This window comes from Muntiacus reevesi, chromosome 7 (genome assembly GCF_963930625.1).
Source record: "Muntiacus reevesi chromosome 7, mMunRee1.1, whole genome shotgun sequence".
In the NCBI taxonomy this organism is placed as follows: domain Eukaryota; kingdom Metazoa; phylum Chordata; class Mammalia; order Artiodactyla; family Cervidae; genus Muntiacus; species Muntiacus reevesi.
In genome coordinates, this window is record NC_089255.1 from 66,983,944 (window position 1) to 67,128,122 (window position 144,179).

The 144,179-nt window shown below is 36.4% G+C and overlaps 2 protein-coding genes and 1 non-coding gene across 3 annotated transcripts; 1 reads left to right on the top strand and 2 right to left on the bottom strand.

Moving 5' to 3' along the window:
• Window positions 1–4,722: 4,722 nt before the first annotated feature.
• EXOC5 (exocyst complex component 5) lies at window positions 4,723–57,285 on the bottom strand. Its single transcript, XM_065941000.1, has 18 exons — window positions 57,049–57,285; window positions 41,250–41,344; window positions 40,473–40,620; window positions 39,129–39,323; window positions 34,669–34,733; window positions 32,432–32,460; window positions 31,274–31,383; window positions 30,495–30,539; window positions 30,250–30,390; window positions 29,161–29,243; window positions 27,987–28,196; window positions 26,549–26,696; window positions 16,774–16,882; window positions 11,911–12,031; window positions 9,937–10,023; window positions 8,025–8,133; window positions 7,612–7,827; window positions 4,723–7,017 (listed from the first exon to the last, which is right to left on the bottom strand). The coding sequence occupies exons 1-18, from the start codon at window positions 57,073–57,075 to the stop codon at window positions 6,829–6,831; spliced, it is 2,127 nt and encodes a 708-aa protein (XP_065797072.1). The 5' UTR covers window positions 57,076–57,285; the 3' UTR covers window positions 4,723–6,828.
• A 167-nt stretch (window positions 57,286–57,452) lies between these two features.
• On the top strand, window positions 57,453–82,802 carry AP5M1 (adaptor related protein complex 5 subunit mu 1). The gene is made up of 8 exons (XM_065941001.1): window positions 57,453–57,792; window positions 63,747–64,392; window positions 67,347–67,574; window positions 68,142–68,281; window positions 69,006–69,091; window positions 69,186–69,304; window positions 72,357–72,453; window positions 75,510–82,802. The coding sequence occupies exons 1-8, from the start codon at window positions 57,719–57,721 to the stop codon at window positions 75,590–75,592; spliced, it is 1,473 nt and encodes a 490-aa protein (XP_065797073.1). The 5' UTR covers window positions 57,453–57,718; the 3' UTR covers window positions 75,593–82,802.
• On the bottom strand, window positions 81,412–81,543 carry LOC136172771 (small nucleolar RNA SNORA72). The gene has a single exon (XR_010664110.1). It is a non-coding gene; the product is annotated as a small nucleolar RNA SNORA72 (small nucleolar RNA).
• Window positions 82,803–144,179: the final 61,377 nt, after the last annotated feature.

The following is a 144,179-nucleotide window of genomic DNA, read 5'->3' on the forward strand; positions in this document are numbered from 1 at the left end:
TGGAATCTGTTCACGAGGAAATAAATTCAAATTTAGGAACATTTTACATAACTGGCTTATAATCTACAAACGTGTCAACAGTAGCAAAAGTCAAGGAAAGACTAAGAAACCATTCCAGAGTAGAAGTAGAGACATTACGACCTAAAACACCACATGATTTTAAAGTGGATCCTTATAAATCATTATTGGGACAATCAGTGAAACTTGAAAGGGGTCTTAGGATTAGATGGGAGTAATATATCAATGTTAATTTCCTGATTTTGATAATTGTATTATGACTATATAGGAGAATTTCTTCTTGTAAATACAAAAGTATTACAGGGTAATGGGGTATCATGACAGCAACTTACTCTCAAAGTGGAAAAATTTTATTTGTACAGTATTTAAAACCTTTCTGTAAGTTAGAGATTGTTTCAAAATTTTTTCCTTAAAAACCAAAAAACTAATCAATAGATTCCTATTAAAGAGTTGATAAAGGAATTCTATGAGATATGTAACCCTAAAAAACAAATTTAATTATGATGAACTCTTCTGTCCGGCTCCTGGGTCCACTGTGAACATACATGCTCTTCAAAACTATTTTAGTTTTATGTCATTAATTCACTCAGATAATTCTTTTCGCATAGGATTTTCAGAATCTTGAAGACACACACATACTCACACCCTCTTCCTGTTAGGATAGTGACATGTTCATAGGTGCTGTAAGAGAAGCTATGTGGGTTCTATTTTTTAATGGAACAAAATGTTTGTATTACTAGAAAAATAACTCCTCCCCCTTGTGGCAAAAACTGAAAATACATTCTATTGAAGAATCCTAATATAGAGGCACTTAGTATTATTCCTTATAAAGTATTTTCATATATTTTTATGTGAATCCTCTAAATAGCACACAGCATTTGCAAACAATATACTTAAGAGGTAGTGTCACAGTTTTCTTTAGTTCAGCACTGTCCAGATTCTATGGACAATTACTCTATAGCAAAAAGCTGAAGGTGTGATAGATTGCCACACAAAATGCCCGCATTCAAAGAAACTAAATTTTTGTCCACAGGATAAAGGTTAAAATGACACATAGGTAAAAAGGGGTGGCCCCATTCCAAGACACCTGTCTATTTAAGATTACAGGGGAATCAAGAAAGCTTCCTACCTCTCAAAATTTAATCTAAAAAATCTGAAAGCCTACCGCTGAAGATTAATTCCTTGGGGTTGGTTCCATCTAATCTTCAGACTTAGTTTATTAACGTGAAGATACTCTGGGAAAAAGACATTTTCCTTCATTTAAGATTGCCAATGGTGAAAACAAAAGGAGGTAACTCATCTGAGCCATAAATGAAATTTAACTTATTTCAGATTCTTATCCCTACTCTTAATTATCTATATTTCTTCCTATTAAGTGACCAGTCACTGATAATTCTGTTTTATTGACCTTCCAGTAATTGTAAAGTAATTTAAGTGGTTTTTGAAAGCAAACTTAATTCCAGTTTCAGACTTTTAAATTAAAAGTGGCTCAGTTGGATACTGTCTCTTCAACACAGTAATATAAATATTAGTATCTTGGCTAAAATGAATTATTGACAATTTTAATACATGTTGCACAGTACATATTAATATAGAAAAATACATGTTATCAGCAGCATAATGTTGACCATGTTCTAATCCATTCCACCTGCTCAAATATTAGTGAAAATAATTATATATTTGTAATGCATCACTGCTGTCTAGCACAAATCTATGCCTTCTGAATAAATGACTTTCCTCTGAGCCTGTTTGCTGTTTGGAGTATGACTGTGATATATTCATATTTCAATTGGCTTTGTATGTACGGTGAGGCAAATGGCAACCTTCTAAACCACTTAGGAAATGAGCAAGTATGGTTAATTACTTGTCTCTCCCCCACAAAAGTGCTATTAATTACAAGAACTGAAATTTAGCATTACCTCCCAGGTAACAATGTTCAAGTATACAGAGAAAAAAGTGTTCATTGCTTAGTCGTGTCCGACTCTTTGAGACCCCATCGACTACAACCTGTCAGGGTCCTCTGTCCATGGGATTCTCTAGGCAAGAATACTGGAGTGGGTTACCATTTCCTTCTCCAGGGGATTTTCCCAAACCAGGGATCAAACCCAGATCTTCTACATTACAGGCAGTTTCTTCACTGTCTGAGCCACCAGGGTAAGTCCAAAAGTATACAGTGAAAGTGAAAGTTGCTCAGTCAAGTCCAACTCTTTGCAACACCACGGACTACACAGTCCATGGAATTCTCTAGGCCAGAACACTGGAGTGGGTAACCTTTCCCTTCTCCAGGGGATATTCCCAACCCAGGGATCGAACCCAGGTCTCCCGCATTGCAGGCAGATTCTTTACCAGATGAGCCACAAGGGAAGCCCCGAAAGTATACAGGGCCTCGTTTAAAAATGTCAGTCTTGTTAAGCCCAGGGTTATCAACCTAGCTGCTTCAAATCACCAATTAAAATTCTTATTTTCTAATGTGTCAGATTTCTCTTCCACATACACTTAAGGGTTGTTTATCCCCTTAAATTAGGAAAGAGAAAGACTGATCAGTAGTGAAAATAAAAGTTAAGAGTTAAGGCAATTTTAAAAAGATTAAATATGCAATATTTGATTGCATGAAAATGATGGCCTATTGCTAATACACTGAGTATAATTTTCTCTTATGTTTTCACTCCAGTATTAGCTATTTTAAAACTATCAATGCACTAAATGATCAACAGAACTGGCAAACTTATGACATTAAAATAGTTTGTTTCTGAAGGCAGAAATATTGATTTCTTCATATCTTTATAAAGGTGGAACTGCCATTCACTCCTATGTTACAAAATACAGCACAAAATATCTGAATCTTTTCTATTGCAAAACTTATAACTCAAGTAGCACTATGGTTACACAAAATAATACTAAAGAACTTTCTGAAAGATTTCTAGTAGGCACAAACTTAATATTCAATTAAATTGCATGACCACTTATAAAATTTTAAAACCAAATTTAAAAAGTATGACCACACACTGGACACATTAACAAAAAGTCTAACAGTAAATTAGTTATTAGCTCTGTATCTCAACTTCATAATCTAAACACTACACAATGAGAACCAAATATTGGATGAAAGGAAAGATTAAGCAAAACTACTAAGTCCATCAAACTAAAGGACCTATTTAATGTTACATAAGGATAAAAGTATATAAAACACAAAGAGAGAATGACTCGGGTTTCAATCTGAGTCTTTTACTTAGCTGCAGACCTTGAGCAGATCTACTTAAAACTTTTTGGGCAACGGGTATCTTCAAATGGAGATAACAGTACTCTGCTCTTAGGGCTGCTTTGAAACTAAATGAAATAACGTATACAAAGGGCTTAGCACAGTGCACAGGACTTAAGTCAATAAATGTAGCTATAATTATCTTTATTATGCATCAAAAATATTTAAAGGCTGTTTTTACTTTATGTAGAATTATTTAAGGTAACAATATGAACTGGTTCTTTTCCTCCAAAGTACACAATGTATTTCAGGACAGACTTTCTCAAGCAAAGAGAAGTACCAGAGAACTGAATACAGCTAAACTAACTGGATGAAGCACACAATGCTTTGTATGGCAAATTCTCCACTAGAAATTATGCTTCTAGAAAATATCTCACACTTCTGAATCCATGGGCAAACAAGGGTAATACACAGAATATCTCGGCATTAAAAAAAAAAAAAAAAAAAAAGCTAAACTCCAAAATGTGAGTTTTTGAAGTCACTAACAAATTACACACCCAGGGAACCTGACTCTCACATGCAGTTCAAGTATGCCTTAGGCAATATATAAACATGACCATCTTAACAGGTTTTCTGGCATTTCAGGAACAAAAATCTCTTTATCTAACTAGATGTAATAAATATTCATCATCATAGATGACCAAAAGGCATTTTTAAGGAAGCAGCAAATTCTCCACTTTGAATCTATCTACTAGGTGATAACTATTTTATGATGTGAAATATTTCAAATGAAAGAGAAAAGAGATAGTCTAAACTATACCATAAATTAACTTACTTAGAAGCTCTCTTTAAAACAAGAAAGGTACTAGGGATTTGCAACAATGGTGGTACTCAAAATGAGGCTACTAATAATTGTCTTAAAATAGTCAGATAGCCAACTGTCTAAGGATGCATCCAGCCATTATTCAATAATTCCTCATAAGAAGTATTCATCTACTTTGGTTAGCTGTCATTTTCAATATCACCTGCATCTGTACTTCACTTTCTGTATCATTTTATGAAAACATAATACACTCAAGCTTTTTCTTGAGTATTTCTGCATATTCTAAAAATGCAGTGTTTAAGAGCATATTTTTAACTTCAAAATATTATCTAAACATTGTATGTTAGCTCATGTGAAACTGGAAAAATTATGAAGATTCTCTTCATTCAAATGTTGGCTAAAGTTACAAAGCTCCATTATCACTACCTAAAATTTTACCATATGCATATGAAGACATTTTACTTATCTATCTCTTTTGAGTCATATACATTTTGGGCAAAATTTCATATTGTCCACTAATATGAAAACTACTTTAAAAATAAAATATAATGAATACAAAGAATGCACACTGTTTTATACAATAAATTTTTTTCTTATAGAAATTTTTTGTTCCTAATTTTGATTATATAGTCAAGTATTTTTCTGCTTAAAAAGGAAGTGAAAAGACATATGCCATGAGAAATAAGGAACATCTTAAAATTTTAATAAAAATAATTTATAAAATTCAGTATGATGTCTTCAAAATGTAAAAATGGAGTGAAATAAAAAAACAACTGCAGGGAATTTGTTTATTGAGCAATAATGTTAACACTTCTAAATTAAGAATTCACTTATGAGTTTTCTTTGTTAGTGTCCTGTCAATGGTCATAATGGAAAATATTGCACAGAACTCAAATACAAAAATAAAAATTAACAAAATAGCTAAGCAACAAATATATGCTTTACATTTTAAAAATTAATCCAAACAAAATAATTTGAAACACTTCTCTGATGTAGAAGTCTTATAATGTTCTCTCATGTTTTATTTGATATTTTTTCCCTTTTTTTTTAAAAACAAATTGACACTGTGTACAAAGAGTTCAAATGGCCAGTAAAACTACTGCTTTAAAATTGTTGGCTTTAAGTAATAGAGGTATAATTTGAATTCACATCAGAGCTTTCTAAAATGGCAATAGTACAAGCAAGCATATGACTTTCTCTAATATCCAAAACTTGTTCTGGCTTTCCTTTGGCTAAGGAATAGAAAACTAGACAGCCTTCCAAAGCTGCCACAATTTCCTAAAATGCTTTGATAAATGTTGGCATACTTTATTTCTCTTGCTTACCTTGATAACACTGGGCTAAACAGAAAATGAAGAAAATTCAGTTAAAAGTAACTTCAACAGTAGCTAGCTCACTCTGGACCTGGAAGTTTTGGTAAAGTTGAACATTCAGAAACATATTCTTAAATGTAGTTTTCCAAAATTAGGCCAAAAAGCCCACATTAGAGGAAAAAGAAAAGCCAAAAATGAGTTAAACATTGAAGTTTATCTGTTCCTGGAAGACTATGAACAATATAAGAGAAGCCGAACCACTACATACAGCTAAGAATGTATTCTTGCAGAGAAAATTTATAGCTAATAATTTTTTAAAATTTCCACTTGATAATTAAAATTTTATAAGTGATTTATTATGTCATCATATTAAGCCAATTCAATTAACTACACTCAGTAGGAATCACGTCAGAAATGCCTTGAAAAAGATAATGACACTATATATTTAAAAACTACTAGTCCTTACAAAGTTCATCTCTGGACTAGAATATAATGCTGACTATCAATTCCCAATTCCTCTTAAAATAGACTACCTGCATGTTTAGCCATTCCATCTTATTCCAGTTTAGCGTTAAGGATAAAAATCTTAAAAGATTGCATTGCTGCTAAACACTGGTAACAATTCTCGTATGCACCATTTAGACTATACCTCACTTTTTTACTTCCCTTATAATATTAAAATAACGAATAAATATGGTTCTTTAGTTAAGATCCTCTATTTTATCTTAAGTGAAATATAAAATAAGGTAGCTTTATTAATTTCTTGCTAGCATTGGCTTAAAATCTGTTTACCAAATAAGAAATTGTAAACTTTTTTTTCCTTTTACCCAGAAAGCAGATGTATTTTGATCCACTGCTAATACCTACATAAAATGTATTTCACTTTAGTTTTCTTTATAACATTTTTTTTGGAATAGTATTACTGCTGTACCTCAGGAAAAAATTCAATCAACCAACTACAGAAATTATGCCCAATTTTTAACCTTTGAAATAGGCAAAAAATTCTCCAGGAAAACTTAAAAATAATCTGATTAACAATTACCAGTGCTAAAAGGTCACTGAAAATTGATAAATAATAAATGAATCTTGCTGTATTTTACCCATCATTAGTGCAAAACAGGATGCTAAAATTTCCCAATGGACTATGTTAAAGAACATGAACTGGAATACTTATAACAATCTCATTTACCTTCTGACACCAACATTTTCCAGGATGAAAACAATGACATATAGCTTCACAGAGTTTGAAATTTATATAAGTTCAGAAATGGAATTAAAAGTCAACTTAAGGAAAAAAGCAAAATATTCTTAGTATTGTCCAAATTTCAAATAAATCCTCAAGGGTAAGTATGGCTGCTGTTTTTCCAAACAGTCATTTTTCAATAAAATGTTGGCTGTGTCATAAGAAACCTTCTGTGCTTTCTATCAACCAAGGCTTGCTGGAGTACAACACATTTCCCCTTGTAAATTCAACCTCAGCTAAAATGTCGAGCAAGGCGGGCAGATCTATAGTCAGCACGAAGTTGTACGAAGGAGTGAAGAATGTTCTTGTCCAGATTAGCAAGTTGTTCTCCTGAGCAGACTTGCTTTAAATTATCTGGGTTTACTACCAGAAGATTGCAAAGTGCATGCAGAGTATCAAAAAGCTGTAATACCAGAGGAATCTGAGTTGAGATAAGAGAAGGAAAAAAGTATTTTTAGTTTTATAATCAGTTTGTAAATTGTTCTCACTTATGTACTGTCAGGACTTAACTAGTGTTAAAGAGTTCAATGTTAGAATTTTTAAAAGCTACCAAAGTGTTAAAAACTAAAATCTTTTTGAAAAGATTCATATTGTGCCAATTTATTCAAACAGTAATAATAATTTATACTTTTGTGAAGTAGAACTAGTTATCAATAATTTACAGCTTTTTAAAATAACTTAAACATTGGATGGAAACTGATTTCAGAGAGATATACATGAAGAAAGAACATATTTTCTTGATATATGATATACAGCATTAGTTACGGGCATTAATAAGGTCATCTGGACTATGGAACTAAAATACAGCATTTTCTAAAAGTTCAAAGCAAAAATGTGTTAATACTGGAATTATGATAGGAATAACACTTTTTCATTTAGGAAATGTCAGATCTGTCTCATTACAATATCAACTAAAGTTATAAACTTTCCACTAATGATTATGTCAGTACACATTTTTATGATCTGACTTATGTTCTTGAACTTATTTACAAGTTTACTATTTGTGAATACATACCTTGAAGTCTTTGGCACACTTCCTATACTCAGCTACATCACAAATTGCTAACATGCCACCCATACAGCTATAAGAATATTGTTGAAGATGTTCATAAATAAGTCGATGAAAACGTACTCCAAGTTCCATCAAAACTGTATCCACATTCTTCCCATCCATGGAATTTTTAATCTTCTCCACTTGTTTTCTTACGTAAGCACAGACTTTAACACAGGCCTGTAAAATTTTTTCTACACTTATTACACAGTAATATGTATCAACTTAGCTAAGAAGAAAATACATATAATTTCTCACTAATCTCTAAGTATATAAAAAGAAAAAACTTGGAACATAATAAGATACATCAATGAAATGTTAATAAGAGTACGAATGAAGCAGATATTCTTACTAACATATTAAATCATTTTACTCACATTAGTATACTGGATCAAAACATTGTTTTCATCTTCTGGCTTAAAATCTGTTTTCTTTTGTTCTGCAGCCAAGATATGCTTCATTTGTCCAATCATACAATTCAACGTCCTAGAGAATTGAGAAAACCATGTATTTGATCCATTTAATTTACTTTATATTATTTATACTAAATTAAAGTTATTTAATTTCATGTCACCATAAGACTATTTTACTATCGGTATACTTCAGATTTTAAAATAAGTAAATTTTAGATCTTGATAGCAAAGAGATCTTAGCTTTACTAGCTTCCTGCTCAAAACACAGAGCAAAGATTCATTTGTCTATTACTTGATTTAAGGAAATCTTAAAGATCTTAGAAGACTGTCACTAATTCATTTCCTTCACCAAGTATATTTGGAGAATGCTTAGGAAGGGAGTAAGATAGAAGAACTTATAAGGAATAGCCAAAGTTTGGAAGAACAGGTAAAAAGAACCTGAATTTCATAGTCTAAGGATAAGCAGGAGGCTGAATAAGTGGTACTGAAGGCCCAGTTGAGAAATGAAGTATGAGTTTGTAATGGCATGAACAATGTCTGAGTTTTGTGACATTCTCCAACAGCAATGAGTCATCCAGTTATCAGAATAACAGAATCTGCATTAATCCAGAGTTTAGGATCTGTAAGATAGTTATGATCAAAGGAAATAAATTTTAGGCTAATTACGAGGGAGTAATTAAAGATATGGAACAAGCAATCTAAGCGTTAACAGTGAATAAAACAAAGATGGGAAAGGACAGATTGGTAAAAGGCAAAGATATTTAGAGCCAGAATTCCTATAAGTAACTTATATTCGTATATGTCTTCTTGAATGGAAGAGGAAGGAGAATTAAAGTAAAAATATGCCCAAACCTGGTACCATGGGCTTTAGAATTTTAGTTCCAGTTCTACCAGCATTAACTGTATGATCTCTAGAAAACTACTTCATTTCTTTAAGCTTTCACTTCCTCATCTGTAAAATGGAAATGGTATTTCTTACTTAAATGAAATTATACAGGTAAAGATCCTTGTACTGTGCCAGTGAAAGAAAGTGAAAGTGATAATCACCAGTCATGTCCAACTCTGCGAACCATGGACTGCAGCTCTCCAGGCTCCTCCGTCCATGGGATTTCTCAGGCAAGAATACTGGAGTGGTTTGCCATTTCCTTCTCCAGGGGATCTTCCTAACCCAGGGATCAAACCTGGGTTTCCTGCATTGCAGGTGAATGAAATTATACAGGTAAAGATCCTTGTATTGTGCCAAGCATACAGCAAACGCCTGATAAATGCTTGATAAATAAATGATTATCATCATCAACATATGCTCACTATCATCTCAAAAGACAGAATCCACCACTCCATATTATGAACAGGTAACTAGCTAAAACAAACATCAAAAAATTTTTCAAATGTAGTTTTCACTCACTTAATGAAAGTTACTTTTAGAAAATTGGTGTATTAATTTAACGCATTTCAGATATAAGCCTGAAATCTTCCAGGTTACATACCATTTTTAAGAAGTCCAGAGAGAGGAATAGGAAGAGGGAAAGGGAAGGGAGGAAGGCAGGGAGAGAGGGGAGAGAGAGGGAGGAGTGGGGACAGAGAGAGACAGAGTGTCTATAGGAGGCAGCATTTACCAAAAAAAAAAAGAAAGATTTTCAAACAGAATTGGTCTAAAGTTAATCTAAACCTGCAGACTTCCATAAATAATTAATCTGGAATCCAATAAAATAAATTATTAGGATGAAATAAATATGTAAAAATAAAATCGAACATTATAGCAGGATAGTGGAATTCAAATAGATTTTTTTCTTGTCTGAAAATAGTTTTCATGTTGTTATAATGGTGTTTTACAAATCAAAAAATGCAAGAGAAATAGTTAAAACTAAAAACTTGCCTATCAATGCCGGTATCCAATTTCATCTCCATCTGTTCAATTATTTCTTTTTTTTTCTGAAGGCATTCAGATAACTTAGGAGAAGAGCTATTGAATGTTTAAAGGGGGAATAAAAGTCATATTAGTAACCTTAGAATTCTAAAAGTTTTCATAATTCCTGCTTATTGTTACATACCTAGACACACATACACACACATACATTATTTTAATTTGCTTCCAAATCCCAGAAGCATTATAAACAGTAATTATTTAGTATTCACTACACTCAATTCATTACAACAGTCATGCTAGGACAAATTTATCAGTTAAAAGAGGAGGATTTAGATTTATTATTTTCATCTCTGAGGAGATATCCCTTTAGAATATAAACATGATTTTGGAATTATTTGGTTTCCTTTTTAATTAAATTTCTGGTGTAATAGTAAGAAAAATAACAGCATCTTGAAACTATAGTAAATTCTATTAATGAAAATTTGTAGACTAACACTCAATCCAGTTGTATTTAGCTTTCCTATATTAAAAAACAAAAACCAACAACTTGGTAGTCTTATTGCCTTCTGAATATTACCTAAATGTCAAATAACACCCAAAATACTAAAGAATATGCAACCTTAATAGTTATATGTGAATTCTTCACTATGTGGCATTCAGTTCAGGTCAGTCGCTCAGGCGTGTGCGACTCTGGCGCAGCACACTAGGTCTCCCTGTCCATCACCAACTCCTGGAGTTCACTCAAACTCATGCCCATCGAGTTTTTTTCATGGGGTTCTCAAGGCAAGAATACTGAAGTGGTTTGCCATTCCCTTCTCCAGTGGACCACATTCTGTCAGACCTCTCCACCATGATCCGACTGTCTTGGGAGGCCCCACACGGCATGGTTTAGTTAGAGCTTGTTAAAAAGTAAATTTCCTCTAAAAATGTGATTCAGAGATCACAAGTAATCTATATCTTTGAGGTCATTTCTAGACTAATAATTTCTTGGTATGTCAATGTTTTTAAAAAATGTCTAGAATTTTATCTTTTATATGAATTTTTTTCTTCTTTAATGATAGTACTACACATACAATTTTATAAAGCATGTTCACATATACACTACTTAATTCTCATAGGCTTCAAAAGTTCACATAAACTGACAGGAAGATATAAACCAAATCTTATTTAATATCTCATCAAAACTTGTCCTGCTGCTGCTGCTGCTGCTGCTGCTAAGTCACTTCAGCCATGTCCGACTCCGTGTGACCCCACAGACGGCAGCCCACCAGGCTCCCCTGTCCCTGGGATTCTCCAGGCAAGAACACTGGAGTGGGTTGCCATTTCCTTCTCCAATGTGTGAAAGTGAAAAGTGAAACTGAAGTTGCTCAGTCGTGTCCGACTCTTAGCGACCCCATGGACCGCAGCCTACCAGGCTCCTCCATCCATGGGATTTTTCCAGGTAAGAGTACTGGAGTGGGGTGCCATTGCCTTCTCCAAAAATTTGTCCTACTGATGGCATACAATTTTTACTGTACATCTTTTCATTATAACAAGTGGAAACAAGCTAGAAGTCACCTTTCATACAGATTTAGGATCATGACACAGTGTTTTCAAGTAAAACAAAATTAATACCACAGAAGGAAGAGAATACAGGAAGGCAAGGAAGAAGAGTTTATGTTACTTTTTAAAAATTTTTCTTTAAACGTCACATCTTTGAGATAGATATTATTATTTCAATACAAATTACCACACTACATTATTTGCAAATGGTAAATGTTAAATACTTGATGTCAAATTTCTGCTGTGAGACAGGAAGGGGAGGGAAGAAGCAGGTTACAAATGCTTACACACACCCTGAGAGCAACTAGGTGGCTTCTTATTTCACACCTTCCTGTCCTGTTTGATGTTTCAATGAACAGCTATTACTTTTAAAATTTAACATAAAGTAGAATATTATAATATTCTTTGAAATACCAATGAAAATCAGACAACTTGACTAACCTTATTAGTGGCATAAGGTGATCATTAAACTGCTTGTCAAAAAGATGAAAAATAGTATTGGCTTGGTGCACAACATCCAAAAAATAGAGATTTGCATTCTTAGAATCTGAAGAAGGAATTCCTAAAGTTGGAAGGCATGTATATGTTAGAATCATATTAAAGAAATTCATCTAAGCAACAGAAAAAAGAATGTGGTTTTATATATATATACATAACATGCATAAAACAAACTGCTGTTTCAATAAGTCAGTAATAATTTTTGTGGACAAAAAGTAAAATTAAGCTCGTTAATAACAAAGTTTTAATGCCAAAATTTTCACCATACACTCAAGTCTTCATTGTTTGCTGAGATAAATCAAAAACTAAACTTGTAAGCGAATCATCTTGAACTATACCTTCTCCTTCCCCACCCTCCTGTGCCTAAAGATTCACATGAACCATGAACACACTTCTATTAAAACCATTTTTCTTATAACCAGGGCTCAATAACTCTGATAATAGTTAAAATAACTTTCTTATTAGTTCAAATCTCCTTATTTTTTTATGCTATATCTTGTTGTCAGAGTAAGGTACTTAACATATTTCACTATGTTCTCTATCTACCATTTCCTAGAAAATATTCAAAGACTCCTCACTGTCAACAAAATAAATTCCTGATTTTCAGCATTGTATTCAAGCCACTTCACATTCTGACCACAAAACAGACAGCTGACCTCTTCAGATTTCAGTTTCCTCTTTTGCAAAAGAGGAATTCCATGATGCCTACTAACCACAGACATTTATGTTTCTAGCTCAAATTAAAAGGCATAAAGGGCCAGGAGAAATACTCAGAGAAAATGAGAAATTAAAAGTTTAATACCTAGAGTTCATTACAGAAGGATGATTTTTTCCCCCAGTTTTAAAACAAGGTGTTTTAATTTCCCACAAATGACAAAATCACCAACTGGCAAGAAAACTAAAGCCTCCAACACAAATTTACAAGAGAAAAAAGTAGTCAATACACCTGTATATATGAAATACTAATCACGGCTACTGATGAAAGACATGAAAGGCAATAGTTATGTATGTCTTTAAATTACTAAATTATTAAAGTTCTTAGAGAAAATTCAGTGAGTGTAGAAAAATGGGTATAAGCATACATGCCAGTAGCAGTATAGATTAGTGGGGGGAAAAATCCTTAGGAAAACAGTTTATATGCACAGAAATTTTAAAAATTTGCAGCACACTGATCCGGTAATTTTAGTTCCAGAATTTTATCCAGAGTAAATAATTCAGGAGGAGGAAAACACTTTGTAAGTTCTACAAAGTTCACTACAGCCGCATAGAAAATGTGTAGGAATAGAAGGCATATTCTCATCCTACCAGAAAATTTCCTAAGCCCTTCCAAATTATGAACACTGCTATTAAAATGAAGATGCTAGACTTCCATACTAAAGAACAAATCCTTACTACCATATGGAATCAAATTTGTTACTTTTTTATTATCTTCATATCTTTGAGGTAGATATTATCTCAATATAAATGACCAAATTAGGTTATTTGCAAATTGCTAATGTTAAATACTTGATGTCAAGTTTCTGCTAGAAGGGGAAGGGTAGGCAAGCAGGCTACAAATGTTTATGCACATGCTGAGAGCAACTAGGTTAAAATAATAATAATAAAAAAAGCAGAGGAGGGGGAGAATAAACCACAAGGTTATTGAATTATGGGTAATTTTGCTTCAACCTTAGAAACTTTAAAGAAAGATGCTATACACAAACATTTTTCAGCATGTGCTATGTGCTTTCTAATAGCTTCAGTTCAATTCAATTCAGTTGCCCAGTCAAGTCCAACTCTTTGTGACCCCATGGACTGCAGCACACCAGGATTCCCTGTCCATCACCAACTCCCGGAGCTTGCTCAAACTCATGTCCATCAAGTCAGTGTTGCCATCCAACCATCTCATTCTCTGTCATCCCCTTCTCCTCCTGGCTTCAATCTTTCCCACCATCAAGGACATTTTCAATGAGTCAGTTCTTTGCATCTTGTGGCCAAGTATTGGAGTTTCAGCTTCAACATCAGTCTCTCCAATGAATATTCAGAACTGATTTCCTTTAGGATTGACTGGTTGGATCTCCTTGCAGTACAAGGGACTCTCAAGAGTCTTCTCCAACACCACGGTTCAAAAGCATCAATTCTTCAGTGCTCAGCTTTCTTTATAGTCCAACTCACACTGATATATGACTACTGAAAAAACCATAGTTTTGACTAGATGGATCTTTGTCGGTAAAGCAATATCTCTGCTTTTTAGTATGATGTCTAGGTTGGTCATAGCTTTTCTTCCAAGGAACAAGTGTCCTTTAATTTCATGACTGCAGTCACCATCTGCAATGACTTTGGAGCCCAAGAAAATAAAGTCTGTCACTGTTTCCATTGTTTCCCCATGTATGTGCCATGAAGTGATGGGACCAGATGCCATGACCTTAGTTTTTTGAATGTTGAGTTTTAAGCCAGCTTTTTCACTTTCATCATGAGGCTCTTTAGTTTCTCTTCGTCTTCTGCCATAAGGATGGTGTCATTTGTATATCTGAGTTCATTGATATTTCTCTTTGCAATCCTGATTTCAGTTTCTGTTTCATCCAGCCCATCATTTCACATAATGTACTCTGTATTTAAGTTGAACCAGCAAGGTGATAATATACAGCCTTGACACACTCCTTTCCCAATTTTGAACCAGTCCATTGTTTCAAGTCCAGTTCTAACTGTTGCTTCTTGACCTGCATACAGATTCCTCAGGAGGCAGGTAAGGTGGTCTGGTGTTCTGATCTCTTTAAGAATTTTCCAGTTTGTTGTGATCCATACAGTCAAAGGCTTTAGTGTAGTCAATGAAGCAGATGTTTTTCTGGAATTCTCTTGCTTTTTCTATGATCCAACAGATGTTGGCAATTTGATCTCTGGTTCCTCTGCCTTTTCTAAATCCAGCTTGTACATATGGAAGTTCTCGGTTCACGTACTGTTAATGCCCTGCTTGGAGAATTTTGAGCATTACTTTGCTAGCCTGTGAGATGAGTGCAACTGTGTAGTAGTTTACATTCTTTGGCATTGCCTTTCTTTGGGACTGGGATGAAAATTGACCTTTTCCAGTCCTGTGGCCTGAATTTTCCAAATTTGCTGGCATATTGAGTACAGCACTTTAACATCATCATCTTTTAGGATCTGAGCTAGCTCAGCTGGAAATCCATCACCTCCACTAGCTTTCTAGGTGCTAGACGATAATGCAATTAAGACAAATAAGATTCCTATCTACATGAACTTATATGCTATTCTCTCTGCCTAAAATACTCTTTCTCCAAATATTCAATTTATTCCTTCACTTCATTCAGCTGATTCATGTCTCCTCAGAGAGGCCTTCTCTGACCATCCTTTCTAAAAAAGCCCTCTTCCCCCTGAATTCCCCATTCTACCTCCCATTACTATTCTCTATTTCTTACTCAATTTTATTTTTATTCACTGTACTTACTAGCCATTTGTCAATCTTTTCCATAAGAATGTAAGTTCATAAGAGCAAGCACTTAAGTATATGTTCAATAAGTGAGGCAAATACAAATGGATGAAAATTTTATTTTAACAAGTGCTATGAAAAAAGTCAATTCAATGATGAAATAATGAGTACGTAGGCTGGGAGAAGTGGGTCACTTTAGCTAGGTTCATCAGCAAAAGACTCTCTAAAAATGTGGCACCTTAGTGAAGATCAGAAGGCTGAAAAGCCAGACATGAGAAGAGCTGAAGAAAAAGAAATGGGGGTCAGGAGGCGGAGGACACCAAGTGCAAAGAACCTGAGTGAGGAAAAAGAATAAAGGCCAGAGTGGCTGGGGTAGTGAAGGGAAATGCAGATGAGATGAGGATGAATATAAAAGAGGAGGCCAGATCAAAACTATGCTTTTGTAAAGAGTTTGTTGCTGTTTTCCCCCTACGTGTAATAGAAAATCACTAAAAGGTCTTAAACAAAAAAAATTTAAGACTCTTAAATTTATAACATGACTGCTACATGGAGTCAGTTATTTGGAAAGGTAAGAACATACAGAGAGACCAGTTAGGAGCAGATGGAGATCATGATGTTTAAATCAGGTTGGCATCGATGGAGATGGAGAAAAGTAGGCGAATTTGAGTTATGTTTGACAATATATAGACAGGATTTGCTGACAGACTGGTTTTCAGACTTGATGAAAAGAAGAATTATGGCAACTCCTGGGTTTGGGGCTTGAGCAAATAGTAAAAAGCAATGCCTTTTAAAGACATGAGAAATAATGGGAAAGGAAGAAATGTAGATGGAAGATAAAGAGTTTCATTTTGGATAGATTAAATTTGAGATGCACACAGAACAGATGAGAGAAGTCAAGGAGGCAACTGAACTAATGGGACTAGAATTTAGGGAAAAGGTCATTATTATCTTATTAATATCAGTAAACCCAAAAGGCCAAAAACAAAAGAAAAAATATCATATGAATATATTCCTTTCCAGGCTTACTGATAAGACTTATTTTCCTTTCCAAACTTTACATTACTGAATTGTCTCAAGAAGAATTGCTGTCATTTCCATTTCTGCTCCCTTGGCATTTAATAACTTACAGCATTGTATTACACTCTGCCATACACTGCTGTGACTTATGTAGCTTATCCTGCCCTGCTCAATGTAAGCAACATGAGAACTGTGTCTTTGTATAGCTTTTAGCATCTGACAAATCCTTGCACTACAGGAAGTTCAAAAAGCATTTTTCTGCATTGAGTGAGGTGAATATATATAAAACAACAGTATGCATACAGTTTAACCAAACAGGGTCAAAAGAATTTAAGATGAAGTATAATACAAATAAATATACTTACCAGCAAGTCCTGTTTCCAAGGCATAATCAATATGTTCAATACATAAAAATTCCACAAGAATGGTAAAAATTCTAAAGGCATTCCTTGGTAAATCAGAAGGGTCAGAGAGCTTTAAAAAGAAAAACCAAATATATCACTCCTCAGGTTTACCTTTAAAAAAAGGCAACTTTTTTTTTTCTTTAAAGCAATCTACTTTGTATAAGACATAGTGTTCTGTTTACAAATGGTGACTTAAATCTCTTCCGCCCACCTAAAATGCATTTCTCATATACATATAGTTGCAGTGCTCCATATTTGTCTACAATTCTCCCAGCTGAAATAAGATTACTGTTTTCTGACCTGGATTGCAATCCATGTTAAACGTGACAGGAAAGAAAGAAAAGGAGAGAGAACCAATAGAAAATAAAATCTAAAGTACACATTAAAGCCAAGTATGTTTTAAAGAAATACACACAAACATAACATACACATAAGTACATATAATAAATGTACTCAACTGCCACGTAAAATGCCTTTCTTAATGTCATAGTAAAAGAAGTCTGAGAAGTCTCCTACTGAATAAAAGCTACTCTAGTAAAACTCAGAACCAGAAAGGATTCTTCATTTTATTGGAGGATGGGGACAGGGAAATCAATAACAGACACTATAAAACAGGTCAGGCTCAACCCCATCTTCATCACTCCCCATTGAGTGATCCCTTGAGATGTTATTTAACCCCACAAAAGCTCAATTTCTTCATCTGTAAGGTAGGAATAGTAGTAATGGTAGTAATGGTACTCATATCCTAGCGCTGAGATGAAAATACATGTAAGGTGTTTTTAGTTTAGCGTCTGGCACATAAGTTCACAATAAATGTTCATTTTGATGTTGATGTTGCTGCTGCTGATTAACTACTTAGTAAAAGCATCATTAGTAGTTATGCTGAGAAATAAATCCCTCTTAAAATGTTGGAAAATAACCTCTCAACTTCTTGTAACTGCTGCCTACATTATTAATCAATTGACCGTTGCCTATTTGTCATCTCTATTCATGCTCCCTCTGAGAGTAATGCTTGTTATCTGATATATACAGCTGGGTGTTAAAAAGTGCATAACCCACTTTAAATTCTCTAAATCGCTACTGCTTATAATCATTAGTTTGGTATTGCTGGATTCCCTTGCTGGTCTGAATACCACCCCAACCTTTCCCTTCTCTACCACAACTCTCACCTCCCTTCTTTGCTCAATGATGCTTTACAAATGCCATTAGCAAGCCATTTTTCACATTCCTCCTCTCTACATCCATATATTCATGTATAATTAAAAGAAGCAGCAGACTGAAAACTTTGTAAGGATATACAAGACAAAAATAACTGTCAATCAGTTGGACCTAAATGACATTCATAGAACATGCTATCCAACAACATTAAGATATACATTTTCTTTAAGTATTCATAAAATAGTTACCAAGATGGATCATATTCTGGGCTAAAAAACAAGTCTCAATAAATTTAAAATGGATTCACATCACACAAAATACATCCTCTAACCACAACAGAATCAAACTGAAATCATTAACAGAAAGATATATAAAAAATTCTCTAATATCTGGAAATGATATAACATACTTCTAAGCTACTCTTCGGCTAACAGAAATCAAAAGGGAAATTTAAAAGTATTTTGAACTGAATGAAAATAAAAACAAGAAATAAAAATTTGTTGTATGAAGCTAAAGCAGTATCTTAAAGAGAAAGTTATAAGATTAAATACTTATATCAGAAAATAAGAAGGGTCTCTAATCAATGATCTCAACTTCCACCTTAAAAGACTAGATAAAGAAGGTCAAATGAAGCCCAGGTAAGCAGAAGGAAAAAAAATAATAAAAGAGTGGACATCCATGAAATACAAAACAGGAAAATCAATGATACCGAAGCTGATTCTCCAGGGAAACCAATAAACTGATAAACCGATAAACCTGTATCACACACACGACACAAATCATCAAAAATAAATAGGTGACATCACTATAGATTCAACAGGTTTTAAAAAGATAAAGAGCTACTATATATGTAATAAATAAGAAAGTCATAGTGTAAAGTACAGCAAACTATATTCAATACCTTATAATGACCTATAATGAAAAAGAATACATATATTATATAAAATATTATATATATTATATACATAACTGGATCACTTTGCTATACAGCAGAAATTTTTGGTATAATGAAAAAGAATTTTGGTACAATGAAATTTTGGTATAACGAAAAAGGATTTTGGTATAATGAAATTTTGGTATAATGAAAAACTATATATTATATACATAACTGGATCACTTTGTTATAGACCAGAAATTTTTTTTTTATACACCAGAAATTAACACAAAACTTTAAACAATCTTTTTCAATTAAAATACACACACACAAATCAACTGACCATTAAAAAAAAGGATAAGGCAATAACATGAACAACTTAATCCCAATAAATTCAACAATCTATACGAAATATACAAATCTTAAAGGACACAAACTACGAAAGCTCACTTTAAAAGAAATAGGTAACTAAAACAGTTTCATATCTACTAAAGAAGTTGAATTTGTAGTTAAAAATACTCACAAATTAAAAAAAAAACTCACAAATTTTAAAACTACAGGCACAAAAGACTTCACTAAGTTCTTCCAAATATTTAAGGAAGATATAACACTAATTTTACACAAATTCTAGAAAATGAAAGAGGAAGGAATATTTTCCAACTCATTCTGAGGCTAACATTACCTTGATACCAAAGCTACAAAGACATGAGAAAAAAATATGTATAAATCAATATCCTTTGTGAACCAAAACACAAAACTTCTTAACAAAGTTTAGTAAACCTAATCCAACAATATATAAATAGGATAATACATGATGACCAAGGGGGGTCTACTAAAACAATGCAAGGTTAACATTTGGAAATCTATCAACGTAATTCACAACATTAACAGAATAACAACGAAAAAAAAGCATTTGACAAAGTCTAATATCCATCCTTATAAAAATACCCAGAAAATTATGAATAAAAGAATTACCTTAATCTCATAAAGAGCATCTATGAAAAACAAATGGGTCCTATCAAACAGGGTTTCTCTAGTGGCTAAGTGGTAAAGAATCTGACTGCAATGCAAAAGATGCAGGTTCCATCTCTGGTCAGGAAGACCCCCTGGAGTAGGAAATGGCAACCCACTCCAGTATTCTTGCCTGGAAAATTCCATGGACAGAGAAGCCTGGTAGGCTACAGTCCATGGCGCTGCAAAGAATCAGACACAACTAAGCACAGGCACACACACATACGTATATGAGTGTGTATGTGTATATGTATGTGTGTGTACCTAGAGGTTATCATACTAAGTGAAGTAAGTCAGACAAAGACAAATATCATACAATATATCTTATCTGTAGAATCTAAAAGAAAAAGAAGACACAAATGAACTTATTTTCAAAACAGAAAGAGACTCACAGACACAGAAAACAAACTTATGGTTACCAAAGGGAAAAAGGGGATGGGGGAGGGATAAACTATGAGGCTGGGATTAACATGTACACACAACTATGTATAAAACAGGCAACCAACAATGACCTGCTGTATAGCACAGGGAACTATACTCAATATTATGTAACAATCTATAAGGGAAAAAATATATATACACACATAAATATATGTGCAGCTGAACTGCTATGCTGTACACCTAAAACCGAGGCTTCTCTGGTGGCTCAGACAGTAAAGCCTACCTGCAATGCAGGGGACCTGGGTTCAATCCCTGGATTGGGAAGATACCCAAGAGAAGGGAATGGCTAGCCACTCCACTATTTGTGCCTGGATAATCCCATGGACAGAGAAGTCTGGTGGACAACAGTCCATGGGGTTACAAAGAGTCAGACGTGACAGAGCTACTAACACACACACACAGACACACACATTCTGGAACTTACATGATATTATAAATCAACTATATGTCAATAAATATTTTTAAAAAGGAAAAATCTACAGTTGGAATCATATTAATGATAAAAGACAACACTTTAAGAATAACGCAAGTTGCATGCTCTTGCCACTTATATTCAGCATTGTAGTAGAGGTTCTGACCAGTGCAACAAAGCAAGAAAACAAAATACTGAAAGGAATAAGTTAAAATTGACTTTATTGGCAGACAACATGATACTCTATACAGAAAATCCTATGGAATCTACAAGAAACATTATTAGAGTAAGTGAGTTAGGTCAGGTTGAAAGTATAAAATCCACATGTAAAAATCAACTGTATCTGAAAACTCAGTTTTGCTAAAATGTCACTTTCTCCACAAACAGAACTATAGATTCAAAGTAACTTCAGTCAAAATACCAAACTTCTTTCCCCCCAGAAACTGACAAATTGATCATGTGAATTATATGAAAACGCCTCCTATGGAAATGTTAGAGGATTTTCACTACCTGATTCAAAATTTATAGTTATAGTGATCAAAAAATATAGTATTAAATTCACAGAAGAAAACAGAGGCAGTATGCTCTTTGATATAAGTCTTAGCAATATTTTTCAGATCTGTCTCCTAAAGCAAGAGAAGAGAAACAAAAGCAAAAATAAAATGGCACACAATCAAACTTAAAAGTTTAGCATAGCAAACGAAGCCATCAGCAAAACAAAAAGGCACATACTGAATGGGAAAAGATATTTGCAAATGATATGCAAGGTAAGAGGTTATTAATATCCAGAAATATTAGAAAGTCATATAACTGAAGATTTTTTTTTTAAAGATGATTAAAACTTGGGCAGAGAACCTGAACAGACATTTTTCCAAAGGTGACAGATGGCCAACAGGCCGATGAAAAGATCCTCAACATCACTAATCATCAGAGAAACGCAAATCAAAACACACACCTCATACAGAATGGCTATCAAGTCTACAAACAACAAGTGTCGACAAGGATGTAGAGAAAAGGGAACCCTAGCAAAATGTTAGTAGGAATGTAAATTGATGCATCCACTATGAAAAACAGTATGGAGGTTCCTCAAACAACTGACAGTAGAATTATCATAAGACCCAACAATTCCACACCTGGGTACATAGCAAAAAAACAAAAACACTAATCCAAAAAGATACATTCATCCCAATGTTCACAGCAGCATTATTTACAATTGCCAAGATAGGGAAGCAACCTAAGTGCCATTAACAGATGAATGGATAAGAATATGTGGTGTATATATACTGAATGGAGTACTACTCAGCCATAAAAAATTGAAATTTTGCCATTTGCAGCAACATGGAAGGACCTGCACAGCATTATGCTAAATGAAATAAATCAGAGAAAAAGAAACAGTGTATGATATTACATATGTGGAACCTAAAAAATACAACAAACTAGTGAATATAACAAAAAAGCAGCAGACTCATAGATAAGAGAACAAACTAGTGGTTACCACTCTGGGGGGATATGTGGATATGGTGTAGGAGACACAAACTATTGTGCTGGCTCAAGGTATTGTACAATGTGGAGAATATAGCCAATATTTTGTAGTAATTGTAAATAGAGCGTAACCTTTCAAAATCATATTAAAATTTTAAAAGTTTTTTTTAAAAAGAAAGAAAACTTAAAGAAAACAAATACAATAAAAGAAAATATAAAAGAAAATCTTTGTGACCTTAGGTTAGGCAAGGATTCCTTATATATGATACCAAAAATACCTCCCATAACAGAAAAGTGTCAAAATTAATAACTTCTTTTCTTTGAAATACTGTTTAGGTATGAAAAAGACAAACCACAGACTGAAAAAAAAAATCTGCAGATTAGGTATCTGATAAATGAGTTTTTCCCTCATGGCTCAGATGGTAAAGCATCTGCCTGCAGTGCGGGAGACCTGGGTTCCACCCCTGGGTTGGGAAGATCCCCTGGAGAAGGAAATGGCCAACCACTTCAGTACTCTTGCCTGGAAAATTCCATGGATGGAAAAGCCTGGTAGACTACATAGTCCATGGGGTCACAAAGAGTCAGACACAACTGAGCGACTTCACTTTAAAAAAAAACTAGATATACAACTGTCAAGAAATAAGAACCCAATTTTTAAAAATGTTACTAAGGAGAAATGAAAGCATATGTCTGCATAAAGATATATACATGAATGTTCAAAGCAGCTTCATTTTTAACAGTCAAACACTGGAGCCAATCTAAACTGCCATCAATAGGTAAGTGGATAAGCAAAACCGTGAAGAATCTGCCTTTAATGCAGGAGACCACAGTTTAATCCCTGGGTCGGGAAGATCCCCAAGAGAAGAAAATGGCTACCCACTCCAGTATTCTTGCCTGGAGAATTCCATGGACAGAGAAGTCCATGGGTCACAAAAAGTCGGACATGACTGAGCAACTAACACTTTCACTTCTTTTCCATGCAATAAAATACTATTCAGCAATAAAAGAACATACTAATACACACAACATGAATTTCAAAACATTTATGCTGAGTTAAAGAATCCAGAAACACATGTATATACCATATTATAATCCCATTTATTAAAAATTCTAGAAAATTAATCAACTTCTTGAAAAATCCTATTTAGTTTTCAAGACTCAGTCCTGAGTCTTGACAACTTCTTTTTGACAGCTAATCTACAGTGAAGGAGGTCACGGTTGCCTGAGGACAGAAACAGAGGGAGAAGAAAAGAACTTTGCAGGTGATGATCTGTTCATTACTTCGATTGCACTATAGCTTCATAAATGTACACATAATTTACCGAAGATATCAAATTGTACAGTTCAAATACATGCAGTCTACTGAATGTCAATTATATCTCGAAATTACTAAGTTTTTTTAAAAAAGAAAAATACACCCAAACTTCTCATTATACTACCCTGTTTTATATCCTTTAATATTTCCATCAACATCTAACAACGTCAAGTCCAAATTTCTAAGTATGGTATACAAAGAGTTTTTGTCTATATTTTCAAATTTCTGTCTCATTACTCTCCCATATCCTTTTTCAGTTCAAGCATTTCATGCTGCATGACTGTTCTCTGTATATGTCTTTGTGCATGTAATATTCTCTTTTCCTGAAACCACCTGCCAGAATCATCTTCTTGAAGATACCCTATTTATCTTTCAAGACCAGACCTCAAATGTCCTCTCCTTTATGAAATCTTCCCTGAAAAATATTCATCCTCAATTCCTTAACCAGTCAGAACTGGCTGCTTCCTCTTTAGGTCTCAACAGTGTATATCTGTTGTGCTGTTCAGTCACCCAGTCCTGTTTGACTCTTTGCAACCCCATGGATTACAGCACGCCAGGCCTCCCTGTCCCTCACCATCTCCCCAAGTTTGCCCAAGTTCATGTCCTCACATCGGTGATGCCATCTAGCCATTTCATCTCTGATGCCCTCTTTTTCTTCTGCCCTCAATCTTTTCCAGTAACAGGGACTTTTCCAATGAGTCAGCTGTTCATATCAGATGATCAAAATACTGGAGCTTCAGCTTTAGCATCATTCCTTCCAACAAGTATTCAGGGTTGATTTCCCTTAAGATTGACTGGTTTGATCTCTTACTGTCCAAGATATTCTCAGGAGTCTTCTCCAGCACCAAAGTTCGAAGACATCAAATCTTGGTGCTCTGCCTTCCTTACAGTCCAGCTCTCCCAATGGTACATGACCACTGGAAAGACCATAGTCTTGACTATATGGACCTTTGTCAGCAGAGTATATACTGGCTGGGTCTGTCACAGCTTTCCTGCCAAGCAGCAATTGTCTTCTGATTTCATGGCTGCGGTCACCATCCACAGGGATTTCAGAGCCCAAGAAGAGGAGCTCTGCCACTGTATACACAGTGAATGTTACCTGCACTAATTCTTTATACATCTACCTCTTTTCTCACTATGCAAAAGTAATGGGTATGTTTTGTACTTAGAACCCTAATACCCAACATGGCAGGTGGTACAAAATAAACACAAAATAATGTTTGTTAAATCAGACTACAATGAATTAAACCGATTTTCAATTTTGTCATTATCCAGACAGAAGGTCATGATTTAGATCTAGTTACTGAGTGTGAGTCAAGGTCTTCCCAGGTGGTGTTAGTGGTAAAGAACTTTCCTGCCAATACCGGAGATACAAGAGACCTAGCTTCAATCCCTGGGTTGGGAAGATCCCCTGGAGAAGGGCATGGCAACCCACTCCAGTATTCTTGCCTAGAGAATCCCTTGGACAGAGGAGCCTGGCAGGCTGCACCCCACAGGGTTGCACAGAGTTGGACACAACTAAAGTGACTAAGCACACACTGTGACTCAAAACAAGGAATATGTTGACAGCTTCAGGTTTGATGATGTGACGGTGCAGAAACATTTTAACATATTTCCAGTATTCAGGAGAGTAGAGCTATTACTGTATCAAATATAGCCATTGCATACCCTGAGGTGTCATATCTTAACATTGTCCCAAATGTACTTCAGATTTTTCCTCTTCTGTGGTGGCAGGGGCAGTCCAACATTATAAAGTGCCTTAGGTATTCCTCCCAAGACAACCACTACTCAAACTGTTTATCACACCCATGTTGTATATGCTCCTGAACAAAATATTTTTACTTTTTAAAACTTTATATTGTGGTATAATGAATATATCTTTCCCCATCTTGCTCTTTCCACTAAACATTATATTTTTGAGATTTACTCATGCTGATACTTGTAACTCTAGTTTAGTCATTTAAATTGGTATATTAGCTTTCTAGTATATGAACACTGTCACTTTATCAATTCTTTCTACAGCACACTTAGTTGGCTTTTAATTTTTCACCATGACAAACAATGTAGCTTATGATGTTAGACATGTCCTGTGAACCTACAAATTCTCTAAGAAATTAACAAATTACTCTCCAACGTATACTGATTATTACTTCCATTGGCAATGTATAAGAACTTCTATTACTCCACATTCTTACCAACAGTATCAACAAAATTTTTGCCAACCTATCGAGAATTAGTATTTTCCCTGTCTTAAGTTTCAGTTCCCACCAGTGAGACTAAGTATCTTATTGATAACTCACATTTTCTGTATTTATGTATAGCCTTTGACTTGTTTTCTATTGATTTATATTTATATATACAGTCTATATTGATCCATCAATATAAATATAAAGACCACATACATCATACAAATAAAAAATTAAGACTACCTCAACTCTCAATTTCATACTTAAGAAATATGTAGCTCAGTTTCTTCCTCTGTAAAACAGAGATAACAACCTCACAGAAATGTTACAATGACTAAATGACTTAATGCATACCTAAAGTGCTTGGAGTAGTGCCTGGAACATAGTATGTGCTGTACAATTACTAACAAGTATTATTCGTTTTATAAATCTTCTGCTAGTAAAACTGTAAAGCCTTCTTTTCACACTCTGGCTTAATTGTTTACTTTGTTAAAGTGTGTTTGTTGAAGACATTCTAAATTTTTAATGGAGACAATTTTTCCTTTCCTTTGATCTGTTCTTAAAACATCCTTCTCTCCCTAATGTTAATGTATTTCTTTATGATCTGGTTCTAACCCTCACTTTCATATCTTGATTTAATATCTCACTGAAGAAAATTTGGTATGCTCGTTTAAAATCATATTAAAACATACTTCTAAACAATTTAAAAATAATTATGTTCCCTAAACAAAAATCCTATTTTTTTTATTATAATACACAGGTGTTCATAACCAGAGGGCAGAGCTATATCTTAGTATAAACAAGCAAAACTTAAAATACACAGCTATATATAAATTAAATAAATGTACAATTCTTACCCTATGACATCTTTCAAAGGCTTGTTTGGTTTCTTGCAAAAGATTAACGACCACTTCCTGGGACAGGAAAGTCTCTCCATGAGTATCGATACTTGGCCCCAGTGGTAAGTTGGTACGCTGTCTAATTCTCTCTTTCAGATCTTGAATACTAGTGCATAACAGAAACAAATGAAAAAAGAAGACTACTATACATAGATTTCAATTTCAAGTACTCTCAAACTTAGTATACATGAACTAATAAAAAGAAGAAAAATGGACCAGTAGCAGGAGACCTAAAACTTCTGATTTCAATTAGTAGTTCTGTCAAGTGAAGCAAGCATTAATCTCTATACAGAAGACTGTCATATGAAAAGTGAGGAGATCTGCAGTTATTATCTCTAAAGTCTCTCTTAGCTCTACAATTCTGACTCGATAGTTAGCTCTACAGTTCTGACTCAATAGCCAAAAACTCCTTGTTTGGTTTCCTTAGGAAGTAGGCTATTCGAAGTAGTTAATATTTCAGATAATTAAACGGCCCCGCTTAAAACAAACTTTAAAATTTTAAAGCTTTTTAAATATACTAACTACCTAAGCATATTGTACATTTCTTTATTACTATTAAACATAATTTAGCTTTTCTAAATGACTAAGGGTTATTAAGAACATTTATTATAATATAGAAGGCTAGATTACTTTTGTTCCTATTAATAGAATATATAGCTCCAGACTATGAACTTTCAAAAAAAATTCTTATGGCTGTTTTTTAGTTTTTTTCTTTTACTTGTTACTGCCTTTCAGATGTCACTTCTTATTCCTAATTATAATCTCTCCATGATAATTATTTAACATATAACAAGCTGGGAAATAAGAAGCTGATTTAGCTGAATGCATATTATATGAACCATCAACTCTGATGGTTCACAAAAGTCATTCTGATTCATCCTAGAATCAACTAAATTCCATACAGGTAAGATCTAGATTACTGAGCTGCCACCAATTTTTATAGCAAATCATTTTATTTTCTTCTAGGATATGAGTAAATTCAGGTTTTAATGTATTACTTAAACAAGTTCATGTCCAAGTCCTTTAAAAAGCTCAGGGTATCAATTTGCAGGGGTTTTTGTTCTTTTTAACCACACCTGCAACAGCAGCAATAAAATAATTTACTTCCTAATTAATAACCTGGAATAATTAACTCAGTCTGAAAAAAGGAAAGGAGGGAGGATGGGAGGAACTCTTTATGGTACTGGTATTATGTTTTACATTTTAATAATGTTATATTAGAATATTTCAACATGTGGCTCAAAAGACAGGATTTGATGAATGGTATAAAAAAACTTTTTTAAAAGAATTCTTCACAGAAAATTCTAATGACTATCAATATTTTACAAGTTGTCCAAATATAAAAAGGTTTTTAATATCTTTAGTTTTAACTGTAACATTTAACAAAAACACTTACCCTCCTGTGCCAATGGATCTCTTTTGATGGTTTTTTGAATCATAATAGCGCTGTAGGATCATAGCACTTCTGCTTTTCAAGTAGCTAGTCTCTATTTCAATGTAGCTCTCCAAATAGGAAATGAAAATGGACTTGATAAGCTTAGACAAGAAAGTCTGTTTATCAGTACCTAAGTTAAACTCCATCAACTTGCTGGAAAGATTTGTGGTTCTTTTCATGGAAAAGAGGGGAAAAAGATAAATGTATATTTTAGGTATAGTAATAATACTAAGAAATACATATTTTTACAATGTGACTTGAAAAACTTACATTAAACCACCATTTCTTAAACCCTGGGAAGTTACTCAGGATGCAGAGAGCAACTGTATAAGGTTATATAAATATTTTAAGTAGAAGGTATATTACAAATAATATCATGGTTTTGAAAACTGCCATAAACTCCTAAAGACAACTCAACAAGAGAAAACAAAGGCAACCAACCAGTCTAGAAATGGCAATGATGGCAGAATGGCTTCAAGTATGCCATTCATCACATGGTTCCTCTGCTCATTCTCTTCTCTAGACTTGCCTCTAATTCTCTGTTTCTCACTGCTGAAGACAGACTCACAACAGTGCTGCTGTTGAAAGACTTCCTGATTATAGTTACTTTTGAAAAACTTCTTCTCAAAATGACAATGAAGAAAAGCAACAGGATTGGAAAAAAACTCCACATAAAGCTTCTACAAAGTATAACACTGCCATTTACAAAAACACAAGACAAATTTTCACATCAGACTTAAGCTTGAAACTGTCATTTGTTAAGAATTTGTCACTCCTTTTCTCAACTTCTAAAGCTTTAACTGGAAATAAATGTAATTATTACTCGTTCTTATAAAAATTAAAGACTAATGAACTAGTTTACAAGTAAGATAAAAAACATAATTCTCAAGTCTTAGTTTAAACAAGGTTTTATACTTCATTAAAGTATATTAACATAAAGCATAATATCTAATAGTTAACATGCTAAGAAAGATACTCTTATACAACACTAGTCTATACAGCCAAGCAGTTAATGCTAAAAGCTATATTGCTATCTGACAAACTGTTATTTAAAAACACCTGAATACTTCCCAATTTTCTATCTGAAGGAAAGAAAATGTGAGATATTACTATTTTCTAATAATTAAAAATATACCTTGTGTATAAATCATAGAGACTTTTGAGATACTGCTCTGCATCAGACTTCCAACATTCTTGTAACTGGTCTTTCACAAAGCTCTAAAAAGAAAAGTCAACATTCTGTTAATTAAGTAAATATTATATTATATAGTCAATATTTTTTTCCTCTAGAATTACTCTACATTCTTGAACTGTTCTGACTTAAAATCCAGTGGAAAAGGCAATGCAGAAGAAATAGACCAATATAAAAAAAATTGAAAAATAGTTTTTTGGTTTACTGCTTCTCATATTTACTTGTACATTTATATCAGCGTTGGGATTAAGCATTAAGAATCTCAAATATCCTGTCTTTTGAAAAAAATCCCAAAAAACACTTGAAGCTATATCAATATGGTCAATTCTTTAAAGTAACATTTCCCAAACTGGAGTCTAAGTAACACTAGTGTCTTTTGAGACACTAAGAGACATTACTATAAAATTGGGAAAGGCAGTACATTACATTTCCACTTCTAGAGGATCACAATACATATTAGTACCTTTAAAGGATATTAAAAGTCGTGTTTTTAAAACAACATTTATTTAACACGGCTGAATCCACTGGTGAACAGTTTAGGAAATGTTGCCTTAAAGTGCAGAGCTATGGAAGTAAAGGCTGTAAACAAAACGTTCAGTTTATTCTTTTCATGTCAATGCAATATGATAAAAAATTCTACAGATCTTGTAGTTCTTGTTCACACTTACTTTACTAAGGTAAAATAAGGTAAGCAATGTCAATGCTAAGTATCATTCTTAGCATTTCAAAAATGCTATCAATTGGTCGAGGTGAGAGCCCAGTGAATATTAAATTGAGGCTAATCTATCAAACCTGTTACTACTACTACTGATAGACACGTAATTTCAAACACATGCTCTGATGACTGTGAGTGGCACCTTTTAATATTTTGTTTTAAAGCTTGACACTGTCACTCCTTTCCCCTATACTTAATAAGTGAATTCCTGTTCCTAAGAATACTACACAAATAAACTCAATTTTTAAAAACTTTTAAAACAGAGGGTAAAAAACACATATTGTCTTAAGAACTACTTAGTCACTGTTTAAAATTACCTGTAGTTTGATTTCAAATACATTTTGAATAAGTTTAGCCAGTACTGTTTCTGGATTGCTAAAGATATCTCCAACTTGTTTGTTCACCCGTTGACAGAGTATTGCTGCATCTTCAAATATATCGCTTCTCAAGTAAGCACCCTAAAGAGTAGAGGAATTTTATATAATGAATATATAATTTAAAATGCTTTTTAAAACACAAATTAGGATAAAATAAAATCAAATTAAGTGTACTGTTATGTTACCTCCTGGCACTGCTTTATATAAACATCAACACAATGAGAATAACCCTATGAAGAAGAGAGAAATACACATCACTGTTTTGGTTAAGTTATTAACAACAATAACAATGTCAATAAAAGAGGTATTATATATAATAAAGCTATCTCTATGCCTCAATAAATGGCCAGCAGTAACAGCTACTCTCTGGTTTCTGTATTCCAACGGACACTTAAGGGCAAGCCTTCTCGCTTTTGAATTATTTCATAAATGTTTAACTAAAAAAAACAATAAATAGAAGGGAGACAAAACAATTTTCTACATCAAATTATATAAAAATTCAGTGATAGTCTTATTATTAATAGTATTACTATTAATAATAAAAAGTATTAATAGTACTGAATATAAGATCCTTAAGACCTAGGATTTAATATCATTTCTGCAGAAACATAAAAAAATATATACATTCAAATTATTCCAAACAATGAAAATTAACACTGTGATACACTAAAACAGGACAAAATTACAGACTGTAATACACCCTGGTGGCTCAGTGGTAAAAATCTGCCTGCCAATGCAGGAGACACAGGTTCAGTCCCTGGGTGGGGAAGATCCTCCAGAGAAAGAACAGCAACCCACTCTAATATTCTTGGCCTGGGAAATTCCATGGACAGAGGAGCCTGGTGGGTTATAGTCCATGGGGTCACAAAGAATCACAACTTAGTGACAAAACAACAACATACAGAATTCACATCATCTCTACATTCTTTAAGACTAATCTGCACTTTAAATTTTTTCTATGTACCTTAAAATGAAGTAAAACAGCTGCTACTTCTCTCATTCTGGAGATTTCACCTCTTCTTTGAGCACCAGTAAACTCCTGAATCAACTGGCATTCTAAATCATGGTATTTACCTAAAAACAGAAAGTCATTCAGCTACAATGAGACAAAGTACACAGGTTATTTGTAAGTATGTGGTTTCTTTATAAATATAATGACTATGAATCTAGCTTTTTTTAAAAAAGAATTTGTAAAAACCATGAGATTACAGGTAGTGGAGCAAAACCCTATAATATACTAAGGTATATAAATCTATATTTTCAACACACACAAAAAATCTTCCCAACTGGCAAAACAGATCAGCTCTTATAGTCTGACTTCCATTTACAACTATGTAAAAAAACAGCTGGCTGGGAAAAACCTCCTGGATGTCATTTCTGAAAGCAAGAGACAGGAAGAGTAAAGAGACTTTAGAGAAAGAGTAAAGAGAAATATCAAACTCTTTACTAGAGTTCAAATGACTTTACCGTGAACAAAGGCAGATTCAAAACCAAATTACACCTTAAGACAACATACGGTATTTGATTCACTACATTCTTGGGGCTATTACGGTACACTTTAGGCAAAACAGGTGATTTTTGAACTTCAGTGAGTTCCTGAATAGTGACTTAGAGCCTACAAATATAGTGGCTATTTAAGAAATCTGAAATGATCTGCCTGAAATACAATCTAAAAAACAAGATTCAAGCTACCATGTAAGGAGTTAAATAGGTACTGAAATGGTCATATTAGCTTTTTTTTTTTTAAAAAAAAGACAGACTGGCATGTATGGATACAAAAACAATGTCTAAGATATGTTGTTAAAAACACAAGGTATCAAGCTTACACATTTGTGTAAGATGCCACCAATTTTAAAATACATGGGGACCACAGAAAAAAATTCTACATATTATATACATGATTTATGTTCTATGCTTATATCAAGATATCCATAGAATACTATGGAAGAATACACAAGAAACAGATAATATTTAATAGCTGTTTCAAGGAAGAGGAATCAAATTCACAGATGGGCTGGGAGGATGACATTGTTCCCACTCTCTTCTTTTATGATTTTCTTTCTTTTATAAAAGTAGTTTGCTCACTTATTCAAAACAGTTAAATAAATAGAACCCCACTTACTTGCAATTTTAGATTTAACTTCTGAAAATCTGAAAGATAAAAACCAATGATAAAGTTCATTATTTGTGACAAATATACCACAGTAATGTAAGATATTAATAAAAGGGAGAATGAGGATACATAGGAACTCTCCATACTAAATATCTTCATAAAGGAAGGGAGAGAGGGGAGGGAGAAAGGGAAGTGAGAGGGAGGGTGTGGCCGAGGATGGAGAGCAAAGACAAGGCCAGAGGGGAAAGAGTACTGACAGGAAGCATGCCATTTAACAAAACTGAAACTGGGCAATTCAGATGGAGTATCTACACTGAATAACCAACTCCCTTTTAAAGAGGGAGGAATTCTGAACAAGACATTAACTAACTGAGCCAGTCCCAACAACTGAGTTATTGTCCCTACTCATATTCATTGCTATTTTAAATTCACTTGATATTTGTCTCTTTTCCCTTCTGTTGGGATTTTTTCACATGAAGTTTCATTATTGTCACTTAAAAGAAAATAAACAATAAGTATATATAAATGAGCTATTTTAAACCTGGAAAAACAAAATAGAAGCCATAAAAAGGACCCCGCGTGTTAGGCGCCTAGCTGAATGCAAATTCAGAAATTAAAATACCAATTAAAATATACTAGAACTTTTCCAAATCATAAATATCAAAGGGGAATCACAACATGGAAAATTAACACTGAAAGATCTCACATAATTAGTTTAAAGTGATAGGTGAGGGGATGGCAAAAAAGATGCCAAAGATAGATAGAGAGGGTAATAATTCAAACAGCTATACAGAATTGATATGTGCTTCCCAGGTGGCTCAGTGGTAAACAATCTGCTTGTCAAGCAGGCAGATGTGGGTTTGAATGAACCCTGGGTTGGTAAAATCCCCTGGAGATGAAAATGGTAACTCGCTCCAGTATTTGTGCCTGGGAAATCCCATGGACAGAGGAGCCTGGCGGGCTATAGTCCTCGGGATCACAGAGAGTCAAACACGACTTAGCAACTGAGCACACAGACAACAAAACTGATATATCAAAGTCATGGTGGATCACAGAGTACAGAATACATGTTAGGCTATATTGATCTCTGTGAGAAAATTAAATTTGATTAGGATGTAAATTCAATTCTAAGGCTTAAAACAAAACTGTAAGAGAAGTATGTAACTGAGAAGTGGGAGAAGATGAGTATATGTCTGATGTTTGTATGGGTGGGAGAAAACTACCATGTACCCATTGTGAGCCGTACATTTTACCCATTTAAGTAAATGGTTTAACTCTGAAATAAAAGCTTTTTTGTGGGTGACATTAAAAATCATTGCTCATGTTGGACAAGCATGAGAGTATCAATAATAGCTAAATGATTATTACTGCTAACTCTTTATGATGACACAAAGTTCAAAGTAAAATAAAATATATTTACGGGTAGGGAATTCACTTTCACTCTATGTTTGGGACATAATGGGCAAACTTTAAGTATAGTAATACATTTACATTCTACCTGTACCCAAGGATCTTCAAGTACCACAAAAGGGATAAGATACATTATCCGTTTTAAGAGAAGATATGTTTTTCCAGATATTTAAATGGGAGAACCACTATTAATAAAATTTAATTAAAGAGTCTGACATTCCATGGACTAAAGGAAATCATAAAAGAATTTTCTTCTCACTGAAGCTTCTTTAAGGATGAGACTATTAATACCTGACTTAGCAACGGTCCTAAGGCCTGGCATATAAAACAGGACTTTGTAAGGTCCCTAGAAAGGAGACTTCAGATAGGTTAAATGGTCCAAAAGTCCAATAAATTGTATACAACAGTCTGTTTATCTGAACTTTTTAAAGGCAATTCCATAGCTTTTACCAGCTTTTCAGAGGTGTCCAAGACTCCCAAAAGCTTAAGGAGGAAAAAGCAACTCAAGAAACCATGTTTAATCTTTCTCTGCCCTTCTACACTGTTATCAAAGTCCAAAAAAAAAGAAAATTCAAAATGTCACTTGTCAATTTCAAAATTCTCCATCAACTTTTTTCCAAAAGAAAAAGGATTGAGATTATTTCAACATATATCATTAAATTTAGTTGCTAAGAGACCACATTTTTTCAAGCAACTATTGCATACTGTATCTTTTAAACACAGTCCTCAGTAAGTTCTTGTTGAATTAATGAGTAAAATAATACAGGTAAAAGTACAATTTTATTCCATACATTACACACCATATAGCCAAATTAACTCTTGAGAAATAAACTTGCCTATCAAAAGGTAACTCTTGGGCGATTAGGTGCAACTTCTGAATGATGTCTGCTGCCTCCTTTATCTATTAAAAAATAAAAGCAATAATTAAAAAAAAAAACTTTATATGTATCCAAAAATAACTTTGCATTTAAAAATAGCAATATTCTCCTATGTATGTCCACAGACCCTCACCCAAACAATTTTCTTTTAAGATACACAACAAAATCTTGTGAGCAACAGGAATACATCTGGGGTATAACCAATAATGAGTCATTGAAATATAAGCATTTGTCATTATGGTATTGAAATCTTGTGATTTTATAATTTTAAATTTTATAATTTTACAATCCCTTCCCAATCAAACCTGCAGTTCAAGTCTACTCTGGAAAAATTCAAATAACTGACTGCCAAAAGCGAGTTTAAGTATCTTCTGAGTTTACGGACAGACAAGATTTATGAAAATAATTTAGACCATACTGGTGCAAACACCCCACTTTAGGTGAACAAAATAACAAAATGCTTGTCATTTAATGAACATATCAAGTTTTAAAACGTGTTAACATGAAGTCTTCTGAATAGAATACGATACAAAGATGTTTGTACGTATTCAAGCTGTGTAACTAAAGGATTTAGACAAGGGGTCTAAAATTTTTTAAATGCAGAAATTTGTGCTTATTCATACTAATGTATAGAGAGTCATATATGCTAACTTCTGAAAACAAATTTCAAATAAGCATTGAGTTTAATTTTGGCACACCTTTAGTAACTGATTTTATCATTCACTTTCTTTAACACTAAGAAAAAAAAAAAAAACAAAACAGAGACTCCCACAAACGTTGACAGAAGAGCTGAGAATCTTCAAACAGACGTTTCTAAAATGAGTACTCATGTGAAGTCTGGCAAACAACAGTGGAAAACAAGAGCAGGGCCAAATGATACTGCTGATGCCAAACAAGAGTGAATATAGACAGCATTTCTGCTTCAGCTACTTATCTCCTAGTCAGCATGTCACTCCAGATGCTCACTCTAATTCTGCTGCACATGAGCACAGATTAACACTGCAAGATCACTTTTCAACATGCCATTTAGTGGTACTAGCAAGGTCCACCATTTTCTCCTCACCAATACTCCCTTCAGAAGGAACCTGCCAGGTACATGCTTTGTGTTTCCATTAGCAGTTTGTTCTTGTTAAAAGATGGAAGTCCCCATTATGCAGTGTTTGCAAACTTCACTTAATACAGGAAGAAGTACAGCAGAGTAAATAACATATGATTTTATGGAATTACCAAATTATTTTACAAAAACTATTTCACGCACAAGTAGTTCTTAAAGTCATCCGTCAGTTAAAATATACTCTAGGCACAGTTTTCAAAACCACAATTTAATAACCTGCATATATCTGCTACTGATGTCAGTGTGAGGTGAGAGACCACCCAATGCTAACATATTAAAGATAATTAGAGCCACCAGACATTATCTACATGGAGAACATTAAGTTGTGATTCTAAAAAGAAAAACAACTAACATACTTTGTAAAGATGGAGGTAAGAGGAAATACATACTATGGACATAAAATGTTTTCCCTCCCCCACCCCAGAGGAGAAAATTAGAAGATTATGAAAAGCAAAGATTAAAAAAAAAAAAAAAACAGCAAAAATGACTATGGAGCAGGAAGAAAAAGGACTAAGATGTGTTATTTTTTCCCATTCTAATTCCTCCCACAATCACACACCGACATGGGTGATTTTCCTTTTCTTTCCACTGGGAAGGTAGCTGGTACACAGTGCAGAAACTGAAACAGCCAGAAGTTTACCTAATAATTAGCAATCTAGTACCATATATGAGGCTCCTAAGTGTACTTAACTATGACAGTACCAGGCCAAAAATAATGACTCAACAGTAACCCAAAATCTATGGGAGATATGAGAGAAAAAGAAGACAACTATAAAAAGAGGACTAAAGTATAAGAAAAAAAGAAGATGAAAGAAAATGAGATATGGGAGAGAGTGAAGCAAAGGAAAGAAAATAAGAGGAATTAGCTTAAACATTGTTAAGTCTGTACTTATTCCTCAAAAATTAGACAGCTAGTGACCAAGTGAATGAGGTAGCAAGGATATGAAGATCTGTTCATCTTTCAATAAGAATCTTAAAAATTAAGAGACAATAGTAACACCATGAACTACACAATTACTTGAGGATAACTAAAATGTTTAAAGTGTAAAGATGATAATTTCATCATATAAAACATTATAAGCAATACAAATTGGGTTAAAATATGTGTGCAATCACTATCAACATCACTATTATATCAAGTTTTAGGGATCTACTTATTTGTAACCTAATATATATGCATAACAAGCCTGAACTTTTGATGTCTTTCTAGAATGCCACAATACTCATCATTGAATTCAGTTGAAAGTAAACTTCTTGAAAACCAGGGCCAATGTTATTTGATTTTGCATAGTTTTGGTGGCTTAGACAGTAAAGAATCTGCCTGCAATGCACAAGACCTGAGTTCGATCCCTGGGTGGGGAAGATCCCCTGGAGAAGGGAATGGCTGCCCAGTTCAGTATTCTTGCCGGGAAAATTTCATGGACAGAGGAGCCTGGTGGGCTACCGTGCATGGGATCACAAAGAGTCGGACATGACTGAGCAATTAACCCTTAGTATGATATGGAGAGTACTAAATACTCAGTGATGTTATTTAGAAATGAAAAAAATAAAAACAGATGGATGTGTGAGTGATTGAAACATTCTATACTTAACTACTTTCAACTTGTGCCCCACAAGATCTTCCACACAAAGAAACAATACTCTGCAATAAATAGTAAAATCATTCTTTTTCATTAAAAAAAATATATGTGGCACTAGTGGTAAATAATCTGCCTGCCCACGCAGGAAATGCAAGAGATGCAGATTTGATTCTTGGGGTGGGAAGATTCCCTGGAGAAGGAAAAGGCAACCCATTTCAGGATTCTTATCTGGGAAATCCCGTGGACAGAGAAGTCTGGTGAGCTACAGTCCACAGGATCGCAGAAGAGCAGGATTCAACTGAGCGCGCGCACGCGCGCGCACACACACACACACACACACACACACACACACACACGTGTAATCAGTCAATTTTAAAATATTTACTTTTCTCTAGATTCTAAATGGCTGCCTTGAGCTGCATGAAATAAACAGACCAACTCGCACTAGGTAAAATATCTGCATTTTGTTTATAACAAAGCATAAATATACTCTACAATCCAACAGGTATAATCCAAGGTAACCCAAGGTATAAGACTTGAATTACACACAATTTTATATATATATAAAACAATTTTTAAAATACATATTAAGTATCAATATATACTTTTATAATACATTAGAAATATGTATGTTTCATGTAGGAAACAAAACAAAAACATTCAAACAAAACAAAACTGCACCCTGAAAAAGAGTTTGGTGTTCAAGCCCTGTGTGTGTGTGAACTACATGAATGTATAAAAGTTAGATATTGCCAGTGTTTTACAAGTGTTTAGGTATGATTATGTTCTTGATGTTAATCTTATCAGCTCTACTTTACATTATAAATATAATTCCTGGAACTCATTATTTAAAATACTGTCTTTTCTATAGAGGAATTTTCTCTACACATAAGCATTTCTTTCAAAGATCTCTAAAAATTATAAACTCTATAAACCTACATATCTCCTACTCACAAAACAATGTGTTGCTTAATTCAAAGTGAATTCAATACAACTTAGCTTTTAACATTCCACTACCTGAGATGTCCCATGGAGTAAACCTGGAAAATATTCTGGAAGATTGTATTCAACATATTAATAGACAATGTTAATAGTATGTCCATATACTATCCATAAGAATGTCTATTTTTTCATGCACTTTTAAATTTTTTCCCCCTGAGGGGAAGAAAAGGAGCTGAATAACCTTCTCCCAAGATTGTAGTGTAACCAATACTATACAACCTTAGACAGGATTAAGTGATTAGTGCTATGAAAAAGATTAACATGAATAATTAATTCAGATTTTTCAATTCTTTTTGATCTGAACTATGCTTTCATTTTTATAAAAGAACTTTATTCAAGTAACAAAACTAGAAGCTCTGAATTCCTTGCACAGAAATATACTTCAGTTTGTAAATGATTTAGGGTCACACCACCCCTCACCCAGGGGAATATGACTATTAAATTGTTAATATTAAAAGTCAATTATGAAAAAAAAATACTTATTAACATAGTTAACTCAATATTTCTAAACCATACACATCTCATAAACAAAATGCCAGGCAATCCAACTAAAAATCTGAATATAAATTTTGTTGGCAAGCGTATTTTTCAGAATAAAGACTTTTAATAAGTCAACTACTCGGTGATTTGAAGTCTGACTCCGGAAAGCAGCAATTGTTGTTCATAATTAGAGCATTGTTAGTAATGTTATTATATGCTTTTATCCTTCTGACAGTGCTCACCTTTTCAGAATTTGTAAAAACATCAGATTTCAGTTCTCCATCTAGAAACTCATTGAAGTATTTCATCAGCTTCTGAGCCTCTACTGCCCGTTGTCTGGGTGTGTTTACCCCCTCCAACTGGTCTCCAAGGTGACAGACTTTGGTTGCTACATAGCTGATGTGCTCATCAAGTTCTTGGAAATGTTGGAAGGCAACCTAGGAGAAACATGCATAAGCATAAAATACAACCAGAGAACCCAGATTAACTATTAAAACTATTGTTATTACCAAGGGGAATTTGCATTAGAAGTATTTTGAATCTATTACTTTAACTACTTAAAAATACATTATCTTATGTAAATTACTGAGTTTATTAAATATTTTATAAATATTTAAAATCTATATATTCTAAAATCTATAAGTATTTTTTATACAGGCTTAAGTGAAGGAATCTAAACATATGAAAACTGAGTAGAAATCAGCTTGCTAATCCCTAATACTAAAGAACAAACAACCCCTACAAGGCAGCAATGCTAAACAAGCTCTTCTAACTACACTTATAAAGGTCAATTAAGTCCCACGTCAGGCCCAGAATGTGAAAGAGGTTCAGAGGTTCCTGATTAAGTCTAGGGCTTAAGAAATAAGAATGGCTGAGAAGTTTGGCCTGTGTACCCCAGAATCAGCCTAATGGTCCAGTTTTACTCAAAAATAGATTGAGGAAGAGTTCTGCATCTGCTTTTCCCAGTTACACCAGCATTCTCATTAGGATATCTGCCTCACGACTCGTGTGAAACTTCCCAGATCAGGTGTCCTCTAGGGAAAAATCTGATCCAGGCAATAGCTGGTCTGGTATTATTATTTCGCTTTATGATTAAATGAGAATGCAAATAGATACCTAAATATCCAAGCTAGTCATGACTCCCTAAAAATACTGGCCTGCTGAGGTATCATTCTTAAAAATTTGCATTGTTAAGAGAGGAAGCAAGGACCACACTGTACTGAATACCATCCCATCCTAAGAAGGGAGTACTCTGACCCCAAACCATCACTCAGTAGCAAACCAGTGCACCAAGAGTGCCTGGTAACAATCCATTAACATTTTATGACATGAGATGAGAGCAGTATAAAGAAACCTCAACAATTACTACTTGACTAAGTTGCCTCAGTCGTGTCCGACTCTGTGCGACCCCATAGACGGCAGCCTACCAGGCTCCTCCGTCCATGAGATTTTCCAGGCAAGAATACTGGAGTGGGGTGCCATTGCCTTCTCTGACTACTTGACTAGACTTTTTTTAAAAAAACTAAAAACTGAAAGGATATAAATTTATTACAGTCTGTATATTCATTATTTAATTAACAGTTTACCTGATTGCTTTTCTGGAGTTCTTGTACCTTCCTGGCAAATTCCTTAGCTTCTTTCTGACACTGTTGCTCTAGTTTCTCTACTTTCCTTTGAATCCTTTCATCCATTATCTGGAGCTCCTGAATATGATTTACAAATTCTTCTAATAATCTAACAAAAGAAAATTAGAATATGTATCAACCCATCTATAATTGATCACTCGGAACTGATCAGTTCACTTATAATTGTAAATAAAGCATTAGTGAGCATTCCTTGAGGTAGGGATGAACACGTTAATTTTCTCTCTAGCATCACGTTAAAGATTACCTCTGATATAAATGAAAGCTTCATAGGGAATCTCCAGATTAACCCCCAGAAATGAAACCAACTTTATAGGAATAGACAAAAGGGTAAAATGTACTATATAAACATAATACTGTGCATTCCGGGGTATGGTGAATTTTTGTTCCCCCCATTTACAACAATATTTAAAACAGCATACTCAACATGTTTTATTTTAGAGGTATACCAATAATTTCTAATTTATTATTAATTGGAGAAAATACTAAATTCTCATAACGCAATAAAATCCCTTCCCCCATATCACTTAAAAGTCCTTCTCTAAAATAAAAGAAACATAAAAGGAAAAAAAATAAATCTCAAGCTTCTAATGCTTCTTCCTTTTATTGGCCAGTTGTTAACTCCCTTTTCATGAATATTGCAAGGAATTCCAACAGTTGCCTCTATTCCAGTCACAAACTTGTACTAGACTGAGTCTATGAAAAAAAATTTTACTTCACCTTTTAGGATCAAAAGCTTCAGGTCCCCCTCTAGAGCCTCCTCCCGGGGTTCTCCATACAAGACGTTCAATATACTCATCTGCCACAAAAGGCTCCTAGTTTACAAAATAAATGTTCTTTTAAAAGTTTCACATGTCATAACTTACTACTACTTACAAAAATGAAATAGGTTATACTATGTGAGAACTGAAATTAAACTACTAATTAAATACATCTAATTATTAAAATGTACAGGCTTTTTCTACTCAAAAAATCTTCAATAAACAAATCATTTAATGAAAATTAGGATATTAAAGAATTTGATAAGCAGGAACAAACTAATGAAAAAGTGAGCAAAGGAAACAATTCATAGAAGAAATAAAAATGGCCAAGAACTGATTCAAACAAATTCTTTTTAATGGCTGAGTAATATATAGCCCATTATACAGAGTGAAGTAAGCCAGAAAGATAAAGACCAGTACAGTATACTAACACATATATATGGAATTTAGAAAGATGGTAACAATAACCCTATATGCAAAACAGAAAAAGAGACACAGATGTACAGAACAGACTTCTGGACTCTGCGGGAGAAGGCCAGGGTGGGATGTTTCGAGAGAACAGCATCGAAACATGTATATTATCTAGAGTGAAACAGATCACCAGCCCAGGCGGGATGCATGAGACAAGTGCTCGGGCCTGGTGCACTGGGAAGACCCAGAGGGATCAGGTAGAGAGGGAGGTGGGAAGGGGGATCGGGATGGGGAATACATGTAAATCCATGGCTGATTCATGTCAATGTATGACAAAAACCACTACAATATTGTAAAGTAATTAGCCTCCAACTAATAAAAAATAAATGGGAAAAAAAAATGGCCAAGAAACATGAAACATAAAGCTTCACTAGTAATCAAATGAGGTCAAGTTATTACTTTTTTTTTTTTTTTGGCCTCACATTGGCAACATTTTTTCTTTTCCCTTAATTACAATATTTAATACAATATTTCCTTAATTACAACATGCAATGCAGGAGCAGGTAAGCTGAAATTCACACTCTCACTATTGTTAGAAAAGTTAAAATGTACAATATTTTTGGAGGGCAAGAAGCAACATTTTGGTAACATCAACAGGTCTAGAAATGCTCATACCTGTTTAACCCAATAATTCTACTTTTAAAATTCTAAGAGAAAAAGAAGATATGAACGCAAAATTTCTGTATTATGTATAATGCTGAAAAGTTACTTACATAAATATCAACAGAATCATTATTGAAAAGTTATAGTCAATTTATAGGATAAAAATTATGTTCCTATTAAAATCATGTTGTAAAAAAATTTAACGAAATGAGAAAAAATGCTCACATATAATATCTAATATTAAAATAGAAAGACAAAATTTTCTAAACTTTATAGAAAAAAAGAATTAAAAAAAAAGAATATCAGAACAGAAGGCCCAATTAAGAAAATTATCATTCAAATGTTCACCATCTGAAACGGACCACCAGCCCAGGTGGGATACATGAGTCAGGTGCTCGGGCCTGGTGCACTGGGAGGACCCTGAGGAGTCGGGTGGGGAGGGAGGTGGGAGGGGGGATCGGGATGGGGAATACATGTAACTATATGGCTGATTCATGTCAATGTATGACAAAACCCACTGAAATGTTGTAAAGTGATTGGCCTCCAACTAATAAAATAATATTAAAAAAAAAAAATGTTCACCATCAGCTGACAATGTGTTTTTTAGACACATAATATTAACACATGAATTTACATATTTTCCATATTACCCTATTTCATATAAATAGGTATCATATATATTGCCTCACACTTAGCATATAACTTAAACTGATAGCATTTGTTGGTGATTTCAGTTTGAATTCTTGTATCTGTAAAACTTTCCATTCTTAATCATACTTTAAAAACATATTTTCACTGATGAACATTCACTGAACAGTAAAATTTCCATGGCCAAGCAGTCTGTTAGGCTTTGGAATAAAAAGATGTATATTTATACATCTGTAAGTTTCTGAAGGCACCCTTCAGAAACTTACAGCATGAACAGGGAAAAAGTATAAAGAATACAGTAATAGTATGTGACAAGTAAAATTTAAAATTTGTGCACAAACTTCAGTACTAACATTGCTGAGTGAGTTGTTAACTAAATAGGTAGTTGAGTGATGGAAACAGGATATTTCTTAATTCAGCAAATGTTTAGTAAACAACTACTCTTGTGTTGAGCACTGTGGCAGGCACTAAGAATACAGATGTGAGTACTGTGGCAGGTACTAAGAATACAGATGCGAATTCAATACAGAAGTCTCTGCAAGTTCTCACAGAAATGATCTTCTACTAAGGATACAAACCTTAAACAGTAATTACAGAAATAACTAATCACAACTGTGATAAATGTGGGGGAAAGAAATTCCTGAATGCTCTAAAAACAGCAACAGAGATGAAGGGAAGATGGAAATGAAAGAATACTGGTAAAAAGTGAGTATTGCAACATCCTTACTTTCTGAGAGCATGACACTTTAGCTGAGTACAGAGGAAAGAAGAAAAGTCAGCCAGAAAACAGTTTTCCAGACCATTAGGGAAAGAGAAGATAGAGCTTAACCCATTAGAGAAAAATGGACTAGATCACAAATACCACATGTGGAAGGATGTAGAGAGAAGTGACAATTAAAACCCATAGATGATAACCTGTCCTTTTATCATCATCATCATCACATTGGAATTTGAGAGAATGGCTTACCAGTCTGATGTGAGAGGAGGACTGAGAGAATAAGCTTCAGTCAGAACAATAACCATCGGAAAAAGAGGAGGAACACCAACAAGAATAACAGCTCACATAATCATCTAACATTCGCTGTGTGCAGTTAAGACCAGAGGTCCTATTTTATCCCCAGTTTATAACGAAGAAGCTGAGATTTAGAGAGGATACTTACTTGCCCAAGACAACACAAGCTGTATATGGCAGAGCTGAGATTTAAATTGCTGTTTCCACTGCTATATAACACTTAATAGTAACTTTGGGAAACTACAAATAGCTCCTTGTGCCTGAAGTTTAGGTGGTGAGAATAAGAGGTGAAGCTAAAAGGGTGAAAACTGCCATGTGAAGGCACATGCACATCACTGGTTCCACCTTTTAAAATTTCTCCTTATATTCATATGGCATCAAAAATACAAGCCAATAATTTTATCAAACAATTGATAAACCGTCGCATGTCTTGTATACATAAAATCCATAATCAACTTTCAAACTGTACATATTTTAAAAGAAAACCGTATCATTTTTTTATTGTTAATATCAGCTATTGCTAAAAAATAAACATCAAGTAGCAAGAACACATAACAATATAAATAGGTTTTTAAAAAAATTTAAAGACTCTTTTTAGAAAGATTCTTTTATAGTGGTCAAAATAACTGAAAAAGAGCAGCCATCGTAATACAGCTCTAGGAAATATAAACATCCAATATGATCAAGGCATGAAAACAAACAAAACAGCTAGCTATTTTTAAGAAATTCAGTTCAAACCAGATTTAAAAATGGGCAGAAGAAATGAACAGACATTTTTCCAAAGAAGACATATAGATGGCCAAAAGGCACATGAAAAGATGCTCAACATGGCTAATCTATCATCAAAAAGAACACAAGTAACAAATGATGGCCAGGATGGGAGAAAGGGAACCCCTGTACACTGTTGGTGGGAATAAAAATTGGTGCAGCCACTGTGGAAAACAGTATGGAGATCTCTCAAAAAACAAAAAATAGAACCACCATGTATGTTAGTTGCTCAGTCATGTCCAACTCTTTGCCATCCCATGGACTATAGCCCACCAGGCTCCCCTGTCCATGGAATTCTCCAGGCAAGAATACTGGAGTGGGTTGCCTTTTCCTTCTCCAGGGGAACTTCCTGACCCAGGGATCAAACCCAGGTCTCCTGCACTGCGGGTAGATTCTTTACCATCTGAGCCACCAGGGAAGCCCAGGACTACCATATGACCCAGAAATTCCATACCTGGGTATATATCTGAAAAAACAACAACAACAACAGTAATTTGTGAAGATACATGCACCTCAATGTTGATAGTAGCATTATTTACAATTGCCAAGATATGAAAGCAATGTGTGTCCATCAACAGGTGAATTGATAAAGAAGGTGAGGTATATAGATACAATGAAACACTACTGAGCACATAAGAAAGGATGAAATTTTGCCATTTGCAGCCAGAAAGATGGACTTGAAGAGCATTATACTGAAAGTGAAATATATCAGAGAGAGAAAGACAAATACTGTACAAAATCATTTATAATGGGAATCTAAAAAATATAACAAATTAGTGAATATAACAGAAAAGCAGCAGACTCACAGGTATAGAGAACAAACTAGTCGTTACCAATGGTAGGGAAGAGGACAGTATCAGGGTGGGGTAATGGGAAGTACAAACTATTGACAAAACCCACTGAAAAATTAAAAAAAAAAAAAAAGAGATATGCTACAAGGATGTATTATACAACATGGGGAATATGCCAATATTTTGAAATAACTGCAAATAAGTAAATAAATTCAGTTTACCCAGGCGCTGACATGATTGATGATTAAATCATAAGGATGAGTTAGAGAGTCTGCAAAGTAAATATTCTGACCCTCTAAAATACAATTTACTCATTTAGCAAACATATTTATATAATCATACCCGAGTCTACCTTACTTAAGACAAGAGTTGACATGTGTAACAAATCTTAATTTAAAAGCACAAATTGAGAAACAACGACTCAAAGGAATTTATGCTTGGAGTTACATAGAACTTTAGAAAGTCTGACAAACACATGAAAGACTTCTAAATAAGACGGTAATGACAGCTAGTTTTTAAAAGTGTTTACTATGTGTCAAATATGTGCCTAGCACTTACAATCTTATTTAATACATACTTAACAAGTCAATGAGGTAGGTTCTATTAATATAGACTAGTTGTACGCCTCAGAAATTGTGATACATGGGGTATATTTAATCCAAGGCCACACTGGTGAGCTACAATCCATGGGGTCACAAGATTTCGTTGGAGGTCTGGGTTCCAACAGACTCAACAAATCATGATGTCAAGCAGATCCAAGAACTATTCATCATAAGATGGAAGTAGTAACCCCAGGATCAAACATGAACAGAATCAGAAAGCAAACTGCATAAGCAGGTAGCCCATGTTTTTCACTACTATTGCACTAGCATGCCTCCCTTAATTCATATGTATGGCCTTATGGGAATCACTTAAAACCAGATGACAGAGAAGGAAAAAGCATAAGCTTGCTTCATGAAGAGGTGGCTAAGCATGTTGGTGTCAAATAAAAATGAACAGCAACTGCAATCACAACTTCCCTCAGCAGTGGCCTTAAAACTCGGTGACAGGAAAAATATCCTCCCAAAAGGCAAAGACTGGTCATCCTCATGAGTGGTCAGAAAACTGACCTCGTTAGAATATACATGGACTCATGGACAGTGGCCAAGGACCTAGCTATCAGAGGAAAAAGGACTGGAAGAAAGAGAACAGGGAAATCTGGGGTTGACGCACATGAATGGACACATGAGACTGGGCATGAAGTATGAAGATCTTAGTATCACATGTTAACATCCACAGGGAGACATTACTATGGAAGAAGAATAAATAACCAGGTAGACAAGATGATTCTGCCACTCATCCCATTTCTGATTTTCCTCCAGGGTAAGAACCCTAAATGGAGTGCTAGAGGAGCTACCTGCCTCCTCCTCCCGCCAACGTATATGAAAACATGGAGCTTAGTGGCACAGGAGTGTTCTGCAGTGAACAGAGATGTGTAGTCCAGATATCCCGTCAAGAAGGGTCTTGTTTTAGCTGCTCGCAGTGCTGTCAGCAGAGCATTCACTTGGCAGTATTTTCAGGGATCCTTCAGCTGCAGAGAGCCGCTTCACTCAATGTCATACTTTTCCCAATGTGTGCTCAGTTGTGTCCAACTCTTTGTGACCCCATGGACTGTCTCCTCTGTCCAGGGAATTTCCCAGGCAAGAATACTGGGACAGATTGTCATTTCCCACTCCAGGGGATCTTTCCAACAAAGGGATCAAACACGGGTCTCTTGTGTCTTCTGCACTGGCAGGCAGATTCTTTACCACTGTACCACCTGGGAAAGCCAATGTGGTCTCTATCTAATTACTACTTAAGATGGGGATATAAAGGCCTGACCACCTCAGCAAGTATCAGGGCAACCCTTGAGAGGTAATTTTAGTTTCAGAACTTCCCATAGGAACCATCACCACTGTCGCTGGGTCAGCACTGTACTGCTATTTCTCCTAAGACCCAATTTTGCTTATCTACCCTGTCCTTTCACATATACTCACCCTAAGGGTGGACATGGAACAACAGACTGGTTCCAAATAGGGAAAGGAGTAAGTCAAGGCTATATATTGTCACCCTGCTTATTTAATTTATATGCAGAGTACATCATGAGAAACGCTGGGCTGGAAGAAGCACAAGCTTGAATCAAGATTGCCGGGAGAAATATCAATAACCTCAGATAGGCAGATGACACCACCCTTATGGCAGAAAGTGAAGAGGAACTAAAAAGCTTCTTGATGAAAGTGAAAGAGGAAAGTGAAAAATTTGGCTTAAAGCTCAACATTCAGAAAACTAAGATCATGGCATCTGGTCCTATCACTTCATGGCAAAAAGATGGGGAAACAGTGGAAACAGTGTCAGACTTTATTTTTGGGGGCTCCAAAATCACTGCAGATGGTGACTGCAGCCATGTAATTAAAAGATGCTTACTCCTTGGAAGGAAAGTTATGACCAACCCAGACAGCATATTAAAAAGCAGAGACATTACTTTGCCAACAAAGGTCCGTCTAGTCAAGGCTGTGGTTTTTCCAGTGGTCATGTATGGATGTGAGAGTTGGACTATGAAGAAAGCTGAGAGCCAAAAAATTGATGCTTTTGAACTGTGGTGTTGGAGAAGACTGTTGAGAGTCCCTTGGACTGCAAGGAGATCCAACCAGTCCATCCTAAAGGAGATCAGTCCTGAGTGTTCATTGGAAGGACTGACGCTGAAGCTGAAACTCCAATACTTTGGCCACCTCATGTGAAGAGTTGACTCACTGGAAAAGGCCCTAATGCTGGGAGGGATTGGGGGCAGGAGAAGAAGGGGATGACAGAGGATGAGATGGCTGGATGGCATCACTGACTCGATGCACATGAGTCTGAGCAAAGTCCAGGAGTTGGTGACAGACAGGGAGGCCTGGCATGATGCGATTCATGGGGCTGCAAAGAGTCGGACACGACTGAGCGACTCAACTGAACTGAACTGAACTGAAGGGTACTTTCTAATAAATATTCTGCACACTAAACTGTCTTAAAGTCAGCTTCTCTGAGAAAACCTGCAACATTGCAGTAGTCTAGTCAAGAGATGCTAATGACTCAAATCAAAGTAGCAATGTAAGGGATACTGTCATATTGCCAGGTTCATGACCTTTTAAAGGATGTGTTCATATGGATGTGAGAGTTGGACTATAAAGAAAGCTGAGCACCAAAGAATTAATGCTTCTGAACTGTGGTATTGGAGAAGATTCTTGAGAGTTCCTTGGACTGCAAGGAGATCAAACCAGTCTATCCTACAGCAAATCAGTCCTGAATATTCACTGGAAGGACTGATTCTGAAGTTGAAACTCCAATACTTTGGCCACCTGATGCGAATAACTAACTCAGTGGAAAAGACCCTGATGCTGGGAAAGATTGAAGGCAGGAGGAGAAGGGGACAACAGAGGATGAGATGGTTAGACGCCATCACCGACTCGACGGATGTGAGTTTGAGCAAGCTCCGGGAGTTGGTAATGGACAGGGAAGTCTGGCGTGCTGCAGTCCACAGGGTTGCAAAGAGTCGGACGCAACTGAGCGACTGAACTGAACTGATAAAGTGAGTGAACTGAATGCTATTAAACTGGCTGTGGGAAGAAATTTTAAAAGGAAATCATGATGACTCATAGAGGTTGCAACCAGAACAACTGTATGAACAGTGAGTGGTACCATTTACTGAGACTGGGAAGGAGATGGAAAAGGGAGTGGGGAAATAAGAGCTCTATTCTGCATATTATATGCTGAAGATGCCAATCTGAAATACAAGTGAAAATGTAAAGCACATAGTCAGAAAAATAAGCTGTATTACACGGAAGAAACTGGTGCTAGATATAATTTTAAAATTATTTAAAACCTCAGAACTGGATTAGGTCACCCCGGAAGAAGGTCATGCCAACATGTGGAAATAGGAAGAGGAAAGGAAACCATCAAGAGACAAAATAAGAGGGATCAGTAAAGGAGAAGGAACTATTAGGAGAGAACAGTATCCTTGAAGTGAAGTACAAGTTTTATCTTCAGAGGCAATCAAATTATCACAAGAGTTAAAGATAAATCAGTTGCTGATTTCAAAAAAATGGAAGTTTTGGGGAAAAAAAATCTTTTCTGCTTATAAAACTAAATAAATCCCAGTAACTTATTAATACTTAGCACTGTAAAGGCATTTACAATGAGAAAAAGACAGGCAAATTAACAAATTCCTCAAGACCTCTAAATGACCAACTCCTCCTAAGAGGATTCTCAAAGATACCTCTAAACAATTCCCCCCCAAATCTTCTAGAATATCATGAATCTAACAAAGGTATATCTTAATCTCTATTTTTCTATAGTAATTAAAAGCAAAATCAGCCAAAACGATCTAAGTATGTACTACAAAGCTACTATCATGTCAAATTCAACTTTGCATGCATGCTCAGTCACTTAAATTGTGACTGATTCTTTACCACCCTATACATTGTAGCTCCCCAGGCTACATGGGATTTCCCAGGCAAGAAAAAAGGAGTGGGTTGCCATTTCCTCTCCACAGGACCTTCAGATCCAGAGATCAAACCAGCATTTCCTGCACTGGCAGGTGGGTTCTTTACCACTAAGCCACCAGGGAAGACAAACTTTACATAATTTATTACTGTGTTTATCTGTTAAACTGATTTCAAATCTTTATAAGTTTCATATTCTTTATTACCAATTGTAATAAAAACATGGAGTTAGTGGTCATTTCTATTAAAAATTAAGACCTCAAGCCCTTGAACAGGAACATAAATTCCTAATTTAACACTTTCCCCTTGAGAAAATCCAACTAAATTGTCTCAAAAAGGTTCAATAAAATGTTACAGCCACCTACACACTCAAAGAACCTATAATATTTTCAATTACCTAGGTAAAAAAAAATAAGGCTCAGTGGATTTCAGGAAGAAGTATTTCTGGGTCCTATTAAAGCAACTAACAAGTAGCTTCAGGTACTTCCTGTAGAAAGTACTTTTCTTAAATTCACTATCAAATGTGAATCTATCAGTAGACCTGTCAAACTAATCTTTAAAACACTATTCACTTTTAGTCAGAAACTTCCCTATGCAATTTCAAAACTATGATGTTCACCCTCTTAAATCTACCCTTTTAAGTTCTTATTTTACACTACCTAACCAAATTTATTTGTACCCCAAAATGAACAGGCATACTACCACGAGCATACACTCGTCTTCTCTTCAAACTCATGTTACTCCTGCTTCCTTACCTGTGACCAAGTTACTCAATCCACAAAGATACTGGGGGGGAAAGGGTTCTTTCCCTAGATTATTTCAACTGATTTCTTCACTCTTAAACAATCCCCATGAAGCTGAAAGGGCTCTCCTTATGGCCCCCTTCGTAAAGAATCTGCCTGCAATGCAGGCGACCAGGGTTCAATTCCTGGGCCAGGAAAATCTCCTGGAGAAGGAAATGGCAACGCACTCCAGTATTCTTGCCTGGAAACTCCCATGGACCAAAGAGCCTGGCAGGGTACAGTCCATGGGGTTGCAAAGAGTTGGATCTAAGCACACACACATACGTGCACATGAGGCTTAAAAATTCAAATCCCAACACAGAATAATATTTAATACCAGTTAACACTTCCATTTTGTCATTTATTACTTTATACTAACATCTGTGGGAGAAGGCAATGGCAACCCACTCCAGCACTCTTGCCTGGAAAATACCATGGACAGAGGAGCCTGGTAGGCTGCAGTTCATGGGGTTGCAAAGAGTTGGACACAACAGAGCAACTTCACTTTCACTTTCCACTTTCACGCATTGGAGGAGGAAATGGCAACCCACTCCAGTGTTCTTGCCTGGAGAATCCCAGGGACAGGGGAGCCCGGTGGGCTGCCATCTATTGGGTTGCAGAGTCGGACACGACTGAAGAGACTTAGCAGCAGCAGCAGCAGTAACATCTCTAAGTTTCTCTCTTACACTTAAGTTGAAAGCAAGGGCAGGTTTTGTCATCCATTTCTCTTACTTTCCAGCTGTGGTCAACAGAACAACGTTGAGCACGTCACAAATGCACAATCAATCAAAACACTTGCTTGCCCATAGCCAAATCCCCTGCTGCTGCTAAGTTGCTTCAGTCGTGTCCAACTCTGTGTGACCCCACAGGTGGCAGCCCACCAGGCTCCCCCATCCCTGGGATTCTCCAGGCAAGAACACTGGAGTGGGTTGCCATTTCCTCCTCCAATGCATGAAAGTGAAAAGTGAAAGTGAAGTCGCTCAGTCGTGTGTGACTTTTAGCGACCCCATGGACTGAAGCCTACCAGGCTCTTCCATCCATGGGATTTTCCAGGCAAGAGTACTGGAGTGGGTTGCCACTGCCTTCTCCAAATCCCCTGCTGAGGACCTTGAGAATCAAGATTTGCCCCTTATATCCAAAACCAAAAAAGGCAGGAGAACCATGCTCCACTCCAGAAGTAAATAATAGGCATTCTACGGTGCTGTAAATCTAAGACTCTACTAGAAACCAAACATGAGCTTTATGCAATTCCAGCACTGAAATGAATTTTACCCATTTGGCTTCTCCTTTTAACCACATTTGATTTTATTTTCACGAGACTACGTGTTTTGTGGTGGATTTAAATGAATTACATTTACTGAACACTGATTCTTTTGAAAAGCACTACAAATGTTTTGTTTCAGGTTAGCAAAATGGGATTCATCCTACCCAAGGAAAGGCTGAAAGAAAGCACACACAAGACAATGAAGAGGCTAAGTGATAAGCGTGCCAGGAGAGCTTTTGTTCCAGTGATCTTTGATCCTGGTTCCTGACACAGTCCTCCTAAAATTTTCTAATCTGCTGAGTGATGAAGTTGATAGGAGTGGTTTACACAGAACTCCTAAATCTCTTGAAATCTCCTGGGAGCACCTTTGGCTCTACTGAAGCAACTCTTGGTGGGTTCCTGGGTGGGAGCTGGTCACCAGAAAGATAAAGCATGACTAGAAGCCCAGAACTTTCAGCCTCATCCTCTATACTCGGTGAAGAGGAGAAGGGTTAGAGATTGAAAGAATAATTGATTCTCTACATGATGAAATCTCCATAAAAATCCCTGAAGGGGGGGGTTCAGAGAAATTCCTGGTTGTGGAGTACATCAAGTTGCTAGAACGGTGGTACACCCAAGGAGAGAATGACAGAGCAGTACTCCTTCTCCATATTCTGCCTCATGCACCTCTTCCCTCTGGTTGTTCCTGAGCTTTTTAATAAACCAGTAATCTAGCTACTAAATTGTTCTCCTGAGTTCTGTGAGCCATTCTAGCAAACTACTGAACCCAAAGAGGAGGTCCTGAGAACCTCCAATTTATGGCTGGTCAATCAGAAATAGAGATGACAACACTGGTATCCAAAGTGGGGGCATTTTTGTGAGACTGAGCCCTTAACTTTGAGCCCTTTGTGGGACTTAAGCTAACTCCAGGTAAACAGTATCAGAATTAGAATGAATTGTAGAAAACCCAGTCAGTGTCTGTTGCAAAACTGAATTGTGGGAAAAAAATCCCCATCCCCATACATCTGGTGTCAGAAGTGAAGCAATATTGAGAGTACTGGTAAAGTGTTGAGAGAAGAAAGGTGGTGGTGTTTTTTTTTTTTTTTTCCTTTCACTCCCTCAACTAGATTTTTAACTCAAACCATCTTTTAATTCCAGTACCTAGAAGGATTTCTGGCCTAGGGTAGCTAAGGTAAGGAAAGCTAAATGTTTACTGAATGAATCCATTTTCTCATATACATGATACTATAATCGGTGGCCAAGTTCCATAAATATGTATTTAATAGCTAATATGGCTAAAACAAGTAGCATATCAACATCTTGAAAGTAAAGGAGTGGTCCTTACTTGTATATTACATGTTCATTACTAACTAGTTAACTGAACAACAGAATAAGTCTTTTTCAATAAGTCTTCAGTCTGTGTAACTTAATTTGTAAATCTGAGAGACATAAATATGTTTTTATACAAATGTGTTCTTCACTATTCAAATTCTAATCTGGAAGTCAAAGAGCCACTGTCACCACAATCAAATTACCTGACTTCAAACACTATTATTAACACATCCACATTTACAAAAAAGAAAAATAAAATCAAATTCCTAATCTTGGTATTTAGAACCTCGACAATTAAAAGCTCCAATTACCTTACATGCCACTCCTCTTCATGCATACTATACTTCATGAACTAAGATGATCTCTTCCCTTGTTTTGGGGGTCTACACTGTTATGGTCTGCTTTATTGGAATGTCCTTCCACCCAGTTCCACAAACTCAAATTTAATTTATCCTTTGTATTTCATTCAAATGCCACCTTTTAATCCTTTCCCACTTCTAGAGGTAATCTTCCTATCCTTTCAACTTCTATAGCACTTTACCTAGACCTCTGACACCATTTATAACTTTATTTCAAGAGTATGTAGCTATAGATCTTTCTTCTCTCCCCCTATTTAACATTAAGGGCAAGTTCTATAATAAATTCAACATTTTCCAATGTTCCATGAAATTCACAAAATTAACAGTAGAAAATAAAACATTCTCATAGTCAAAGAAGTTTGGGAAATGAACTTCTTAAAATATTTAACATACCAAGGAATATTGTAAATCTCTAAGGAAACGAAGCATGCCCATATCCAAAACTTCTTCGGGTTCTGAACCAGTTGTGTTTTTTGCTTCACATCTCATAGGATTAATATGTCTATAGCAAATTCTTTGAAACATGAAGCCTCATTAACTTAGTAGGTACTCAACAGACTCTGCTTAACAAAGAATCCTCCCATAAAAGCAACTTGCCCAAGCAGAAGAGAAAACTCCAGAACAATGACAGGAGAGAAAAATACCAAGTGAGAAGGGAGTACAAAGTTCTCAGCAGTGCAGTGAAAAGAGGAGAATACTTATGACAACAGAGAAAAAATTTACTATCCCAGCCATTTTTTATGTGTAGAGGACATAACATGAACCACATATGAACTCTTTTTAGAATATCCATCCTGAGGTGATCATTTAGAAATACTGCAGACAGAACTTTTAAATCATTTCTGTCAACTGAGGAAATATCTTGTAGTTCGCTTTTGTTATATGAAGGTGTTTATGTTAAAAAGGAAGTTTCGCAGGATCAATAAGACTTTAAAAGAAACAGGGTTAACACTTAAGACATTTCACAGATTAAAAGCATAATTTTGCTTTAACTTCTTTTTCAGTGTGAAAAAATTAAGGCACAATTCAATTTATTGGTGCATGAAAGCCAGGATGCATAAAAACTAAATATCCTTGACTACATCCTAACCTGTTTTCCCTAGTTCTCCAGCTGTGACTAAGGAAGGAAAATAAGAGAAAAAAAGGCACTCCCTGACTTGTCCTACAACCTATGTTCTAAAGGCAATAGCAACAGGAAATGGCAGCAATAACTACAGTTTGGTTCTTGTTTTCTTTTTTTCCTTCTCCCTGTAAAGCAAAGAGACCAACTTTTCACTTGGCGGTGAAAACTTATTCAAGGGCAGAATCCACTGTAGGGCTGAAAAGATAAATATACTTATTCCTATTAACATTTAATTGCAACTATTAATGTAATATGCTTTTAATTTTGATGAAGCAACAAGCTACACATGGTCAGCAAAGAGAAAGTCGCATGTGTTAAGACCCACAAGCATGTTCAATCAAGGGCACTCTATAAACCCCGTGGACATAGGACTAGCTGTCTGTATCATCACTGTTAAGTATTACCTGCTCTCATTAACTGAAGTCATTGCATTAACTCAGACCCTAATTTAGTTTAACTACCTTACTAAATGGCAAGACATTAGAAAGCAAAATAAACTACACATATTTCTCTACCTCCTCTCCTTCCCCCATGTGGAACAGAAATCAAATACATTTTCAAGGAAGTATATGTGGACTCAGACAATCAAACATTTAAAGAAAAAAAGACAACTGGGAATTCAAAGGTTAGTATCTTATGAACGGTATGACAAAGTTAACAGTTTTCTGTATATTAACAGCTAGCTGGTTCCCTATTTCATTAAAGATTTCAACTTCATAAATTAGTATCTGGCTCAGGAACACACAGTAAAAGCTTTTAGCAAAAAGAATGTCTCCCTGCTCCTGTCAATCAATAAACAAATGGCACAATTTTAGAGTTAGAGAAATTAATGCAATAAATATATGTCCCTACACTTAAATCTGAGGAAATATAATTAATATTTCCCAATTCTTTCTAATAACTATACTGTTTCACAAATTACTATTTTATTACAATTTATTATAACAATAGCATACACTATTCCTCAACAAATGCATTATCTATCCAAGAGCTGACAGAAATCCAAAATATAGTTATATTAACACAAATGAAAAGTTCCCAGTTGTTACAAAAGCTGTGGCATTCAAATTTTAAGCCAAAAAAAAAAAAAAAAAAAAAAACCCACAAACAAACCCAAAATAACAAAACAAAGCCTGCAGAATCTTACGCAGAAAAAAGGATCCAATTGTCACCTATGGAGAAATTATCTATTGTCAACTTAATTACTGACTTAAATATAGTCTTCTTAATTATTACCTACACTTTTGTTACTCAATATGAAACATAAGCACACATAAAAAGGGTCCATCCTTCTCTTTCCATCACATCTCAGCTTTCATTTCTTTCACAAAAGGAGATACCCTGTTGTTAGGTGGTCCAATTAGAATTTTCCTCTTCTATTATCTCAAGCATCACAGCTTCTCACACTGGATTCCCCTTAGCTCAATTTTAAGTTTTAGAGGCTGAAAACGGCCCAGAAAACACATTAGAATGTCAATGTCTCACGCGTTAAGGATTCTTTAGCAGTTGAGGGGGGTTATGTTACACTTCAACTCCTCAAGACCCGAACACAAACGTTAGTTTTAGTTTTGACTTTCTTCAGTAGGAAAGGTTTAGTAGGCCTCTATTGTCCTAAAAAAAGACTACAGCCTTCTCAAATGAAAGGGTAAACTGGTAAAGTGCCGCTTCCAACACTGGCTAACCGAGTCATCACTCAATCACGAGAAGCCCCCTGTCGTCCCAATCTCAAGCTTCCACCCCCCCGCCCCGAATATCATGCGGGGATCCAGGCGACAAAACGGAACTCGCCAGACTGGTCAGCCTCCTCTTTCCGCGCCCTAAGTCAGCCCGTCCCATCCCGAGCTCATCTTCCAAAGCCCAAACCCCGAGGCTCCCTTCCAGCCGACGCTGCTCTGCTAGGACTCCTGGCTCGCACCCCTGAGCACCTCCCCACCCGGGGCCCCAAGCTACCCCTCCCCCCTTTCACGCTCCGCCTGCGCCGACACCCGAGCCACCACCCCACTCCTTCGCCTTCGCACCTTCCTTCGGTTCGGCTGCTCTCGGGCAGCGGCGAACGCCCACTCCTCTGCCCACCCACCTCGCTGCCTGCACCCCAGGCCTGCCCCTCCCTGAAGAGCCGTGGGAACCCACCTCGAAGAGCTCGGCCGTCGTGGCCATCCCGGCCGGCTGAGAGGCTCGCCTCGCACTGGATGCCGTCTCCGCTTCACATGCTGCGCCTCAGCGGCGCGGTACACAGGTCCCCGCTCGGCTCGCCAGCTCCGGCTCCGGGCCGCTGCGGGCCGCCCCGCTCCCCACAGAGCCCAGGAGGGGCGGGAGAACGGCCATGAAGCGAAGCCGCAGACGCCTGTCAGCTGCCTCCCGGCGCCGCCCGCGCCGCTCCCATTGTCACCGCCTCGTACGCCGGAAGTGGAGCTGCGCGCACCCGGGTGGCTGTTGGGAGGGGCCGGCGAGGAGGCGAGCAGCGGGCGAACTGCAGAAAGGCTCCCCGCGCGAGCGAGTGAGGAATCGTGATCCTTGCGGGCCACCGTCCCGGAAGTGGGCTCGGGAGAAAGAAGGTAGTTGGTCTGGTGGAGATAAGTTTATGAGGAATTAAAGTGCGGATTCACAGAACTTTCTGTGGCGTGTGTTGTCCCGGACAGACTCAAAGATTTGTCACTTCACCTGAAGAAGTTAGCTTCTCTGCTGAGCCCAATCTGTTTGCAGTGGAGCAGAAGTTGGCTCTGAAGACGCCTGAGAAAGCCCGTCTGCGCTCTGCCTCGGTGGCCACCTTAGTGATAAGCTGATGCCTTAGTGGCTTATCATGGCCCAGCGGGCAGTGTGGCTTATAAGCCACGAACCAGGAACTCCACTTTGTGGCATTGTCAAATTCTCCAGGTAAATGAAAATCTGTATCCTTAGGCGTGATAGATAGGATGGATGAATAGTGTAGCATAGTTTTGTGATGCTGTGCATCCCTGGTCCAACACCTGGGCAAGTTACTTAACCTTTATAACATGTGTTATTAATAAGTGGAGACTGTGATACTACCTCATAGTGAATTAAATGAGTTGATGCCTGGCACATTTTCTCCTGAGTAAAGTGAAGTGAAAATCGCTCAGTCGTGTCCGAGTCTTTGCGACCCCATGGACTGTAGTCTTCCAGGCCCCTCTGTCCATGGGATTCTCCAGGCAAGAATACTGGAGTGGGTAGCCCGTTCCCTTGTCCAGGGGATCTTCCCTACCCAGGAGTCGAACCCAGGTCTCCCGCTTTGCGGACGTATTCTTTACCAGCTGAGCTACCAGCGAAGCCCTACCATCTTACCAGCCTTACCACCTGCGTAAGATTGGTACAGAGGTGACCAAAGGAAAGGAAACTTTCTGAGCAGTAAATGTTTCAGATTTTTCTACTTTTGTTAATAAAAATCGTGCAAGGACATTTTAATTCATTCTTCTGGAAAGTCCTTGTTGGGCAGTATCAGACTGTTACTTTCAGCTTCTTATGTTTAATTCCTAGAAATTCTGTTTACTTCTAAATTTCCTAATTGTTGAAAATTGAAAAAATACAAAAGTATTAAACTGAATTCACTTTTTAAAAAATGGTGTAAGCTGATCTAGTGCCACTTATGTAAAATTCGCCACGTTTTATCAAAATAACTGTGAAGAGAGTTACACATACAGTAACTCATTGTAAAATATGGGCGGCATTTGAGTAACTTGTTTCACCTTTTATTCTCCGTGGTGGGCAGTTTTTGTAAACATTCATTCTTCCCTGAGAAAAGCTCTATAGTGAAGTATTAATAACTAGCTCTGAATCTAGATTGATAAAGCTCTGAATCTAGATTTATCATCTGATAAAGAAAGATGAGTGTATTTTAAGTGAAAAGTGGTAGTCAATGTGAATATGAATAATTCCCTCTTTCCTACCTAAACTATTTCTGTTACTGGAGACATAGAGACTTGGAGTTTACCATTTTCTCAGGGATACTTGGCTTACATTTGTTGTTGTTGTAGTACCTCAGGAGGTTATTTATAATCTTTAATATGGTTCATCAACCTTTTTGGTCCATCCTTTCCAGATACTCCTGCTTAATTATATATTCCCTTTGGTATCTTTATGTCTGCCATTTGTCTACCTCATATGATTGGTGTTATGCTTTTGTGTGTTCATATATATTTAAATTATATAATTTAATGATACAGATGTCATTCCCATTTCTTAACATTTGTCAGATTTCTCAGGATAATTTTCTTTTTTGGCTGCACTGGGTCTTCCTTGCTGTGTGGGCTTTCTTTAGTCACAGTGAGTGGTAACTACTCTCTAGCTGTGGTGCGCAGGCTTCTTGTTGTGGTAGCTTCTCTTGTTACGGAACATAGGCTTTAGTAGTTGCAACTTGCAGGTTCTAGGGCACAGTAGTTGTGGCACAAGGGCTTACTTGCTCCACAACATGTGGGATCTTCCCAGACCAGGGATCAAACCTGTGTCCCCTGCATTGGCAGGCAGATTCTTAACCACTGGACCAGCAGGGAAGTCCTCTCGGCCCTATTTTTAAGAAATATCCAGATTACTTTGTGTTCATCTCCGGCATCACTGTCCACTACTTCAGTGATGGAAATGGGAAATGTTCTAAATCTATAAGATTTAATCTAAATGTCTAAATTGTAGCCACTGGCTACATGTAGTTGTTGAATTTTTGAAATGTAGTTATTGTAACTAAGGAACTCAGTTTTTAATTTTGTTTCAAGTTCAAAAAGCCATGTAAGATTGGCAGCTACTAAACTGGATAGTGCAAATCTAGGCCATTGTTTCTACTTGCTCTGTAGTACTCCAGGGTCTCCATCTGCCACATTTTACATATCCCCTTCTCCTGCTGATGATCTCCCAAATTGCCTCCAACTCAGCTATCAAAACCATGCTGCAGTAGATAATCTCAGTTACATGAGACATATCTATACTGATTTTGACTACTACCAAATAATTAGCTCCTCAGAATACTTTGACCAGTCTACACTCTCACCATCACTATCTCTATTCTTTTCTAACACTTACTGCACTTTTTGCCAGTATTGGTGTAAAGAATATCTTACTTTCATTTGCATTTCTCTATGGCAGCAATGGTGTTAGCCCTTGGGCTTTCCTTTTCTGTGAAGTGCCTATACATATTCTTTGTTTTTTCTTTGAGATTTGCTGGCTTTTTCCTGGTAACTTGTGGGAGTTCGTTCTGTAATCTTGATATTAGTCCTATGTCGTTTTTATCTATTACAGATACTTGATCTTAACTTATTATCATGGTCAATGAACTTTTCATTACTTTGGTTAAGCAGAAACCCTTAGTTTTGTTACATAGTAGTTAGCTCTTTAGGGGATTTGTTGTAGTCTTTCCCTACCTTTATAGCCCAAGATGCCTTCCTACATTATTTTCTCTTGACTTTGTCATTTTACTTATTATATTTAGGCCTTTAATCCATCTATAGTCTGTCTTTGGATGTGACATTAAGTAGGAATCTTTCTTTGTTTTTCTCTGTACTATGGGCCAGTTTTTCTGAATCATCTTCTGAACAGTATGTATTTTCTTCATTGATATGTGGGCTGTTTTGATAGTTTGTTATGTCTTCCATTGGTTTGTCTCAATTCTATTTGTTCTTCTGCCAGCACCATACTGTTTTTATATCTGTGGCTTTGTAGCTTATTTTTATATCTTATAGAGGTAAGATTTTGTATTGCATACAATAACTAGTTTCTTGAAGAAGTTATGCTTGTTTCAGAGTTTTTCCCCACCATTCTCAGAATATTTCGGAACAAAACTTAAGATATGTTTGGGTGGACTTTTCAGCATCTCTATGAAGGCAGCAAGTTGAGTTCAGATAATTCATCTGTCACTTGTTTATCTTGTATCATTGAACAAATTAATTAGTTTTCTTTTTTTGTTTGTTTTCTGACCTCTTGGGGCTAGAGTTAGAGTGAAACAGGTATGTGTATTATCCACATATTTGCCAAAGGATAAAGGCCATCACTTAAGATTTGAGAATCCAAGTGATCTTTTCTCTAACTACTTTTTTCCCCACAACAAAACTTGACTTAGATTCTGGTTTAGAGATTTGCTGTCTGGATAGACAGTAACAGCACCACTCAAGTCTAGCTTAAGTGAAGTCTCTCAGTCGTATCTGACTCTTTGTGACCCCATGGACTGTAGCCTACCAGGCTCCTCAATCCATGGAATTTTTCAGGCAAGAGTACTGAAGTGGATTGTCATTTCCTTCTCCAGGGGATCTTCCTAACCCAGGGATCGAACCCTGGTCTCCCCCATTGCAGGCAGATGCTTTACCATCTGAGCCACCAGGGAAGCCTCAAGTCTAGCTTAGGTTGGTATTTTTCCCTGTAGTTGTGGGGCCATTTAAAGTTCAAGTCCTACTTTACAAAAGGCCTAGAATAAATCTGAAAGGACAAATTGAGTCATCCAACAAAATATTTATCGAGCACATATTGAGGCATCATAAAAGGACCCAGGGGACTTCCCAGGAAGCACTACTGGTGAAAGAACCCACCTGCCAATGCAGGAGACTTGGCTTCGGTCCCTGGATGGGGAAGATCCCCTGGAAGAGGGTGTGGCAGTCCACTCCTGTATTCTTGCCTTGAGAATCCCATGGACAAAGGAACCTGGCGGGCCGCAGTCCGTAGGGTTGCAAAGAGTTGGACACAACTGAAGCGATTTAGCACCACACAAAAGGTCCCAGACTGACTTATTTTTATAATTTCAGTCATGAAATTCTTGCACTTAGAATTTTAAGAGAACACTTAAGAGCTTAATTTTCCCTTTCCTCAATCAAGAAAACACATCAAAATGTAAATGAGTGAGGTTCACTATTACATGAATAACTTTGGATACATTCTCATTTTTCTTTTTAAAAATTATTTAAACACCAATTTGTCTCAGTTCTGTTACTTTATCTGTTCTTGTGCCAACACCATATTGTATTTATATCTGTGGCTTTGTAGCTGATTTTAACATCTTGTAGAGGTAAGGTTTTTATACTGTGTACAGTTGTTTCTTGAAGAAGTTGTTCTTGTTTTCAGAGTTTTTTCTTGCCATGCTCAGAATATTTCAAAACAAAACTTCAGATATGTTTGGTGGACATTTTAACATCTCTATGAAGGCCATAAGTTGGGTTCAGATAATTCATCTGAACCTGATGATAAATCTGAATTATTTATCCTATACTAATAAAATATTAGTAGCATTAGAGAATTAGCAGAAGAACATTCTGGCTAGGTGTGTTCTTTTGCTTGTATGTTCTTTAGCCGTACTTTATTTTACAAACAAGGAAATAGACTTTGGGAAGTTAGGCAGTTTATGCAAAAGCTCTGCTGTGCTTAGTCTCTCGGTCGTGTCTGACTCTGCAACCCGGTGGACTGTAGCCCGCCAGGCCTCTCTATTCATGGGGATTCTCCAGGCAAGAACACTTGAGTGGGTTGCCATGCCTCCTCCAGGGGATCTTTGCACCTCAGGGACTGACCCAGGTCTCTCACGTTGCGGTCAGATTCTTGACCGTCTAAGCCACCAAGGAAACCCTATACAGAAACCAATAGCAAATAATTGATTTTGTTGTGGACTTCGGAGTGGAGAAATAAGGAATAGGGGAAAGTACTTTTATTTTTTAATTAAGAAAATGTGATCTAACATTTTTGTAAATGAGCAAAAAGTATCTCCTGTTTCTCCCAAAAAGGGATGAATTAGTAACTTACTGTTCAGCATAGAGCTTGTAAACCATAAAAGGTTATTCTTATTTTATTCTTTTTGTTACCTCATAGTATCTTCCAAGGCCATATCGATAAACCACTATTACTAAAATACCCTTACATATTTTTGTAGCGGTTGGCAAGAAGACTCAGGGTACTAGTGAATGCCTAATGTGGAGGATTAAATTGAACCACTTTTTTTCTATCCTGCTCTACTAAGATAGAATCAGAAAAAATATCCTGTGGTGGGGTGGGAAAAATTTATGAAGGGAATCAAAAGGTACAAACATGGCTATAAAATAAGTAAGTCATAGGGTTGTAATGTACAGCATGGTGACTATAGTTGAATTATACTGCATTGCGTATTTGGAAGTTGCTAAGACAGGAAGTCTTAAAAGTTTTCATTAAAAGAAAAAAAATGTGTAACTATATAAGGTGACAGATGTTAACTAGACTTACTGCAGTGATCGTTTTGCAACATATACAAATATCAAATCATTACGTTGCTTTCCGGAAACTAATACAATGTTATATGTAAATTATACTTCAATTGGAAAAAGAAGGAGGGAGGAAGGAAAGAGAAAGAGAAGGAAAAACAAGACAAGAAAATCTTCTTTTTAGTCTTACCTGTAACAACAAAAGTGATGTTTCTACCAATGGGAATCCAGACAGATCGTAGTTCCTTAACCCAACAGAATACTGTACAGCTGTAGCTTCATGTATACTAACTTGGAAAAAAGTGAGTTTCACTGCAAAATGTATCATTGTTTTTTGAAAATGACAGTGTGTTTATGTTTTAAACATATACATGCCTTGCCTACCAAGTGGGAATCTGAATACCCAAGAGACTAGGATTTTAAATTAGAAATAGGTATCCTACCTATTTAAAAAATGAACTAAATTCAATTTTTAAAAATAAAAGAAAATAGTACTTTATCATTTGAGATATATCAAGTACGTAAGAGTTTAACATTAATATAATATTTTTTGGTTGTGATTTTCATGTGTCAGTGTATGTATTTGTTATTATGTGTTTTGTTAGTATTTGCCTTATGTTGGTTTTGGACTTCCAGTTTTTGCAGGAATTAATTATGTTTTTACTTCCATCAATGCAGACGGTATCCCACTGTTGAAAAAAGAGCTAAAGTCTTCAATGGAGCAAGTTACGTGCCTGTTCCTGAAGATGGTCCCTTCCTGAAAGCCCTGCTTTTTGAACTGAGATTGTTGGATGATGAGAAGGACTTTTTGGAGAGTCGTGATAGCTGCTCACACATCAATAAAACATCCATTTATGGACTCCCAGTAGGAAGTGAAGAACTCTGGCCAGTTGTTGCTTTTCTAAAGAATGGCATGATATATGCTTGTGTTCCACTGGTTGAACAAACGTTGTCCCCTCGTCCACCATTAATTAGCATTAGTGGAATTTCACAAGGCTTTGAACTTCTTTTTGGGGTACAGGATTTTCTTTCCTCAGGTCAAAAAAATGACAGTGAGCTAAATACCAAATTGAGCCAGTTGTCTGACTTGCTTTTACAAACTTGTCCCTTTGGCACTTTGTTAGATGCCAACTTACAGAATTCGTTGGACAATATTAATTTTGCTTCTGTTACTCACCCACAAAAACAGCCAGCCTGGAAAACTGGAACATATAAAGGAAAACCACAAGTTTCTATTTCTATCACTGAAAAGGTAAACTCCATGCAATATGATAAACAAGAGATAGCAGATACATGGCAGGTCGTTGGAGTTGTCACTTGCAAGGTGAGATTTTCTCTGATACTTGTTTTATCATACCACTTAGTATTTATGGAGAAAAGTAAATTTTGCTGACTTTATTTTACATCATAATGTAACATGCTTGATTCTTACCATAAACAGCAGTCATTAGATGTTATATTCAAGTGAAATTTTATAATGTTATCTTTTTGCATGCTTTACTAAATATATTAGCTATACGCAGTTGACCCTTGAACAGCATGAGATTGAACTGCATGGATCCACTTATATACAGATTTTTTTTCACATGGACTTCTCAACAAGCTGCTTAAGAACATTCTCACAACTTAGTGACTTCCCTTTGATCAAGCAGGCCGTTGAACAGGCAGCCAGCCAGCCACCTGAGGCACAAGTGAAAGCTATTCTTCTTATCACCTAGACTGAAAGGTCACATAGCATCACTTCTACCACTTTCTGTTCACCAGAAGCAGATCACTTTGTCAGTCCACATTCAAGGGAAGTGGAATTAGGCTCCATCTTTTGAAACAGTAATATCAAAAAACTTGTGAAAATATTTTATAGTCACCCTACTTATTTTCCATTTTTTCTAGAGAGGGTGAAATTGACAAATCTTTGACTTAATATCTGAAATCATTTTCAAGGACTCATGTTTTATTTAAACAAGTCACTAGGTTAATGTAGGGTTCTCTGGTTTGAAGTTAAATAATAGGAAAAGACAATGAAAATAACAATACAGTTAGCAGTGATAAGTGCCACATTCAATAATGATCAAAAATAGAAACCCTCCAAAAAAGAAGGCTTATACATGTATATTAATATTCTGAGGTGTCTTTTTCTGTTTTCTTCCTTTATTTTCTGAACTAATAAGCTTTTTATATATCATATTAATGTTGAGTGAGTGAAAGTCACTCAGTCGTATCTGACTCTTTGTGACCCCATGGACTATACAGTCCATGACATTTTCCAGGCCAGAATACTGGAGTGGGTAACCTTTTCCTTCTCCAGGGGATCTTCCCAACCCAGGGATTGAACCCAGGTCTCCTGCATTGCAGGCGGATTCTTTACCAGCTGAACCACAAGGGAAGCCCAAGAATACTGGAGTGGGTAGCCTATCCCTTCTCCAGTGGATCTTCCCAACCTTTCCCAGTCCCCGAATCGGGGACTCCTGCATTGCAGGCAGATTCTCTACCAACTGAACTATATGGGAAGCCCATATTAATGTTAAGTAGCTATGTAAAAATCTAATAGATAAAAAGATTTCAAGAACAGAGAATTAAAACAGTCCTGGCAGACAAATTGAGTCTTTATTTTTCTTTTTAACCTTGTGTGCGAGCAAAGTCACTTCAGTTGTGTCCAACTCTGACTCTTTGAGGTCTTATGAACCGTAGCCCACCTGGCTCCTCTGTCCATGGGATTCTCCAAACAAGAGTACTGGGATGGGTTTCCATGCCCTCTTTCAGGGGATCTTCCCGACCCAGGGATTGTACCTGTATCTCTTACTTTCCCTGCATTGACAAATGAGTTCTTTACCACTAGCACCGTGTTGGAAGCCCCTTTTAACCTTAAAGTGACCTAAAAATGTATGTGTTTGCCTTACACTCTCTTCTATTATGGTCAAAAATACATTCCATTTATTAATTTTAATGGAAATAATTATCGTAAATGTCTCCAACTTAAGGTGTTTGCAGATTATGTCATTCACACCTCTTAAAGTTGTTGAATGCACTTCTCTCTTAAGTTCTGTAAAATAAAAGTAGGGAAATTCACTATGTGTTTTTTCATTCTGTGGTAATGAACAGGGAATATGTTATATATAATTTAATACTAATTCATATCATGGTATTTAAATAACTCTTTAGTAGACTGACCCAAGTTTTATGCTTCTGGGAATTTTGAATTGGCTCCTATTCTTGTATTCCTAATACAGATAAATGATCATGATGTTTAATATAGGAATGAGGGTTTGTTTACTCAAGTATAAGAGGAGCTGAGAGAGTAAGTCTCCGATCCTCTGACAGTCACTAATGACTCCAGCCTAGAGACGAGGATAGATAGAGAAGCCAGAGTTCACGGGAAAGCAGCCATATCTGTGTTACGACCCCAAAGCAGCAGTTCATGGAAAAGTCTATGAAAATGCGGTGTCTGGCCACCACTGACTTCAAGCAGAGCTCAGAGTGAGGTCTGTGAAGCTATCATATCTGGTTTTCATGACTTTCCTACTATAATGACTTCCCTTTCCCTTCTATCTCCTAAATCTCTCATGAGTACCTCTCATTGGCAAACTAACCCAGACCACATAGGGAAGAAGGTCCTGGGCTTCTCTGCATAACAAAGGTAGGCCACGGAGGTGACAATACAGAATATAAGGCTTCACACAACGCATGTAATGAATTGACTTTTTAAGAAGAAAAGAGCATTGTTGCTGGAGGGAATAGCACATACAAAAGCGTAGATACAAGATATGATTTATTCAGGTAAATTCAAGAACCCAGTAAGTCTAGAGCATTACTTGTGGGGTAGAAAATGGTTAAAGAAATAGGTGGGAACCAAATAGCAAAAGGCTTTAAAAGTATTATAAAACTGAGGGGCAACTATTGAGAGGTTTTGACATGGGTACAATAGAATTATCTTATTAAGATAGCTCTGGCATTGATGGAGAATCTCTTGATTAGAGGAAAGTGAGTCTAGATACACTTAGAGGGCTGTGACAGAAATATTTTTTGTAACATGAATAGAGAAAAGTAGTTTTTTTAAGGATTTTAAATGTAAGCAGAGGGTTCTAGGAAGGCTCTCCTGGTCTTTGGCTTGGGTATCTGAGAGCGTAATAGAATCATTATCCAGAACACAGAAAGCAATGAGAATAATTCCTTGAAAGAAAAGTGAGTTAAGTTGTGAAAAGTGCCTCAGATAAATTAAGAAAAGCCTCATCCAGAAGATGACTTCTTCAAAGCTCTCAGTGATATCTGTTTATGTTGCAGTGTGATCTAGAGGGAAGCATGCCAAATGTTACCATTAGCTTGAGTCTCCCTACCAATGGATCTCCACTTCAGGATATTCTGGTTCATCCTTGTGTGACGTCTCTTGACTCTGCTATTCTGACTTCTAGTAGCATTGATGCAATGGATGATTCTGCATTTAGTGGACCGTACAAATTTCCGCTCACTCCACCATTAGAGTCATTCAACTTATGCTACTACACTTCCCAGGTAAGCAACCTTGAAAAAGTTGGCACTTTGGTAATCTTTATATCTATGAATTGTGTTGCTAGGAAATCACCATACTTTTGGTCCAAACAAAACCTTTTCATGAGTTACTTACCAGAAGGTTCAGATTGTTTCCCCTTAATCAGCTTTTTCATAACCAATTTAAGTAACTGCTGACCTGGGAGGGTGGGGGAGTGAAGATACAAGCGGGGCAGCAGGAACTGTGGGCAGGTGTCAGGGGTCAGTATGTCTAGAGCATGTTCTGTGTTGTACATCATAGAGCACCCAGAGGAGGAGAATCTGGACAAGCAAGAGTAGGAAAAAGAATGTATCATACACCTTTGTAAGGTACCTTTCTGGAACTGGAAAGAGATGGAAGAATCCCTGTCCTTAGAAGGAATGTAGCTCCATCATCTATTGTCAGGATGACTTAGAGTAACCTATTAGTCATTAAAGGCGTATGTGTATATAATGACTATATTACTGCACAGCTCTTTCTTCAGTCACCATTGGCATTTTAGACCCATTAACTTGAGAATCATGTAAAAAATGTGTTTGTTTTGTTTCCAGGTCCCTGTTCCACCAATTTTGGGTTTTTATCAAGTGAAAGAGGAAGAAGTACAACTAAAGATAGCAGTTAATTTGAAACTTCATGAAAGTGTGAAAAATAGTTTTGAATTCTGTGAAGCTCATATACCTTTTTACAACAGGTAGGAATAAAATTACATGATGCCATGATTTCTGCCTTCCTCAGTACATTTGCACTGCCCTATAATAAAGTTGTCTTAGTTTTTACCTTATTTTTAAGATCTAAAAATTTTGTGTTATTCAAATATATGTTGATTCTGAACCAAAACATAGTCATAAAAATAATCTCTTTGTTTTTAAATGTCACCATTTTTCTGGTTAAATTTGCTAATAAATTATAAGCTTCAGTCAGTATAGCTTCCTCGGGGGTTATTTTTCTACTGGCTTTATTTCTAGCAATTTCTCTACACTGTACCTATATTAATAAGTTAAGCCAGTGATAAAACCTGGTGAATTAAGTCAATTACAAGATTTTTCCTTACCAGTTCTACTTTTAAATTTGTTCTACAGCATAGTTCTTTTCAGAGGCTACATACTATATAGTAAAAATTCATAGTTTTAATGTTATGTCAATTCATGTGCCTGTATTAATACATTCTGTGTGACTTTGTAGTCATCTTTAGAATTAATAATGAAATGTATAGCATCACCAAAAAGGTTTATTGTGTTTCTCTGTTTTTTGAGATATGATACTCATTATTTATTCTGCTCTATTCTGCAAACTTAAATGCAGATCTGCTTTATGTTGTCCTTGTATTAAGTGACAGTAGCAAGATTTGACATATATCACTTCAAACTTAAATCTGTGATTTTTTTTTCCCCATTATCTCCATTTCTTTTTTAAAGAGGTCCCATCACACATGTGGAGTACAAAGCTAGTTTTGGCCAGCTTGAAGTATTTCGAGAGAAAAGCTTATTGGTCTGGATTATTGGTAAACTAGGTTTTGTGTTTTTTTTTTTCTTTCATTCATTTGCTGTAGAACCTATTTAATTTATAATAGTTGATTGGTGTATTTCTGTTTTTAGGACAGAAGTTTCCCAAATCAATGGAAATTAGTCTTTCTGGAACTATAACTTTTGGAGCCAAGAACCATGAAAAGCAGCCATTTGACCAGATTTGCATTGGAGGTACAGCATATTTAAAGGTAAATATATTTATATGGCTCACTACATTAGAGATCTTTCCTTTGTTTCTGAAGTGCATGTGTCTAATTGACTTTTAATGTTTTCTAATCCTTTTGGGGGTAGGAATTCTTTTTGTCTAAGTCCTCTTCTAGATTTTAGTAAAATTCTATTTATTAATCACTTTCTATTTCACATAATACTTAAATATTTTAAGGTGAAAGAATTATGTAAAATTTAAAACACTTCAATTTAACTTCTTTCTACCCAGCTCTTAAGATACCACATTTGAGATTTGTATCCAAAGAATGTAAGATACAGTCTTTGCGCTCTATGGATTTTTCAGTGATGCTTGTCAGTAATTGATCAGGACTGCCTACTTTTGGGCTTTCAAAAAAAGACTAAGCTCTTCCAACCAAAGTGGTCATGGAAAGCTTTGTAGCGATGAACTTTACGGAAAACTCTGAGGCCCAGATGAGCATGACTATGAAGCGTTGAAGATGGACTAACATTTGTATAGGTAAAGACATGGTTTAATCACGAGAATGAAGGATAACTAGGCATATTTAGGAACCCATGCTAGAAACAGTAGTCACACAGAAGGCTGGATAAGTGATTTATGTCTGGACTGTGGAAGGTTTGAATCTGGCTTTCACTGCTTGTTAGAAAATGTTACACTTTTTTTTTGAGTATGGGAGTGGTCCCTTCAGAAAGTGGTACTTTATGAGGATCAGCCTGAGATGGATGTGAAGAAGATGAGAGAGGAAAAAAGCTAGAGACAAACTTTTTTAGTATTTCAGATGGAAGTTGACAAATAAATGATGCTGAGCTAGTTTAATGTCACAGAAAGAGAAAGAAAGGGAAAAAAAAGAACAGAGCTGTGATAAGGATAAATCCTTTAATCTCACTAATTAAGTAGAAAGATAAGAAATAGTTTTAAGTCAAAGACTGTGTCATTAAAAAAAATTATGACTTAAACCAGGGGCTTCCCAAGTGGCTCAGTGGTAAAGGATCTGTCTGGCTAGTGCAGGAGACACAAGAGACATGCGTTTGATCCCTGGGTCAAGAAGCACTCCTGGAGGAGGAAATGGCAACATACTCCAGTATTCTTGCCTGGGAAATCCCATGGACAAAAGAGCCTGGCAGGCTACAGTCCGTGAGGTCACAAAAGAGTCAGACACAACTGAGTGACTAAACAACGACAAACCAGACTTGAAGCTCCCGGAGAGCAGAGACCATGTGAATCTCATTCATTCATTATTCTATTCTGAACATCTAGTTCAGTACCTCACACATAAATATTTGATGAATGGATAAACATACTTTGAAGAAAGTTCTATTTCTTAGAAGAAATATAGAGAAAGTTGAGAGGGAGTGGGTTTCATATCACATTGTTGCAGGTAATAGCAACTTATACCAAGGTGGGTGTCTAGTAGGGGCTAAAAAATCTAAAGTTGATTCTTAAGAGAAAGCTCAGCTGTTCTTAGGATCTAGGAGTTATCCATGGAAAAGAAATAGTTGAGGCAGTTGAAATGAATAAGGTCAGAAAAAGATAAGAGAAAATAGGAAGATTCAGGAGAATCAGTGAAGAAAAGTGAAAAGGTGGTCAGAAAGGTAGCAGGAAAATCTAAATAGAATAGTATCAAAGAAATCAAAGAAGATAGATTTCAATCTATACATAAAAATGACTAGGGGAAATAGTTGTGAAATCAGAAGTACACTGATGGTATTTCTTCTGTATTGACTTCAGCTGGGTCCAGGAGGTTTGTTTCAATGATGATTAAAAAAATTCCCACTTCTGTATGTTTTTCAGAAAAAAAAAAGTGGGATGTTAACTATGTTATATGTTTTTTCAAAGGTAGGGACTATAACTTTTCTATTCATTTTTATCACCTAACCAGTTACATAAAAAGTAACAGTGTCGTAGAAAGCATGTAATAGATATTTGTGTTCACCAAATAAATTTATTTTTATAATATCTAGTTTTGTGGAAATCTGCCTTGTCATAACTTCCAGCATCCAGAATTATGCCAAACAAGGAAGCCAGAGCCCTTTACTCTTAGATAATTTTGAGTGGCAATAGGGGAAAAAATTGCTGAGGAGACCTGAAAATTATATCTATGCATGTGATCAGTTAGTTTGACAATCAAAAGAAGAAAGATAGGAAATGAGAGAAATATTCAGGGAAAGAAGAAAGAAAAAAGTATAGGAAAACTATCAGGTTATTGCAAATTCAAAAGCTTTTAGCAGCAAAGGTAAGGAGAATCCCAACAAAAGAAGGCTGGTCTGTGATAGACCTTTCATAGTTTATGTGGCTATCACTATGCCTTCAGAGAAGATACTAATGGCCTTCTCTGTTATAGCACAATATATTAACTGGCACTTATACTAATGACACTACATGATCAATTAAATTCAGGAACTTACATTCATTGATTACATTCGTTGATTACATTTTAGAAAAGTTAGTTCTCCATAAGTTAAATTTTGGTTTTCTGAAAAATTAAGTAGAGCATTTTATTCCCTCCAAAACCAGGTAAACTGGTGTTCCCTTTTTAGTAATTACATGCTTGTGTTTGGCTAAAAGGTGTGTAAAAGTACTATGATCTGAACTATATCACAATCTCCTAGTCTTAGAGATAGAAGAGAACATACAGAACAACAGACACCACCGGGAAGGACCAGCAACATTTGCACTCAGTCAGTTCTGAGTTCAGATGCCAGTTCTACTACCTACGTGTTTCCATCTCTGAACCTTGCTTCCCTTGTTTGTGGAACACAGATAACTTGCAGTGTAGATTAGACTGTATATTAGTGATGGGCCTGGTATGTGTTAAGCACTTCATAATGGCAGCCTTACAAAGAAATGACTCTAATGCAAAACGGAAAGATTAGTGTATATGTGTCCATATGTACACTTGTGTACATATGCACACATAAACAATATTATTTGTGATGTTTATTTTGTGAATTGTGTGAAATAAATTCCTAAAATTGTGTCAAGGGAAAAAAATGTGACCATCATTTTTAACCAAATAATCACTGTAACTTGGTACGTTTCTCTTCTTGTTCTAGCTTCATTTTAGGATCTTAGATTACACACTCACTGGATGTTATGTTGATCAGCATTCGGTTCAAGTTTTTGCATCAGGGAAACCAAAAATAAGTACACGTAAGTTGTACAGATTCAAGCCAACTTGGGGGAATTCAAGTGGTGTTATGTTATTATTAACTAAGATAAAATTAAAATGTGAAAGAAAAAGATCAGAAGATAATCCCAATTTATAAAAATTCTGGCCTAATCCATCCTGTGTTAATAGGTTATGTACATTGCCCTCTGCCTTCTCTTATTTATAAAGTGGTCTGAATGAGCAAGGATTGACATAGAGGGCTCCAGTCTAAAGTTGAACTTGCTTTGCTCAGTTTATAACATACTCTTTGACTCTTGGGCAAGTTAGTAAACTTCTTAAAGTTTTCATTTCCTCATGTATAAATTGGAATTAGTAGTATTTATCTCAGGATTGTTATGAGGTTTAAATAAAATTTATATTGATCAAACACTCAACATAATATTTAGCATGTAGCATGGATTCAATAAATATTAAGTATGAGTATTAAAATTTGAAATATTTTTAGCCAGTGTCATAGTCAGTGACCATTACTTAGGACCCTGCTTTACCAGAAGGAGAGCAATAGAAAGTTTCCTGCTTTTAGTGAGTTTGTTAGTTTTTATATATATATGTATGTGTTTCATATACATATATAGTGTTTCATATATATATAAACACATACATGAAAATATAGGTAGAGGAAACAGCAATTTAATTAAAATTATTGAATTAAAACTTTATTTTGGGTCAAATACAGACATATGGCATAAAGCAAACAAGTCGTTAGAATGAGGGCAGAGTTAGTGGAACATAAGTAGAAACCTTTTTGCCGCATATGTTAAGAATAAAACTGTCATATTTAGATAAGTATATCTAAATCATCAGGGCTTCTCTGGTGATTCAGTGGTAAAGAATCTACCTGCCAATGCAGGAGATGCGGGTTCAATCCCTGGTTGCAAAAGATACCCTGGAGAAGGAAATGGCATCCCACTGTAGTATTCTTGTCTGGAAAACCACATGGACAGAGGAACCTGGTGGGCTACAGTCCATGGGGTCACAAAGAGTTGGATCCAACTTAGCAGCTGAAAAACAACAATCTTAAACTAAGGGTTAGGGTCCTTAAAGTAGGAAAGATAGGACAAGACTTTGTAATTTGAAAGTTTCAAAAGATTATAAAACTCAGAACTACTGAATTCTAGGCAATTACTTGTGAATGGCAGTAATAAATCCTATGAGGTCTAACCAGAATAAGCCATATTCTTCACTGCCATAGGTTTTCCCTGTGCTTTCTCCTGTATCACTTTTTGTTTTGTTTTGTTTTTTAAGAAATTCGTACATATGAAAGAATCTTCATAATGCTTTTTTAAAAATTTTTTATGAGGGCACAGTATAGTTGTCATTTTGGACAAACCAGAAGTATTGTCTAAATGTAAATAGACCAGTGTTTCTATGGGAAATAGTTGTCTCTTTAGATAAAATCTAAAATATTTTAAGCAATAAGTATATTGTTAATATTACTAAACATAGTAGTAATTTTCAGAGAGCATAATACAGAATGGAATGTTTCAGTAATATACCTGCTTCTTAGTATATGAATGAAAGAGGTTATTTTAAATGAATAATTATAACCAATCTTTTATTTCCTTCTTTTAGTTTCAAAATATAGCTATCACTTTGTGCAGCTATGTGAGAAACTTTATTTTGCCATCATCTTGACAAGAAAATCTATATTCATAATATACAACTTAGTTCTGATAATAGTTTAATAATGCTAATGATGGTAATTTAAATAATAATAACTAATCTGTATTGCTTACTATGTGCCAGGCTAGTTCTGAGTACGGGCTAACCCATTAATCCTTAGAAAGCCCTCTGTAAGTGTTATCTCCATTTGACGGATGAGGCTGCTGATGGAATGGAGAGATTAGGATCACATAGCTAGTAAGTGGCGAAACGGACTCAAATCCAAGCAGTTAGTCACTAGAGCCTGACCACCTAACCAACATGCTGTTGCCTCTCAGTGTCACTAGATTCTCAAACTGAAGTAACAACGAAAAAAGGCAACAAGATAATGTATCATTGTTGTTTTTCAGTCACGCAGTGGTGTCCAACTCTTTGTGACCCCATGGACAGTAGCAGCCAGTGTCATACACTTATCCTTTTCATTATGAAGAAGATGCATGAAGAGGTTTTGTAGAAAAGGCAGGATTGGATAAATAAAGATGTATGGAATAAGAATTTACATGTGTCTAGCTCCAAACATGGAGAAGGCAATGGCAACCCACTCCAGTACTCTTGCCTGGAAAATCCCATGGACGGAGGGACCTGGTAGGCTTCAGTCCGTGGGGTCGCTAGGAGTCGGACACGACTGAGCGACTTCACTTTCACTTTTCACTTTCATGCATTGGAGGAGGAAATGGCAACCCACTCCAGTGTTCTTGCCTGGAGAATCCCAGGGACGGGGGAGTCTGGTGGGTTGCCATCTATGGGGTCGTACAGAATCGGACACGACTGAAGCGACGCAGCAGCAGCAGCAGCAGCTCCAAATGAGCATTGTCATCTCAATTTTACGTGTCAAAAACCTTTAATTCAAAGAAGTTGTCATTTGTTCAAAACTATTAAAACAGAAACCTTAAATCTGATCAGAACTATAAGAAACCACTAAAGCAGCCTTTGTAAAACATTACTAAAAAGTTGAGAATATATTTCTGTCTATGAAATTTTGAATGCATAAAGAATAGCAAGAATAGACTCAGGACTGTGATGGAGAGGTTACAGAAGGAAACCAATAAAAATATTTTTAATGTTTTTGTAGCTGAAGTAATGGTCTATAAGAAACAGAATTTAGGGAATATGTGAGAAAAAAATTAGCAGGTTTAGCATGAGGGATATCAGCATAAATTTGGCATATATAGGCTAAAAGATGGATTATTCATGTATTTAATAAACCCATACTGTTAAAGTGGTAAAAGTTATAATAATGCCTTGATAAAAACCGAATTGAAATGACTGTCTCCAAGAATTTCCTTCCTTGAAATAATTGTGTTCCAAAATTTTAAATACCATGACTTTGCTTTCTCATTGAATTTTTGTTAATATAATCTTATCTTTTTTTTAGACCGGAAGCTAATTTCTTCTGACTATTACATCTGGAATTCTAAAGCTCCTGCTCCAGTAACATATGGATCATTATTACTGTAATTGTCTCATGTTTAAATGGGATTTATACACTAGTAACAAGTTAAATAATGCATATGCACATAACCTGTAATTGAAAATCATTTATTTAATTATAAATTTTTCTTGTTCAATGTTTTTAGTCTGATTTAGTTTGAAAGAACATTTTAAAAGCTAATATATCCAGTTTTTTTTCCCTTGATTTTACTTAAGTATGATTCAGAGCATAAAATCTAGTGATTCACTTTCATCTCATTTTAGACTAGTCTTGACTTTCCTTGCCATAGGTGCTTCTTCCTGCCCCTGTGGCAGACATGGCTAATCAATCACAGCCTTCTTTCTCCACTGGGCATTCCTGGATTTGGAATCGGGCTCCTTCTCAGTACAGAGCTGCAGGCTGCCACTCCCAATGAATTGTAAATGACGTGTAAGATAAAAAAAAAACTATTTGCTCTTGCAAACCTGAGTACTAAGTGCTAGTACAATGCTTTGTAACAGAATACCAGAGAACACATTAGAAACAACTGTAAATCTCTTGAGAAAATAGCCAATGAAAATGAAGTAAAATCATTTAAATAGTAACCTGTTTTTAATAAGAACTATCCTACTGACTAAGAAAGAATCTACATAATTCTATTTACAGTGCTTATCTCTGTTCTGGAGTTACTTTTCAGGCAAACTTATTAAGCTGCAACAGTAACATCTTGTTTAGGATGTCAGTAAGCATATTAAGAGGTGTGGGATACCTTCTGAAGATGAGCATAGTGTTTTGTGATTACTGAATATCTGCAGCCAAATTTTTAAAGATAAATTTAGATATAGTATTGGTTTTTCTCTGTTTTATTATAATTCATTAATGGATGAATTCAGGTTAAAATTCAAAAGCTATTTTATGGGTGTAGAGTACCACTTAATCTTATTTCAGTTTCATGTAGCACATTGTCTTTACATCTGTCACTCTTGTTTCCTTATTGGCATGCTCTGGGTTTCTTTAGGAACCATCCAGTCATACTCTATCCTCTACCTGTTTTTACAATTATATATCACATTCTGTTTTCATAGTAGCTTATTGTCAAGTTGGACTTTAAAGGAAAGATGAAATGCAAGAAAAGATGAAATCTCAAGATCCTCAAAACTTACTCCATGTCAAGTTTCTTTTTACAGAACAGAAGAGTTATAAAAAATATGCATCACAAATTAATATTCAGTTAAATTGTATCTTGGTTTCTTTTTTATGAGTCTCTTAAGGAAGCTTAGAAAAAGCTGTGAACTTCGTGAAAGCTATGATACTTTGAAATGAGATTGCGTATTAATTTAGGATTTGAAATATGATTTTTAAATTATGGTCAAAAATAAATAAAATTGAGGTCAGTCCTACTCATTATAAATTCCTTTTCTGCAAAGCATTATGGCATAATGTTCTATGTTCAAAATTATCGAAAGTAATGAAAATAGAGTAAATTCCAGACCAGGACTTTAGCTTGTTATTCTAGGCTAATCACAGATAATCAATAGTAAAAAAAACTTTCTTTTTGAAAGAAGAAATCATTTCCCTGAAGTTTTTTTAATCTCTTAAACTCAAGCAAAGTTTAACATTTCACTTATATTAATGGAGCTATTTGTACATCTTGATTGTATAAATGTTTATCCAAGTATAAAACAGGGAAGAGGCATTTCTCTAGTGAGTGGGCTGAGATTCCATATAATAAACCCCTAGGTAAAACTTTATAAGCAATCGGAAAAACCAGTGAATCTTTGCTCTGACATTTCTAGAAACCTGAGGAAAATCTAAGAAGTACTAGAGAAGTATAGGGACGATGGGGAACCTGATGCCATCTGTTGCCATTCCATTCTAACATACCGCTACAGAACTTAAACTAACTCATGTTTTCATCCTGTTGAGATCAGCTGGGCACACTGTGATGCTTTTGATTTTGTCTAGAAACCTGTCACTTCAGGATAATTTCTGAAGACAAAGTCTGTTTCCCGTTTGGTAGGTGACCTGTTTAATGTTTTCTCTGTGTCTGGGAACTCCTTAGTGTAATTAGCGACCTTTGAACTCCACAACTAATCCTGAGCTATTTTGTATTCCTTACTCATCTTTAAGGCTGGACCTTTCTTTTCTTCAGAGTCCGCTGCCACAATTAAAGAAGAAACAGCTGCATTTCAAAGGGATTCCGATTCCAGAAGCTTAATCGTGATTGACATGTTCTTATTCTAAGCTATAAGACACTCTAAGAGTCCTTTCTTGGGTTAAAACTTCAATCATTTTCTAAAAAATTATCCCACTATGGATTTTATTCATTTTCTTTGATAACTATTCTTTGCATTTTTTAACTTGAAAGATGCTGTGCATTTGCACTAAATATGAGCACCTACTTCTAGTTGAAGATTTGGGTGGTGTCAGACCTACTCCAGAGGCAGAATTGCTAAATTCCCTTTTAGTGCCAAAATATGATTATGAAATCTGATGTCTATCATATGGGTGATTATTCTTCAGTAGACCCAAAATATACAAAAAGTGTTAAATTTCTGAAAATGTACTCCAGAAAAGATAGTTCATGATTTTGATAAAACTCTTCATTTCTTTATTTTTTACAAATAGTATTTTTTAAACTTTTTAAAGTCAGCAGTACCCTTAAAGTGTAAGTCAGTCCCCTCACAGTGGTGGGCAATTTTTACCTTTTACTTTTTAAATTTTAATTCAAATGTCAGGTTTGAAGTAAATAACGTGTCAGGAATTCTTAAATTATTTGTTTAAAAATTTTTTAATTAAACAGTCTTATAAAATTAATTTATTCACACTAACTCAATATCTCTAGTGAGTTAAAACTGTAGTTTTATACATCATATGGTTTAAGGTGTTTCAAAGCACAATTTTATACATAGAACAACTGCTAGTATTTTTCTTCTAGTTTTTATTGTCGTTTTTCAGAATCCTTTATAGACATTCACGGACTCCTGCACCACCCCTGGGAGGTAGGTATGTCGAGTTATCATCTAGAGTCTCTGCTAGGACCGCTGCCACAGCACAATGGTTGTTTCTAAGACAAAGGTCAGAAAAGGGATGTTAATAAACAGTCCTCAGGTTTAAGGGACTTTTTTAGGATTACATCTTAAATTCCAACAAATCAGATTTAGGAGTTACTGAAAGTGAAATTGATCCATCCCTCATCCAAACTTTGCAATACTTTCCTGTTCTGACATCATTTAGATAGTTAGCTGTATTATCAGATTAGAAACCATTGTACCAGCCTGCTGAAAGGAAAAGGAGGCAAAAAGCTAAACATGGGATGAATTCTGAACCTTTTAACCTGGCTGAAGTACGTTGGTCCCTGTTATGCAAATACCTTCAATCCTCTGCTAAGTTCAGTGGAAATAATTTTCTTGAATGACAGGTTTATTCAGCAAGGATTCAGTTGGTGATTAATCCCCCTTTGATCTAGGGTATTTCACTTAACTACCAGTTACCTCGTTCTGACAAAGTGCAACTGAGATTAGGGAGATCACTAGAACACTACCAGGGTGTGCATTTATTCTCCATAACCTTTTAAAGCAAGGGCCAAGAATGCAATTTATTTTCAGTATTTGAAGATGTAAAAGTCCTGCCTGCTAAGTTAGAAAGTCAATTGAATACCAAATGAAGTTTATTTCTTACGTAATAGAACAAACGTTTCTTTTTACTTTGCCCAACAATGATTTTAGGAAACTTAGGCTTTGAAGTAACAAAGACTACATTCTAAGTATATCTTCTAGTTTTGTTTCATATACTAGAGTGTATATACGTCGGCCCTGCGATAACCCAAAACTCAAAGCTGCAGCTTAGGCTAAGAGAAATGCTTCTATTTTATGAAACTGCACAGTTTCTCCCCATCCACCCCCATTAAAAACTGTCATGGAATGTGGTAAATCCAATTGGGGAAAACACGTCACGATATACAATTACTCATCTTAAGACTTCTGATTTCAGAGCTTTATTTAACTTCATCCTTTCTTGAGGAAAAAGCTTATGTTCCCATCATGAATCAGATCTTTTTCATAAAGAAAGATACCATTACAAAAATACTTCAAACTCATTATTTTAAATTTATCAAAATAACTTTTCCACAGTATTGCTTACTGTTTTACTAATTTTTCTGCCTTTTTCTTGCTTAACTGGGTATCCTTCTTCCATAACTCTCACCTTTGAAATATTCTATGAAAATATGTACAATATTTGAAGGATAAACTTGTAAGATGTTTCATGCTAGATTTCTCAAAAAATTCACTTTGTAAAACTATTATCAATATCGGTGTCAGTGTTTACCTTGCCAGATGTCAAATTTGGAGATTTATCTCTCGAGTATATTTTGAGAACCTTAAAAGTAGAAACAATGATGAATAACAAAATTTGCTTTTAAATAGTAAATTCTTAATGACTAGTGTTGTTATTATAGACAAAGCTTTTTAAAACACTTTATAGTTGTTCATTATTCTAGTATCAATTTGTAGGTTATATATTTGTATAATTTTCTTATACATCTTTTTGGCCCAGACTTTTATATTCCAATTTCTAAATAGAAACAGTGACTCAAATAAAGGCATATTTAACTTAGGTTGGTGCCAAATGAGCATCTCTAATTTGAATTTGATAACTAAACTTTCTGAATATCTTTTAATAGCAAGTTACTTAATCATGGTAAAACTGAGGATCATAAAAAATATAAGATAGAAGGCAGGATCCCTGACCATGTTGCTAAGAAACTACAATAGTATTTTTAATAATTATACAGTAAATTTTTAGTTAACATTGCAATATATTTTGAAATATGCTATCAGAGAAAGAATATATATAAAACATAGATGTTTATGTGCATGTGTTTATATAATTAGATGTTAGTGTGTCCAGCTTGGAAGGTTTCCCTATGAAATAATTGATTAACGTGTCAGGAAGAAGAATATTCGAAGTCAAATATTCAAATATCTTCCATCTCACCATACTTAGTAGTAATGAAGAGAAGCATAAAATGAGTATTGCCAAAGAACTCTTGAGGTTACTCTTATAAAATGGTTAAAACTAGTATGAGTTGAAAGTTTCTCAACTATTATTATCAACAGCTGTTTTATGGATATGATAACATTATTGTCCATAAATAGGTTGGAGCAGTGGAATGCCTTACCTGTATTACTAGTTTACTGCTTTGAAAGATTATTCTGAGGTCCAGATTGACTTCTCTCAGGCCTTGGCCAATCTGTGTAATTGATGGCAGTGTAGTGTTTAATATTTGATGCACAGCATTTACAGATGGGCAGATGTCCTGGAATGGAAACCACCTGCTAAATTGTTTTTCCAGTAGGACATGTGAAAATTTGTATATCTTAATATTCCATTAAACATTTAAAATGAAGCTATGTTTTGTTTAAATGTCTTCTTTTTAAATGATGGTTTCTATAGAAGAAAAACAGACTGTTTAGTTAACACACTAATAAATAAAAATGAAAACCTCTTAAATTTTTACTTTTTCTTTCAAGGGACTTGAGTGCCCTCTACAGGTTATGGAGATAACCAATGACTGTAATTAAAAAAAAAAAAAAAAAAGCTCCAACCAGTTTTATTAAAAAGAAAAACTGTACACGATTTACTTTTCACCAGTTTGTTCCAGTCTTCTAATGATATCAGAATCACCTAGAACATAAAACACAATAATTTTTCAATTCATTTAATGGTAACTGGTTTTCATCAAACTAGCAATGGTTGTCTTCAAAAGTTATCACACTAGCTGTGCTGCCATTTCTCAAGGTTGATCAGATACCTAGAGTCACAGACGTTTCTCACACAAGATGCAACATATAAATTGGACTTGGTTTATCACCAGCATTTATAAAACCAGACCTAGGTAAAGAACTAGATCTGGGAACACATGCACAGTCTTAACATAGTGAACATTTGACCTGCCCTAATTATTACAAAATCAGAACAGTGAGAATATTCGCAGTGACTGTATTTTTAAACTCTGTGGGTTTTCCCTTTTAAAACCAAATCCTGATGTGATCTATTTTATTCATATTGTTAACTTTGTTAATTTGCCAGTGATTGAAGTAAGAGGGTTTTTTTTGCGGGGGGGGGCTTGCCAGTTTTATAGTTTAGTGTGAAGAATATCATGTTAATACCATTGAATTTTCCAAATCACTTAGCTGGCTTTTTTTTTTTTTTTTTGGTGGAACTCTTTAAATGTTAGAACTATAATAATACACATTCTCTTACAGAAAGCAGATTGGGAAAATATTCAGCTATTTTGAAATTTATTGAAAATGTGGAGAAACACTTGATTATTTCCAGTTACATTTTTAGAATATTATACATTGAAATAAATAAGCCTTTTTGAATATGCATCATGTAAGTTTATTAAATTACATAAGTTTTATTTCTTAATCTTGTTGGTGAGTGGTGATTGGGTTCAAGCTCAAAACATAAGGCCAATTAGAATTTATTTAAACAAAGTTAAGATTGAACAGGTAATGCTTTGGTATTATTGTTGCATAGATCTACTAATTAGAAAGAGTATTTTTACTTAAAATGCAGAGGTTTCATATCTGAGTCACTCATTTCAAAGTACCCATACTTTCTCAACAAGTGTAACAGATTTATTTCGAAAGGATATAGGAATTGTTTTTTTATATGAAACTATAGAACTGGAGCACTGGTGGCACTTCTGATTCACTTAAAACTGCCAGGGAAACTAAATATGACGAGAACTAGAGGAATGACTGGATCAAGTTAATAGAAATAGATCCTTTTGCAAGCTACATAATGATCCTGATCATCAACCTTGAAAAGTAAATTAGAACAAGCAAATTGCTGTTGAAAAATTCTTTCAGCACTGTGCTGTTGCTACTCAGCTAGTCATGGTTCAGCCAGAGGCAAGGAAAAAATGCACTCGGTTTTGCATTAACAAAGGAAACATTATTAAAGTGAATGTTTACATTCTGTTTATTGAAGTGTTCAAAGAATGTTTGTTGCATCTTCAAGCAACCTGCTATTCTCTGACTATTACAGTGCATGAGTGATATTTTAGAAAAAAAAGTAACATTTAACTTAAGTGTTCCTGAGCCATCTTACTTCAAAATATTCAAGTATCAAAAAAATAAGTATCAATACTTTCTCTTTTAAAGATTTTTTTGTCACTAGGAAAAGTATCCTATTAAAAAAAAAATTCATTCACTGGAATACACATTCAAATTATTTCCAAATGCTTTATGTAACTTTCCTCCCAGACTCTGCAATGCATGAGACATAATAAAATAATTTTTAAATAAAAACAGTTATGAAATTACTTAAGTGAGTGTTACTGGATATGTGTGTATTAGAGAATAAGTTTGATAATTATAAGAGCTTTTTTGAGCTACCTCATAAAGACTAAGTTGAGGATTAAACAAGACATCAGTGAAAAGCAGGAATGCCAATCTCACATTTAAAAATTTAGTATGATATGTATTGGTAAAATTGAGGAAAGCAGTAATTAAAAATTCAAAAATTTAGCTTTCATTTATGGGAAATGAACAATGTGAATCCCTTTTAGAAGTAGAAGTGTAGTATTTAATAGGGATCTAAGTATCATTTTACTTGGTATCTTAGCAGATGTTATGGAATACAATTCAGTATTCTGTAATCTGATGGACTGACTCGTTTTTGAGGAACAATTTTCTTAGATTCACCAAGATAACAAGTTGTCAGTCTTCTGTATTTCAGCCTAAAAATCTTTCTGTTATACTTAGCAAAGATTATTAAACCATGCTATAGGCTCTTGAGAACCTCTCTGTCAGATATTTTATTATTTACCATTTCCTATGGTATTTGCCGAGCAGCATATGTTTTTTAAAGTCTAGAAATGATTAAAATTACTTGAGTTAAACTGAATATTTTATATTTAAAATATCCTAAATATTTAAAATATCCTACAGAACTTCAATCTTTGTCCATAATCTTTTAAAAAAAAAAAAAGTTTGAATCTAAAATAAAGCAAATGCCAAGCTTCTAGCTCTGCTTTTGCTAAAGAAATCACCAGGAGAAGTGGTTAGTAAATACTTTCTTAACTGGCTTCTTAACTGGTAGCAGCAAGAGGACTTTTTAATATAAGTGGCTTCAGGCCCATAATTAACAGATTTCCCTTATACTTAAAATAGTCATATAATTTAATGTCACATTGTATAAACATTAAATTTTATAATTTAATGTTAAAGGCCTAAACCAAAAAAAAAAAAAAAAGGTTGCTGAATGGGCTTCCCTGTTAGTCTAGTGGTTAAGAATTCTCCTGCCAGTGCCGGGGACACGAATACAATCTCTGGTCTGGGAAGATCCCACACGATGTAGAGCAACTAAGCCCATGTGCTACAACTATTGAGCCCGCACGCCCTATTACTCCGGATCTACAAGAGAAGCCACTGCCAGTGGAGAGTAGCCCCTGCTCACCACAACTAGAGAAAGCCCATGCACAGCAGCAAAGACCTAGCACAGCCAAAAGTAAATAAATCTTAAAAACAACTGCTGAGTAATCCGGCTGAAATTGAGACTTTAGTCAAGGAAAATGCATAATTAATATTATACTTTTACTGTGTTCCTATTATATGCCACTCCAGAACTAGACAAAAAGACAACAAATAGTACCTGATTTTGAATGATACATAACTCCTGCAATGTATTAGCACTGTAATATGGAAGACTATACATTGTACAGAAATTGTCCAAAGAGGTGTGATGGTTGAATTTCACCAGGCATAAAAAGGAAAGAGGACATCCCAGAGACAATGTCATAAACCTGGATATCTAGTTCTCTGAAAAGAGCATCCCAGAAACCTGAGCGTCTAATATAGTAAGTATGTACATGTGCATACAAGGGAATATTTTTTCCTTCCAAATGTTCAATATTTGGATATTTAGATAGATATAAATTTCTAAGGAAAGCAATTACTATATTTAATTTCCACCTGAATATGCAGGCATGTGAAAACTTTCCTAAAGACAGATGTACACGTCCACATTCCGTCTCCCCTTTCTGCCTTCTTTCCTTGCTAATAATTAAATGCATGTTCACATGTGTTCATATGAGACTTAGCTCTGCATTATCAATGAAGAAAATATAAATGTATAAATAGGACTATACAGAAAATACATGTGAAGAACTGTTATATAATCTGTTGATACATTAATATACAGCATACTCAGTCAATTGATAAGCTAAATTTTTTAGTTCACATCCCATAGAACTACCATGGAATACTTTCTTAACCATGTTTCATTTGGGTATATACACATACATAGACACACGAATGTGCGTATGTGTGTAAGTAAAACTGCCTGCTCCAGAGCACTGCTCTTACATACTAGTTTGCAAATTTTACCCCACCTCTCATGCTAATATTTTGAACTTCTTGAGGACAATGACATTCATCTCTTCACATCTTTGTATTCCAAGTACCACTAGAAACACAAAACAAGCTTAATCTTGATTCATTAAGTGAAATGTTAAAAATGAAGTAAAGCAGGTGGTTCTCTCACTTCACACAAATCAGTGATGTCTAGTGATTATGGTTTTGTGGAAACTGTGATTCCATCCACATTCAGCACAGGTGATTTCTGCCCTGTGATTGTCATCTCTAACACTATTTGGAGAATTTATTGCTGTCCGTGACACTACCCTTCAGACACACTCTGCAGAGTTTTGGCTCAACCTGTTAATACTAGCAACAGCTGAGGTCTGCATTTACTGCCCATCCTAGGACACATTCTTTGCAATTATGCTTCAGTGAACCCTAAAGCATTTGGCACTCTCATCTTAGGAATTCTCTTCTGGAGCTCACTCTCCAATGGCTTTGTGAGCTCCCCACTATTTACCAGAGTTGATCCTGATTTTCTTCAGTATAATATGACCTGATATGCTATGATTTCCCTCACCCCATAAAGCCACAGCTTTCAGTGAGTCCCATGTACTGATGAAATAGAGTTGCCTGTATCCAAGAATTCCAAGTGATTATTTTGAAAATTTCCAATTATCATAAAGGCAGAATGGTAGGAAATATACAGTCTTTGAAGTCACACGGGCCTGATTTCAAATCCCAGGCTCTGCCATTTACAAGCTGGGTGGTCTTGGATAAATTAACGTCTGAGGTCTTCACTTTTATCCAAGCTTCATAGGGTTACTGTAAGCATTGAATGATGCAAATTTCTAACTACATATGTATTCAATTAGTGTTCATTCCCTTCCATATCAAAGATTTTAAATGGCCTTTTCATGCAACTAGTTATTAGATAGTTATGCCTTCAGACTATCAAAATTGTATGTATTGTCCATTTGCCCTTGGTTTTAAATGTTCAGCTGTATATTACATTGCAGGAATGCCTACTCCATTGCTTGAATGGGTATTTGGGATTTAATAAAATGGCTATAGAACTGAGTAGGTGTAAGTGTTTAAGTTTGCTAAAGTTTAACAATTTATCATTATTCATGGAAAGACATTTACTCAAAATTCACATATTAAAGATGACTGAACAGCCATATTCTGCCAAAAGTGGGATTGAACAAAAATAGAATTAATCCACAGGAACATTGAACAAATGCAGTAATAACCCACAAAATATTAATGGAGCTCAATTAACTTCTGGAAGGCTTTTCTTTATGTTGTCCATGGTACAGTCCCTACCATTCATAACTAATTGCTACATGTATAAGTCATTTCTTAAATTTTCTTGAAATTTTTTTCCTAAAAGTAGAAAAGTTATTTGACAGTATAATAATTTTTTTAAATGTCAGATTGATTGGTTTATTGATTTAATGAAACATTTAAATTGTCAAATTTAGCTTCCTAGAAATCTGAAGTTTTAGATCATGGCACATAAACTTAGTAACGCTAAAAAGAGTTGAAAAAAATTTGTTTTCTTCTCACAGGATAGTAACATTTTGCTTTGTGTTATTGCACTAGCCCTTTCGCCCAAATTAGCTTTATGAATAAAGTACTCTGAGTTGCAGCTGCAGATTTCTAATACCAGTGGGCATACTCCTTCGTCTTCCCTAGGCCTGAGTCTCTACCACCACGCCACGCTCTCTCGATGTCTGAACGTAGAAAAGTGAGTGATGTGTAAACATCCTCCAGGCCTGGAGGTGAGCCCCAGGAAACTCCTGCTGAAGACCACTGCCCACAGCCAAGGGGGAGGAGCTTCCTAACTCCCTAGTCCTGCAAGGAGGCCACCCTTTGGATTCTCTGCCGGCAGTGCCTGAGAGATTCCTGCTGCTGCTGCTAAGTCACTTCAGTCATGTCCGACTCTGTGCGACCCCATAGACAGCAGCCCACCAGGCTCTGCCGTTCCTGGGATTCTCCAGGCAAGAACACTGGAGTGGGTTGCCGTTTCCTTCTCCAATGCATGAATGTGAAAAGTGAAAGTGAAGTCGCTCAGTCGTGTCTGACTCTGCGACCCCATGGACTGCATCCTTCCAGGCTCCTCCATCCATGGGATTTTCCAGGCAAGAGTACTGGAGTGGTCTACCATTGCTTTCTCCTGAGAGCTTCCTAGAGGCATCTAAACTCACATCTCTTAATAGTTATTTCTCTGTGTTTTTATTTCTAGCAAACATACTGGTTTTACATTTTTAATGGTAATATAAAGTTTCTTCCTTAAAGCTAAATTTAAAATGAATATGTATAAAGAAAAATATTGTGTAAATAAGAGTTCAGGTGTTAAATGACAGAAACATTGAAACTCAAATGAATGCACAAAAGTTATCTGGTGGGGGGTGCTTTTTGAAAATGAAAGATTGGATGCTCAGGGAATCTGAAACTAGGAGGACTCTTCATTGTGCTACTGAGAATGAAAAAAAAAAAGTGAAAGTGTTAGTTGTTCAGTCCTGTCTCTTTGCGGCCCCCTGAACTGTAGCCCACCAGGCTACTCTGTCCTTGGAATTCTCCAGGCAAGAATACTAGTGTGTGTGTGTTCTTAGTTACTCAGTCCTGTCCGACTCTGCAGCCCAATGGACTGTAGCCCGCCAGGCTCCTTTGTCCATGGGGATTCTCCAGGCAAGAATATTGAAGTGGGTTGCCATGCCTTCCTCCAGGGGATCTTCCCAACCCAGGATCGAACCCAGGTCTCCTGCATTGTAGGTAGATTCTTTACCATCTGAGCCACCAGTGGGTAGCTATTCCCTTCTCCAGGGGATCTTCCCAACCCAGGGATGGAACCCAGGTCTCCTACATTGCAGGCAGATTCTTTACCATCTGAGCCATCAGCATAGTTTCCTAGGAAAGCCCTGGGAGGGGTTAGTAAACAGAGTGGTCAGTGAAGTATATAGTGTGGCTTCCAGGTTAGGCAGACACAGTTCAAAAGCCATCTCTTTTTTAAGGAAACCTTGGCCCCAGCGTCCTCATTTGTGAAATAGGAATCTTCATAAGAATTGTATATCAATAAAATGACACAGCTCGTATAAAGTGAACGGTACATAGGTGATGGCATACATTCCCTTGACCCTCCCTCCAATAAAGATATCAACTGTGTTACCAAAGACTTAGAAACTGGAAGTAGGTCACTATTATTTATAACCCAAGTATTTTTTTTGTAATGTGATAGCACAATAGGAAAAAGTAAAATATTAAATTCCTATAGTAAAGTTACATTTACTATAGGACAGAGAAATTTAAAGTTTGTGTTAATAGCAAAGTTAGCTTTAGATTTCCATGTAGTTAGATAACCAACGCCACTGCTTCTTCTTAAACACACACAAACGCACGGGATCAGGGAGAGGAGGAAGTGGGGAGTGAGAGAATGAATTCATACACACACATATATTATTGTTCCTGTAACAGATCATTTTCCTCTCTGGTAACTAGGAAGCTGAGAGCTGAAATCTTGACCTTTTTTTAAAGAGGTGCAGAATTTTTCATATATATTTTTGTCATCTTTGTATTGAATCATTTTACTTTACTTTCCCTTTGCCTCAATTTCTCTATCATTTTATCCTACTATATCATATTGTACTACCCTAGCCTTTATATGGGTCTTTACTAATATGCTGTTATATCCTTTACTTTTAATTTCTTCAAATCATTTTTGGAATGAGGCTGAGAATAATTATATATGCAAAAGGGTGTCATTGATCCACCACTGATAATGTTCCTGGCAAAATTTAAGAGAAAAGGATTGGAGAAAATTTAATGTGATTCTGAAACTGATTATATCAGACAGTTTCCTGGTGACTTCTAACATGAAGTATTTCACTTGTTCAAACACAGCTAAGTTAGTTATGCCACCTGTCATTGTTTTACATCAAAAGCCATTAGAATCCATTTGGCTATCTTTTAAAAATGGGACTTGCATCATCAATAACACACCAGTTCCAAATATTCAAATATATACATGTTGTCTTTTAGATTAGTCTTCTCTATAGGTGATTCTAGTGAAGCTATCAGAAGGAGAAAAATATTTGCAGGAATTTCTTTGCAAAAGCCTTCAAAGCTAATTTAAACGCTGCAGACGGAAAATGGACCTTATGATTGTTGCTTTGTATTAAATACAAAAACCATTTTATCTGGCTTAATCAATCATCTTATAGTCATGGGGCTTAAATTTAAGAAATCAAATATTTGGAAGAATATGCCACATGGTTTAAAGGCTATTCACGAAAAAAAAGGAATTCTCAGGAAAATTTGGCACAAAGACAGAATCATGGAGTAAGTGTGTAGTTAACCAAAGACTACTTTGAAGCTCAATTGCAAATTCTAGTGTGTTTGTTTTTAAACGAGTCTCAGTAATAAGCACACCCTGTACAGCATAATCCTGTCTACTTCTAGCAAGCCAAAATATTTTCAGTATCAGGGTTTATTTGGGTTCTGTTTGTGTAAAGCATAAAGATAAATTTTTAAAATAAAAATAATAATTTGGGGGTCTTTCATAGCAAAGTTCTATTTTGACAGGAAAATTACAGCAATTGTACCTGTAGTATAAGGGACTGGGACTGCTTAAAATGAAAGAAAAATAAAAAAAGAGTATTTGTGCTTGTGTTTTCATATTCTAATGTGGCTACTCTATCAAGAGAAACTAAAAATTATGTTTGATAGGTCATTCTCATTTTTTATGACAAGCTTTTGACTACTTGTATTTAAGGTTAAATATTTCCTGACATTTTTACTTCAATTATTTTTAGCTATTCACCCACAAATGCAGGAAGGCTGACATAATTACCCCCTTTTAATTCACAAAAGACGTGTATTTACCTATTTGCTATAAGGCTTTTCAAGCTAGCATGCTGTTACTGTGACAAGACTACTTTGAACACACAGTAGGTAAAATCATATCGTATATTGCACAGCAAACCCAATAGCTGAATGTTAATTTAACCAGTAAAGACAAAGTAATTACAATAATAAGAATTCTTATCTTTTGATGGGGTTAAAAATGGAACTCAAATTGTTTTATAGCCCATTGGCTTAGTAATCACTAGAAAATTTAACCAAAGGACAAAGTATTATTTGCAAAGTTACTATTTGTTACTAGAGATGCCAGTAGAAGATCTCAGTGTAATGTCAGGTGTGAATATTTGTGGCATATCTGGAATATTTAATATATGGAGTCGATCATTTTTTAACACTTCTTACTACCAAATGACAAAATAATTTTCTTCAAGATCAAAGGGACAAAAATGATGGCCAAAAAAAGGGTGCAGATAGTAAAAATTGTCTCTCATTGAATATATATGTACATATGTGTGTATCTCATATATGTATCTATATGCCATGTATATAATAATAATCATAAAAATACAAAATGAAATATTTATTACAGAATAGGTTAAAATGTCCTTACTTTTAAATTTCATTAATGTATTTTTAAAGGGGGTTAAATTTGATACACAAATTTGTATACACAGTCTGATACACAAATAATAACATTACAGTAATTGATAAGTGAATCTTAATTATTTATAATTTTAACATAAAACCAAAATATATTAAAAAAGGTACAGTTGAGACAACTAAATCTTACCAGTGATGTAACATTCTATTTTCTCAGTATTCTTATTTTTAAAAAAATATTAACATGAAAATATTATTCTAATTAGTAAAAGATTTGATGTGTGAAACAAAATTTACACTTCTCAAACATGATGCCATTCCTCAGAGTTAGCATGCTGACCTGCTATTGTAATAGAAGGTGCCCAGAAAGACTGAATCGAAGCAACTCAGGTTCTATTTCTTCATCTTTCCAGTCACTGTGCAAAACTATTAATTTCAAAAAAATTACTGCTTAAACACAGGATTATGTAGTGCTGCAAAGCTTAGACAGAGAACTGCTTTTGAAGCAAGCTTCAGCAATCCTCAATTGTTATCACTCTGGAAAAGGAATGGCCGCAGTCAGCTCCACATTTGGGGCCAACAGCGTAATCAAGAATTGTCCAAATTAATTTACATGCAGGGTACAATGTTTATTAAAAGATAAGTTATCAAAATGTGCTCATTTAAAACTTCAATATAGTCTATTTCAACTCAACAATAACCACAGCAAGTTTTTGGTTTGAATTGACTAATTCAGCCTTCACCTGAGAATGTCAAAGCAGCCCACCTGAGGACCTTATTAAGACGTGCCCTGGGTCCTGCCACACTCTCTCTGCCCACACCCTGACTCGACTTCTCCTCATGGACCCTCCCCATGGGTCATGTACCTCCCCCAGGACCTGTGAGTAAAAAGCTTCTCTATTTCACTGGTGGTTTTCACTGAACCCCTCATGGCTCACCAGCTGACACCCCAGGCCCCTGCTTAACAAATGTTAGCTAAGTCGTAACAACAGGTAAATATGGAGTCTGTTAGTAGCGATAAATTCTTCGAAATTAAAACAAGGGGGTAGGAGGACTTCTCTGGTGGTCTAGTGGCTAAGACTTGCACTCCCATTGCAGAGGGCCTGGGTTCAAGCCCTGGCCAGGGGCCTATATCCTTCATGCTGCAACTTAGAGTTCATATGCCACAACTGAAGATGCCCCAACGAAGATCAAAGATCCCTGAGTGCTGCAACTAAGACCCAGTGCATTCAAAGAAATTAATTAAAATAAATATTTTTTTTTTTTAAAAAAAAGGGAAGGAAGAAGGATGCAGAGGTCCAGGGCTATAATGTTTACAACACAATGCACAATGGCCACAGAAACTGAGGGTGCTGGTGGCAGGGACAAGAGTGAGCCTTCTAGTAATTGGGAAAAGAGCAGCAAGTATTGTGAAAAGTTGCAGCCACACGATTCAGGAAAGGAAGTCATCATGCTGGTCACAAGGGCTGCTCAAGGTGTCATTGAGAAGTACTTTTTCTCAACCTCACTACCTTGATACAAACTAAATGATTTGAAAACAATTGTGATAACGGCACCAAACACCTTAAGCCTAATTGCAGCCACAAACTAACTTCTGAAATAGAAGCAAAGTCCACAGACACTAAGGATAGTAATGCTTGAAACACCCTCCTAGGCAGTATTATTTTTCAATAAGGTACAGTCTGCTACAGGACTCGCCCTATTTCTTTTCAACTTTCTCTCAATAACTATTATTGAAAGTCAGAGTCTGGAAATTTGTAATCCAGGAGGCTACTCTGAGGGTATTTCAAGGGTTTAAACTGAGAAGTTGCCCAATTCCTGGATGTGTCAAATCCAGGGAAGGGTGGGGAGAAAGGGTTATGGGTTGGACCAGTCCTGACCCAGAGTTGCTGAGGCTGACCAGTACACTGCAGGACTCAGGGTGTAAATCAGAGATAGGCATACCCTGGTCAAAGCCAGCTTCAAGGAAGAGGAGTTAGCCTTCATCTAAGATGGGCTTTGTCCTACTCAGAGATGCCTCTTTGCAACACAGATGTGTGGACATTTTTCAACAGCAACTCTTTGGGGCAGTAAGAAGCACAGCAGCTGTGGACCGGTGTGATCAAGGTCAGTATTCTGCTTCTTTGGGTAGAGCGGGTGGACCATGCAAAAGTCCCTTGTACTCTGAATAATCAGGTTTGGTGGGGGGAGGCATTATTTGCCTCTATTTATCCATATCTTTTGGGGCTTCCCAGGTGGCACAGCGGTAAAGAATCCACCTGCCAATGCAGGAGACACAGGTTCGATCCCTGGGTCTGGAAGATCCCCTGGAGCAGGAAATGAAAACCCACTCCCGTGTTCTTGCCTGGAAAATTCCATGGATAGAGAGGTACGTGGGGTTGCAAAGAGTCGGACACAACTGAAGACATTCATATTTTCATGAGTAGCTTATAGAGCAGTTCAGTCACAACTCCAGATTGCAAAAATATCCTTTTCTTCTCCTTAAATTGAGAAGAAACCAAGTGAACTGTTCACTCTCTACCACCCAAGTTATGTTTAAATTTTGGTCTCTAGTAGGAAATTTTCAGTATTCATTACCACACAAATATTTACTCTTACCATACCCAAATGCATAATGTTTAGGCTGATTTTGAACATGTGTGTGTGTGTGTGTTAGTCACTCAGTCTTGTCCAACTCTCTATGACCCCATGGACTGCAGCCCGCCAGGCTCCCCAGTCTATGGAATTCTTCAGGCAGAAACATTGGAGTGGGTTGCCATTTCCTTCTCCAAATGTGAATTTTAGTAGTAGTAGTTTAGTTGCTAAGTCGTGTCTGACTCTTGGGACCCCACAGACCATACCCTACCAGGTTCCTCTGTCCGTGGGATTCTCCAGGCAAGAATACTGGAGAGGGTTGCCATTTCCTTCTCCAGATTTTGAACATAGATGATAACAAATAACATTTGTTAAGCACTTGAAAGAAAGTGAAAATCGCTCAGTCATATCCAACTCTTTGGGACCCCATGTACTATACAGTCCATGGAATTCTCCAGGCCACAAACTGGAGTGGGTAACCTTTCCATTCCCCTGGGGATCTTCTCAACCCAGGGATTGAACCCAGGTCTCCCGAATTGCAGGGTGATTCTTTACCAGCTGAGTCACAAGGGAAGCCCAAGAATACTGGAGTGGGTAGCCTATCCCTTCTCTAGGGGACCTTCCTGACCCAGGAATCAAACCCGGGTCTCCTGCATTGCAGGCAGATTCTTTACCAACTGAGCTATCAGGGAAGCCTCTGTTAAGCACTTACCGTTGATTAATTCCTAGGCATTTTCTCTTTTAATCCTCCCAATAACCTATGGAAGTTTGGTAGCTCCATCTTGCAGAGCAGGGAAACTGGTGAGGTTAAGTGTGGACCAGAGTCAGAGCATAGGGCAGCCAGTCTTGGAAGCACTCTCTCTCTCATACAATGCCTTCCAGGAGGCAGATCTGATTTCTTTGGCAGTTGTAATCAAAGACCTCATATCTCTTCCTTCCCCCACACCCACCATTATGGTCTTTTTAGCAGAGATAACAAGAGAACTAAATTATTCACAGTGAATCAATCCATCTTTTCTCTAATTTGGGTTGGTGTGAACGAATGTTTCCCTGCTCTGATCTCTCCTAACCTTCCGTTTTACAAAGGACACCTTTCAGTTGATGTGCATTCTCCAGCAAGCCTGCCAATTACTTGGTAGTCACCTCTGAACTATACTTTCATCCTGACTCCCTCTGTTTCCACAAGCAAAATGACTCACTCAGATTTCATAGGCAAGAGGTAAGAAAAATGTAAATATGATTCTTTAAATATCTCCTTTGAGTTCAGGGAATGCACTTTGTCGGGGCTAATTGTCAGAAAGTTTAATTGTTACCCTGCATCTCCAGCGTCCCTCGTGGAGCACCACAGGTGCTAATAGTGAGAAAATTTGACTGTGCCTCTGCTGTGCTCTCTTCATTAAGCTAATGGAACATTTTCCTCCCATTTTCTCCCTAGGGAAGCTGTAGGAGTACAACCTTATAATTGTTGCTCTTAACTGTAATTGGGGGTATTAGGAGTATATATAATCATATTGTCTTTCCTATGTGGTGGTAGTTTATTTATGACCTATTGATAATAGGTCCTAGCCAGCAGCAGAAAACTGTATTACATTAGCATTCCCTCCTAGGAGAGTGACTGCTAAACAAAGACTATTATTAACCAGAAAGAGCACATGCTAGGGATGGTCCATCATACCAAATATAAACTTCATTACTGCAAAGATTGGCTCCTCTGGATGTCACGGGTGGTTTTTTGTTTGTTTGTTTGTTTGTTTGTTTTTACTAAAATTAGTGGAGAGCTCACTTTACCTCTTTTTAGATATGTGACTAAGCTTCATTAGTCTTTTGGAGAGGTTCCCGAAGGCTACTACCTACCTTCTTCAAAGTGATGGGGAGTTTTGTTTGGTCACTAAAGTCCTTGGTGCATCATGCACCTGGAGAAAAACTCAACATTTAGCAACTGCCAACCCAATACAGTATTCTTGCCTGGAGAATCCCACGGACAGAGGAGCCTGGTGGGGTCGCAAAGAGCCAGACACAACTGAAGTGACTTAGCATGCACCCACCCACCCCCAATCAGTAGTGCACTGCACTAGTCTGGGGCCAGTAGTACCCTCCCCGAAAGAGGGATGCCAAAATTCCTTGGGAACTTGTTGACCCAAATACAAATGAGGAGTTCTGCTGAGGCACCAACTCTGTATTGCTACATCGTGACCTCTTACAACATACTTTGATGAAATAGCCTTTTGACTAATTTTTACAAGTTGTAGCATTCTTCAGGACATTGAGTATTCTAACATTCTCCACAATTTGTGTGCTGCATTTGGTCTTCCTTAAAGAGTAACTAAAGAGAACTTGCATGTTTACCATTTGCTGTTTAAAATAGTTCCATTTAAGGACTGCCCTCTACTTTTGAATAGAAAGTATTTTCTAAGGTCAGTACACAGCACTCATAAATGTATAAAATTAGGTTGGCGTCCATGAGAACATAGCATTGTGTATTCTGTCTCTACAAAGATACCGAACATTTAAGAATTTATTGCTGAACAGAATACATAGTCAAATACCTGAATTATTAAAATTTACAAACTGCCAATAGGCATTGGTCAAATATCTGTTATGTGGAAACACAATGCTAAGAATCATCACAGATATTGTTTCATTCTATACAGCTATAGCAGGCAGAATTGTTACCTCCAGAGATGTCTTTATTCTAATCCCTGAATTCTGTAGTGTGTTACCTTATATGGCAAAAGTGAAAGAAGTGTTAGTCGCTCAGTCATGTCTGACTCTTTTCAATCCTATTGACAGTAGTCTGCTAGGCCCCTCTGTCCATGGAATTCTCTAGGCAAGAATCCTGGAGTGGGTAGTTGTTCCCTTCTTCAGGGGATCTTCTTGACCCAGGAATCAAATCTGGGTCTCCTGCATTGCAGGCAGATTCTTTATTTACCATCTGAGCCACCAGAGAAGCCTTACATGGCAAAAGGGAACTTACAGATGTGATTGAGTTAAGGATCATGATAGGGGAAGATTATCCTGGATTACCCAGTGGGCCACTGTAATCACAAAGATCATTGTAAGAGGGAGGCAGGAGGTCAGCATCAGAAAAGAAAATATGAGCACAGAAGAAGAAGCTAGAGGGATGTAGCCATGAGCTAAGGAATGTGGGTAGCCTGTAGAAGCTAGAAAAAGCAGGAAAATGGATTATCCCTCTAGAGACTCCAGAAAGAATACAGCCCTGTTGACTCATTTTGGACTCTGACTGCCAGAACTGTAGATAATAAGTTTTTGTTGTTTTAAGCCACTAAGTTTGTAGTAATTTGTTATAGCAGCAATAGGGCACAAATACAACCCCCAATAGCTTTGCAAAACAAACTAATCTCCATTTTACAGATGAGCAAACTGACATTTAAAGGACTTCAAGAGGCTTAGTTCACCCTGCTTCCTTTCACAATGCAGAGTGTGTAGCTATTTTTGAGTATAGCAGCTTTCTCTCTTAAAGCAATGAACTCTCCTAATGAGCTGCAAAAGCTGCAAGATGCATGAGTCAGACGACTCACTCACTGAACACCCACACTTTTGTCATCAATCATCAGGTTAGATGATTTCTTAATGAGCTTAGCTGAGTTTTTTATTCTATAAAATTATAGCAGTTATGAAGATTAATTCAGCAGTTATGGAGTCAGAGCTTCTTGCATTACTCCTTCCTTTGGCAAACATCTTCCTTTGTCTCATCATTTAAGTTTGGATTTGGAAAACTATTTATATCAGGAATGAATCAACAGCAAGTGAGGGGAAGGGACCTGTTGTGTTTTCTAGTTTTGTTAGAGCACCTTTAATCAGGTAGGGTCTTAGAGAAGGATATCATGTTACAGTTTAAAGTTCATAACCTGCAGAAACAGCAAGCTTTCATATAATTAATTGTCATTTTCCAAGTCCCTAGCATCTTGCAGTTCCCTAAGTTCTGCAGTAAGTCTAGATAGGAAGGCTTGAGCCACAGGGATTTGGATTTATTTTGGTGCTAAGCATATTTGGCTATTTAGTAAAGAATTTACCTGCAATGCAGAAGACACAGGAGACGTAGTTCGAATCCTGGGTCAGGAAGATATCCTGGAGAAGGAAATGGCAACCCACTCCAGTATTCTTGCTTGAAAAATCCCAAGGACAGAGGCACCTGGCAGGCTTCAGTCCAAAGGACTGCAAAATCCTTTGCAATCAGACACAACTGAGCATACACACACTCTGGCTTTGCCCATTATCACAACATTGGGTGAATATTCCTCCCCTTCCTATGTGGTACAAGTGAGAGCATTCTCACCTTCCCATGGGACCTGGGCCTGGGCAGTTGGAGTAGTCTATATCCTGACCACAAGGACTGGTTCAGGGATCAAGAAGGATATGTAACCAAGATGTTCTAGACTTCTCTGTCAGAGAAGGTAAGATGTTTTCTCTTCCTCTTTGGCAAGCTCTCAGAATAATATAAGCCTATGACTCATGCATCTTGTGGCCATTTTTCCTTAACCTTGAGGGTCAGACATCTATTGCAAGGGAGAATACAGCCAACACCCAGGAGCTGAGAACTGAAAGAGAACAAAAACAAGAAAGTTCTGATTCCTCCAGCCATGTCTTACCCTTGTCCTCGGACTCTTCCAGTACATGAACCGACAAAACACATTTTTTTAAACTTAAGTTAGTAGAATATGGATTTGTGATTAAATTAGAATATATTTTAAATTTCATTTGTCAGAAAGGTGATAGTCTACCTGAAGAAAAAGGTATATAACAAAAGCCTCCTTTTCAGACTGTCACATCTGCCCAGTTTCCACTCTATACGTTCACAGTTGCTCTTAATTTTTTATGTAAACTTACAGATTTACTTCTTGCTTATACAAGCAACTGTAAAATATATCTCTGTTTTTCTCTTTTTTAACACAAAAAGTATTATATTAGATATTGTTCTCTACTTTGCATTTCACCTAACAATGTATCTTGTCAGTTTTTTCCTATCAAAGGTAAGGGATTGTCTCCATTCCTTTATGAGGCTAGATACTACTATAGGATCCATTTTGATCAGAAGGACCTTGGAAAAGCAGGTTGGTTTTGAGGAATGGGGTCAACTCTATATGAGAAAATAGTGTAGCTCCTTGGCAAGGAGTGTACAGGATTTTAAGTCCATTTTTCTTATCTTCTTTTTTTTCACATCTTAACAAGCTTACTATTCCCCAAAGATTAACATCAAACTTCAGGGTTACCCTGGTGGCTCAGCTGGTAAAGAATCCGCCCACAATGCGGGAGACCTGGGTTCAATCCCTGGTTTGGAAAGATCCCCTGGAGAAGGGAACGGCTGCCCACTCCAATATTCTGGCCTGGAGAATTCCTGTATTGTCCACGGGGTCGCAAAGAGACGGACACGACTGAGTGACTTTCACTCAGGTTTACAGTTGCCATGAAAATTTTGAATGATCCTATATAATCTTGAAAAACGAACCCGAAGCAAATAGAAGACTGCAACTCAATTTGGTTCACAAATATATTTTCTTTGAACAGTATTTCAAAAAGATTTTTAACTACTTAGTAATGTTTAAAAGTTTTTAATTGTGCTATTTCATAGTAATATTTTAGTATTTCATTTTTCATATTTCATTATTCAAATGTGAATTTATGACTATACTTTACACTGTGGGTCATACATCTAATACTACCTTATTTATTTGGCTGCCCATATTGTTCCAGGTTTGCCTGATAGTAAGTTCTTCCAGGTTGGCTTTTATTTCTCTTTAACTTGCCTCATTTTTTTTGTTTCTTTCTTTTTTTTTAAATTTTTATTTATTTTTTTTTCATTTATTTTTATTAGTTGGAGGCTAATTACTTCACAACATTGCAGTGGGTTTTGTCATACATTGAGATGAATCAGCCTTGGAGTTACATGTGTTCCCCACCCCGTTCCCCCCTCCCACCTCCCTCTCCACTGTTTTTTGAGCACTTCCTCACTAGCTGGCACTATAGGATATTCCTGTTCATCTTGAATATTTTTTTGCCTCAGTTCTATAATTAGCCATTTTTCCAAGGAACCTGGTTCCTTTTACTAGAGAATGTCACATACCCCTAATTTATTGCTGTTCTCCGCCCCACTGTCAACTTAAGAGCTATTTGAATACCAGGGAAAGAGAAAGATACTGATAATTTTCCTCAGGATTAATGTAAACTTTACTTTAACATCTGACTCTAGCTTCTTACAAGATGAAGACTGTATTAGTTGTCCCTTATCTTAGAAAAACAGTACTAGAAATTGGAATTTTCAGTCTTAACCTTGTACCCTTAGAAATATTACTTAACTAACATTTTACAATCCATCTGAAGAATGCTAAACAGGTATTCCAAGAATTAGATCCACTGATATTAAGTATTTTAAGAGCAGGAGGCCCACAAATATATAAGATAGTTAACATTCTTAGTCTTTGCATTTTTATTAGGAATAGCTAACAGATTTTATAAATCCCATACTCTGAGTTATTCAGTGTGTGCATAGGTAGTGTCATTTTTTCCAACTTATCTTAAGGGGGAAAAAAAGATGTTTTTGCCCTACACATAAAATGAATAACCAACACTACAATTAAAAATATTACTTCAGAAAGGGGCAGTTAAATTAGTCTGAAACCTATACTATGTAAATGTGAATGCAAAGTTAATTATATTTTTTTCCAAACAACTACATTTGTACTTACAGATACAAGGCTCAACTCAACTGTCTGTGTCAAATGACATAATCTGGTTATTAGACTTATGATGGGATTTAAACATTTTAATGAAAGGGGAAAAAATATTCTTTTGTTTAAGTTAAGTTTTGCAATTCAAAGGATTTGTTCCTTTGGGTCTCAAAGTTCCTCTTTTCAACATTAGAGAGCCTTGAAGGTAGTATCTTGGCTTCAAAGGCTTTTGCTTTTGAGTCTAACTTTTACTTTGAAACTAACCAAAAAGAAACTAAGTATATCAGAGCCATACTTAATCCCCTAGGAGTCAGCATTGCATCAAGTTTATTAAAATTAAAGACTTTTTTTTTTCTCCTCCTGAAATAGGCATCTGGTAATAAAAGGCAGATCAGCTGGGTTAGGATAAAACAGGCAATGTTTTTCCTTCACTAGTTCATTTGGAAAAGTCGCTTTGCTAATTGAGAAAAATTTAATGAATTTTACTTGTATTAAAATAGAGGTGATTGCTTCATGGCAACAGTGTGCTCATTTGAGAAAGTCATTACATTTATGTATTGTGTTTTCATGTAAATACTTTTGCCAAAATGTATTAGCAAGGAATATAATATTATGGTTCATGGTTCATGTAGTATCTGAAAAGAATAATTGTATAACTAATCAGTGAAAACAAAGTAAATGTTCCTCTTGGGTTTGTATAATAAAAATGGAATTAAAATTATTCAGGCTCAAAAATGCAAATATAATGCATCTCTACTAGCAGGGAAATAAAAATTTAAAGGCAAAACCTGTATGTTAAGACCAGTGTTTCCATTCCTCTGAAAGTCTTAGTTTGATTCTAGAACTGATCTCATCAAAATTCACTTTATGCGTTCTATAAAGTAATCAAATACTTCACTGTTTTAAAAACAATAAAATTATCATTCCTTCTCCTGAACAAGCTCACTGATATTCAGAACACATTCTGGGGAAAATTAATGCTAATCAGTGCAGTGGCAGCAACCAAAATACCACTTTAATGTATTAAACAGTAATATAAGATTAAATTCACAGTAAACTCAAGAGCAAATAACCAATATCAATTTAAACAGATTAAATCCTGGGAAAGGGCAAAGGTGAGCAATGATTTGAAGAGATAACCAAATTCTATTGAGAACAATAGGTCTTGTATTAGACAACAGCAACCCCTACCGGAAGCTTGAGGCTGCCTGGGCAGGCATTCATAGGGGCTATAAGAGAGCATGTGCAAGAAGAATGGATTTGTGAAGATGCTCAGACCTCTACTGGCAGGTGGAGCCGCCATGAAATTCATGTGCATTAGTCCCCAGATCAATCATTTCTTTCTAATATTGTGTAATCACAATCGTAATTTCATCACCTAGAATTTATAATGAGGAAGAAATTGACTCAGAATGTTTTACTTTAAAGTACCTTTTTTTTTAAAAGAAATCTAAATTTCTGTGATAAATACTCTACATGAAAAATCAATATCTGCTTAGGCAAAGATTTTTAATTAGGTTTCCTTGGAATTCCCCCACTGTGCTCAGAATTGTTCCAGCCCTTAGTAGAGAATTTTTAGAGGGTGCTTTGATTTGACACCCCAACAAGCATGCACTGTGTATATATCTGTATACAAAATATACATACACACTCTCACACACACATACTCTCACTTACACACACACACACCCATATATACAAACAGTGTGCTATTTATGGTTCAAAGTGGAACCGAGAGAAGCCCGGCTAAGATGGAAAGTCTGATGGAAAGTCTTCACCATCAACTTGACCTCTTTGGTTCAGGTTTATGACTTTTTTATGCTAATCTCTAGGTGAGTAAGCATTCTTAACAATCACTTACAAGAAGGAATATGGGACTTCTCTGGTGGTCTAGGGGTTAGGAATCCGCCTGCCAACACAGTGGACATAGGTTCGATCCCTAGTCCAGGAAGATCCCACATGCTGTGGAGCAGCTAAGCCCATGCCCCACAGCTACTGAACCCACACTCTAGAGCCTGTGAGCTGCAACTACTGAAGCCCATGAGCCTACTGTCTGTGCTCTGCAATGAGAGAAGCCATCCCAATGAGAAGCCCATGCACTGCAAGGAAAAAATAGCCCTTCTTGCAGCAACTAGAGAAAGCCTGTGCAGAGCAGCGTAGCCAAAAATAAAAACAAAAAGAAATTTTTAAAAAATTTTTAAAAAGAATATGAAAAGTTTTGAGAAATGGTACAAAGCAATAATTTGCAAACAGATTAGCCATCTATAAAGCATACTCTTTAAAATTGCTGCAAAATGCCCAACAGTATTTTGAATTCAGCAATCCCAATAAATCAAAAGTTTAAATTGGGTTTTGTCATATAATTGAAAGAAATCTCCTCCAGGCTGACTTGCGAAACATGTTTAAATATCACAAGCAGTAAGTACAGTTATCAGAGAAATAAGCTGAAGAAAAATCAAGAGTGATCATTTTAACAGATGGGGGCAGAGTCAGAGAGAGGATGAAAGAAAGAAGGAAGCAGAAGCAAGCACTGAAACTAGGCCTGACTTGAAAAGAAGGCTGAATTACTGTGGAAAATGAGCAGAGAAACAAAGCTTTGCTTGACTTTCTGGACACCCATCTCACCACCTCCAGCACCAGCTGCTTTAGTTTCATGAGAGAAAAAAAAAAGAAAGTGAAGTCACTCAGTCACGTCCGACTCTTTGCAACCCCATGGAATGTAGCCTACCAGGCTCCTCCGTCCACAGGATTTTCCAGGCAAGAATACTGGAGTGGGTTGCCATTTCCTTCTTCAGGAGATCTTTCCAACCAAGGGGTTGAACCAGGGTCTCCTCCATTATAGGCAGACGTTTTACCATCTGAGCCACCAGGGAAGTTTCATAACTAACTTACAAATGGTTTCTATAAAAACCTACCAGGGAATGCCCAATACCCAACCAAGAAGATCCTATCCCAGAGTCCATGTTCCTGTTCCCGGTCAGAGAGGAGAAGCTGACTTTATTTCCTTCGAAAAAGATTTTGGGGGACCATGCCACAAGGTATGTGGGATCTAGGGATTAGACCCACGACCCCTGCATAGCAAGCATGGAGTCTTAACCACTGGACCATCAGGGAAGTTCCCCCTTCCTGGAATTTTTGAAATACCTGGAGGAGACTGGGGGTAGCCGAGTTGGAAAGTACTTTGTTTAACCCTCCTGCCTGAAATACAGAGTAACGTGATTTGAGAAAGGAGTCAGATAATTTCTGGGAGTTGTCTGCAGGTGAGAGTGTTGATTTCCTGAGGCTAGAAGCACTCAACACATTCCTGTCAGAAACAAAACTGGAAGAATTTGAGATTACAAGTACTTGAGGGAGGCAGCTTAGTAGTTGGAAGAGCACCCTGGGTCAGGACAGAAAAGCTCAAGATCCTACACCAGCTGGGTGCCTTTGAGTGTCCAAACCTCTCTGTGCCTTATTTTCCTCGTCTTTAAAATTAAAGACATTGACTATTTTTCCAGCTTTGGTAGCAAAAGAAATTTTAATGAGGATACAGGATTCAGACAAAACATGATCTAGCAGAGCTTCATAAAACCATCATTGTTCAAAAAGAGAAGGTGTCCACAGAATCCACGAACTAAAGTTAATGATGCATCTTCCCTCGATTCACTCATTTATTTATTCTTTAATAGTTTTTTTTAAGGATCTAGTATGTGTCAGACTCCAAAGAGGAAATAGAATATAAATTTGCATATAATTAAGTGTCTTCCCTCAAAGAACTTGCAACTCAGTGGGGAAGGAAGACAAATCTGTTTTCACAACACAGAACAGTGAGTCCTCTGCTAGCCTATGCCACAACTTTAAGAGTATTTGGAAGATCTCAATCAAGGAGCCAAGGGTGAAAATGATGGTCACAAAGAAAAGGTCACAAAGGATGCCCGGAGCCGCAACACCCAAATTCCCCCTTAAACCCTGAACAGAAGTTAGCCATGAAGGAAAAAAGAGGGGTGCATTTTAGGCAAAGTGAGCAGCCTTTGAACTCAAGCCTGGAGCAAGGAGAAAACGCAGGAGGTTCAGCGAATCACAGCAGGGATGTGGCCAGAGAAGGGGCTGCAGAGAGAGAAGGAGTGAGCTGAAGGACAAAGCTCCTTCTACCCAACGTGAGAACAGGGGTGGGGATACGACAGTATATGTTGGGGTTTTTTAAGACTGGTGGCAAGAAGACCAGTTAAGAGCTTCTGATAAAGTTCTGTACTAAGGCCTTAGCAGTGGAACAAGAGAGAAGGGGAAAAAATTGCAAATGTTTATAAGGTAGAGTTAGCAGGGTTTGGGGATTGACTGTTCTTGAGGGTGAAGGGAGCAGATGTCTAGCTTGGATGGCTGGTGTCACTCACAGCAATGGAACATGGAGATCAGTTTGGGTGGGGAAATGAGGAATCTTGCCTGGGCCTTCGGTTAATGAGGCTTTCGGATGGAGATATCTCTAGGGGTTCTAGAGGAATAGAGCCAGAGGTATTGATTCGGGAGTCATCTGGACTGTTGTTCCAGAATCATATCCTCACAGCTCCGTGCCCAGTGGAACTCTATTTTCCTGTCTACTACCTACTTCACCAACCAAGTACTGAAAAGTCCTGTGGAAGAATTCTACAGGCTTTGATGATACGCCCAGACCTGTGGGGAAGAGGGTGGGTTTCTGTGATTTGCAGACTCTGCTAGGCTTACTGATCCTCTGGAGAAGGCAATGCCAACCCACTCCAGTACTCTTGCCTGGAAAATCCCATGGATGGAGGAGCCTGGTAGGCTCCTTGTTTACTTACTAGAAGGGTTGTTTCCCAAAGGATGTAAGAGGGCTGCACAAAGCAGCAAATGTCCCCAACTTCCCTCTATCCATCATTCAGTTCAGTTTAGTTCATTACCTTCTGATAAGAACTCATTCTTATAAAGGCATCCTGAAAATGTATACTTCTGTAACTCCTCCACATCAGAAATTCCATGTTCCCATCACAGCCTTCTCTCATCCCACATCTGTCTCCATCAACCCCAATCTCATACTTGCACTAAACCTAATTTTCAAGTTCATCTAGGGCTCTAGTCTGCAGACCCTGCCCATTTCTCCCTTATATCATCGTCCTCCCAGGTCTCCTTCCTTCTCCTTCCAGTCTGGACCATATAGGTCATCAGTTTTGGTTATTGTGGGCTCATATAGGATCACGGGGGACTCATAGAAGACACTGAGCAGCCTGAGGATGGACCGTGGCTGTCCTGAATTATCTTCTGGACTCAGACCTGAATATTCACATACTCCTTGATGTGTCCTCCCCCAAACCCCTAGTTCAGATGATACTCAGCTTATTGGCCCATACTACCTCGTATAACCCCAAACCAAATTGTTTTGAAGTGTTTTAAAGTGAGATTGCATTCTTGACCAAATCCTTTCCTCCAAGGAAGTTCAGAAGATGCCAGTAAAAGTTACCATACTTTTTAAATGGCAGCTTCTCTATGCCGCTAGAGAAATCCACAGTTCCTGGACATTATGAGTTACTCCATGTATTTTTTTCATTAAATAATAAATATCCATCAAGCATATATTTCAAGATATATCCATAGCCTTTAGATTTTTTATTCTATAACCATTTTAATAAATAGACTAAACCCTTTTTATTCTGTCTGCCAAAATGCCCAACCTCCAGGGATCGTTGATAAATATATTGATAAAGAAAAATAAGGTTACCCAGTTACCTAGAGTTAAATAGTGATACCCACAATAAATGAACAGCCATCTGAGAAAGTAAACTAAGACTTTGTCTATAAATATGTGACTTAAATTCCCACAATGAGGGAATGAGGAATTCCCACAATTCTAACTAAGAATATCTGAAACTTACATTTAGAAAGGGTAAACTAATATAGTGAATTATATGGTATTGAAATTGGAGATACGCTGTATGAACTGTCGAGGAAAAAGAGTGACCTCTCTGAATAATAAGACTACATATATCTCATCTAATTCTGTTCATTAGTGAACTTCTGATTTTCTTTTGGGGAGTTGTTTGACTATAAAAGGGGAAGATACTGGTTGTACAGATGGAAATGCACCATATTCATAGCAGTTATAGTTCTCATTGCCAATTAAAATTGTGGTGTTAATTTCACCATCTCTACTCTGAGTTTAGTTATGTGAGTTGGCATCTCCAAATCCTGCTTGCTTAGGCAATTGCAGGTTCTGCAAAATATCAGGTTTGAAAGCCTTAGAAAAGCTTGCATAAATGCCACTTCCTGGGACCCGCTTGCAGAAGGCTTGTTAATCCCTCCAGCCATACTCTTGAACAGAATCCCCACTACTACCTTCTATATTAGTCAAAGGAACCCCAATTGATAAGCCAGCAAATAATTATTGACCACACTAAGCTTGTGTGGTTGTTAGTGAAAATGATAATTCTTATTTGTTAAATGTCCACAATATGTCACAAGTAGCTGTAGGTAACTTTTATATATCGATATGCTCAGTCATGTCCTGCTCTTTTCTATCCCATGGACTGTAGCCTGTCCAGCTCCTCTGTCCATGGAATTTCTAGGCAAGAATACTGGAATAGATTGTCTCTTCCTTCTCCAGGGTATCTTCCCAACCCAGGGATTGAACCTAGATCTCCTGCTTTGGCAGGCAGATAGTTTAGCACTGCACCACTTGGAAAGCCCATAGATAATTTATGGAGGTATACAAAAAAGCTAAAATTTCCCCTTGAAACCTTTATTTATAACACTGTGCTATGAACTGGATATTTGTATTCCTCCAGAATTCAAATGATGAAACCCTAATTCTCAGCATTTGGAAGTGAGGCCTTTGGGAGGTGATTAGGTCATGAGGATGGGGCTCTCATGAATGGTATTAATGCCCTTATAAGAAGAGGCAAGAGAGTTTGCCCACTCTTCCTATCCACTCTGTGCCATATGGAGATACAATCAGAAAGTGGCTGTCTGCAAACCAAGGAGACACTAACAGCTCTCATCAGACACTGAATCTGCTAGCACTTTGATCTTGGACTTCCTAATCTCCAGAACTGTGAGAAATAGTAAATATTTGTTGTATAAACCACCCAGCCTACAGTAATTTGTTGTAGCAGCCCAAGCTAAGATGCTGAAAAACTAGAATTAGCCCAAATATTCACCATACAATAATAAAGTACAATCCCATTTGGCGAAAACCCACAAATGAAAAGACTAAAAAACTACTCATGAAAACATGGACAGCCAGAATCAGATGCTTTTTTATTATTAATTATCTGATTTTTTTTCTTTTATTTACTTAAATTTTTTCTACAACAAACATGTTCTATAATGGAGATGTTTTCATTCACTGCTAATTCACAAAAGGAAGCTTTAATATTATTGTGTAAATATTCAGAATGTTTTTAGATCTTATTATTTCAGAGGAATGTCAGATTTCTTATAAAGGTTATATTGAAATTATAGACGAAATACAGATAGACTGTCTTTTTGGTTTACTGAAGAGTTAATTTGTCATTTTCTTGCTCATAGTTGGTTCCTCATTCAAAACAAAACCATTACAGCAGCATCAGTCTAATTTTGCTTCATTACCATAGCAACATAATAGTGACAAAAGCACACAGCTTCTTCCTTCCCTCTTAAACATGTGCTCTGTTACTGTTGCTCTTTTACCTACTTTCATTCATCACCTTTTTCTTCCATGCAATTTTCTTTATCTTTTTTGATACATTGGCCTCCTTCTGCCTCGCCAAATTTATGTGTGGCAAAGAGTGTATGTGACTAATCAAAAGGCCCTAAATTCTAAATGCCAATTTGTTTGCTCTGATTTCACTCTTCAGGGATCCCCCTGGACAACCATAAGTAAGGAATAGTTACATTTTCCCTGGGAAGTTTATCTGATTCAAACTCCTGAATACAGATAATTTCAATATTCAGACTTAATTTAAATTAGTCCATAGGTAGAGGAGAGAAGACATACTGAGGAAGTTGTTAGTAGTAACTGGGTTTAATTGGACTTTATTCCATCCCATTTTCTCAACTCCTCCCACATAAATACAAAATAAATTCACTATTGATTCTGGCAGTTGAGAAGAGATAGGACTATGTAACAGGAACCATTACAGACAAACATTTCAGTTGCACTTAAAATATAATCAAGGACATGGATACTGTTGTACTCTATGCAGAGAGTATACAGGTGACCTGGCTACCAAGTTTACTCTGGGCACCCCTTTGCCCACACCCCTTCTTCCTTGTTATGAGTTCTGACTGCTCTCAGGTATCTGTCCTCTTCCTGGAAGCCATGTCCTTCCTGAGGGGATAGTACTAGCTCCAAAGCCTAGATGGTGAGTCTTGATTGATATGAGTTAATTATGATAGCAACACTCTTTTGTCAGGATTGGCCTACGCATGGGCAAGCAATGTTCTTTTGGCCAATAAGACTTAAGGGGAAGTCTGAGACTTCCCTGGTGGTCCAGTGGTTAAGACTCCGTGCTTCCACTACACAGCACAAGTTCAATCCTTGATCAGGGAACTAAGATCCTGAATGCTGCATGCTGTGAGCAAAAAAAAAAATCATAATAATAAAAAGACATAAGGGGAAGTTGCTGGTGGCTCTGAGAAAGATTGCTGAGAGGTAGCAGAATGTGGCAATGAATTTTCCACTTAGACCATAGCAAAAGAGGCATGCATAATAAAGCAATGCGTATGTAAATATCTGAGCTATTTATAAACTTCAAACATAGTTAACTGAAGATTATCAGAATTTTAAAAAATTTATCTTTGGCCTGACACAGTTTACAGGGCCAAGTAACAAAAAGTTAGCTTTTTCTCTAATGTAAATATAATAGGAAGACCAGAAAATATTCACAAATAAATAAAAAATGAAAGAGAATTTCAGGCACAAATAAACACTGAAAAAGAATGGAACTGTTAAAAAAAACCTTTACCAATGCATTCATGCTGACAGCACCATCATAAAGTGGCTGAAATGTTTGTTGTCATCAAGAAATTGTGAATCAATGAAAAGCCAAGTAGGGACATAGAGCTTCACTGCACTGCACTGCGAAGACAGCCTAGGGTCCTGTGGGGAGAAGTAGGGCCGAAGGGCAGCGAGTCCAGAGGAGCCTGCTCTCAGGAACGCAGAGTTGTCACCTAGAGAAACGGCTTCTCCCTTATCACCCCACTATGCTTTTCTGCCACACATCAAACACCGGATGGACAAGCAGTTGTCAGAAAACACTGTCTGCTTGCCTCCTAAATGAGAGGACAGTGTGCTGAAGGTACTGTTTTAGAGCTTTGTACTTTCATGTGAGAAGGGCTTGTAAGGCAGCAGGAGCTCAGATAGGTGTTACGTGTTGCAAAAATGTCCAGAAACATCAAACGTTACGCTCTCTGCAGAAAGGTAGGCTCCAGCTTTAGTTGCTGATTCTTTGGTTCAAGCTGAGTCCAACCATACGCAAAGAACAGACAAAAGCCAGCAAAGGACTGGCAGTCACCATGGGGTACTACAAACCAGTGCTGGCTAACTCTGGACATTGTTCCTTATCTGTGGAAGAGAAGCACCTGAATTCAGCTGAAGCTTGGCCATGTCTCCTCCTGTGGGCCTCTGGAAAAACTTTCCACGGCAAGAAGACGGGACTCTGGTCACAGAAGTTCCTTGTTTCTGAATATTTGAATGCTTATTCATATGGAGATTTTATTCCTCAGGCTTCACTGATTTTAAGTTGAGCCTCTTTTTTTTTTTTAATGAACTATAAAATGAGGCATGACACAACTGTTGAAAATAATTTCTTTTTCAATAGCTGAACACAAGTGCAGTCTCCTTTTTCTGGAGGCATATGGAATTAGCCACATGCTTCTAATATTAGCATGTATATCTCTCACATAACCCTTTGACAACCCAAACTAATCTCTCTTTCAATTATCCATTTACTGTTTACTATAATACTAATCATCACAGACCACTCTTTTGAGTGTCTTCTGCCAGTTGTCATGGTATATCAACTTTTAAAATATCATTGTTTTCTTCAATAAGAGGTAAAAAGAAAAAGCATTTTCTTTCATCTAATATTATAGATGTCAAGCATAATAAGATATTTTTGAATCTTAAGAACTGTCTGCCCATAGCATTCATTTCTTCAATGAACATTTCTTACATGTGTATAAAACATCCTATTACATAAGAAAGAATTACCCATTATGCTTTCCATTTTATAGAAAAGGAAAGAAAAGCCAATTGCGTGATTTCTGCATACCTTTACCATGCAGTGGGGACATGAGAAACTCCAGGAATATCACCCATTAAATTATTTAATTGCTATTATATTGTCATTTATCAGTGTAGAAACAATATTGAGAAATGTGCATGTTTCAAACCTCTATAGAATGCAATTTTGGGGGGAAAAAAAAGACCCTTCTTTTACCACTTCTTCTTTTGGATTTTCTCCTGTGTCAACTCTAAGCTAGGAGTACTGAACACTGTGTGATTCACTGTGTGATTCTCTGAGACAGGTTCTCCCTGAGCAGGAGATGTCCAAGGGTGGGTGAAGCCCTCGGCATGCTGAAAAAGCAGACACTAAGACAACCGGTCTGTCAAGTTAGGCTTTCTTTTCCTATTTGTAGTCATGTGGTTGGAAGATCTTTCAGGTCAAGCATCTGCCCACTTCCACACAAGAACATGGTTTCTTCTATGTTCACAAAACACTCTCTTCAAAAGTTGACCTTCAAATATCCTTGAAGGTAGAAAGACAAACAAACCTGCTATTGTTCCCGTAGATGACATGAGGCACCGCCCAATGTTTGGTCTAATCTGCTAATACCCTGTAGCAGGTGGAAACAGTCAATAGAATTCCCACAAGAGTCATTTCCTCATTTGAACAAGATGGAAATGCACTGGATTAAGTGTAAATATCATCTGTGACTGTAGCACATAGACAGTAAAGAAGTTTATAATATGGTGACAACTAGCCTTGCAATGATTACTATCTTTAAAAATTTACCCTGTAGCCTGCTCTCACAACTTGTTAAGACAGTATGAATGGCCAAAAACAGATACCTCATAGTAGATCCAATAATCCACATATATTTTAGCAAGTCATTCACAGAATCCAATTTAAAACGATAAAGCAGGCCAAAATGCCACTGTGATTGTTTTTTCATGATCAGTCACACAATTCCTCAGTATGAACTGTGACAGTCATCATGAGACATGCAAAAGGCACCAATGATAGTGATGGAAGCAAAAGGTTTGACAAGATACAAGTCAACATTTGCCACAAGTAATTTCCATGGAAATTCACAGTTGGATAATTCCTACACAAGGTGACATCAAGAATAAGGTAGTAAATAATCTGGTTTCTGAGTACAACTAAACAATGAAACATATAGAGAATGCATAAATCTTAAACAAGTATTATAGTACTGAAGAGATTATAAGTTCCTCTAATTTATACAGTCATACCAGTCCATAGACTCAACACAGTTGTTCTAAGAGTCTATAAAGCAATAACTTTGGAGAAGTAACTGATACAACTGTCCCAATGAAATATACAAAAATAATTAAGATATTAGTTTTGGAAGAGGAAAAGTTAAATGAAGAGGCAAAAAATAAGACAAGAAATCATCTTGGTAATCTGGTTTCATGTAGACTGGTGACTTATTTTAATGACAACTCAGCAGGTAGTATCTTAAGGCTATTTCTATGCTGACAATAGATACCTATTAAGTTCATACTGTTATGTATAGCTGTTTATAGCTATTTATAGCATTTATAGCTCTTTCTATCAAAGGAGTAGTTGTAATAAAAACAGGAAAGTATAGAATATAGTATTTCTGTTGTCCTAAAAGAAATCAGAGCAAATTTAATACAGCCTTTATCATATAGCAAAGACAACTGATTTTTAAAAGTATTTCTTTATTTATTCAGCTGTATCAGGTCTTAGCTGCAGCACAGGGGATCTTCGTTGCTGCACACAGGCTTCTCTCTAATCAGAGTCTGGGCTAAGTTGCCCAGACTTAGCGTGTGAGATCTTAGTTCCCCAACTAGGGATCAAACCCTCATTGGAAGGTGAATTCTTAACCACTGGACCACCAAGGCAGTACCAAACACAACTGATTTTAAACTTGATTCCTTACTGAATCTTTATTATCTCTGCTCCATGTTATGTTCTGCGTGAAAGGTACAAATTAGGAAGTATAGAAAATAGCCTGAGTAGTACAATACATCTTGCAGCAAAACAATATGATCTGTGTTACAATACAAGAAAGAATATACCATAGTTACCAAGGAAGACCCTGAGTGGTCCTTTTCAATGGGAAAAGGGAAGAAAACATGAAAGAATTGTGATCATGAGGATAAAGATTATCCTGAGGTAGCATTTTTCCAGAGGATAAAACAATGGAAAGTAGAGGCAGAGAGATAGGAGTTAATCAAAGGAGCAACATCTGAAAAACAATGGTTTAAAAAAAACCTGTTAAAAGAGTTTCTGGATATTTGGTTGGCATTTCTTCAGGGGAAAGAAAATGTTAATTATGTACGTATGTATAAGGTATAAAAAAATCATTATTTAAAAATTGAGAGTAAAATATTTAATATAGTAAATGTGAAAGCACTTTGATAAATAAAAAGAACTGGATAACTGCAAAGTGTTATTTTGCATTCTGTGATATTTTCCATGACATTTTGCATTCATCAAAATGCTTGTCTTGCTATTAATTATCAACAACAATGTGATGCTGTAGGTTACTGACAATAATGTTTGAATGAATGCTTGTCTTTGACGTTAAAGTCTATAAATTCAGTTCTATTAGAATTATTGAATAAGAAATTTTTTCTTTGTATATGCTTAATTACATACTTATTTTCAGTTTTCCTTCAGGAGTATTAATTTCATTTTGAAAAAATTGCTTTTGGTTGCTCCATAAAATGAAACATTATGACCATGATTTTTAAAGTATTATAGGAATGTTATCTAATTAGCCTAATTTATTATATTCTTAGGAGAGTGAATATAGGGTAATTTTTCACTATTTATTTACCTAAAAATGATACTCCAGCTGAAGCAAAGGAACTAGTTGGTGGAGATGGTCATCTGGAAGTTCAGAATTTTAAAATTCAGTTAACCAATTAAAAAACCCCACTGCTTGGTTTACTTGATAAAGAGACAATACTGTTTTGCTTCCAAAGTCAGCCTCAACATCATAATATATCTTACCTCTATGAGACTCTCTGATTTCTTCATCTTGTCACTATATCAAGAAATTAAAAGTGTAAGAAAGATATTAATATTAATATATCTTTTCTCACTTTGACTGCCAGCTAAGCTCCTGTCTCATAATTTTTTTAATTTATGAAAATGTAGAGACTTTAGTATACAATATCAACACAATTGCACATGCTTTCACTTCCAGGTGAGAAATAAGACAGCATTGCTGAGAAAATTACTAGAAATTTGAACTATACCTCAGTTGTGATCATCTTAAAATCAATATACTTCTATTTTTTAACAATTTTATTTATTTATTTTACTTTTGGCTGTGTTGGGTATTTGCTGTTGCTTGGGCTTTCATCTAGTTGCGGAGAGTGGAGAGTGGAAGACACGCAGGCTCAGTAGTTGTGGCACGCATGCTTAGTTGCCCTGCAATAGGAGGGCTCCACCTGGATCAGGGATCAAACCCGTGTCTTGTGCATTGGCAGACAGAGTCTTTACCACTGAGCCACCAGAAAAGCCCTCAATATTCTTTTATTGGAACAAACAGAAGCAAAATTCACTTAGATAGTACCCTAGCAATTCAGGATACATTATAACTCAACTGTGAATTTATTAGATCATTTGGACAAACTGTTTCAACAACTTTCACTTCTGCCTCTTGTAAGTATAAGCATTATCATCTTTGCAGGATGATGTGACTTTGAAGAACTTGTTTTTAGAAAAACTTTCCAGATTCTCCCATTCAAGTCAGAATTTCCTAGACAAGAATACTGGAGTGGGTTGCCATTTCCTCCTCCAGGGGATCTTCCTGGTCCAGGGATTGAATCTGCGTCTTCTGCATTGTAAGCAGATTCTTTACCACTGAGCCGTCTAGGAAACCATAATAAAAGAGGAAAACTGTTATTTACAAAAGTAGTATCTGTCAAGAGGCAAGTTTTCATCTCAAATATTTGAAAATATGCTCTTATTCCTATATGGGTAGCATTTACATACAACTTCAGAGGAACACAATACTTCATGAAATAAAATCCAGAATAGGCTTTTAAAAATAATAAAAACTTGAGAAATAAAGCAGATGAATTGATTTAATTGCCTGAATCCTGAGGACTCTTTTATTCATTCCACATAGTGTCTAAAACATGCCAATGCCATAGATCCCTTTGCTGATCTTGTTTTGAATTTCCCAAGTGAAAAACACACCCAAGAAGCAAAATTGAGTTTAGAACTAGCTACTGCGAGAGCCAAGGCATGACTGGTCATATTGAAACAGCTGCCTGCTTCCACCCATACATGCAGGTCACCATGCCACCCCTCACAGCACCCAGTTGTCCCAGGGCTGATATTTCCATGGCTATCATCTACTACGTCTCTGCCTGCAGGCTTATTAGGCAAAAACCTTCTGCTGTTTCTGAATAAAAGAGTGCTTGCAAAGCCACATAATTATCTTCTGTGGCTTCGATCTCTGAACATTTGATCACTAGGTAAAACAGCCATTTACCTGTTTCATAAATATTATTTTTTTCAATTTTATTTCTAATGATTTTTCATATTATTGGATATGCTATCCTTCTACAAAGTACATCCTATTTCCAGTAACTTTTGTCTAATTCTGCCTTAAACCTCCGCTAACAAGATCACCTGTTTGTAACTAGCCATTCCTTTTATTTTTTCCTTTGAGACAGATGAACCACCATGAAGATACACAGCTGGCTAAAAGTACACCATCAGGTGATCATACCACATTTAGAAACTGCTGAGAAATACCAGAGGTTAAAAGGAAATTCTGCCTTTCAGACCTAGTAACGTAAGAACTGTCTTAGAATAGCACAGAATTAGCAGATTTTAAGCTTCAGGAAAATGTATTCCGAATCACTGACCTTGGGGAGCTTATGAAATTTACCACAATAACTTGGTCTTTCAGTTCTGCCTGGTGTGTCCCTAAGAAAGGAAATTAGCTATAGTTTAGGTTTGGGACTAAAAGAGATTTGTAGATTCACAATGGTTTCCTTGTGTCTAGTAGCTTTAAGAGGTAAGTTTTCTTTTGTTTCAAAGATTATTATTATGAGTATTCAGCAATATGATTTATTATAAAAATCAGATTGTTTAAAAAGTGCAACATGCAATTTGTTGATCATCAAAGTGCTTTTATAAAATTAAAATAATTCTTTTTAATCTTTTGAGTGGAAAAACTAATGACTTTTAATTTTTACTTTCAACTATTCATATTGTGTTAATTTAAACTGTGTCATCTTTATTTGTGTGTATGGTGTTAGAAAGTGTTCTAGTTTCATCCTTTTACAAGTGGTTGACCAGTTTTCCAAGCACCACTTGTTAAAGAGATTGTCTTTTTTCCAAAAAGAAATGGATTAAAGATCTAAATGTAAGACCAGAAACTATAAAACTCCTAGAGGAGAACATAGGCAAAACACTCTCTGACATAAATCACAGCAGGATCCTCTATGACCCACCTCCCAGAATATTGGAAATAAAAGCAAAAATAAACAAATGGGACCTAATTAAACTCAAAAGCTTTTGCACAACAAAGGAAACTATAAGCAAGGTGAAAAGACAGCCCTCAGATGGGGAGAAAATAATAGCAAACGAAGCAACAGACAAAGGATTTATCTCAAAAATATACATGCAACTCCTGCAGCTCAATTCCAGAAAAATAAATGACCCAATCAAAAAATGGGCCAAAGAACTAAACAGACATTTCTCCAAAGAAGACATACAGATGACTAACAAACACATGAAAAGATGCTCAACATCACTCATCATCAGAGAAATGCAAATCAAAACCACAATGAGGTACCATTACACGCCAGTCAGGATGGCTGCTATCCAAAAGTCTACAAGCAATAAATGCTGGAGAGGGTGTGGAGAAAAGGGAACCCTCTTACACTGTTGGTGGGAGTGCAAACTAGTACAGCCGCTATGGAGAACAGTGTGGAGATTTCTTAAAAAACTGGAAATAGAACTGCCATATGACCCAGCAATACCACTTCTGGGCATACACACCGAGGAAACCAGATCTGAAAGAGACACATGTACCCCAATGTTCATCACAGCACTGTTTATAATAGCCAGGACATGGAAGCAACCTAAATGCCCATCAGCAGACGAATGGATAAGAAAGCTGTGGTACATATACACCATGGAATATTACTCAGCCATTAAAAAGAATTCATTTGAATCAGTTCTAATGAGATGGATGAAACTGGAGCCCATTATACAGAATGAAGTAAGCCAGAAAGATAAAGACCAATATAGTATACTAACGCATATATATGGAATTTAGAAAGATGGTAACGATAACCTTATATAAAAAACAGAAAAAGAGACACAGATGTACAGAACAGACTTCTGGACTCTGTGGGAGAAGGCGAGAGTGGGATGTTTCGAGAGAACAGCATCGAAACATGTATGTTATCTAGGGTGGAACAGATCACCAGCCCAAGTTGGATGCATGAGACAAGTGCTCGGGCCTGGTGCACTGGGAAGACCCAGAGGGATCGGGAGGAGGGGGAGGTGGGAGGGGGGATTGGGATGGGGAATACATGTAAATCCATGGCTGATTCATGTCAATATATGGCAAAAACCACTACAATATTGTAAAGTAATTAGCCTCCAACTAATAAAAATAAATGGAAAAATAAATAAATAAATAAACTGTGTTGTCTTAAACTGTATAATTGCCATGCTCCTAACAGGCAATTTTATTTCACAGAGAATGACATTCCCAATTTGCAATAAGTAGATTCCTTTCTCAGATCCAGAGTCACATACCATTTATAAAAATGTGTAAAAAAGATTTTTTTTTTAGTTGTGTTGAACTATGTGCATTGACATTAATAGTATTAGAAGGTGAATAATAAATTTTCCTCACTTATGCACTATTCTCTTAATATTTCTGGAGAACAAAACTAATTATGTGGGCACAGGGGATAGTAAGACAGGTGCCTGAAATTTCAATGATCAAATATGAATTATGACAGTAACCCTGAAGCCACTTGCAGAAAACAAACAGCACCCCTGTCTTCGAGCCACCTCACTGTCTTGAGTTGCCTGGCATGCTAATTTTCTTACTGTCTATTTAAGGTGCTGTAATGAAGGGTATAAGGGAATCCCTGGGGCTCAGCAGTAAAGGACCACCTTCAGTGCAGGAGACGCAGGTTCAACCCCTGGGCCAGAAAGATCCCCAGGAGAAAGAAATGGCTACCCATTCCAGTATTCACGCCTGGGAAATGCCATGGACAGAGGAGCCTGGCGGGCTACAGTTTATGGGGTGGCAAGAGTCGGACACGACTTAGCGATTAAACCACCACCACTGAAACCCTGTACAAGCCTCTTTGTCCTTCCTTATCTCCCCCTCCCTTTTTTTTTTTTTTTTTTTTTGAGAGTTGTGAGTTAAGTTTTATTTGGGGCAAGATGAGGACTGCAGACTGGGAGGCAGCATCTCAGATAGCTCTGAGAGACTGCTCCAAGGCAGCAGTGGGGGAAAGTCAACATGTAAGGTTTTGGTGAAGAGGGAGTTCGTTGTCATGAAGCACTCATTTTACAAAAGGTTTTTGTTAGTCGTGAGGATCTGATGTCACCATGAAGAGATTCAGTGCTTCTCTAGATATGAGGAGATGCAAGGATAGAGATCATAAAATCTGTTCCTAAAAACACCCAACTATCTAAAGACCTGTCCAGCAGATTCCCTGGAGCACAGAGTGCCTCACCCACCCTGAACTCCCTCAGGGGTTGTTGAAGGTCAGCAGCTATAGCAGCATGGGGTTCAATCTCCGTAGAGGCAGATGGCAAATGCCTTTGCTGTTCAGTCATTGGCAATGCTCTTGGTAAGTGCCGATTTGTAGTTGACACGGCCCCCTTGTGGTCATAAATCCGACCATACTTTGGGGGGCATTTCATGACCATTTTGTCCCATGTTGCTGGGAAGGCTCATTCCCAGTTCTTTTTTTTTTTTCTTCTTTTTTAAAATTAATTAATTTATTTTAATTGGAGGCTAATTACTTTACAATATTGTAGTGGTTTTTGCCACACATTGACATGAGTCAGCCATGGGTGTACATGTGTCCCCCATCCTGAACCCCCCTCCTGCCTCCCTTCCCATCCCATCCCTCAGGGTCATCCCAGTGCACCAGCCCTGAGCACCCTGTCTCATGCATCAGCCTGGACTGCCGATCTGTTTCATATATGGTAATATACATGTTTCAATGCTATTCTTTTAAATCATCCCACCCTTGCCTTCTCCCACAGAGTCCAAAAGTCTGTTCTTTACATCTGTGTCTCTTTTGATGTCTCACATATAGGGTCATCGTTACCATCTTTCTAAATTCCATATATATGCGTTAATATACTGTTTTGGTGTTTTTCTTTCTGACTTACTTCACTCTGTATAATAGGCTCCAGTTTCATCCACCTCATTAGAATGGATTCAAATGCATTCTTTTTAATAGTTGAGTAATATTCCATTGTGTATATGTACCATGGTTTTCTTATCCATTCATCTGCTGATGGACATCTAGGTTGCTCTCAGCAATCCCACTGCTGGGCAAACACACTGAGAAAAACAGAATTGAAAGAGATACATGTATCCCAGTGATCATCATCACAGCACTGTTACAATAGCTAGGACATGGAAGCAACCCAGATGTCTTTATCTTTTGAAGTAAAATCATTGAAGAGTTAATGATTGGGAAATGTGAAGATGTAGAAACAAAGACAAGCTGTAGAAAACAAAACAAGCCCAACAGCTATGTTGGGCTAAGGAAATGATAGCAATTTAGACTATAATTCTGCCATATAACAGAATCATCAAACTCCCCGTATTGAAAGGTACAGATAAAGGCCTGACACACATTCCTAAGTTGTTTTTACAGGAAGCAGAGCCTCTCCAGGTAAAAACTGCAGACCACAAACACACAGACCCTAAACTGGTTTAAACCTGAAGGATGATGATGCTTGCAACTTCACCTTGATGCTAAGCAATCCAAGAACTGTCCACAAGCTGACCCTGCTCCTTGAACACTATAAAACTCCTCATTACCCCCACTACGGTGGGTCACATGGTTTTCAGGGAATTAGCCGCAAAGCAATAAAAGCTACTCTTTTCTACTTCCCCCAAAACTCTGTCTCTCTGTTTCTATTTGGCATCAGAAAATAGAGGCCAGGATTTTGGCAACACCACCACCAATGTACCTCCTTACTGGGGGTCTAATTCACTGATACTCAGAAATTCAAGTCAGAAAATTAGTTGGTAAGTGACTCATTGTCACTTTCCAAACTCAAACATTCTCCAGCATATTAATTTTTCTTTGAAGACAGGTGGAGTTCTAGCATTCACATCCTTTAAAACACTCCATAAATCTCACAGTATTAAGGTGACAAGTGACTCAACTCAAAGTGTACCACAATCTTGATAGTTCAAGAGGGACTGCTAGTGTAGTTATTGCTTCTTCCTTCAAGTTTCCTGAAGGGGAAAAACGTATTTACTGAGGTGCTTGTGAGACTCTCTAAGATACAAATTCACTCTGTTATTGAGTGCTTATTATATAGCAGACAGTATATGAAGCTCTAGGATTTACAGTGGTGAGCTAAATACAACAAGCCAGACACCAAAAGCCACACAGTGTATGATTTCCTTTATATCTCATTTAGTTCTTACAACAACCCTGTAAGAGAGATATTGTTAATTCACATATTACAAGTAAAATTGTACTATCTAAATATTTTCACTCACATAAAAATATTAAAAATTGAGTCATTTTACTGTGTATTTAAAAAGGAAATCTAATAAGTATATTTTTCTATGATGAAAGAAAATTTGATTTTTTTCTTCCCCTATTGAAATCTGATAATCGTGTCTTTCATTCTATTTTCTTTTTCCTTTGGTTGGTTTTGGCTGCACGAGTTTTTCTTGGCTGTGTGAGAGCAATATCTGTGGTGCAGGGAGGTGGGTGGGGATGGTGGCTTCCCTTGTTGCAGCACGCAGGCTCAGTAGTGATGCATGGGCTTAGTTGCCCCGAGGCATGTGGAATCTTCCTGGACCAGGGATCGAATCCACATCCCCTGTACTGGCAGGCAGATTCTTAACCACTGGACCACCTGGGAAGTCCTCTTTTATTCTCAAACAATGATGATGTGTGGCTCTGACTTTTGACAAACTCACAAAATGAAATCATAACAATAAAAAGGCAGGTTACGCAAGTACAATATGGGCAAAGGATTTGGATAGACATCTCTCCAAAGAAGATATACAAAGAGCCAATAAGCACATGAAAAGATGCTCATTATCATTAGTCATCAGGGATATGAAAATCAAAACCATAAAGAGATATTACTTTCTACCCACTCAGTTCAGTTCAGTTCAGTCACTCAGTCGTGTCCGACTCTTTGTGACCCCGTGAACTGCAGCACGCCAGGTCTCCTTGTCCATCACCAACTCCCAGAGTTTACTCAAATCCATGTCCCTTGAGTCAGTGATGCCATCCAACCATCTTATCCTCTGTCATCCCCTTCTCCTCCTGCCCCCAATCCCTCCCAGCATCAGGGTCTTTTCCAATGAGTCAACTCTTCGCATGAGGTGGCCAAAGTATTGGAGTTTCAGCTTCCGCATCAGTCCTTCCAATGAACACCCAGGACTGATCTCCTTTAGGATGGACTGGTTGGATTTCCTTGCAGTCCAAGGGACTCTCAAGAGTCTTCTCCAACACCATAGTTCAAAAGCATCAATTTTTCGGTGCTCAGCTTTCTTCACAGTCCAAATCTCACATCCATACATGACCACTGGAAAAACCATAGCCTTGACCAGACAGACCTTTGTTGGCAAAGTAATGTCTCTACTTTTTAATATGCTGTCTAGGTTGGTCATAACTTTCCTTCCAAGGAGTGTCTTTTAATTTCATGGCTGCAATCACAATCTGCAGTGATTTTGGAGCCCCCAAAATTAAACTCTGACACTGTTTCCACTGTCTCCCCATCTATTTCCCATGAAGTGATGGGACCAGATGCCATGATCTTAGTTTTCTGAAAGTTAAGCCTTAAGCCAACTTTTTCACTCTCCTCTTTCACTTTCATCAAGAGGCTTTTTAGTTCCTCTTCACTTTCTGCCATAAGGGTGGTGTCATCTGCATATCTGAGGTTACTGATACTTTTCCCAGCAATCGTGATTCCAGCTTGTGCTTCTTCCAGCCCAGCGTTTCTCATGATGTACTCTGCATATAAGTTAAATAAGCAGGGTGATAATATACAGTCTTGATGTACTCCTTTTCCTATTTGGAATCAGTCTGTTGTTCCATGTCCAGTTCTTCCTGACTTGCATACAGGTTTCTCAAGAGGCAGGTCAGGTGGTCTGGTATTCCCATCTCTTTAAGAATTTTCCACAGTTTATTGCGATCCAATTGAAGTCTTTGGCATAGTCAATAAAGCAGAAATAGATGTTTTTCTGGAACTCTCTTTCTTTTAGGAGAACTTTAATCAAAAATTAAATTTAATCAACAATTGTTGACAAGAATGTGGAGAACTTGGAAACCCCATACATTGGTAATATAAATGTAAAATGGTGCAGGTGCTGTGGAAAACAGTTTAGTGGTTCCTCAAAAAGTTACACAAAAAAATTGTCATACTACTTCTAGATTTATCCTCCAAAGAACTAAAAACAGATACTCAGATAAATAATTGTACTTGAATATTCATAGCAGCACTTTTCACATAGCCAAGAGGCAGAAACTATCCAACTGTCTATCAGTCGATGAGCAGATAAACAAAATATGGTATATTCATCCATGCAATGAAATTTAGCTATAAAAAGCAATGCAGTGTTGATACTCCTACAACATGGATAAACTTTGAAAACATTAAGCCAAGTAAAATAAGCCAGATACCAAAGGCCACATATTATATGATTCGATTTGTGTGAAATGTCCAAAATAGGCAAATCTGTAGAGACAGAAAGCAGATTATTGGTTGCCAGCAGCTGAGGGAGAGGGAGAACTCCTAGTGGGCATGGGATTTCTTTTGAGGGGGATGAAAATGTATTAGAACTAGATAGTGGTAATAGTGTACAACTTTAAATATTTAAAAAGCTACTAAACTGTTTATATTAAAAGAGGGGACTTTATAGTATATGAATTTTATGTTAATTTTTTAAAAAAAATTTAAAATGAGCTGGATCATTGTCTATTATAAATCTTAAGAATGCAGTTCTTGTTCTTCTTTACCCTAGAACATATCTAACACATATGTCTGGCCTCAGTGTAATAAGTGTAACAGCACACGTAGTTTCACACTTCCTCAGTTTGTTTTAGAAATTATTTCACAGTGAAGTTTGAAGTTTTGAAGAAAGGCAGCAAAATGCAGGGATTTGACTGTGCATCAGCCTATGGTTTGAGCTTTAGATTACTTGGGGAAAAAAGCAACTCCTAATATATGACATCTCAGGTCTAGGTTCTTTATATTTTGTACTCCAGTTCTTACAGACATAAACTGTGTTAGCTTTTTGAAAAAGAATTTCCTTTGGAGATGTGTAAAGATATTAAGAATAATTTTATCCAAGTCAGATGATAAATGCCTTGCCATTTCAGTTCTAGTAAAAAAAAAAAAAAGTGTGTATGTATTTGTGTATGTATGTATGTGCACTATAGAGAGAATTCAAATATCTTCTTGTTCCATTGGGCTTCCAGTGAGACTTAAGCAAAATATTAGATCAGTGTGCCAATTCTTAATATATTTTGCAGAATCTAGTCCTATGTGAAAAGAATTTTAAAGGGGATGATATTTTCATATTATTTCATTAGTAGATAACAAGTTATCTTTGACTCATAAAAGTTTTTCTGGTCCACAGAAAGTGAGGAATTGGGTAGGAATGAGTTAATTAATTAAAAATTAAATAGGTGAGGAATTAATTGGTTGGGATCTGACAAACTTACCGGTTCTTTAACTAGCATCACTTTGTACCAAAAATATCCTTGTCTTTATGCTCTAGAATCCTCAGAATCATTTCCAGCTTTCTGCTCTAACTCAGATCAGTTAAAGTGAAATTCAGAAATTTTATGGGCAACTTTTGTCTTTTATTGACCCATGGACCTAAACCAGTCCATGCAGGAATCAGGAATTAGAACTGTAACAAGAGACTTGTAAGAATCTTCTGTTAAGAAATTTGAAGCCAAGTATAGCTCTCCCAGGAGATATGTGTGCTTTGGGAAACAAGCGATCGAAATAATAATTTTTCATTCTGAACTCAAAGTGAGATGCTTCATTCTTACCTTCCCATACAAAAAGTAAGCACGAATGTTTGAATTTATAATTATATTCTCTTCTTTGCAAACTTGTGGTCCTCTTGAAACTCAATGGCTATATACTAAGAAAAATGTTCAATACAAAAATAACCCAAACTCAGCAGTTAGTATATAATCCCTGGTCCCTTTCCTCCTATACTTAAAAAAAAATTCTTTTAGTGCATCTATTCATGATTTTCAAAGACATTTCCATTGGCTATGAACTTGGGCAAATAAGATTCACACTTTCAGGAATCATTAATAGGACAATATTTATGATTAGCTAGGTTCAATGCAACATTGACTATTAAAACATTTTTGAATATTTATTCAACTGATAAGATAAAATATACAAACTTTCAAATTTGAATAGTATAACTTTAAGAGGAATGCATGATAAACTTTAAAATAAGGTAATAGTGAATAACTTAGTAGATGTACATACGACAGAAGAAAGTTTAGAAAGATAGGATGAATTTTAAAGGTATAGAACCTCCTGCAGATAAAAGAGCAAGATTGGGACTGGTTTGGGTATAGTTATGCTCAGTAGCAAAAGAATGAAATAGATATATTATTCTATTACTCCAAGACATTGTGATAATACAGAAAATAGAATTATACAAGTTCTTAACACTCAAGGAAAAACAAACCCATCCAAGGGATAGGACAATTTGGGGCAATTGATAATCTTCCTATACTTTTCAAAGCCACTAGAGTGATTAAATAGAATAGTGATGCAGATAACTACTCTGAACACAAAAGCGTAATGAGTTAGGGGTTTGCTCTTTGTTTTGCCAGGTTTCAAACTTCTTAAGGTCCTGAGTCCTAAACCCTGAAAAAGAAAAGGTGAGAATATCCTGGTAGCTCTGGGGATGATACTCATCATAATACTTAGGCTGAGTTAACAAATGCAAGACACATGAGTAGGAACACCTTCCTTGTGACCCACATCTCTACCTGATCATGACCCTACATCTTAGATTTGTTCACAGAACCCTTTTCAACAAACAGTACTATGGTAATTCTCCTACATATGAAAAAGTTCCTTTCCAAGAGTGTGTTCCATAAATCCAGTTTGTTCACAAGTCTAACAAAGTTAGCCTAGGTAACCAACTAGCACAATTGGCTATATAGTACTGTACTGTAATAGTTTATAATACTTTTCACACAAATAATACAACAAATAAATAAAACAGTAAACCAAAAATAAAGAAAATATTTTTAATCTTACAGTATAGTACCTCGAAAAGTACAGTAGTGCAGTAGAACAACTGGTAAACAGGAGAGATCATTGAGTGAACAGGCAAGAAGAGTTACTGACTGGAGGAAGGAAAGGAAGTGGGAGGTGGCAGAGCTGAAGGATAATCAGCAACAGAAAACAATGGGCAAGCTGTAATTCACTCACACCTAACACTGATGGAATACGTTTGCATCTCTGAAACTATGCAACTCGAAGGTTTGTATGTAGAGAACTTACTGTATAGGCAACAACTAATTTTCAACTGGACTGGCTTCAAGAGAACAAGCCCATTCACCATAGTACAGTTGTCAAGGGTGCCCAATGAGGGCTGGGGGTGGTGACTCATTAAGAAAGGAGACAGCAGGGGCAAAAGAAGGGGAAGTCCTAGAGTGCTAAAGAATGCCACATTGCATAAAAATAAAGAGTTTATCAAATCTAATTGCTCTCTCTTTTATAGATAGACACATTGATGCCATTATATGGCTTCTGCAGATGGCACAATGGTAAAGAATCTGCCTGCCAATTCAAGAGATGCAAGAAACTCAGGTTTAATCCCTGGGTTGGGAAGATCCCCTGCAGGGGTAAATGGCAACCCACTCCAGTATTCTTGCCGGGGAAATCCCATGGAGAGAGGAGCCTGGTGGGCTATAGTCCATGGAGTCACAAAGAGTCAGACACAACTAGCATGCACACATGCATAGCTTCTGCAAAACTATAAGTGATCTTTTTTTAAAAAAAGCACACTAGACTTGAAATGAGGAGTGGGAATGATATTTCTGCTTTATCTCAACTAACCACTCTGGTTTGCCTGCTATATTCCTTTGAGATTTTTATATGTTATTCATTATATACTTAAATTTGTGTACATTCCTGATAACAAAATCAATTAATTCTTGTTTTGAAAATTCCACTGTTAGTAAAATATACAAGAAGAAAATAAGTAAAGAACCTCCATAACACCTCTAGTAAGGAGACAACCACTCTTAGTGATTTTGCATCCACTCCTCCATAGTCTTCGTGCATATTTAGTTTTATCTTTTTAACAACTATATAGTAGTCTATGTCTGAATGCATCACACTGTATTTAACCAGCCCTGTTACTGATGGTCTTGGAGTTGGGGACAGTGTTATTTCATTCTAAACAGTGCTTAGTGAACATCCTAGTACATGTGTTTCTGTGCACTTACACAAAAATTTCTGTAAGGGAAACCCCTAGAGGTAAAATTGCAAGAACAGAGAGTATAAACATTTAAAATTTTAATAAAAAGTGCTAAATTGACTTTCAAATATGTTGTATCAATTTTTACTCTATTGGTGTATTAGACTGCTTGTTTCTCACTTTTTTTTAAAGGAACACAAAAATGATGAGAGGAGATTATTTAAAATTAGATTCATTTGGTCTTAAACTATAGTACCTAATAGAAAAAAATAAAACACAACTCCAAAGAAAACAGTATCAGAGTTGCCAGTTGTCAGGGTAAGTAGATATCACAAATGTGGCTTGTTGGACATTTAATTGATTTTTGAGACGCCTCACCATTATCAGAATGGAAATATAGGAGAGTACTTATCTGACTTCACATTAAAGAAGTGAGATAACAGGAAAAAGTGAAAATTTCTTATTATTAGTGCTTTTTTTTGGTTCATCTTCAGTTCCAATATTTTGTCTCAAAGTGTGAGGGCACAGAACCGAGAATAATTTAACATAAATTAGGTTCCTAAAAGTGATAACCTATTTTCTTCGCGGAATTCCTATGTTTGAAAAAACCCAAAATAAATTTGGGTGGAAAAAAATACATGCTTTTTAAAAATCAGTTCTTGTTTAAACACAACATTGCCTACCTTTATGTGATATTTGTATTGCTTAATACAAAAGGAACTGTAAAGAAGTATAGCTTAATAGACATCATGCTTATTAATAGCAATTATCAGTAACTACTAGCATCTCTGAGTACTAACTCAGGCACCGTGTTAAGTGCTTTACATGAATTATCTCATTTAATCCTTATTATAACCCTGTGAGGTAAGTATGATTATCATCCCTCAGATCCAATCCACAAATCTTTCCCCTGATAAAACACTTTAAGCATATTCACAAATACAGATGCTTTAGATAGTCACTTGTAAAGTTGAAAAGCACCTTAAATCTCAACTTCCTCCCATGGCTCACATCTCCTCTGAAAGGGGATACTAATTGATTATACCTTTGCTTTTCCTACCTTGGGTATTGTGAGGATTAAACATTAACACAAAAATAGGACATGTAATCTGTTCTGGATTTACTTGACAATGAAAGGGATTCAGAATTTCAAATATGCCAATGGATCATCTCAGCTGTAGTGAGCTGAAGAGGTTGGAACCTTGTCAGGAGGGTAGCCCTGATTCTCTTCTTTAATGCCCAGGTGGGTATAACATAGCTCTCCTCTTCTAAAGTTTTCTCTGCACAGAAGAAGTTCTCAACAAGCCCTAAACAAGCAACAGGGATAGATTCTTGGTGCTCATGGATAAGCCATGAGGACAATTTACCTCATTGATGAATTTCTGTTGCACACTTGAGGGTTGCATTATGAGAGCAAAAGAGAAGAAAGACCCAATGTATAGTAAAACCCAAACTACATTTGAAGAGAAAGGGATCTATAGAGAAAAAGAACCTTGCAAATCTTAGTAGGTACACGCTGAGCAAAGCATGGGCAAAAACTTTTGAGATTTGTAGAAGAAAAATGGCATTACTGAAACAAAGCAAAAGAAGAGAGTAATTGATTGAATGTACAAAGGGAATTAACATTCATTCCACTTCAGTCCAAAAGTATATCATGTTTGTACTGGAATATTAATTCTGAACAATACTTCATCTGTACCCTAGTCTGTTTGTAACAAAGGTGGTGTCCCTGGGGCATTTTGAAGGAGTCTCAGAAAATGAGCAGTTGGAGGGAAGATGATAATGAAGCAGCCTTGATGTCATTTGATCAAAAGTAATGAAAGAGATGGAGAGATGGTGAGTCACTTGCGTAACAAATCCTAAAGGAAAGAACATCAGGTAATACTGGCATAATCTTTGGTGTTTAATGCTGTCCCAAATTAGACTCCATCTCCCAGACTGTCATCCACCCTTTATCTGCACTTCCATAGTTAATTAAACTCAGTTCCTAAATGAAATATTAGCTGTATCCAGTCATGATTTTATCTGAGAAGATTCAGCAAGACAAAAATATCCTAAAATGAATTTCTGGGCTTTAGGTTTCAAAGTACTCTCTCTTTCTGGACCCTTAATTGTTTTCTGTCAAACTGGGAAGTTAATCTGGAATGTTTTTTCAGGATGTTCAAGTTTTTGCAAGCTTTATACCTAAAGCAGATTCACAGCTGTGCAGAGAATAACCTTTGAAGTTACCATGCTTTGCTAGTATCTCAAATATTTTTCTTTGATCTGGAGGCACCCTTTTTCCTAGGAAACTTTCTTATGATTACTATATTTTCTGTCACCAAGTGTTTTTATTCTATAATGTCCATATTTCTTATGAACCAAGGGTGACAAATATACACAAATATTTTGCCAGTTGTGTTGCCTTTGGTAATATAAAGGTAAGAGAAACAGTATCACTGGAGTTATGTGACATAAGTTCTCACTTTAATGAATTTTGATTAGATAGTAGTTTTATATTTTCTTTTTATTTTTATCTTGTGGTATTTCAATAAGAAATGTGGAATCATTTATAAACATTATGTAAAATGAGAAAGAGGCAGAAAAAAATTAATATCTTGATGAGTTTTATTTTTAATTTGTTATAGGACTGGGTTTCAAAAAGCTTTTTATTGAAATGTTTAATAAATAATATATGTTTAAAATCTAATGAAATAGCTAATAATACTGCATGTGCATGCGTGTTAAGTTGCTTCAGTCAGGTCTGACTCTGTGCAACCCTATAAACTGTATTAATGAAATGTGATGGAGAAAGAGAAGAAAAGTCAAGGGGAGAAAAGAAAAAAAAGAAAATTTAACAAGGGGAAGTAATAGTAGAAGTGAAAAGAACCAAAATCAAGGAAGAACCTGAAAGGAAAAGAAGACAGGAGTAGATAAAAGAAATAAAAGGAGGCAGAAGGAAAAAGGGAGTGAACATGACAAGGTTATTCTCTGCAGATTTTAGTGCTATGGCTGCTCCCGTACTTTAAAATATCCATGTGTGCATGTAAGTAGCTTCAGTCATGTCCAATTCTGTGCGTAGTCTGCCAGGTTCCTTTGTCCGTGGGATTCTCCAGGCAAGAACACTGGAGTGGGTTGCCATGCCCTCCTCCAGGGTATCTTCCCAACCCTGGGATCAAACCCATGTCTCTTATGTCTCCTGCTTTGGCCAATGGGTTCTTTACCACTAGCGTGACCTGGGAAGCCAATACTTCATCAAAGAAATGTCCTTATTTCATGAGTACACACAATACTAAAAAAGAGTGATCCTGAATGCTTTTCTTTCCCGTTATTTATTTTCTGCTTTTTAAAGTATCTTTATTTCTTCATGTTCTTAAATACAAGGATAATGCAGTGTGGTTATTATTTCTGGCTTAAAAAAGCATTGATTGTGTAGATTTTCCCACACTGATATTTGCTGTTAAGGTATTCATATATTTGTTTATTCTAAAAGATAATTGCATAGCTTAGGGGATACTTCAGCTCCCACCACGAAAAGTGCTAAACATATTGAATAAATATGTTTATTCAAACATTATTCAAACACGCCTACAAAAGCCATTTCTGTATTAAAGTCAAATTACTCTCTGAAAAACTGGTATCTAATTCTTCCAGAGGGCAATGAATACATTTGAGGTTGGAATCTGTAACACTGCATTAAGACAATGTATAATAATCAAGAGTCACTAATCTTGATACAAACATTTTTAGCGTAGTTTTTGTCTTGAATTCCGCTTTACTACCAGGATCGCCTGGTCACGTCATTATAAATGCTATGCTATCAGTTAGAACTCAGCCTACTGCATTCACTTTCTCTATCTGGGCAATTGTTTTTGGTCTCCTGCACACCTTCAGCAAACACATTGGCTACAGTGTGTACAGACAGACGTATAGCAGAACGGTCTGACACAGCATGGAGAACAAAACAAGTATTAGCACTGGGATTTGAATCAAATTTAAGTTGCCTTTTCAAGGTTTCCTCCTTGTTAGATGGTAGCCTTCTGAATTCTGGCCAGCTACTTGCAACACTGGGCATTGAGGCTAACCCATGCTCAGGCTTAAAAAGTTCCACTCTTCTTGTTCACTACGTGTGTGTTGGCACTTTGTGTTATATTTCAACAACAGAAGTAGCTAGGGATCACGCCAATTGGCTACATGACTTTGAAAGTCAATTGCAGAGAAAGGTGAAGCCAAGTACAGCCTTCTCTGTAGAGAAGAGCCAAGAAGATTCTAAATATATTTGAGGATCTCAAGAGAAACAGCTGCAAATAGGAACACTACTTTGTAACTGGGAATGGCTGACACTTTATATGTACCCAGCTCCTTTTCTCCATGGAGCAGAAAACAAGACACTTTGAAATGTGCAACCGCCCTGCTCCTGAGTACCAGGGTACCTTTCATCTATTTCTGGTGACTTTTATTTTCTTTCGTTGTTGGATCCTCTACATAATTGCAAGCATATCGCAGGCAAGCACAATGGTAAACAGTGGGTGGATGCTTCCTCCTCAAATGCAGACAATATCTGCCTGACTGGCACAGCTTAATTCAGCCATTAACCCACTTTTATATGCTCTTTCATATGCTAATGGTGCAAAAAAACTTTTAAGAACTTAAAGAAGATGTTTTTCAAATTTCATTTTCTGGTCCAAGATGTTTTGGTGAGTCACTCTGAAAATGCTAAGTAAAAAGCAGAAAGAAAGGCCTTCCAAAGGGTCGTAAACAACCCTGGGGCCTCTTTCAGAATAACCTTTGTCAGAGTGCAATACTGCCACTCATAAAGCAACCCCATCAGATGAAATATATGAGTATATTTTGAGCAATTTTCTGATGAGGCTAGGAGATCACTCTGGATTGCGGGAATGTTCAAATCACAAGCAAGCAGTCCTTTTCTGGGGCCCTAGAGTGAGTGCAGGTGCCCTAACCCACTGTCTTTACAAGTTGATTCTTTACTCTCTGACCTCTCTGAGGCTTCCCTGATAGCTCAGCTGGTAAGGAATCCACCTGTCATGCAGGAGACGCCTGTTTGTTTGTTTTGGTGGTTGTTCCCCCCCCCCCCAATTATTTTTATTAGTTGGAGGCTAATTACTTTACAATATTGTAGTGGTTTTTGCCATACATTGACATGAATCAGCTGTGGATTTACATGTGTTCCTCATCCTGAACCCCCCTCCCACCTTCCTCCCTATCCCATCCCTCTGGGTCATCCCAGTGCGCCAGCCCCGAGCACTTGTCTCATGCATCCAACCTGGACTGGCGATCTGTTTCATACTTGATAATATACATGTTTCGATGCTGTTCTCTCAGATCATCCCACCCTCACCTTCTCCCATAGAGTCCAAAAGTCTGTTCTGTATATCTGTGTCTCTTTTCCTGTCTTGCATACAGGGTTATCGTTACCATCTTTCTAAATTCCATATATATGCGTTAGTATACTGTATTGGTGTTTTTCTTTCTGCCTTACTTCACTCTATATAATGGGCTCCAGTTTCATCCATCTCATTAGAACTGATTCAAATGAATTCTTTTTAATGACTGAGTAATATTCCATTGTGTATATGTACCACAGCTTTCTTATCCATTCGTCTGCTGATGGTTGCTTCCATGTCCTGGCTATTATAAACAGTGCTGTGATGAACATTGGGGTACACGTGTCTCTTTCAGATCTGGTTTCCTTGGTGTGTATGCCCAGGAGTGGGATTGCTGGGTCATATGGCAGTTCTATTTCCAGTTTTTTAAGGAAAGGAGACACCTGTTTGATTGCTGGGTCAGGAAGATCACTGGAGAAGGGATAGGCTACCCACTCCCATATTCTGGCCTGGAGAAATCCATGGACTGTATAGTCCATGGGGTTACAAATAGTCGGACACGACTGAGTGACTTTCACTTTCACTTTCTCTGAGGCAGCTGCAGTGGTTCCCTCTCTGGTCATCCTGCCTTCACCAATTCCCCAGTTAATTCATTCTCTGCACAGTTACAGCACAGTCTCCTTAAGACAGCCATGACTGAACTGGGCACTCTCTGGTTGAAAGCTTCAGTGGTTGCCCATCCCCTGGAGAAGGAATGGGCATAAGACTTTCTCCCAGAGTTTGCTTACCTTCTCCCACAATTTTCTTACATGCTCTCAAAAAACTGGACAAAGTACTTGATGTTTTCTGGACATGCCCTGTGTATCCTACTGACAAATTTCTATCCATTTGATTCTCTTCTCCTAGGATACCCACCCTTCACCAACTGCCCCCTACTTCTCTGTTGAGAATACCTGTGAATGTGATCTTATTTGGAAATAGGGTCTTCACAGATGATCAATTTAAATTAAGATGAGGTCATGAGGGTGTGTCCTAAACCAAAATGACTGTTTTCCTTATAAAAAAGGAAGTATGGATACAGACACAGATAGGTACATGGGGAAGACAATGTGAAGATGGAAAGATGACAACAGAGCAAGAGATTGGATTGATGTACCCATGAGTCAAGCAACACCAAGGATCGCTGGCCACCACCAGAAGCTAGGAAGAGGCAAGGAAGGATTCTATCCCAGGTTTCAGAGGCAGCATGGGTCTGCCAACAGCTTAATTTTGGATATCTAGTCTCCAGAACTGTGAGAAATAAATTTATGCTATTTTATTTTATTTTTCGGCCATGCTGCTTACAGGATCTAGTTCCCCATCTTGGGATTGAACCCATGCCCTTGGCAGTGAAGGTGTGAAGTCCTAACCATTGGACCACCAGGGAATTCCCAAATTTTTGCTGTTTTAAAACGCTCGGTTTGTGGTACTTTATTACAGCAGCTATAGGAAGCCAATACATTTATCCTTCCAAGCACAGTTCACAGGCTACTTACTTCATTAGACCTTCCTTGACTTCAGTCTCTCAAAGTAATCTCCTGTGCTCTCCTGCGGTTTCCTCACAATATTATTTTAAGAGCATGTCTCTCTGTCTATATTTTCTGTATTAAATTGGGAGCTCCCTGAAATAACCCTTTATCCATTTATTCACTTAATTTTGTGTCTCCACCAGGATCTCCACCTCTACATTTGGAAAGTTTCCCCTAGATGTTTATTGAACTAACTGGAATGGAATCTATGTTTTTAAAGATAACAATGACAAACAACTTATAAGAAACTATTTTTAGATAATGTTTTATTATCGCCTGTTAACTCTATTTCTGGAAGAGCTTTTGGAAAAAAATACAATAGAAAAATGAGGACTAGATAGTAACAGGTAATTCTCAGAATAAAATATAAAAAATATAAAAAAATTGGAAAGATATCACATTACTCCTAATTAAAGGATTACCAGTTAAAACAAGTTACTGTTTTCCACCAATCGGATAAGTAAAAGACCTAAGTTTGATAGTATACTATGCTGGCATGGATTTGACAAAACCTGAATTCTCATACATGATTACTGAGGCTACAAATTAGTACAATTTTTGAGAGTAATTTGAACAAATTACTGTTCATCCATAAAATAGATTTATTAAGTAGTCTAGAGTAAGAATGGAGTAGAGCTACATGAGAAGGTAGGAAATGATCTCTAATACATATTACCATGAGAAAGTAAATAAAAATATACCATGCTAAATATAGGGTGCTTCTATTTCTCTATAAGAATGTATATTGTTCTTGTTCAGTCACTAAGTATTGTCCAACTCTTTGCAACCCCATGGAATGTAGCACGCCAGGCTTCTCTGTCCTTAATCGCCCAGAGTTTGCTCAATCTCACATCTATTGAGTCAGTGATGCTATACAACCATCTCATAAGAATGTATAGATACATTATGTATAGATTACATAAGAATGTATAGATATATTATGTATAGATTACATAAGAATGTATAGATACATACATATGCTTATGTATCATCTGATGATTTTTGTAATGGTATGTAAGAAACCAACAGTTGTAGTTGTCTTTGGGAAAAAAGACTGGAAGTCTCAGCGGAAAATCACTTTATACTCTTTTGGTACTATTGTAAGGTTTATTAGTATAATTATTTTCAATTTTAAACATTTTCTTAGAAATACTCTAGAGTGTTAAGTATATACATAAAATACCTCAGAATTAAAACTTTTTCCTCTATGCACAAGTTAAAATTTTTTAAAAAATAAGTATGTACATAAACTACTATTTGGTGATATCAGACTCATTTTGCTTAAATAAATGATTCATCTAACATGATTTAATTAACTTTAACTTTATACCTGTTAAAATTTATAATTTGGAAGTGCACGGAAGTACCTATTTTAGAATCAGACATTCAAAATGTTTCACAATTTTATTACAAAAGTAAAACATAATTACTTAAAAAATTAGAAAATAAAGACAAAAATAAATATTCTTATTTCTACCAGCCAAACAGCAAGGTAACAATTTGGTGAGTATCTATCCAGAATTTATTCTATACTAAAATATATTTTGAACTGTGGTGTTGAAGAAGACTCTTGAGAATCCCTTGGACTGCAAGGAGATCCAACCAGTCCATCCTAAAGGAGATCAGTCCTGGGTGTTCATTGGAAGGACTGATGTTGAAGCTGAAACTCCAGTACTTTGGCCACCTCATGCAAAGAGTTGACTCATTGGAAAAGACCCTGATGCTAGGAGGGATTGGAGGCAGAAGGGGACAACAGAGTATGAGATGGCTGGATGGCATCACCAACTCAATGGACATGGGTTTGGGTGGACTCTGGGAGTTGGTGATGGACAGGGAGGCCTGGCGTGCTATGGTTCATGGGGTCTCAGAATCGGACACAACTGAGTGACTGAACTGAACTGAACTGAAAATATATAGAGAGAATGGACTCATACATGATTACATGTCTTAGGACAGGCTCATGTATTGTACCAACAATGTATTACAGTCTGTGATGTACATCTTGGGACCATATTCCACCAACTGAAGATAATAAATACTTCTCAGTTGAATAAATAATACTGAACAAGCATTTATTGAGCATTTATTTTGTGCCAAGTATTGTGCTACATTCTGAGGCTACAAAGATTAGGCAGACACAGTTCCTGGCCTGAAACACCTTGCAGTGAGACACAGGAGACAGATATATACAAGAGCATTTTTTCCACTTTGGATCTTCTCCAAGGTTTGTATTTCTCTCATGGATGAAAAAAGAAGAGGCAATATTTACAAATCAAATATAAGTAATGATCTGTTTTTCCGTAATATTTTAAGAAATAAATGAGTAAATGGGACTGAATTAAACTTAAAATTAAATTTTAACTTAATTAAAATTAAACATCAAAGACAGTATTGACAAAATGATAAGACAACCAACTGAATGGGAGAAAATATTTGCAAATGATATGACTGACAAGGGGTTAATATCCAACATTTATAAATATCTCATACAACTCAGCTTCAATAAAAAAAATAAACAAGTCCAATTAAAATGTGAGCAGAAGAAATGAATAGATATTTTCCAAAGAGGATATGCAGATGGCCAATAGGCACATGAAAAGATGTTCAACATTGCTGATCATCAGGGAAATGCAAATCAAAGCCACAATGAGATATCACCTCACACCTTTTAGAATGGCTATCGTCAGAAAAAAAAACAAATAACAAATGTTGGCCAGAATGTAGAAAAAAGGGAACCTTCGTACCCTGTTGGTGAGTATGTAAATTGGTACAGCCACTATAGAGAACAGTATGGAGGTTTCTCAAAAAAAAAAAAAAAAAAAAAAAACACTAAAAACAGAGCTACCATATGACCCAGCAGTTCTACTCCCCAGTATATATCCAAAAAAACCAAACCCACCAATTCCTAAAGATACATGTACCTCAAGTTCATAGCAGCATTATTTACAATTGTCAAGATATGGAAGCAACCTAAGTGTCCATCAACAGATGAATGGATAAAGAAGATGTGATACTAAATAGAATGGAATACCACTCAGCCACAAAAAAGAATTAAAATTTTGCTATTTACGGCAACATGAATGGACTTGGACATTATGCTAAGCGAAATAAGACAGAGAAAACCAAATATTGTATGATATCACTTATATGTGAAATGTCAAATCACAACAAACTAGTGACTGTAGCCAAAAAGAAACAGACTAACAGATAAAGAGAATAAATTAGTGGTTACAAGTGGGGAGAGAGAAGGGGGAGGGGAATGAGGGAATTGAGAGGTACAAATTATTAGGTATAAAATAAGCTACAAGTATATATTGAACAACATGAGGAATATAGCCAATATTTTATACAACTATAAATAGAGTATAACCTTTAAAATTATGAATCACTATATTGTATACCTGTAACTTATATAATATTATAAAGCAACTATATATCAATAAAAAAATAAACAAATAAAAGCAAAAATAACTTTATTGTTAAAGTAAGAAAAAAAGAAATGAGTAAAACACCAAATTGTAGGATACTGCCTTTTGTTTTTATTCATAACATGTTTTATTTATTATGCTATTTATTTCATGTGTATGTATTAGATTTATCTCTAATATTGATTATATCAGAAGAGAGGTATTTTCTGCAATGGGGCAGAGTGGGAAACTTTCTTATTTATTTTCAATTTGCTTTTCTTGTTGAATTTTTATATGAAAATTTTTTATTTGATAATTTTATATAAAAATATCTAAATAATCTCCATTATTTCAAGAATAGGAGTGTATTTTCTTAGGATCCTTTTAAATCATAAAGTAAGTTTTTTAAGAGACTTAACTGATTTTGAAATTCATAAAATCAATAAATTTAAACAAGTTTGCCCTGTTCCCAATACATAGCACAGTAAGCGTGCTTGTGGTGATTAAAATATTTCTGTAAGACAAAGTAGGTGTTAGAAGAAGAAGGTCTGTCATACATTTCCAATAGTTTTGTAAAAAGTGTTCTCTCAAACTGAAGGGACCATCTTCAGTCCTGGAGTTTCTTTGTGGACTTTATCCTATTCCAGGCTTTGTCTTTAGATCAACCAGAGCCCATGTCCTTCCTAAGGAGCACAAATTAGATGCGAAGCTGCAAATATACCTGACAGTGTAGACACACTAAGAAAGAAGTCTCAATAGAATGGTTAGGTAGGAAGTTAGGCATGGGCAACAAGAGGCGGCCTAGCCAAAATGGATGCAAGCTGATTTTAACCCCAGCCCAGACACACCCAGGAGAAGTCACAGATACGCTACAGAAATAACCACAGAGACCTTTTCAACTCCTGCACATGTGCCCTAGGGACACAGTGAATGCAAACTAACCACAGGGGCTTCTCCAACTGGCACACGCGCACTTGATGCACAGTCGTGTCCTCTAGTAACCTTAGGCAGCTAGGAGCCCATTACGGCTTCATAAATATTCTATATACACATAACATCTGATTATAACAGACTAAATTATGGGAAAGACATGTGCAATATAGCTTGTTGCTATATACCTTGCAACTGTCAATCGGCCGTGAGGATATGCCTATTTGCATTCCCTTTTCTGATTGGTGGTGGGCACAAGCCCTATTTTGCACATGGCAAAAGCAAGAGGAGGAGCTGGAACATATAAAAAGGGGAGCCAAGAGTGATGGTTGCCACTTCTCTGGGGTCAGCCTCTCGCACATCTTGGGAGTGTACTATCGATTTAATAAAAGATCTGCCTGCTTGAGCTGTAACCAGTCTGTTGTTTTGAATCCTTGCTATGATGGGACAGGAGTCGAGAAATCCTGCCTGAGATGTAATTAGTCCATCATTCCAAATCTCTGTTATGACAAAACAAGAACCAAGGGAGAGAAATAAACCCACCTGACAGAATCATACAAAATTATTATACTGTCATCAGTATGATCCTCTCATACTGTCCTTGTAACCCATATTTTTACAGGCTAATGATGGTTACATCAAACCCTCAATATAAGTAGGACATCAAAATAGTGAATGCAATCCAAGAATCAATAATAATAATGATAATGAAGAATCCGCCTGCAATGTGGGAGACCTGGGTTCAATCCCTGGGATGGAAAGATCCTCTGGAGAAGGGAATAGCTACCTACTCCAGTGTTCTGGCCTGAAGAATTCCATGGACTATACAGTCAATGGGGCTGCAAAGAGTCGGACATGACTGAGAGACTTTCACTTTCAATGATAATAGCAATATTGTTTACATGCAAAAAATACTGTGGGTGACAGAATAAAACAACTATAAGGTAGCTAATAGGGGTGGAAAAAAGCTATGGTTTTTCCAGTAGTCATGTATGGATGTGAAAGTTGGACTACAAAGAAAGCTGAGCACAGAAGAATTGACGCTTTTGAACTGTGGTATTGAAGACTCTTGAGAGTCCCTTGGACTGCAGGGAGATCAAACCAGTCAATCCTAAAGCATATCAGTCCTGAATATTCATTGGAAGGACTGATGCTGAAGGTGAAATTCCAATACTTTGGCCACCTGATGCAAAGAACTGACTCATTGGAAAAGAGCCTGATGCTGGGAAAGATTGAAGGCAGGAGGAAAAGGGGACAACAGAGGATGAGATGGTTGGATGGCATTACCAAGTCTATGGACATGAGTTGAGCAAGCTCTGGGAGTTGGTGATGGACAGGGAAGCCCAGTGTGCTGTAGTCCATGGGGTCACAAAGAGTTGGACATGACTGAGCAACTGAACTGAACTGAACTGAATAGGAATGAAAAGATTGAGTGCTGAAAGAGAAATTTAAGGAAGGATTTTTAAAAATGTTTTAGCCTTATAACAGAAACAGTACTGACAGACAAAGCATGAGGTGTTTCATGGTGACAGAACCTGGACAGATGACAGCATTTTCCCTTCACATTTCACATAGTCCCTGGTTTTGCTTTGTTTTTGCATTTTTTTTATTATGGTAAGACGTACATTATGTAAAATTTACCATTAACTGTATAAGTGGCATTAATTATATTCACAATATTATGTAATTATCAACATTATCCATTTCTAGAACTTTTTCATTACCCCAAACATAAACTGTGTACTCATTAAATTCTCCCCATTCATACTCCCCTCAGCCCCTGGAAATATATAGTCTACTTTCTCTTTGAGCTTGGCTATTCTAGGAAACTAATATAATTGGAATTATACAATACTTTTCCTTCTGTGTCTGGCTTATTTCACTTAGCATAATGTCTTTGAGATTCATTCATGTTGTTTCCATGTGTCAGAACTTTATTCCTTTTTTAAGGCTGAATAATATTCCCTTCGGAGAAGGCAATGGCACCCACTCCAGTACTTTTGCCTGGAAAATCCCATGGATGGAGGAACCTGGTGGGCTGCAGTCCATGGGGTCGTGAAGAGTCGGACATGACTGAACAACTTCACTTTCACTTTTCACTTTCATGCATTGGAGAAGGAAATGACAACCCACTCCATTGTTCTTGCCTGGAGAATCCCAGGGATGGTGGAGCCTGGTGGGCTGCTGTCTGTGGGGCCACATAGAGTCGGACACGACTGAAGCGACTTAGCAGTAGCAGCAGCAATATTCCCTTGTATGTATGTATACAATACTTTGTTTATCCATTTATCTGTTGATAGATATTTGGGTTGTTCCTACTCTGTAGCTTTTATAAATAATGTTGCTATGAATTCTTATACCATGCTGCTGCTAAGTCGCTTCAGTCATGTCTGATTCTGTGCAACCCCATAGACAGCAGCCCACCAGGCCCCCCCGTCCCTGGGATTCTTGGGGCAAGAGCACTGGAGTGGGTTGCCATTTCCTTCTCCAATGCATGAAAGTGAAAAGGGAAAGTGAAGTTGCTCAGTTATGTCTGACTCTTAGCGACCCCATGGACTGCAGCCTACCAGGCTCTTCCATCCATGGGATTTTCCAGGCAAGAGTACTGGAGTGGGTTACCATTGCCTTCTCCATGACTGGATGGCTATTTCCTGCTACTTCTGAGGCATGGAATTTTGATAAGAGCATATATTAACTTTGGAATGGCTTATTTTGTTTTTGCCTTGAGTGTTCATACTGTGGCACTAAAGAATGTAAAAATTCAGATGCTTGGACCAATAACATTAATACATAGTGAAAGACAAGTCTCTGAGCCTGAAAGAATTCTTTATTTTCATACAACTTGATTTGCAGTATTGCAATATTTAAAGAAAGTGTCAACAGTTGGGAATGGCTTGTATGGCAGCATAGAAAAAGCATAAGCTGAAGATGCAATTTGAAGTTGGAGACCCTTGATAAGCAATACAAATCTATGGAACAGATATATCCATTGTGGAGACAGTTAGAGCAAATTATTACAGTAAGATAACACATATTTAACTAAATTAACAAAAGGTCAAATTGTAAACTTTAAAAATCTCTTTCCTCATGATCTACTTGAGAAGCATACCCCGTCATGGGCTCTATAACTCTGAAGGCTTTTTTACTCAGAATTTTTGATTTAATAATAAGTTGTACATTTATTTGTTTATTCTTTTTATCCCTTAAGATCAATGAGAATGGGGATTGTGTTTATCTTTCGCACAGTGCTTGCTGTATTTATACACCAGTTTCTTATAAATTTGGTTGGCCTTCTCCACTCAGACCAAAACCTAGAAGTTAAATGCTAGAACTTGGAAAGTTAAAACTATAGACTTTAGGCAATTCACCGATTTACCTTATAACAAAGTCAGCCTTTCCTGGAAAATCTTTCCAGCACACTGGCATCCACTCATACCCCAAGAGTACTCAGAACTGCTCAAGTATCACAAGGATATGATAGAAATATTCATTGGTATTCCAAAATGATCTCAAAAATGTACACAAGCACTTAAATTACTAAAATCATTTCTCCCTACAAAGATATTGCAATATTTTAATCACTTTGAAGTGGTACCTAAAATATAAATGGAATAATGCAAAGCACAAGTATAATATTGTTAATAATTTCATAATGACTCATTTATGTTTCTACTTGGAGTTTTCAATCAATTTAGAAACTGATGTTGGGGATGAGAAAGTCACCCAGAGAACAAACAGAATCATGGGGAATCCCTTGCCTGTTCTCAGAATGGAGCAATGGCAACTGTAGGAATAGACCTGGTATGTCCTGGGTTTCCAATTTCAGGGTTTTTTACCCCTGCAAAAAGTACTTCCTAAATATGAAAGTGATCTAAGTGAACTATCCTCCACTGTAAGTCATGATACATATGGCAGAAATAAGCTTTGTTATGCAACTCCTACAAGTAGTTGTGTATCTTCTTCGCCCTCTTGGAAAGCCCATATCCTAACACTATCGTTCAAATAATACTCATCAGTTCAGATTTTGTCAATACTAGACCATGAGGACTCCTTAATAGAGAGATTCATGAGAATTAAAGAAAAGTACTCTAGAATGACTCACCATTCCTTATATTGGAACTAGAAGCAGGTATAGTTTTCTACATGGTAAGATGAACAAAACTCCTGCAGCATTCAGGAAGTTGTTTTACTTGTTCTTCAGTTGCTAAGTCATGTCTGACTCTTTGTGACCCCATGGACCATAGCAAGCCAGGCTCCTCTGTCCTCCACTATCTTCCGCAGTTTGCTCAAATTCATGACCATTGAGTCCAATATTCATTGGAAGGGCTCTTGCTAAAGCTGAAGCTCCAGTACTTTAACCACCCGATGCAAAGAGCCGACTCATTGGATTAAGTTCCTGCTGCTAATTTTGGATTCCTTCTCCCTGGGAACTGCAGAAAACCCTTAACTAAGGATAGCTTGAAAAATGGTTATAAAATGAATTTTTCCTCTTCAAATTTTTCCTTTTCCCGAGGACCCTCTTTCGTATGGCCGACTGAATTCCTGCCTATATTTCCTATTCTGATATCTGTGTTCTTATTTCCATTAGAGATTTTCCTAGGCACCCTGGCATAACAGCAAATATTTATATAAAGTTTACTTTGTACTAGATACTGCGTACCATTATAACTGCATTATACAGAAAAGGAAATAAGGCACAGAGAGGTTAAAAACTTGCCCAAAGTCACACAGCTAATATGTAGCAGAAACTAAGGATTCAAATTCCACATGATTAACTATTGTTATATTGCATTTCTAAGTACCAGGTACTTGATCACAGAATTCTGAAGGCTTGCTCCCACTAGTATGCTCAGAAAAATACCTATTTCTATTCCCTTTAAAAAAAAAAATCGAATTTGGCATGCTAAACACTAAATTAGTTTGGGTGGAGAAGGTCCATGGGCTATGAGAAGTAACAGCACCACAGATACTATCTCTGTGTTTTTTTTATAGATGAAACTAAGATCTCTGAGAATTAGCTCCTACAAAATTGCATGCAACTGCCTTAAACCTCTTATTTTTTCATGCCCTTAATTTTTAGGGTGTAGTGAGTTAACCAAACTTACAGTCCTGTTTAAGTGTCAGGAAATTAAAATTCGTAAAAGGCCATACATGTTTTCAAAATCTGTCATTAGACCAAGTTCTGCCTTTAGCAATTCATTATTTTTTTCATTTTTAAAAGTAGTCTTTTCAATGAGACTTAATTGATCACATAACTAATCAAAAAAAGATATCAGAAAAAATAAAACAATTTCCACTTTGAGACACAAATATATATATATATATATATGAAGAGTGAATCCAGGAGAAAATATTTTCAGTGTTTCTTTTATAATAGATCTAATTCCTGCTTTCTTATCAACTGAAACCAGGCCATATAGTTCCAACAATGGAAAACAGATTCACATCTTTTCAGGATTAACAAATAGACTTGAAATACATGCAGAATTTATTATATGGTTGCTGACACTAAATTTCTTTTCAAAGCTACACTTCTATCACTTAATAAAAATATAATACATGTTGACAAGATTTCAAATGTCTATTGGAAAAAAATCACAATTAAAAATGTTGAATTATTTCTTCTGTCTTATGCAAACACATTTTATGGTTGTACAAGATTGCCCTCTTGTGTTTTCTCTAGTTAAGTCATTATCATTTTTTATCAATTTAATATTCAACTTGTAACTTTTCAATCTAAAATTAACTGAGTATTAAATGAATGTCAAAGCTGTATATTCAAAACCACATAGATTAGAAATTAATGTTATGCTATGGTTTGTGGTACATTCTATTCCTTTAAATCTCTGAATTAATCTAAAAAATACTATAGCCTAGAGTTAAGAAAAAGTAGAGTTAAGTAGAATTAATTATATAAAGAAAAATTTAGAATTTTGTCAAGAAATTCTAAAACTCTGATATTAACTACCCACTTTACCAAGTTATGGAAAATGCAACCAATTAGTATAGGTCTGGCACAATATCCTTGCAGTCAGTTTCTCCTTTTAGATACTTAGGTATTATGGGTACATAAAAGCACTATTATAATTTTTAATTATTTTGACATTTTTTTCCTTGTGTGTTAGCAATTTTCTTTTAAAAGTTGCTTAATTAACAGATACTCTTGTATGTCGAAATGTAAATTTGGTACACTCCTTGTTTGTTGAGTCAAAGTGGTGGCATAAGTTAAAAAATGTTTATCAGGTTTGCTCCTAGGAATTGGTCTCAAAAGCACAAACTTAAGTGCCCCCCAAATTTAATGCCTGTAACACTTATCACAGCATTATTTGACGGGTTAACACATGGGCCACCCCGGTGGCTCAGCTGGTAAAGAATCTGCCTCCAATGCAGGACATCCCAGTTCAATTCCTGGGTTGGGAAGATCCCCTGGAGAAGGGATAGGCTACCCACTCCAGTATTCTTGGGCCTCCATGGTGGCTCAGATGGTAAAGAATCCGCCTGCAACGAGGGAGATGTGGGTTCGATTCCAGGGTTTGGAAGATCCCCTGGAAGAGGGCATGCAACCCACTCCAGAATTTGTGCCTGGAGAACCCCATGGACAGAGGAGCCTGGCAGGCTACAGTCCATAGGGTCACAAAAAGTTGGACACAACTGAGCGCCTAAGCACACACAAACATGGCTGTGTGTTGAATTAGAGTGGAATATAATGACACGGAGGAAGTTTTTGCAACAATTAAAATTTAATGCAATATTTAAAAGAACTTTTTGTTACAATGTTAAGTTTTAAAAATTTAGGATATAAATGTGTGTGTGTGTGTGTGTGTGTGTGTGTGTGTGTGTGTATGTGTATCACAATGATCTAAAAGCGGTTCTCCCAAAACTAAAGAAAGACTAAAATGAAATTCCTTAAAATATTATTAATAATGCTTGTTGTCATTTGGGGGTAGCACTATAGTAACTTTTTCTATATTTTTTCACTTTTCTGTATTTTACCATGTTACTACATTGAATACTATATTACTGTTATAATGGGGAAAGTCCCTATGTTCCAAATATCCAAATGAAGTACTGCCTTCTTTATATAGATCAGGAATTTTCAGAGCTTTCTGTATAAGCTCAGAAAGCTTTTCTAAAGAAAACCAAGACTGCAGCAACTAGCACAGGATGAAGCCAGTTGAGCCACTGAAGAAAAGTGGAGGGGTCCCTAGAACACTGAAAGAGTGGGAAGAGTTCTTAGGATGGATACTTTCTCTCCTAACACTTCATCCTTTGAAAGAAAGGAGAAATAGAGCCTGGTAAGGAATTCCTTCTCCAAATACATGGAAGAGCAAACAAAACAACAATCACTTATTAAGTGCTAAATGTGTACTGTGTGCTAAGTTGCTTCAGTCAGGTCTGACTCTTTGTGACCCTATGGATCATAGCTCAGCAGGTTC

Excerpts from the sequence above, each read along its gene's own strand:
- EXOC5 (XM_065941000.1), bottom strand. The coding sequence starts at position 57,075 with ATGGCCACGACGGCCGAGCTCTTCGAG. Across the intron at positions 16,883-26,548 it reads CCTTTGAAAGATGTCATAGG|CTCTCTGACCCTTCTGATTT; the intron begins GTAAGAATTGTA and ends TTCTTTTTAAAG. Across the intron at positions 7,018-7,611 it reads AGTGTGCCAAAGACTTCAAG|ATTCCTCTGGTATTACAGCT; the intron begins GTATGTATTCAC and ends ATCTCAACTCAG.
- AP5M1 (XM_065941001.1), top strand. The coding sequence starts at position 57,719 with ATGGCCCAGCGGGCAGTGTGGCTTATAAGCCACGAACCAGGAACTCCA. Across the intron at positions 64,393-67,346 it reads TTGGAGTTGTCACTTGCAAG|TGTGATCTAGAGGGAAGCAT; the intron begins GTGAGATTTTCT and ends TTTATGTTGCAG. Across the intron at positions 69,092-69,185 it reads CTTATTGGTCTGGATTATTG|GACAGAAGTTTCCCAAATCA; the intron begins GTAAACTAGGTT and ends TTCTGTTTTTAG.